Source organism: Mytilus californianus, unplaced genomic scaffold (assembly GCF_021869535.1).
Source record: "Mytilus californianus isolate M0D057914Y unplaced genomic scaffold, xbMytCali1.0.p SCAF_50, whole genome shotgun sequence".
In the NCBI taxonomy this organism is placed as follows: Eukaryota; Metazoa; Mollusca; class Bivalvia; order Mytilida; family Mytilidae; genus Mytilus; species Mytilus californianus.
The window spans coordinates 864,741-1,008,919 of record NW_026262702.1 but is presented as its reverse complement, the minus strand read 5'-3'; the positions used below and the strand labels follow the sequence as shown (position 1 = coordinate 1,008,919).

At 31.9% G+C, this 144,179-nt stretch overlaps 3 protein-coding genes and 2 long non-coding RNA genes across 11 annotated transcripts; 1 reads left to right on the top strand and 4 right to left on the bottom strand.

The window, feature by feature from the left end:
• Positions 1-7,392: 7,392 nt before the first annotated feature.
• Positions 7,393-27,714, bottom strand: LOC127703750 (uncharacterized). 2 transcript variants are annotated; one of them, XR_007983022.1, is made up of 8 exons: positions 27,582-27,714; positions 19,941-20,012; positions 18,540-18,776; positions 15,553-15,660; positions 11,218-13,607; positions 10,455-10,588; positions 9,245-9,551; positions 7,393-9,050 (listed from the first exon to the last, which is right to left on the bottom strand). XR_007983022.1 is itself a non-coding variant. In XM_052207835.1 (7 exons), the coding sequence occupies exons 2-7, from the start codon at positions 19,996-19,998 to the stop codon at positions 9,443-9,445; spliced, it is 3,036 nt and encodes a 1,011-aa protein (XP_052063795.1). In that variant the 5' UTR covers positions 19,999-20,012; positions 27,582-27,714; the 3' UTR covers positions 7,393-9,442. The 2 variants fall into 2 exon arrangements, 1 of the variants encoding a protein (XP_052063795.1); XM_052207835.1 differs by having other exon boundaries at positions 7,393-9,551.
• Positions 27,715-39,984: 12,270 nt separating this feature from the next.
• Positions 39,985-47,716, bottom strand: LOC127703769 (uncharacterized). The gene is made up of 2 exons (XR_007983036.1): positions 47,578-47,716; positions 39,985-41,689 (listed from the first exon to the last, which is right to left on the bottom strand). It is a non-coding gene; the product is annotated as an uncharacterized LOC127703769 (long non-coding RNA).
• Positions 47,717-51,291: 3,575 nt separating this feature from the next.
• On the bottom strand, positions 51,292-66,627 carry LOC127703764 (uncharacterized). Of its 3 annotated transcripts, none has more exons than XR_007983030.1 (7): positions 66,109-66,624; positions 58,271-58,472; positions 57,639-57,762; positions 56,809-56,886; positions 55,847-56,014; positions 53,646-53,877; positions 51,292-51,639 (listed from the first exon to the last, which is right to left on the bottom strand). XR_007983030.1 is itself a non-coding variant. In XM_052207844.1 (7 exons), the coding sequence occupies exons 1-6, from the start codon at positions 66,543-66,545 to the stop codon at positions 53,665-53,667; spliced, it is 1,209 nt and encodes a 402-aa protein (XP_052063804.1). In that variant the 5' UTR covers positions 66,546-66,623; the 3' UTR covers positions 51,292-51,639; positions 53,646-53,664. The 3 variants fall into 3 exon arrangements, 2 of the variants coding, with proteins under 2 accessions (XP_052063804.1, XP_052063805.1); XM_052207844.1 differs by having other exon boundaries at positions 58,284-58,472; positions 66,109-66,623; XM_052207845.1 differs by lacking the exon at positions 55,847-56,014 and having other exon boundaries at positions 58,284-58,472; positions 66,109-66,627.
• Positions 66,628-72,912: 6,285 nt separating this feature from the next.
• Positions 72,913-103,967, top strand: LOC127703770 (macrophage mannose receptor 1-like). Of its 4 annotated transcripts, none has more exons than XM_052207849.1 (15): positions 72,913-73,009; positions 78,917-79,065; positions 82,235-82,353; positions 84,600-84,718; positions 85,590-85,692; positions 87,361-87,478; positions 88,889-88,977; positions 89,460-89,581; positions 90,598-90,642; positions 92,267-92,434; positions 93,094-93,171; positions 95,584-95,670; positions 96,254-96,289; positions 98,877-98,958; positions 103,209-103,967. In XM_052207849.1, exons 1-15 carry the CDS (start codon positions 72,943-72,945, stop codon positions 103,561-103,563), a joined length of 1,737 nt encoding a protein of 578 aa, XP_052063809.1. In that variant the 5' UTR covers positions 72,913-72,942; the 3' UTR covers positions 103,564-103,967. The 4 variants fall into 4 exon arrangements, with proteins under 4 accessions (XP_052063809.1, XP_052063812.1, XP_052063810.1 ...); XM_052207852.1 differs by having other exon boundaries at positions 103,214-103,314; XM_052207850.1 differs by lacking the exon at positions 90,598-90,642.
• Positions 103,968-105,710: 1,743 nt separating this feature from the next.
• LOC127703768 (uncharacterized) lies at positions 105,711-127,806 on the bottom strand. Its single transcript, XR_007983035.1, has 4 exons — positions 127,478-127,806; positions 110,501-110,594; positions 108,305-108,373; positions 105,711-106,229 (listed from the first exon to the last, which is right to left on the bottom strand). It is a non-coding gene; the product is annotated as an uncharacterized LOC127703768 (long non-coding RNA).
• Positions 127,807-144,179: the final 16,373 nt, after the last annotated feature.

Sequence of the window (144,179 nt, the reverse complement as noted above, 5' to 3'; positions counted from 1 at the left end):
TATGAAATCAGCACAAGAAAAACATATTCACCAAAATAAATTAAAAAAAAATCGAAATAATTTAGTTTGATTTTGGGTTCCTGAAATCCTGTACTATATTAATTTGAAATTCCGTTCCAAAATATGAGTAAATAATATTAGCAACATTTTATAGCTTATTATACAGTATTGGTTTTGCTCATTGTTGAAGGTCGTACAGTCCACGTCATTTTGGTCTCTGGTATAAATTTGTCTCATTTGCAATCATCCCTTATCTCCTTATCTATAAACTAGTTTATTTCTATTTCAGTTTTATATTCTTATTCTGAATTATGAAGTTTATTCAATTAAATAATACAATAGAAATCTTCTTCATGCATTTTCATGAAGACTTTTCTTCAATTTTTCTGTATGATTATTTTTTCAGTGATCGCTGTTTAACGTTGGCATCATATAAAACTACTAGTATATGTTTCTCTGTTGGTTTACTGTATATTTGTAAGATTTAAGTAACATCTTAAGAAAAACATTATATTAAGTTTTTTGATAATATTAGTTGATCAAAGATTTTACTACTATTTGCGTTCATTATAGTCATAGGACATTAACGAAGTTAATAAGCTGCGCAGAACAACAATCCAAGACTTTAAGCATATAAGAATTTAGGATGCTTTTATTGTTGTTTTTTTTATACTTACCAACAATTTTACATGATTTAGTAAAAGAAAACAAGACTTTTGGTAAAGTAGAGGTGGAAAATACCAAATGGACATTCAAACTCATAAGGCGAAAATAAACTTACAAAAAAAGAAAAAGACCAAAAGACAGACAACAGCATACAAAACACAACTTAGTAAGAGATGCATGAAACATTGCTTTATACTGCAACTAGTTGTGTTTATTTCCTAAATATAGTAACAAAGCGATATTTTGTGCAATGTCAATTTCATCATGGAACACTTTTTCCACAACCAGGGGTACATTTAGAGATAAAAATAAGTTTGAAATTTGCGCTACAATCTAAATAGCAATTTAAGTTGCAGTATAAAAAATATTAGGTCAATGTCAGAAAAATATAAACTTTTTTTGTATTCGGCACAAAACTGGGGAGGGGCTCGGTATAGCCTCGCTCTTCCCCAGTTTCTCAGCCTCATACAAAAAAGTTTATATTTTTCTGACATTAACCTAATATTGTATATATATTTCGAGAAATAAGGTCAAGCGTATCATTACACAGCCATTGTTTAAATTTTAACAGTAACGAGCGTTTCCTTTTTAATTTAAGGGTTCTTTGCTTAATTTACATACATACTGATAATGGATGACTGTTTAGCGTCCAGTGGCAAATGAAATGCATATTCAGGACGAGAGCATGGTAATGTGATATTAATGAATATTCTTCTTTGTAATAGACCGACACGCTGATCGATATTTTAACATGCCTGTTCATAATGTAACAAAGAAGACACGGGACCCTACCCGGACATATTTTTCTGACTCCGAGCCAACCAGTCTTTGCTTTTTCTCCTAAACGCCGCGTGCTTAGCGGCGAAGCAGCAAATATCAATTTTCAAGTCTCAAGATCAAATTTACATTCAAAAGTTGAATGCACTTTGATAACATTACATTGTTTGGATGTCGTTTTATACACGACCTCTTATATCTGGCATCTATATATTACATTGTTATGGCTATTGTCTTGATCGCTATTTACATTGTAATATATATAATATTGGAACGGCTGTTGTCTTTATCGCTACTAACATGCATTGATTCTATTTGCAACAGTTCGATAGTAGCTAAACAAAAACAGATATTTACTTATTATAGCACCCAATGTCTTACAACCTGCTGATATGTCCAATTATGCATTGCAAAGTCTTGGGAAAACACGGTCTTTTAATTGGTATGGGCTTTAAACCAGTTATCAGTAAATGTGAGTATTCTTTAGTCGGTACTAGCTGGGGTATTGTTTTGTCATTTCATTCGTTTTTTCCGAACTAACTACCTGGCGAGCCAAGCCATTTACAACTGATGAACAGTTTATTTATTTTAAATTGAATGTTTGACGTATACATCGTCCGAAACATGTTTAGCCCGTTCTATTCTTCATTTGCTGTCTCAATGTAGGAGCTTGAACTAAATGGTTGTAATTGGTTGCGGTCGGTCCTTATTCTTTTAACGTTTAATGTTACTGGCTTAAACCAGATATCTTTATCGACATTGCAAAAGGTCTAAAATCCAGAATGCAAGTACCAAATCAGTAATTCAATATGGTGCTAATCAATAATATATTTGCACGTGCCGATGAAAATTATGCTGTTTATTGCTTGACTTCTCTATTGAACAAGATCTGAGGTAGTTTTTGAATGCCGCTGCATATTTTATATCTAACAGTTTTGTTGGTAAGCTGTTCCATTTTTTTATGGTACCGAAAAGGAGCTGTATATGTAAGTGTTGGTTGATGTTTGAAGATTTCTGAATTTTCGTTTGTGATATTGTCTTGTCCTGTTTTTTGTTGTTGTATATAATAGAATATATTTATAGCTAGTGTATGGTGTTGGGCTTTATGAACAATCAAAGTCTTTCAATTTTTAGTTTGATCTCTTAACTCCTTCAGTATCTTAGTAACTGATCCAGGTTTTCTACAGTATTGATGTTTAATGAAACGGGCTGATCTTCTTTGCACCATTCCTATCTTTTATATGTGATTTTCCTGGTATCGATCCCAAGCACTACCCGCGTATTCAGCATTTGGTCTGACAAAAGCCTGGTTTGCTCTTTTTGCAATTGCTTACGGGAATTTATTGATATTTCGTCCCAGGCAGCCTAATGATTTATTAGCTATATTCACGATTTTATTGACCAGTAGTGTTTTTCTTTCAGGTATTTCACAAATTGCTATTTTGGGGTCTTGCATGGCTTATTTAACAGTATGGGCATTGTTAAAAGCCGTGAGGTGACCTGTAGTTGTAATATCAGTTTCCTTTGGTCTTGTATGGATAGTTATCTGATTGGCAGCTTTTGCCTGGCAGTAGAATTGTACTGAAATGTTATAAACATTACAGCTGTACAATAAAATGAATACAAAATACAATCTACTGACGGTCGCAACGATGTTTTAAGTCACCAAATTTTTAAGATGATCTATGGAGTTTTATCCTTTAATTCCAATATTTTAATAATGAACAACAAAGCGTTTTAATTTTTACGATGATGTTGCATGTAAAGCCTGCAATTTTAGAGATGATCAATTTTAACTTATTTATCCTTTGAATAAAGCTATTCTGAAAGGTTACCAATTCAATACTGTAAGATCTTTGATTATTGCATTCATCGGTTCAAAGAACAATTCGGTTAAGCCTGCCTTTTGAGAGGTAAACCATACATTTAGCATCAAATCAATCTTTGTTTACATCCTAATGAAAGGTAGCAAGAGTTGTAGATATCGAATACAATCATTGGATAGACAGGAAACAATAGAATACATTAAACACAAGCTTGGTCCGTTTGTTTCTAGATTTATAATTCATTGTTTAACTAGCCAACTAAAACATATTTTTTTGGTCGAAGGATACACTGAAGCAGTTAAGTTATAATTTCACATATTCTTTGTTTTCGATCTGCCATAACTCTTCATGTGGAAATGTATGTCTCTTTAAACACCCATATCATGATATACAACAAATAAAAGGAGACTATTCTACCTTTTTGAAAGAAAACAAGAGTGCACACACTGAAATGTCTCGCCTTCTTTACTAATCATTGATATTATGTTGATAGTCCTAAATATAAAGCTTTATTACAACTGTCACATAAACTTAACATTAACCAAGTAAACTAAACATTGACCAATGAACCATGAAAATGAGGTCAAGGTCAGATGAACCATGCTAGGCAGGCATGTACAGCTAACAATTCTTACATACAACAAATATAGTTGACCTATTGCTTAAAGTTTAAGAAAAACAGACCAAAACACAAAAACTTAACACTAAGCAATGAACCTTGAAAATGAGGTCAAGGTCAAATAAAACCTGCGTGACTGACATATAGATCATAAAATATTTCCATACACCAAATATAGTTGAACTATTGCATATAGTATTAGAAAAAAAGACCAAAACTCAAAAACTCTACTTTGACCACTGAACCATGAAAATGAGGTCAAGGTCAGATGACACCTGCCAGTTGGACATGTACACCTTACAGTCCTTCCATACACCGAATATACTAGACCTATTGCTTACAGTATCTGAGATATGGACTTGACCACCAAAACTTAACCTTGTTCACTGATCCATGAAATGAGGTCGAGGTCAAGTGAAAACTGTCTGACGGGCATGAGGACCTTGTAAGGTACACACATACCAAATATAGTTATCTTATTACTTATAATAAGAGAGAATTTAACATTACAAAAATCTTAACTTTTATTTCAAGTAGTCACTGAACCATGAAAATGAGGTCAAGGACATTGGACATGATACTGATGGAAACTTTGTAACATGAGGCATCCATATACAAAGTATGAAGCATCCATATACAAAGTATGAAGCATCCAGATCTTCCACCTTCTAAAATAGAAAGCTTTTAAGAAGTTAGCTAACGCCGCCGCCGCCGCCGCCGGATCACTATCCCTATGTCGCAGGCTCGACAAAAATGTAATACAAATACCAAGGCGCGACAGTCAAATAAAATAGCAAAAATAATGAATAAGATTCATGTTGGTATGACATCCACTTTCCGGCACACCATCTCAAGTTAAATGTTAACTGTTGACCTCAATTTACTCTGAAACTAAATGGTAATTATTCAAAAAAGAAAATAAGGTCATACCATTCTTTTGACGAACATTGTGAATAGTTTAACTACAACTTTGATCAAGTAACTAATACTGCTTTTCAATGTTTTGAATGTACTTTCCATCAAACTACCCTAAAACAATAATTTCACAAGGTCAGGAAGAAGCTGACAGACAAATGTACGGACTTACATGCATTAAATGAAAACTATACCCCCTTTTCGCAAGCAGGGCAAGAAAGCACTAATTAAACAGAATAATTTTTTTCACCAATAGTTGAGATACGAGAAATGCTTTTATGGTAAGTCTGCTAGCAATTGCGAAAAAATAAATATTTATGATTCATGCCGAAGTATGGTACGGTTCCATGCTTTAACATTATGTTAGCTTCAATAAATGTTCACAAAGTAAACTATTTTCAACTATTTAACGCCTCTGTAGCACGTGATTGATTACAAAAACGTTCTTGTATTAGAAAATAATTTTACTTTTCAAGATCTATAGTAAATAATTCTAGACACAAACCCTCAAATCATATTTCATTCCTATCCATTCCGACATCGATCTCAATCATGCGTTGTAAATATAGTCAACATTGATGAGATCTGCTCGTTTAAACCCAATCAGTCAATTAATTGTTCAACAACACCAAATTATTAATGATCTTATAATTCCCAAATTCTTACATTTTGTACTCGAAAATCAATGAACACTCTAATTAACGCGAGATATATCGTAAATTTTCGCCGCGTATGCCCCTTATGACATTGATCAAAATGGCACATTTGGAAGAATTTTACAGACGATTAAATGAGAGATGAGCTGAGTTAGACAAATATTGTTGTAATGATGATTACTATGTGTATTGAAGTTAAATGATTTGATTAAACCAACTGATGAGAACATTTACACATTAGTGAATGATTAGTGTTTTCAGGGATGTCATTTTAAAATATTGATCACGTTTCAAGATATTTTGGAGATTGGTAGTCATTTTGGTTTGACATAAACGACCACGAAGAGGATAAGCTATCATTCAAAACATCTGATTTACTCGTATTTAGTTTGAACAGACTTTATCGCCGTCTGCAGCATTAAGTAGGGGTTAATTTAACCGTACTGGTAGCATTTAAAATTTAATTACAGCAAGAGTTGGTTTTAGAGTTAAAGCAGCATTTGTTTATGTCTTTATGAATTCAAATTCCAAAAGATAAACCCGTTAAGTATAAGAGTTAATGCAACTATAATGTTAATCAAACATCACAAATTTGAAGCCAATGATGTATCAATGATTCAATACATGGGGAGCTATACGACCAAAAGGGACATAAAAAGAATAGCCACATCCGCTTATGGTGAACTTTGTCTGAGGGTGTTGGAACCTTCATTTTAAAATTTATTTTATTATATTTTTTAGATAATTTAAGAACAGTATGTTATGGACTAGCAGTCCACCAGCAGTGGTATCCACCAAGTGCTATACATCTGGTAAATGTTTCATCAGCATGTTCGAATATTCATTAGAGGCATTCCCGTAACAGTGTGGACAACCGTAGTACTTTTGTTGTTAATACTACTGAATCATTTACCTTTAACTTGTTTGCCGTCGGCTATCGATAACAATGAGTTTACGCTCACGCAGTCTGACAGAGACCCTTCAGTGGGGATTTAGATAAACACTTGTTACACATTTCGATACATAAAATGAAATTGTTGATCAAAACATAAAAAAAACGAAAGTAAAGAACGTTTAAGTATTCAATATTAATCAAAACACATAGGTTATTCCTGTACTAGTTTTTCGAATTATTTGAGTCAGGCGTTGAGAACCTTTGGTGACCCCACAGTTTAAATGTCTATAATAAATACGACGTGATAAGTGGGCGTTACAGACGAACGTTCACGTAATTTAACTCAGTCAATGGGAGACTTGAGCGCGCCAACAAATGGTTTCGTCCACACTGTTATGAAAACAATACTATATATTATACCAAGTTACAGACGTAGTTGAATGCGACACATTGTTAACTTTGATCATTGGTCTATACCATGAGAGTTGTGCGTGGATAAGAACCAGGATGTGTCTAATTCCCCGGTTTACCTCATGATCATGTGACCGCATATGAGGTAAATCATCTATTAAATGGACGACTGTATTGACGAATCTTTATTAGCTTTCGTGTTTGTGATAAACGGTTAATTCAACCCTCTGTGTGTTGATTTTCTTTTGTTAATTAATTATTTTCATATTGACAGTTTTATATTTTAACTTGATGTTAAAAAGGAAGTATTTGCAATTATATTTTTATGGAGCAGAAACTTTCACGGCGGGTGCCACATGTGGAGCAGGATCTGCTTACCCTTCTGGAGCACCTCCGATCACAACAACTTTATGGTGGGGTTCTATAGTTGCTCAGTCTTTAGTTTTTTATGTTGTGTTTTGTATACTGTGGTTTGTCTTTCAGTCTGTTTTCGTTGTTTGCAATGGTGTTGTCAGTTCGTTTTCGACTTTCGACTTGTGAGTTTGAATATCCCTTTGGCACTTTCCACATCTCTTAATTAAAGGCAATGCGTAAACACATGTTTTAATTACATTGAAACGATACAGCAAAAGTATGTTAACATCTATTTTCATGATATAAACAATAAAACAAACATACATAAATGTATAATAAAAATAAAACATGTCTTTAGGAAATATTAAATAATAGCTGCCATTTATTGTTCACTTGGGTTCAGCTATTGAGGCAACACATTTTCTGTATATATGCATGTATGTATAAAAGATATGAATTAATTGTCAATTAGACAACTATTTATATTTTATAAATACAAATCGCATAACGATATATACTAGGCAACCATGGACAAAGAACCATATCGTTGAAAAGGTTATACATTTTACGATCATAGAAACAATAATTAATTATGCATATATAAATTGCAAAACAGACAACCTATGGTATATTTGCATCATTCACATTAAACGATACATAAAAATGAAACGAATATATAGTTCCTAAGCTTTTTGGGGGGGTAAAATCGCTGTAGATATTGCAAGTATCCAACTTATTGATAAAGCTACGTTGATAATCGTTCGGTCATGGTCTTAACTCACCAGAGACATATTTTCACGGTCTAAGAACTTAAAATAGCAGAATAATCGTCTTATCTGTAAGGTAACATATTTTGCCCTTTTGCCTTTTCTATTCCTTGACATTAATTGTTGGATCTGATATCAATTATATAGGAATAACATGGGCAATAATATGAATATCATACAACAAGTATGACTATGATCTATAAAAAGTATCCTACTTTATAAATACTGTCCAATTGTTTTTACCAAATTCGAATTCTTATGGCGCAAGCATAGCAGGAGACTCTTACCTTACCTTCAATTTGGCCGATTTTCTCAGGTTTTTTTTCTCTTATATTGTGTATTCGAAATTGATCATGTTCTCGTCCCCTACATGGATTTCATTTGCAACCGATTGTTAAACAGCCAATCGTCTATAAGTTAACCGATTGTGTCCTCATCCTATTCTTTGGCATTCGCGACACCTCATTAAATAACAATTGCAATACTTTTTTCCCCTCAGAATTACAAATACACAAACCATACTATTGATAAAAGAAAACACTTAAAAATAGAATGAACAATTATGTATACAATCTTTGATCTCAATTTTCAACTGCAATACTCATTATTTAAAAAAATCACATTGTTTTTTTGTATGTTGTTCAATTCTAGACGTTTCAAATTATTCGATTTTATTTAGTACCATTTGTAGTTTTGTTTCTTTTATTCATTTCATTGATGTTGGTCTGTCATGATAAATTAATTCAGTAATTTAATGGTTGCCAAAAAGGAAAAAAAATCTACTTTATAAACAATAAAGAAGCGGATAGCTGATGATCCGATATTTGACACTTGATATCAAAAATAGTAAATGTCTTCACAATTATATAACTTTGTTTATTAATTCACAGAATGAATTAGTCTTGCAACTTTGGTGCAGACATTTCATATATGATATCACTATGATGTGTTTACCATGTCAAAATCGACATATTTGACATACCATTTGACAGAGTTTTTTTGTGTTGATAAAATGAAATCTGACCAACAACCTTACAAAACATATTTTACCCCTTTTTATATTTCTTTGTATGACCTCTTGCTGCCAATTTTTTAAAAAAGTAATATTTATTTTGGCACTTTTTGTAATTTTTCGTTACATGCAAACAATTTTAGCACCTCGACCTTACATGTTAGACGAATTCAAAATATGAATATTGATTACTTATCCTTAACTCATTATATACGACATATCCAAGTCTTAAACTACTGGACAATTCGACAAAGATACAATTCTAAATCTCCTACCAACATAATAATATTGTTTTTCTAACTTTTTGTAAATTTTCGTTACATGCAAACAATTTTAGCACTTCGACCTGACATGTTAGACGAATTCAAAATATGAATATTGATTACTTATCCTTAACTCATCATATACGACATATCCAAGTCTTAGACTACTAGACAATTTGACAAAGATACAATTTTAAATCTTCTACCAACATGATAATATTGTTTTTCTCGATTATAAAAATATAAATAGAATGATACATTTATAAGAAATGCATCATTTCCTACATGTTGTTTAATTCTAATTGCATCAATTCATTGTCAATTTCATTCAATTCAATCTGCAGTTTGAGCTTTCGCCTTTGCAGCTCCTTCTTTGTCGGTGAAATTCCACTGAAAAATTAAAACAATAACTCAAAGATAATTTGACGAGTCGTGTGCATCTGAATTCCTTCATTTTCTGGTACAAACCTACTGCGAAGTTACATATTTTGTGTTTTGTCTTGTCATGTCTCAATGTCTCTGATCATCTGTCAAAATTGTTTTATGCGTAGGATTATTTAAGTCAATTTAAACCTAACGGTCAAATCAGTGAAAATAAATCTCTCGCGAAAATATCCCACATTACAGTAATATAAATATTGCATTTGGATTATAATATTTCGAGTCAAGTACGTATGATAATATTTCCATGTGCACAACAGTTGAAAAACTGTCATTGTCCAGGATAGTAATTGAAACAAGATTATGACAGGTTATGTACACAAAAAACTTTATTTTACATACACGAAATGTACTTAATATTAAGGTTGGACGATAATATATTTATTTAACTGAAGTACCCACACAATTGTCCTGAATGAATCAATGTATACACAGATGCCGTAATTAATGGTAACAATGCCTATTTGAAATTACTCATAGAAACATAGCTTTTACTTTTCACATCCAGAAAACCTCTTTGAAAACAGCAAATTTATAAAGTGTAGTTTTCATTTTTTGACATTTCTCCAATATAAGGTTGTTTGTATTTTTCAAACTGTTAGAAAATTTAAGAGAAAAAGAAACGAAAATTTTCTTTTCACAAAACGAATCAATGACGCACATAATTTGGCAGTAATAACTTAAGATGTTTTTCATTGTAAGATTCAACATTTCTCAAACTTACTTATGACAATTTATAGGAAAGCAACAAGCTATATCCACATAGATATTTTCTTTGCTAACACCACTCAAAATTAAAAAAAAAATATCAAGTTTAGATTTGCATAAATACACTGATTGAAGAAAACCAACCTTTGACGGTATCTTACATGGCCTTCAGTCAAAGTATATGTGGATACGTTGTCTGTTTGTGTGCCAATATCTACACCGTAGCTGGTAACAGTATGCAGACTGCTGATGATCTCTTTTGGTGTTGTCATTGTGTTCTGAAAGATGGCAGAATTGAATTACCAAAATAAATGATTGTGTTGTAACTTTAACTTTCAGAATCATGTTGAAATTTAGTCTCGATGCAAAGGAAGATAACTGTAGTTTCGATAACCCTTAATCTACATCTATAGATAATCTCATCAGTCACAACATATCTGCACATATTTGACTTTCTACATAACGAGAAGATACATTCGTGTAAACGAAATCAAAATTTACATTTGTATTAAAAAATACACTCATACTGACATTATAAAGATTTAAATGATAAAAGTTTGAAAACAAAATAAATCTTTAACTCAAGAGATCCTTCATAAATACTTTTATTTACTGTTTATCGTTTTGTTTATGAAACATTTTTAAATGTTTTGAAAATAGTATTTGCGCTAGGGCTCTTTAGCACTAAATATAGCTCCCATGTTATCGGATGATTTTGCTTGTATAGATTTTCTAACAAACTGTAATATTTTTTTTCGTTTTAGTTTGCAAGATTAACGCTTAGAGATGTGTTATAATAAAAGAATAAACTTCCACAATTTAAAAAAAAAGTTAAAAGAGTACAAAACTTCTTTTGATAATATTTCTGTTTTTGATGTTTTTGCAATGTATATAAAATAGCAATTACCAAATGTTTATCTATTGTTACAAGGGCAGCATCAAACATTTCATCAGTACTTTTGTGTTGAAATCTTTCTTTTATATCGTTGCATATGGTCTTAGCCATCTCTAGATCTTCCTTTGTCGAATGAGTAATACAGCAATTAACATACTGTAGAAGTGCGCGTAAATGATATCGTGTAAGTCGAATGTTGTTACTTTCATATTCACGACGATATGCCTCCTTGTAATGTTGCTTTGCTTTTGTAATGAATGGTTCAGTATTTTGCAGCTCGAATACATGTGCGATCTTTATATGGATATCAGACATGACCTTCCAGTGATATAATCTTGGAATAATGGACTCTAAATCTTGCGCTAGTGTTAGTGCTCTCTTCACATAGTTAGTATCTTCCTTTGATAGCATGATGTAACATTCCATTAGGAGTTTCTTATTGGATACCATTTGATAATTTGTCGACCTAGAACCGTGCTTAACAACACCAAATTCTATAAATCGAATATTTGATTCAGAGTTTTCTTCTAGAATCTTTACAGCGTCCTTTATGCATTTAATAGATTTGTTTGAGTCCTGTGAACTGATATAGTATAAAATGGCTCCTCGTCTTGCCGCTATTTTCAATCCCAGCCGAAACGCAGGACAGTTATGTTTATAATGATTATCTAGTAGTTCAGCTAGATTGATGGAGTACTGTAATTCAACAAGACTTTCATCTGTAGGACAAAGATTATCACTTGACAAACGTGCCATTAGATGGTTTCTTCTTTCTGGATTCGGTTTAGTAAAGTCGTCCGTAGCTAATTTCATAAGACGCTTGTTTTTACTACTGTTATAAAGTATGTGTATCATAAGTTCTACCAAGAAAGATTCCTTGAACTCCTGAAAAGGGACGATAATTTGTTTTTCTATTAATTCTCCAATCGAATCTTTTGCTATCTGGTTATTGGTATAACTTATGCCATTTGTCACTTCGAGTAGATAACAAAGTTGTTCGTTGTTTCTCATGGTATTGGTAATAACTGTCAAAATAAAGGAGTCACTTAGACTCTTTCCCTTGTGAAGAAGCTTTTCGAACAGATTTTTTGAATTTTCTTGGATTAATTCACAGCCATTTATTGAGATATGTATGTCATTCATAGCAGTAAATCCACTTACAGTTACAGCAAAATCTGCTTTGTTGACAGATACAAGTTCACAAACTGCATCTCTTGCTTTTTCAAAATACTCATTAGCGGACAATTCTGTGTTTCCATAAAGTCGGTAGGTAACAGCTACACCACATAAAAGAACACAACACAAAACCTTATCTTCCATTTCTGGTCGACGATTACAGTTCTCATATAACTTAAGAAGTTCAAGTGCATGATCTAGAAACATAACATTCTTTTTAACGGCTTCAATAAGGCTAGTATCAAGATAAATATTGTGACAAAAATGTCGGAGGAGCGCGTTTGCTTCATTTGTTTTCTCCTTCTCGGTCTTCATATTCATCATGACTCTGAACGTAAATCGATGTACAGCAATTACACGGTTATTACCCCTTGATTTCAAAGTTGCCAAAGAATTATTTCTCAGACAAACAATTAGCTTATTTATCTCTCTTTGTTTAAAGTCTTCCGTCATGTTTACTGGCAGTAAACTTTTCAGCAAAAAATCTGGTATGTTTTCTGGATGCAGGTATGGAATATATGCCAGGAGATTTTTACCATGTTCTGTGAGATCCTTCTTCACTATCTCTAATGCAACTTCGCATGACACAGTAAGAGATCTTAATTGGTCATTTGCCTCGGTTTCTGCAAGACTTTTAACATAGGTTTCGATGCTAGATCCTGTGTTTGCAATAAATGCAAAAGCAAATGATAAAGCAAGGGGAAGATAACTCAGTTGTCTTGCCAGTTCTTTGACCTGTTCAAGTTCGTCATTATTTACAACTTTAAAGTAAAGAACAGCTTCTTCCTCGGTCATTCCTGTAACTTCTATACACAGATTGTGGAATTCATCTGGATAGGTTACCCTTGAGGTGGCAATAACATAAACATTTTCAGTATCTAGGAAATCTTTTAGCATCTTCGTAAAAGTATCGTCGGACGTATCCTCTACGCCATCAAGCAGAACCAAATGGTTCGCGCTATTTATACCCTCACAACGTAACTTCTGCTGGATTCGCTTTGTCATCTTATCTATTGACGCCTTCAACTGGCGATCAGACTGTGTACATGTCACGTGATCAAGAAAAATACATTGAAGTTTAAGATAGGCCACCATTGCTGACAGGGATCTATATATCTGTGATAATGTTTTACAGTCTATTCTCCAAATTAGTGACTTTTCACTTTTACCAGGAAAACGTCTGGCATATGAGTAGGCATGTTGAGTTTTTCCAGATCCGTGGTGACCTAAAATATCATGCTTTTCAAAATTTAGATAAAATATGTTCATGTGATTAAAATTCAGATTTCAAAAAACATTTATTTACTTATAGTCAATTAGATAGTAATGCAACGAACAAAAACACACCTAGAGGACTACACAAAGTCTTCATCGATTGTCAGGTGTCTACATAATATTTACCAAGTTCATAATCGTCATATGTGTGTGTGTATGATTTTGTTCTTAAGTTGTACGATAATTCTGAAACGTTCATAAGGATTTTTTAATATGCTAGAGTTGCAAAACATCTTTTCAGACTTTGACGAGAAGATAAATCTAGAGAAACGATTCGGAAATTTATTTAGTGTTGTTTTCATATTTTTCTGACGACAAGACAGAGCAGATTGGAAGCCAGATTACTTACTTTCACTAACAAACCCATCTTCGCTAGCCAAGGGTTACGATCCACTTTCCTCCTCTTCACGGAAGTGGATCGTAACCCTTGGCTAGCGAAGATGTAACAAACCAGGTGTGAGGGGAAACATATATTTCATCATACGATTTTAATATCTTACCTGTTTTTGGTCGCATAGTTAATCATAATATGTCAAAATTTCAGTTTCTCACCCCAATCAGCCTCAAAACATGTTTACAAAACTTACAATAGTATTGTTTCAACATTCAACATTCAACATTAAACATAGGAAAAACTAAAAGAAATATTACACCAAACACAAGGACAGAGGTGAAAAAGGAAGAAACAATACTTTTGGAATACTCACATGAAATTTTAATCTTAACTGCTCGATATGTGTACATCCAACTAAATAAAGCTCATGGCGCTGACAGCGGTTGCGAATTATTATTCAAGATAATGTTACATCATTAACAATGGATGAAAGAAAACACTTTAAACTTGTATTTGTCTAAATCTCGATATTCTTTGAGTGTTCCTGAATAATAATATTGTTTCGGAAAATTGAATATGCTTTACTATGGCAAGATAAGGTATGACGTCAAAAAGTATGATTTTATATATTACTCACTCGTGGATTGTTAGTAACATAACTTATCTGGCTTGAAGTTTCCACTGCCATTTATAAATCAAAATTATCTGGCATGCATATATTGCTTGTTTATAGACGATGGGTACATTTTGCATTAGAGTTGTCTTCCTTTTACCAAAAAAACAAGCAAATAAATTCTGTCTCTAGTATGGCAGATCGTTATATATAGTAGTATATCTTGAATTCATAACTTCCCTAGAAATTAAGAGCTTGACATATGAGATCTGTCTATCGTTGATATAGATTGATACACATAGTAAAAAGTTTACTTTCACAATTTTACACCTTCTGTTTACGTGAAATGACTGCAATGTTTTATTTGAGTTTTAGATATTCTAATATCAAGACTAAAGGATGTATGCTAGCAATTATTAATTTGCTCCAGAGATATGAAAAAAAAATATATAAATATTCAAGCCTTTTAGTTTTAAGTGATAAATGAACAGATTGATATGATCTTGATTTAGTAGTAAAGAACGGTCATTTGCTATATCGAAACCAACATATTTGACTTAATTGGCCATTTTCTACATAGTTTTTGGAAATAACAGATATATTAAAATAATGAATATATTTGCGAAAAACATATGGTAGCATTTTTTTGGGTAAAGCCTAGAGTCATATCTACGTATTAAGGACAACATCTCAAATTATTGCTTTTTGCCAGGTTTGCACTATATGCCCTTATGGCAATATTTAAGACAAAATCAAAAAATAAAAATCCATACTTATATCGGACAGAACAACGTCTTACAAACAACTGAAAAATGTTAACTGACAGTTTTTGATTTTCAAATTCAATGAATCAAAACCTGGCTTATCATACCTTTTTCTTTAAACATTTTGTCTGATATCCATTTGTTTGTTTTCATGTGCTACCTGTTAATGTGCAATTTAATCATACCTTTGATAAGAGCAGCTTTACACGTGTTAATTTTCTTTTCGAATAATCTGTACTCATCTGTTTCAATATAATTCTCAACTACTGGCATACCGTTTATACCGTAATAATCTACATTGAGAAATTAATAGTGTTGTATATCAAGTCATAATTCGGTTATCTGATGGTACATGTATATGAATTTTGATTTATAACAAACATATATGAGTTAGCAATTAATACCATCATTTCATCGAGTAATTTTTCAAAGAAACTTTAATATATGTAGTTTTTCTTCAACTAAATCTGTGTGCATCTACCCAGAAACCAATTACTTACAGGAAATGATAATAATGCATATATCTTCTATGTTCTACAACGGAGAAATTCTATATAACGTAATAAATGAAATATCAACCAGTTATTTGAGAGAACTAATTTCTTTCTGATTTTTCAGAAGGTGTAAATATTGTGTAGAACGTTATTATACCAGTAAAATAACTCATCAAATATATTAATGGGGTAGAACATCCTTAGTAAATGATTTATGATATTGTCACAAACACAGTAGCGTTTACCTTGACCTATGACCAGGAAGTATACTACTTAATGTTCTCAAACCTTTTATTGTAGACGTTTAGGAATGTTAAGGTTTAAAATAATAAAATGTCAACAAATAGATAATAAACTATATGACTGTATTGATATTTTTTCCCAATTAGGTGGAAAAGGTAAACTTCCTTGACTATACATTTTTCTCAGAATTGATATTAATCAGATTTCTTTATCAGTTTATGGTATAAACTCATTTTCTGTTCTTATAACTATGCGTGTAATATAGCGTAATTTAAAATCTATATCACAAAAGAAAATCCCTCAAACAATATAAAAATCGCCAACAAACTAATTATTACAACACAAAAGAAATAATAAATTGTAAAAAGTTGTAAGAAAAAACGAAATAAAAAGTAAAATTACAAAAATACTGAAACTCCAAGGAAAATTCAAAACGGAGAGTCCCTTAAAATGATTATACTAACAGTTTACAAATAAGTGTTATGTGACAGTTGTGGAATATCTTTTTCATGACTGATATGTTCCACCAGTAGGATCATCTCTCCTTTTTGGAGTACCTGACGGTGGGGTTCTTGTTACTCGGGCTTATTTTTTATGTTAAGTTTTGTAGACTGTTATTTGTCTTTTCGGCGATGTTCGTTTTTTGGGTTTATTTTTGCCATGGCGTTTTCAGTTTGTCTTTGACTAATGAGTTTAGATATCCTTGTTATCTTCCGCCTCTCTTTTCTGTCACAGTTAATATAAGAGTTAAGAGGAGTGGTATGATTTCCAATGAGACAATTTTCCACCACAGAGCAAATGAGTTGGTGTATACAATTATAGGTCAAAAACGGTGCATCTGAATAAGAAAATCAAATTTTACCGTTAATTTCATGTATTAGCATGTATTGTTTGGTTTCTAACGCATTTCAGTCAGGCTTTATCTCTCTTTTTTATATTCTTTCCATAATGTGTCTTCGCTCTTCAGTTTAATAAAAAAGTTATTGTATTTATGTGTATTTCTTGAATAACATTTCCTATAATCATTAATACTCAATAAGGACCATTATCACCAAGACAAATGATTCAATAAAAAAGAACCATCCATTGATAACTTTTGTGGAGGGACCGTTATTGCTAAAAATGAATCTAAAAATCTAAAAAGGGACACCAAGGGGGAAATCAAAACACAAGTCGAAGGCGGACAGACAATATCATGTCGAGAGGAAAACCCACAAACAACATCCTACGCACAAATCACTTCACAGAACAAAAACTTAGCAACTCCAAAAACCGACGAGTACGAGGTGCTCCTTTTAGGGACCACACTTTCTCAGACGCTTAATTGACCTAGTTATATATCATCTGAATTTTAATAGATCTTCAACATAATAAGAAAAAAACCAAAGAACAATTGTTAAATCTTTTGCAAGTGATTCATTATTATTTTTTATTTCGTTTGAAATTAAAAGTCATACAATTTTCAAATTTTCAAAAGTCACGTTTAATACAATTTGCTGTGCTTTTCTTCTTATCGACTTGTTCCTTTATTCATATAAGGCTGACTTCATACAGGAACTTCTCAGGGAGAAAGAAAAGAAGTTAGCAGTATTCTTTAACTTCACTTTCCGCTAAATAGATATTAACTATGTTAACGCATCTATCCCATCGAACTTGAGATAAAGGATACAACAGCTACAATTAAGTCTGCCTCTTATCTTGACTTACATCTAGAAATTGACAATGAGGGTCGGCTGAAAACAAAACTTTACGGTAAAAGAGATGATTTCAGCTTCCCAATTGTGAACTTTTACTTCTATGTAGCAACATTCCAGCAGCTCCTGCATACGGAGTATATATTTCCCAGTTGATACGATATTCCAGGGCTTGTATTTCCTATTATGATTTCCTTGATAGAGGGTTGCTGCTCACAAGGAAGCTATAAATCCAAGAAGCCCAAGTGGTGAAGTTGAAATCGTTCCTTCGTAAATTTTACGGTGGCCATCACGAGTTTGTTGACCGTTATGGAATATCCGTTTCGCAGATGACCACAGATATGTTCCAATTGTCGTAACTACAATGTGACATACCGGATTATAATTATCACCGGGTTTGTATTAATATTAGCAACACGACGGGTTCCAAATATGGAGCAGAATCTGCTTACCTTTCTGGAGCACCCGAGATCACTCCCAGTTTTTGGTGGGGTTCATGTTGCTCAGTTTTTAATTTTTTGTGTTGTGTTTTGTGTACTGTTGTTTGTCTGTTTGTCTGTTTGTCTGTTTGTCTGTTGGTCTTTTTCTTTTTTAGCCATGGTGTTGTCAGTTTAGTTTCGACTTATGAGTTTGAATGCTCCTTTGGTATTTTTTTTTCGCCTCCCTTTTGCTATGTACAGCCCAGCCAGATATTCACATAATCTTTATTTGGGGTGAATAAGTTCGATTGTATCAACTTACCATGATTAGATAGGTTCACAGGAAGATTGGTTTCCATATATATTTGCACTTTCTTAGACAGGTCTATTCTACCCTCTAACTGCAACAAGTTCATGAACTCCAAAACCTTTGTTCTTGATAACAATTCTTTCCTCTCAAGAAGTTGTATCAAGTCGCTACCTTCGTTTACGTTGACAAGTTCCTTTTGGTAAATATTTGGTTTGTCCCTCAAAAGGAATTTCAAACCTCTTATATTTCCTATACAACATTAAACAAAAATGTTCTTAGGTCTTTAGCTTTACAATATAAAATAATTAAGATAACAAAAACGGATAACAGGAGTTGCCAAAAATATATGACATAACAACTGGCCAAACCAATCACCAACACACGACCCCTTCGAAAAAAATAAACATGGCTGTACTAACAAAGACAAACAAAAGTGAACAGCACATGGTTCAGATAGCCTAACTTGGTACAGGCACCAAATGTTAAAGGATTCAACCAATTTTATGTGCACATTAACGTCTCTATTTGTTTATATTAAAATATTGGAATTTGAGTGATTCCAAATAGAAAAGTTATCATCGAACAATACAGAAAATGGAAAAGAATTTACAATGTCTACATTTGTACGTGCCACTTATTGCATTTGCAAGGGGCGGAGATTATCTAATTTTCATTAAATTTGAGATGATATTTGAAATGAATATTAAAACACATATCTCCCTTATTTCCTTTTCAATTTGTGACAGAAATGGCTGTGGAAGTAGAACATAAGGGGTGATTTCTGTTATATTTGTCATAGATCATCAACGAAGATATATCATGTAGTAAATCATTGCTTTTCTGATAAAGGATCTCAAAAAGCTTACTAAATGAATTGTTAAGTTGACCTAGCGGTTAAAAGTCAAAATTATATATCGATCTTGATGTTATACTACACGTCAGATATAGTCTGAAGTATTATCTAGTTGCACATATCTACTGATAATCCAAAATTTATCATAATGGCAAAATCATCAACGATGCTGATAGTGCACTTAAATAAATCTGGTTCAAAACACAAGTTTTGTAGACGAATATTACAATTAGAAGTAAATTGAAAAAAAATATAAAGCTCATACAATTAAAATGTTTTCGTGTTAAATTTGCGAATAAAGACTCGTATTTTATTAAATAGAATTGGACATTTTTTTATGCATCACCTATTCTTCTAATTAACAGTGCATCCTGTATAATATTTTCGTCTAATTTCAAAAATGAAATATCAATATAGATACTGTGCATTGATTCATATTGTCATTTGTGATTTAATGTAAACTGGTTTTTTTTTTTCGACGTGACAATCCGTTTCTAAGATTCACTTGCAATTTATTTATATATCGTGAAAATAATAAAGAATCGATATATGGAACATACCTGCGTCAAGACCATCAGCAACCTCTTTCATAACTTTAATATAACAGTCGAAATCCATGTTGGTTCTTCAACCTGAAGGGAAAATACTAAGTTTGACATTTCTTTTATACTTATCTATTCATATATGATGTATATTTCGTATCTAAATTGAAATTAAAATGACATCTACGTAAATTTTGAATGAGAATGTAATATTTGGCATTGCACGGTAGGTATTATGTAAATAGTGAACGTTTTCGTTGGTTTTTCTTCTTAATCAAACACAAAACAACTAATCATAGTTTCCTCTCCTTTTTTTTTTTTGCCTTAGGTACTTCTAAGAAAAAAAACATGAATTCATTAGTCTTTGTCTTGCGTATCCATCAAAAAAACATAGTTTGATTGTCATTTGATATATTCAAAATAAAAATTATAAATAAGGAAATAATTTGTTTCATATTTTTTTAATTTGTTACTAGGGAATGAAAAATGAAAATTAAAATTCAAGTTTTGATCGTTATTCAACTTCTTCTTTTTGATCACAAAAGAGTGCACACGCTAAGAGGTCTCACCTTCTTTACTGGTCATGATTGAATTTTATGTTAAGAGTCTTTAAGATCAAGGTTTTACTATATAATTATATCACTTAGATTTAAATTACTGCTTATTGTATATATGAAATAGACCACCGCACTACAACTTATTACTGACATGATTATCGATGTAAATGGGGTCAATGTCAGATGAATCCTGCAAAATAGACGTGTTCACCTTATAAACAATCTAATATCAGATAATGTTGACCTACTGCTTATAGCGTCTGAGAAACGGACCTCATAGTGAAAACTTAACATGGACCTATGAACAATGAAAATGAGTTTATTGCCAGATGAAACCTGTCAGGTAGACATGTACTTCTTATAATTATTTAATACACCATATATAGTTGACCAACTGCTTATGGTATCTGAGAAACAGATCTAATAAAAAAAAATTACTTTGGTGAAAGAACCACGAGCATTATGTCACAGTCAGATGAACCCTGAAAATGGAAATGTACACCTCACAAGCATCCAATACATCAAATATAGTTGACCTACTGCTTATATTATCTGAGAAACGGACCTAATCATGAAAACATGACATTGATCACTGCGGCCAAGATTATGCTACCCTGTCTGACGGACATGAAGACTTTCCAAGGATCCCATGTTCCACAAATATAGTTATGCTATTTCTCAGAAGAGAGTTTTTGAGGAATCGCTGAACCATGAAAATGAAGTCAATGTACATATGCTAGACAGAAGCTTTGCAACATAAGCTTAAGGCATACAAGGTACGAAGTATCCAGACCTTTTACCTTCTAAAATACAAATATTTATACAAATATTATACGCCATCGCCGTCTGTGAATTAGCATCCATATATTTCGAATTTAGGGACTCTATTCGTAGGCGAGACAAAAATCGAAGAAACGAATTGCCGTGAATGTAAAAGAATCGTCAGTCAATCAATAATAAATCGTATTACTACATTGTGACGAACTTTGTGATTAATTTGACTCGCAATTACCAAAGACGTTATAAAATTTTACAAGACTTTAATAAATTTGAAGTTTGTAAAACAATGAACACATATTATTTCGATCATAAAACCACAAAATATCAATTATCAGATTTTCACGTATTACAAAATTTTGACACAATTTGAAGTTCAGAGCTCGTTATTTGATCTCAATTGTCAATGAAAACTATATATTGTTGCCCGCAGCTGACATAAATATTCATTGTAGTATCAACATGCAATAGGCCTGGTAATCGGTTAACATGTATATTGTTAACTTTATCTTTTAAATTTAAGAACGTACCTTTTAAATATTTCATCCACATGTATTTTATGTAATTGCATAAGCTTATGTGTACTCTCGTACATTGATCAAACTGGTATGTTAATTTGAACAATTGCATTAACCTGATAGGTTATTTTCGTTTTCACCGTTCTTGCCTAAATAAAACACGCAAGTCTTTAAGTTGACAACCAAATAATCCTGCTTTATTAATCTATAAACTTATATTTATTGGTATGCTTGACAGTTTTTTTTTAATTCATCTCTGCAGACATGTTCGATATCCTATATATATGTAAGGAAAAAATGAAAACTCGCACTTACCAAAGACGTCATAGAATTTAACAAGACTTTGATAAATTTGAAGTTTGTGAGAGAAATGGTTGTGACCCGTTATATTTTTCTTGTATGAAGAGATATTTCTCGTATTACACCACACGGAGTTTGATACGAAAAAGTTGTACGAAAACTGCGTAAATTGATTGGCTTATAAAGTACATGAGACGATATTACGACATTTCCATTGGCTATTCGTTATGTAATTGATGTCTTTCAAAGGTTACGACGATATGTACATTTTGTCCATGGATACGGACATATGCGATTTCTCCAATGATACACATAACACTCTCACTTTTCACCTGAAAATCTTCTTTTTGTCATATTTCAATACATTCAGAAGTGTACAAAATTTTTTAAAATGTCGGATGTTAAAGTTTGACGCTGGAACAGGACATGTGACGTCATACTGGTATGTGCAAAAGACTAGTCAATTTACCACAATGAGAGTGTTGACCATAAGAGAAATAAGAGAAATAGGTTTAACAATTCGGGAGAATTGGATATAGCTTGATATCAACTCTCGTTACTTAATTTAAATAGTAATAAAAAACTTTTTCTTAGCAAATATTATGTAGGCCTCTAACCCAATGAGAATATGAATAACCGAAAATATTAAAGAGACAGCAATCCGATATTCTGAAAGATATTATGAAGTTATTATGCGATACTCCCTTTTATGTATTGTCAAGGTAAACTGTCAAAGTATGATTGGCCAAATTTGGTTCCATTTGGACAGGAGGTTAAAGAAGTTTACCCGACAACGGACGAGTATATAACTGTCGTGTAAGATTACAGTGGGTTACCGATCAAATAATATAAATGACCAACCAGTGGATACGTATATAAACAATTGGAAAAAAGTATCTTTATGAAATAAGTTCAACATTTAAATTTATTAATATCAAAGTTGTATATGATATTTTATATTTAAATAAAAACAAAGGTAAGATTTGGAGCCGAATTGCACATAAATATTTCATTAGTCATTGGATTTTCACTACCCATGAGTAGCATGAAAATATGAGAGCTTTTTACCCTTTTTTAAAACCTGATTTCACCCGGGGGTTTGGTGATGTTCGTGTTTTCTCAATAGTGTTGTGTTCGTGTTGATAAATCATGAGTCTTCTATGCAGTGTTTATAATATTGAGGTTTTCCACTTTTCCGAAGAAAGACCTTTTGTTTTTGTTCTGATTATTTTTTTTTCTTCCGCCAATTTTTTTTTTTGCACTGAATTGATGTTTCAAAACATGTAGTTTAAATATTTTGTATATGCTATTATACAGTTTATACGCTTTTGAAACTGACCCTGTTTAACCAGACACTTTTCTTTGTAAGAGTTATCTCCCTAAACACTGTTTTTCTTGTAATGACTTCTCCTTCGCAACCGTAAGAGAAAGCGACAAATTTATTTTTCCAAATTGCTAGTTATATCCTCTCAGAATGATACGTTTTATATTAACCGAAGCGTTGTGGAGACTCCATATGAGAGTTATTTCCCCTTCTTTATTTAACATAAGTGAAATATTATGGTAACTCATAAACCATAAGTCATAGAGACCAGGGTCTGTTGATTTGAGGTCCTTGGTCAAACGAAATGAAAATGAGGTCAAGGTCAAAGGTGAAGGTCATATTTCAAATTTTGATTTTGGCTAATTTTCACTTATTATCAGATAGCAAAATTTTTTTTACTATTATGTTAGATGCGACATGTTGTTACACTTAAATTTTGGTTGAAAGGATACGTTGACATTTGAAGAGAGTTTTTCCCCTCTTATATTCTAAATAAGCTGTATGGTGATATAATTAATTAACCATATATAGAAGAGACCTAGGCTCTTTTGATTTGAGGTCCTTGCTTTATGACCTTGAAATTGATGTTCTAGATTTTGACCTTTTCTAGAAATTCTTGTTGGTATATAAGGTCGTGAGGTCTTTTACATTGAGTTTCAGACATATGACCTTGAAAGTAGGTCAACCGGAAGTGACCTTTTGCAAACCGGAAGGAGCCATTGTTGCATTAGTTTCATGTTGAAATTACTAGTACTTTATATTTTTGGAATCAGTTTGAAGTAATGTTTAATTGAATGAAACCGGAAGTGAAATTTTGAAAACCGGAAGTACCTTGTTATCTCCCTTTTTTGAAGCAAAACTATTGAGAAACCATATATTTTTAGTATCAGCGTTAATAAAGCTATTAACTGTCACCAGAATTGACATTTTAAACCGGAAGTGAATATTTCCTATCAAAACATATGCAATAAGGGTGGAAAGACCTTCAATTGTTCTTAGAACAAGTGTTTTTTTTTCTTTCTTACGCATAATTATTTTTCTTGCACAAGATGTTGCTTAGATATTTGGTATATGATATTGTACATTTTATTTGCTTTTGAAACTGACCCTGTTTAACCGAACACTTTTTCTTGTTGAAGTTATTTCCCCAAACACTGTTTTTCTTGTGTCCACTACTCCTTTGCAACCGTAAAAGAAACCCAGAAATTTATTTTACCAAATTAATCGATCTTTCTTCAGGATGTTGAGTTTGGTTTTGACCGAAACGTTCCGGAGACTCCATAGGGGAGTTATTCCCCCTTATGAATTAAATATAAGTGATATGTATTTGTAACTAGTAAACCATGCGAGATATAGACCAAGGGTTTTTTTATTTTGGGGTCTTTGAGCCACTAATAGAAAAATAAGGTCAAGATCAAAGGTCAAGGTCATGTTCTTCATTTTGATTTTGTCTTATTATCACTAATTATAAGAAACCGTAGTAGATAACGACAAATCATTTTTACTAAATTGTAAGTTCGTAACACATACATTAAGGTTGAAAGTGTACTTTGACATTTAATTGGAGTTTTCTCCCCTCATATATTTAAAATTTTTTGTATGTTGATATAACTCATTAACCATATACAGTAGAGATCTTGGGTCATTAGATTTGAGGTCCTTGCTTTACGACCTTGAAATTGAGGTCAAGGTCATAGTTAAATTTGACCTTTGCTGTAACTTATTATTGGATAGGGTCTTTTACATTGGGTAGTCAAGTAGACTTATGACCTTGAAGAAGGGCAACCAGAAGTGACCTTTTGTTAACCGCAAGTAGCCATTTTTGCATTATTTTCATGTTAAAAGTACAAGATCTTTATTATTTTTTTAAACATTGTGAAGTGGGGTTCAAATGAAACAGGAAGTGAAATATTGTAAACTGGAACTACCTATTTATCTACCTTAGTTTTAGCAAAAGTATCTAGAAATCATATATTTATGGAATCAGCGTAAAGTAAGCTTTTATCTGACATCAAAATTGACATCCCAAGCCAAGAGTAAATATTTTGCTATCAAAATATGCATTTGAGGTGGAAAGACCTTCATTAATTATTCTTTTTTTCTTTTTACTTTTTAAGTCGTGTTGTAAATTTTCCTAGAATTATTATTTCGTGTTCTCTTTATATCTCCTTTTTTTTTTTTAGAGAGAGAATCAATGTTTATTTGATATTTTAGAACACAGCATATATATTTTGTCCATTTTTAATCCATTCCTGGGCTTTCAAAGCCTTGAAATGACAGCAAATACTTTGATATGACAAGATCATGAAATTAAACGTATGATTTACACAAGCTGAGATCAAGACTTGGTCAAAAATATTTAAAGAATGAAGTGTAAAATATAAGTAATGATATACTCTCTGCCGTTTTGTGCATTGTAATTAAGACTCTGCAAGTTTTGCAATTTCTTCGTAATTTATGAAGTTATTATAAAACTATTTCAGGGACATAAAAACAACATTTCATATAATAACTTAGTCAAATTAAAACAATAGCTTTCTTTTTTAACAGTCATTAGAACAGAAGTCTGGAGACCAAATTTTTAATATTGACTTAAAATATATGTTCAATTTGTAGTATACATGTATTTGATTTAATTATTCCTACTTTGATTTCTTGCCACAAACCTTATTCTAGTTTTCAGTGGCAATGAAATATTAAATTAGATTGAACTGAAATAAAAAGCATTTTATAGAATTTTTAGTAACTACCATTTACCTTAAAAACAATAAATACTTAATTTACTGAAATAACCTTAAAGGTTCTGGATTCACTCATGGCAGTGATTAAAGAGTATAAATATATATCCAGAAATAATTTTAAAAAAATACTTTAATAATTTACCAAGACTTAATTGAAGCCCTTTCATTTGAATTTTAGATCAAAATGTCCATTTAGAATAAAACTCAACTACTTCTGTTGCAAAAATTTTGAGAATTTATGGTGCGAAAGAAGCTTTTAGGTGCACTTTTGCTGGTTTAAATTATTCAATCAAATGGTTTAGATTGACGATTCTGTATTATATCATTACACCTAATGTTAATTTAAATCTTTTGACTTATCTTGAAAAAACAGATGTCGGTTTGTAGGTCATATTGTTGTTTAACAATATCCGTAAAAAGTCTACCTTGGTCTATTCTAATTATCATACTTTTAAACACATTTTACAACACACTAACATTACTCATGCAGTTCGGGGTGGATATAATATTTCATCCGAAGCAATACATATTTAAATGAATGAATTGTAATAGCTTACTAATAGTTGCGCTAATTCTAACCTGATAAAGTTATAAGAAATCAAAATAAATTCACCTGCTCTATATTTTTTTTCCAAGTCGGCATTGTGAACTCAATTTTGTTCTGACAGCGTTATAAAAATCATTATTAATGACAATGTCCTTTCGAGTATACATGTATATACATGTGTGTTGTCAGTATCAATACACTATATATATGTGCAATAGGTAAATTGTAGAAAAACATAAAATGTGTTCTATTAAGAAAGATCTACTGCGTTGCATCCTTGTTTGTCCTATTGACAGAAGTGGTCTTAATAAGATCCTAATGACTTAAGACGATAAGTCGCAATCGTTTTGATAACATTAACGGTACCACTTTTACTGCACCAGATGGCGAATTTCGACAATTTATGTCTCTTCAGTGATCGAGCTAACATAAACCATCGTAATGACAAATGCATTTAAAGTTGCTATTCATATGATTAATGAAATGGTTGATTAATAAATAAAATAAGAACAACAGAATCGACCGCAAACTATTTTGATTTAGAAATTTTGGAAATATAAATGAAAGGATCGAAAAATCAATTGCTGTGTAGGATTTGTGTATCACCTGGTTTTAAAAGATCAAACTAAGTTGTTAATTAGATTCAATTTATCTAATCATGCTTATATGAACATTTTCAAAAATCATAACTTTATTTCAAAAAAAAATTAACAAAATTTCATTTGCAGTTTACTCCTTTTATTCAAATGATAGCCGCTCTGCACAAAATTCTAGAAGAAAACCATTTTGCGTTTGCCTTACAAAGAAAGCAAAATCTCAATTTCAGCTGGATGCATTTCTATTTCTATGTATGTATATGAAAATTCACATCAATAATTCTAATTGAAAATCTTACCTATAAATTTTGTAATAGAAACGCACGTCTGTCGTACAAAATCTTACTCCTGGTATGTATGAAGAGTTTATTTACAATACGGTTTTTTAATCATACTTTTATTTTCTCATACCTGATTTAAGTTAGTTGGAAATTTTCATTTACGTCATACACTATCTATAAACTTTCAATAAAAAGATTTCTATCCAGAAACTATGTTACTGGTTACGGACAATAAGAAAAAAGATGTCAGAAACAAATATATGAATGACAAATCTCGTAAATGTGTATACATTAAAAGAAAATCGTTCTCATCTTTGTCCTTTCTTGGTCTTCATGGATAGTTGTCTCATTGGCAGCCATACCACAAAAAGTATAACAAAAATACAGAGCTCCAAAAAAAATTTAAATCTGAAATGATTCATACTTTCATAATAAATTAAAAACTATTGTGATTTGATTTCCTTTCATCTGCATTGTAATAAGGCATGTTGCATGTCGTTCTCATTTTTTACCGGGGGTGATCTCAGGTACTCCGGAAAGGAACTGACATTAAACTTTTAATAGAAAAATTAGAAATCAACCAAATCATCTCGGAGAAGGAAAACTGGCGTGATTATATTGTCAATGTTTTTTTACCATGAATAATCTTCTTTTTGTATGTTTTAGATACTCCTTGAGGACTTTTGCCCGAATGGGTGTATCTAATACACACCAAGATATTATTGTCAATGCAGAATGATAGTTTTCAATAATTCAGGAGGGGGTCTTTCAGGGATTTGATCATATGTTATTGAAAAGCATGAGAAATGCAGGGTATCCAATTTCAGTTAATGACATCTTGGTGTAAATCAGCATATGCTATCCTTACATCCAACTAGCATCTTTCAACTAATCAAGCGATGTAGGATGTGTTTTAAGCTTCTGATGTTTATTGACAGATATATTTACAGACTGATTAAATGAGACAAACGGCCAGAGAGATAGGTTGATTCCTAAAAAAAAATGCAAACTTTTGGTAAACAGAATTTTAATCAGACAGTCGTCGACTTTCCTATTGGCTTATAGTTAACATCTCTGTTAAGTTACTCATCTAGCATGTTTATTACAATTCAACTTGTTTATATGATGAAATATATGAAGAAATCGTAAAATTTGGAAAATTATAATGGTAAGTAGGAACTGTCAGTCCGCTATAGGACCATCCGCTAAATAGTCAGGTTTATGCAATTAAATAATACAATGTTAGATGTACATTTTCAGTTCATAGTTTACGTCAAAAATCTACTAATGTTGCAACTCCTTTTGGCAGAGTTGACATTAGAAGGATCTTGGCTTTTCTGATGATTTCTTTTGTAAGATTGTTCATCTATCTAGAGTGATTAATAATCCACACACAAAAGTGACAGTCTATCGTATAGTGTATGAGAATTGGTATCCTCCGTTTAAAAATAAAAAAAAATCTTTATTTGACAAACGATCTGCGTAATTAGCTAAATTACTTGCATACCCCCCCCCCTTTTTTGTCCCTTTTTATGTTAAAGGTTCAACTAAAACTGTCTATAATTGATTGAATTTTTAGGCAACAGTAGTTAACCGATGTCACACATACACTAGGAAGATGGTTTATTCCCGATTGTCCCACTTTTTTAAAAATTTTAGATTTCTGATGTCAATACCTTAATTTTACTTAACTTTTCTCTAAAGTTTTTAAATAAATTTAGAAATAATGCATGCATTTGAAAAAAAGTATAAAATTTACACTCTACGCTCTACACGCACATGTTGATGGAGAGATGTTGCCACTAGTCTTTGTAATTTTACTTGGGAAGTCAAATGACATTAACACAACATTCTCTACACTTCTGAAGTCTGCTTACACCCAACGTCAGATTCACCAGAATCAAACAACTTTCTTTATTGATAACGAAGCTGCTGTTCAGAATTCTGCCAGAGCAGCCTTTAACAGAATCACTATTAAAGACTGTTTTTCCAATATACCCAGTGTGTTTGCCGTAAAATGCAGTCAACAGGACTCGTCACCAACTATAAAGAGCAACAGTCTTCCACCAACGTGTACGCAGGGCAGCAGTTCGTCCACTGGTACCAGACGCCTGGTTCCATCTAAAAACCTGGAAATTTCGGACAAATAACACTACGTTTCAGGACTACATGTATGTCACAACATACTGGGTTGAAAGCAACATCATTCAGTATCTAGCCGGGGGGAGGGGGTTAAGACCAACAAAGAGAAGACAATACAAACAAATCAATCAACACGAACTCAAATATCGTCTGCAAAATGCCGCAGTTTGTGCTTTTTGTGCTTTTTTTAGTCCCCTACCAACGTAGTGCTTGAAGATGTTGATTTAATATTTGGTGTATTGTTTTATCACGACAAGATACAGATCAAGTTCGAATTGTGCTAAATATGTGTTATTTTATGACATCATATTATATTCTATTTTTGATGATACTTCAATTGCTACTATTACATGTAAAATATATACATATTATTATTTGTTCATGTTTATTTTTATATTTTATAAGTTACATTGATTAGTAACCTGTAATTAACTGCTACATACTATAAAAACAAATTAATCACTAACAAAACAATTCCTGATTGTCCCACATTTAAACTTCCCAATTGTCCCACAAACATATTCCCACAAAATTTCATAACTATGTTACCTGCCGGTAATTTCAAAAAATGGGACAATCGGGAAGACACCAGGATGATACATAAGGACAGAGATTGGGGAAAACCCGCTTAGATGATGATGATGATTATGATGGATGGCTGCTTAACGTCCGGCGGCAAATTAAAATGCATATTCAGGACGAGAACGTGTTAATGTAATATGAATATTAAACCTGCTTTGTACTAGACCGACACGCTGAGCCGGATTTTTAACGTGCAAGTTCACAAGGTAACAGTTCGCAGGAAGACATACCGTATAGCGGTTTTTTCGCGGGCGTAAAATTTCGCGATTTAGGGGCAACAAAGTATACGAAAAATTTTGGCGGATTCATAATTCCCAATTAAATATTTTTGCGGATACTGAAATGGTTGCAGTAAAAAACAGAAATCATTTAATCAAGTGTCTACTGTTATGGTTAAATGGGTTATTTTACCTGAATTACGTCATATTTTTTTTATTATTTTCTGATAAATTTAATCAATAGAATATTTGTCACAGGTAAACAAACTTCTTGTAAATGTTTCAGTTGATTAGTTACGAAATTGACCGGACTTTAACTCATTAGGTTATAAAATTATCAAAAGTGGCTTACAACTCTTGTAGAGGTGACTCTTAAAAAAAATAGTGTCTATATAATTAGACACTAATTAACAAGGATAAAATACCTGACAAAGTACCTTATATTTTTACATGATTTGACACTAAATAATAAGGGTATACAGTTTAATTAGAATTCACGACGTCATTTTATAAAATACATATATGTATAGTGCCCTTTTGGCGTTGATGTTGTTAAGTTGATTAACAGATACCGTTATTGATCTGCCGACCGAGAAAAAAAAATGGATCGATCACAAAACGCTTTAACAATTAGAAAGTATCGAACGTATGCATAAATTTCTCGCGGAATTTATTTTCGCGATTTTCATTTATCCGCCAAAATAAGCGAAAATAAACACCCCGCAAAAATAACCCGCTATACGGTATCACCTTACCCGGACACATTATTCTGACCCCCGAGTCGACCAGTCTTTGCTCTTTCTCCGTAGTACCGCGTGCTTAGCGAATAAGCAGCCAATACCAATTTTAAAGTCTTTGGTTTGACCCGGCCGGGTTAGTACCCACGACTTCCCGTACGTGAGGCGGTATCACCCGCTTAGAAATTAGGTTTATGCAACTGAATGATACAATTTTAAAGTACTTTTTCTTTTAACTTTTTATTTAATCATCTAACAATCAACTCCTGACATTAGAAGCTTTTAGTTTTGGTTTTTCTATATAGTTCTATTATTACGTATTTCATCAGCTTTTCTCTCTTTTTCAGAGTCATACAAATTCCACACACCACATAATTATATATCGTTTAGTGTACGACACCGATAACCTGCGTGTTAAACGTGTTCTTTTAAGCAAAATAAAATCAACGACATTATAAAAAAGCTAATCAAATATTCCAGGTCTATAATTTGCTACGCAAGACGGGTTTTTAGTCTACATCAAACTCGTCATTGGTGCTCGAATCAAAACAGTTTAGAATATATTTCTAATGGACTTTCCAAGTATAAAAGAATTTGTATTTTAAATGAGATCAAAATATTGATTAGATAAATTACACCACACCTTAAAAACATGAAATTAACAAGAATTGGTAGGGGGTAACGATTATTTCCCAATATATACTTGATCAAGTTTAATGAAAAACTGCAAATTTAATTGTTTTGTAATACAATAATTGAAGTAATTGTAGTAATGTGGGAGTCGATTTCTATGGATTTTCTCTCAAAATTATATAATGCTTCTTTTGATAAGCGATACATTTTACTTACGTGGGTAGTATGTTTATGTTTATGCTTTAAAAGACAAAATCATTACAACAAAAATATTACAAATTGCAGCTGGCTGATAAAGTTCGTGTTTCCGAACACTTTAGATTACCACAGGTATATATATAATCATAGATAGACGTATATTTAGTGGTGTGTTTAGTGCGCAATTTTGGATTACTAATAACTTTGATTAGAAACACTCGGTGTGCACTTTTGGATTAAATTTCAGTGGAAACGTGTAGACCAAATGTTTGGTCAGCCACTGTTGGAAGGATATAAAGGACATTAAAGCAAAAAATCTATACACAACATTACCGGCTGAAATCACAGTTATTGTGTAAACCAGACTTCCGTCTTATATACATAAAACTCATCACCGATGCCCGAATCAAAGCAGTTGTTGGAAGAGAAAATGAATCACAAAATTACAAAGTTGAAGTTCATTCAAACTAAAAATTAGTGATCCTATTTCTTATAGTACCTGCAAAACAGACCAAACAACAAAAACTTAACATTGTCCAATTAACCATGAAAATGAGGTCAAGTTCAAATGAACCCTGTCAGACAGATATGTATTTCTTACATTCAGTCCATACACCAAATCTAGTTGACCTAGTGCTTAAAGTAACCGATAAACTGACAATCCCATTAAAAATAAACATTGTTCAATGAACCATGAAAGTGAGTTACTGTGAAAGTACTGTTATTCGTGGGTATCAATTTTCGTGGATTGAGCAAAAGTTACATGTTCGTGGGTTCTTAAATTCGTGGATTTTAGTTTTCTGAGAAAAAAAAATTCGGGTGAATAATTTGAACCCATCAGTAACAAAGATCCTTGAAAATAATCATATGGTGTTCATTTTCACTTACTTGTTCATTTTTCATTTCTGACAACGTTCATCAAATTTTTAATAAAATAATTGCTTTCAGAAATAAGCTGATTCATCTCTGCATACAAATTGTCTCGATTGAATAAATTGCAAGTAAACATTTTAATTGATGCATTAACCCGAGATCGAATGATCAACAGATTAACTATCATCAAAGGTGTTAATTGGGCCATAAACATGTTATTAAATAAAAAAGGTTGCATGAAAAATGCTACAAATGTTCTTTGAATTAATAAATATGAAATAACATAGCAAGCCTAATATGAATTGATTATTTTTTTTAATAATGTGGAGATAAAATGAACACTTCATCATCATATATCATCAAAGGAAGTCTGACTTTCAACTTCCATGACTAATTTTTCATGAGAATTAAAAGTTTAAAGTCGTACAACTTAGATGTTTTAAAGATTAAAATCCTGTCTGAAGTTGTACATGCTACACTGGTGCTACGCCACTGCATACATGGTTCATAATGTGCTTGCTGATATTCGATGTTTTCTCTAGATTATATGCCCATATCCATGTAGTGAAACATACACAGTATCTTTCATTGTCTTGATTAGGACAACAGTTGTTATATTTCGTTGGACACTTAAATTCGTGCATAAAGCCATCCACGAAAACCACGAAAATTGGTACCCCACGAATAAAAGTACTTTCACAGTAGGTTAAATGAAACCTGTCAGTTGGACATGTACACCATACAATCATTCCATACACCTTATAGAGTTGACCTAATGGTTATAGTATCTGAAATATGGATTTTACCACGTAAACTTAACCTTGATCACTGATCCATAAATGAGGTCAAGGTCAGATGAACCCTGTATGACAACCATGTATACCTTGCAAAGAAGCCATATACCAAATATTATAGTTCTATTACTCATAATAAGTGAGTTTTTCACATGAAAAAACTCTTTTTTTCAAGCAGTCACTGAACTATGAAAATGAGGTCAAGGACTATGAACATATGACAGAATGAAACTTTGTAACATAAGGTATCTGCAAACAAAATATGAAGCATACTGGTCTTCTACTTTCTGATATAAAAAGCTTTATACAAATAGCTTACGATGTCGCCGCCGGATTCTAATTCCTATGTCTCGTATTCTGTGACAAAATCGAGTAAAAAATCGATAAGCTTTGGATTTAAATAAATCTTAAAAGATGCCTAAAAAATTAAATACTTTGAAAATGAAACCCTCAGGGGCTAACAGTCTACAATCGCCTTGGGTTAACGTTTGCTAACGGGACGTCTTTTGTTCTTTCACATGCACTGCCAGCATTGATGACTTAATTGTAGCTTTAAACATTACTAGTATACAAAATCTTCTATTATCAAGGATAAATATTGAATAAAAGTTATTAAAAAATATCTTTTTTTACTTGAAATAAAATGTCAATACACGTCAAACTCCTGCTTCATGTTTTGTGTTTTTAGCTTTCCTGGCGTCCGTCGTCGTTAACTTTTCCAAAAATCTTCTCCTCTGAAACTACAAGGCCAAAGTTAACCAAACTTGGCGACAATCATCATTAGGGTTACTAGTTTAAAAATGTGTCCGATGACCCCCCCCCCCTTTCCCCCTGCCAACCAAGATGGACGACATGGCTAAAATAGAACATAGGGGTAAAACACTAGTTTTGTCTATTTTACGTCAAAACTGTCAGACGACTTCTTATAGAAGTTATTGTCGTTAAATGACAAATTTTACAATTTTTTTTCATTTTTGATAGAGAGAAACTTTAAATTGCGAAAAATGATCAGCAAGACAAGTTCTACAAATAAATCTAATGGTCGAAATCGACAGTCGACTCCTTATTAGAGTTATTCCCATTTGATGACGATTTTTACCATTTTTTGCGTTTTTGCCTTTTATCTTAAAAATTATAATAGACAGATAGAAACTAGAATGAGCAAAAATAGTCAACAAGACAAGATCGAGGTAATCGTCCGACGTTTTCTTATTGGAGTTATTGCCCTTTAATGACGATTTTAACCTTTCTTTTTTCGTTTTGCCTTATATGATAAAAATTATAATAGATAGATAGACACTTTAAATCACAAATATTATCAGCAAGGCAAGATCTACTAACAAGTCAAATTTTGCCGATATAGTTAGTAGACTGTCACTCTATATAGGAGTGATTGCCCTTAAATGAGGATTTTTTTTTACCTATTTGTGTTTTGAGCAAAAACTAAAGAAGATCTAAACAGACTAAATGATCAGCAATACAAAATCAACAAAACAGAGATTATTGTCATGAATTCTATTCTCGTCTACAATGTTTGAGAGTGTCCTTTGTTGAATATGCACATAGATCAAGGTGAGCGACACAGACTCTTTAGAGCCTCTAGTTTAAAGTTATTGATGATTATTGATAGGGCTGTCATGCATCTACCTTACCTTTATTTTCTTTTTGTTGCTCTTGTATCCTATCAAATGTATTAATCACATAAACCTGATACTAAGACCAACAAATCATTTTGTTATGGAAAATTATTTACGTTATGAAAATTCGTAGTACGTACAATACAATGTAAATTCGTAATACATGCAGTACAACTCAACTTTGTAGTTCATAAAATACAGTCAGTAAGATGCATGAATGTCCTTTCATTGGAGGTTTTTAGTTTGAAGTACAATAGTGCACCGATTGGTTAGATAACTGATGGAGTTGAAGATTTTTTGTACGAATAGTTCTAGTTTTTCCTACTTTTTTTTATTTTGAAGATGCATTACTTTCTTTATGTAAGCAATAGACTATTTTCATATAACTGACTTTTGACTCCGGATTATATAATTTTTCGACAGGTTACCTAATCGGTGGTAGGACATCCTGGGGTACTTGGTCAAGTAAGAGCAACCAAAAGAAGTACAAGAGTGCAAATGCTGAAATGTCTCGCCTGTTTAACTGACCATTGATTTTATGTTTAAAGTCTGAGATAAAGGTTTTACTACAAGTATCACATAAACTTAACATTTTTAAAGATCCATGACAATGAAGTCAATGTCAGATAAAAACTGTCACACAGACATGTACACCTTACAATCATTCCATACACCAATTATAGTTGACCAATTTGATCTTTCGAAGTAAATAGACGCAGATATATAAACCATGAGACGACTGGATGCAAAGCAATACTAATTAAATGCTAAGAAATGATTAAAGCGAATTAAATTAAAACATTTAATTTTGGCAAATTATTACAATTTCATATGAAAAAACAATAATAGACGTTAAAGTTAATTCAATCAATGTTCAGCACCATTTATCAACAACACTTTGCTCACACGTCTATATCCAGCGGGTAACAATAAATCTGAAACGTCTGAATCCATTGCGAATTAATCCGAATCCAATTTATCGGTTATTAACTATGTTGCTCGATCGTCCTTTAATCACTCAATTACATTGTAAATTCGTCTATTCACAGTAACAAATCAGCAAGGAACAAACGCTGAAAAATAAAACTTCCACAGAAAATGAGAATAAAACTACTGATCATAAATATTGGGTGGGAGCAATAATGGGAGGGTAAGTTTTCGGCTATCAACGGCAGAATGAAAAACTTTAAATTCCTTTAAATCGCAAGTCTATAAAGGAACCAATCAAAATTCATTGTTTATTATAAAATTCATAACAAGTTGTATCATTAGCTAAATGTAAAGAACCGAAATTTCTACAAATAAATCTAATGGTCGAAATCGACAGTCGACTCCTTATTAGAGTTATTCCCATTTGATGACGATTTTTACCATTTTTTGCGTTTTTGCCTTTTATCTTAAAAATTATAATAGACAGATAGAAACTAGAATGAGCAAAAATAGTCAACAAGACAAGATCGAGGTTATCGTCCGACGTTTTCTTATTGGAGTTATTGCCCTTTAATGACGATTTTAACCTTTCTTTTTTCGTTTTGCCTTATATGATAAAAATTATAATAGATAGATAGACACTTTAAATCACAAATATTATCAGCAAGGCAAGATCTACTAACAAGTCAAATTTTGCCGATATAGTTAGTAGACTGTCACTCTTTATAGGAGTGATTGCCCTTAAATGAGGATTTTTTTTTTACCTATTTGTGTTTTGAGCAAAAACTAAAGAAGATCTAAACAGACTAAATGATCAGCAATACAAAATCAACAAAACAGAGATTATTGTCATGAATTCTATTCTCGTCTACAATGTTTGAGAGTGTCCTTTGTTGAATATGCACATAGATCAAGGTGAGCGACACAGACTCTTTAGAGCCTCTAGTTTAAAGTTATTGATGATTATTGATAGGGCTGTCATGCATCTATCTTACATTTATTTTCCTTTTGTTGCTCTTGTATCCTATCAAATGTATTAATCACATAAACCTGATACTAAGACCAACAAATCATTTTGTTATGGAAAATTACTTACGTTATGAAAATTCGTAGTACGTACAATACAATGTAAATTCGTAATACATGCAGTACAACTCAACTTTGTAGTTCATAAAATACAGTCAGTAAGATGCATGAATGTCCTTTCATTGGAGGTGTTTAGTTTGAAGTACAATAGTGCACCGATTGGTTAGATAACTGATGGAGTTGAAGATTTTTTGTACGAATAGTTCTAGTTTTTCCTACTTTTTTTTATTTTGAAGATGCATTACTTTCTTTATGTAAGCAATAGACTATTTTCATATAACTGACTTTTGACTCCGGATTATATAATTTTTCGACAGGTTACCTAATCGGTGGTAGGACATCCTGGGGTACTTGGTCAAGTAAGAGCAACCAAAAGAAGTACAAGAGTGCAAATGCTGAAATGTCTCGCCTGTTTAACTGACCATTGATTTTATGTTTAAAGTCTGAGATAAAGGTTTTACTACAAGTATCACATAAACTTAACATTTTTAAAGATCCATGACAATGAAGTCAATGTCAGATAAAAACTGTCACACAGACATGTACACCTTACAATCATTCCATACACCAATTATAGTTGACCAATTTGATCTTTCGAAGTAAATAGACGCAGATATATAAACCATGAGACGACTGGATGCAAAGCAATACTAATTAAATGCTAAGAAATGATTAAAGCGAATTAAATTAAAACATTTAATTTTGGCAAATTATTACAATTTCATATGAAAAAACAATAATAGACGTTAAAGTTAATTCAATCAATGTTCAGCACCATTTATCAACAACACTTTGCTCACACGTCTATATCCAGCGGGTAACAATAAATCTGAAACGTCTGAATCCATTGCGAATTAATCCGAATCCAATTTATCAGTTATTAACTATGTTGCTCGATCGTCCTTTAATCACTCAATTACATTGTAAATTCGTCTATTCACAGTAACAAATCAGCAAGGAACAAACGCTGAAAAATAAAACTTCCACAGAAAATGAGAATAAAACTACTGATCATAAATATTGGGTGGGAGCAATAATGGGAGGGTAAGTTTTCGGCTATCAACGGCAGAATGAAAAACTTTAAATTCCTTTAAATCGCAAGTCTATAAAGGAACCAATCAAAATTCATTGTTTATTATAAAATTCATAACAAGTTGTATCATTAGCTAAATGTAAAGAACCGAAATTTCTACAAATAAATCTAATGGTCGAAATCGACAGTCGACTCCTTATTAGAGTTATTCCCATTTGATGACGATTTTTACCATTTTTTGCGTTTTTGCCTTTTATCTTAAAAATTATAATAGACAGATAGAAACTAGAATGAGCAAAAATAGTCAACAAGACAAGATCGAGGTAATCGTCCGACGTTTTCTTATTGGAGTTATTGCCCTTTAATGACGATTTTAACCTTTCTTTTTTCGTTTTGCCTTATATGATAAAAATTATAATAGATAGATAGACACTTTAAATCACAAATATTATCAGCAAGGCAAGATCTACTAACAAGTCAAATTTTGCCGATATAGTTAGTAGACTGTCACTCTTTATAGGAGTGATTGCCCTTAAATGAGGATTTTTTTTTTACCTATTTGTGTTTTGAGCAAAAACTAAAGAAGATCTAAACAGACTAAATGATCAGCAATACAAAATCAACAAAACAGAGATTATTGTCATGAATTCTATTCTCGTCTACAATGTTTGAGAGTGTCCTTTGTTGAATATGCACATAGATCAAGGTGAGCGACACAGACTCTTTAGAGCCTCTAGTTTAAAGTTATTGATGATTATTGATAGTGCTGTCATGCATCTATCTTACATTTATTTTCCTTTTGTTGCTCTTGTATCCTATCAAATGTATTAATCACATAAACCTGATACTAAGACCAACAAATCATTTTGTTATGGAAAATTACTTACGTTATGAAAATTCGTAGTACGTACAATACAATGTAAATTCGTAATACATGCAGTACAACTCAACTTTGTAGTTCATAAAATACAGTCAGTAAGATGCATGAATGTCCTTTCATTGGAGGTTTTTAGTTTGAAGTACAATAGTGCACCGATTGGTTAGATAACTGATGGAGTTGAAGATTTTTTGTACGAATAGTTCTAGTTTTTCCTACTTTTTTTTATTTTGAAGATGCATTACTTTCTTTATGTAAGCAATAGACTATTTTCATATAACTGACTTTTGACTCCGGATTATATAATTTTTCGACAGGTTACCTAATCGGTGGTAGGACATCCTGGGGTACTTGGTCAAGTAAGAGCAACCAAAAGAAGTACAAGAGTGCAAATGCTGAAATGTCTCGCCTGTTTAACTGACCATTGATTTTATGTTTAAAGTCTGAGATAAAGGTTTTACTACAAGTATCACATAAACTTAACATTTTTAAAGATCCATGACAATGAAGTCAATGTCAGATAAAAACTGTCACACAGACATGTACACCTTACAATCATTCCATACACCAATTATAGTTGACCAATTTGATCTTTCGAAGTAAATAGACGCAGATATATAAACCATGAGACGACTGGATGCAAGGAATACTAATTAAATGCTAAGAAATGATTAAAGCGAATTAAATTAAAACATTTAATTTTGGCAAATTATTACAATTTCATATGAAAAAACAATAATAGACGTTAAAGTTAATTCAATCAATGTTCAGCACCATTTATCAACAACACTTTGCTCACACGTCTATATCCAGCGGGTAACAATAAATCTGAAACGTCTGAATTCATTGCGAATTAATCCGAATCCAATTTATCAGTTATTAACTATGTTGCTCGATCGTCCTTTAATCACTCAATTACATTGTAAATTCGTCTATTCACAGTAACAAATCAGCAAGGAACAAACGCTGAAAAATAAAACTTCCACAGAAAATGAGAATAAAACTACTGATCATAAATATTGGGTGGGAGCAATAATGGGAGGGTAAGTTTTCGGCTATCAACGGTAGAATGAAAAACTTTTAATTCCTTTAAATCGCAAGTCTATAAAGGAACCAATCAAAATTCATTGTTTATTATAAAATTCATAACAAGTTGTATCATTAGCTAAATGTAAAGAACCGAAATAAATCGAACAGTATAAAGTCTATTTCTTTAATCTCTAGTCGCAAATTATATATTTTTAATTAATTAAAAATAGCACAATTTGCTCTTTCGAAGTAAATAGACGCAGATATATAAACCATGAGACGACTGGATGCAAAGCAATACTAATTAAATGCTAAGAAATAATTAAAGCGAATTAAATTAAAACATTTAGTTTTGGCAAATTATTACAATTTCATATGAAAAAACAATAATAGACGTTAAAGTTAATTCAATCAATGTTCAGCACCAAAAAACCAACGGCCAAACAGAGAACAAAGCACATTGATTGATAATAAACAAAATTTAAAAGCTATTTAAGTTACCGGGCTCATAAAGCCATGTTTCACCTTATACAAAGATCAGAATGAAAACAAAAATAATAATAATACCGACATGAATGGTCAGAAATCAAAAAATATCACTGACATGAATGGTCAGATATTTCTAACAAAAATATGATAATACCGACATGAATGGTCAGATATCAAAAAATACTACTGACATGAATGGTCAGATCTTTCTGACAAGAATGGTCAGAAAACAAAATAACCCATTAAGGATATATACAAATCACCCACTACTGTAAGCACAATTAAACAAAATTGGTACAGAATAAGATTGCTCCTTCTGTTTAACAGTAACAAGATGAGACTAAACATCCTCTTGTTTAACAATGAGCCAATACTTGAACAAAAAAATTAGTCAACTTTAAATTACCAAAATAATTCAAATGTAACTTACAGATGGGTGAATAAAGTTCACAAACTTGCATCCCAAACTTCAAAAAAGGTTTATAAGTAGCTACAAACTGAACACCACGTTTAAAGCATAAACTTCTTAATCTAGAATTAATAGTGGTGACAAAATAACATGTATTCTGAAAATCAAGTAAACGTGGAATAATTGCTGACATAACTATTACAGTATGTGGCTTAACTAATTTCTCAATTGTAGAGATAAGCACGTTATAGGCTATATCAAAATCAGCAACCTCATAGGTACCAACATTATTGGTTCCTACATGCACCAGAATTATATCATAATTTACCTGAATTGTTCCACAATTAAGCAAATTTATTATGTCCCAAATATTTGCTCCAGGAAAGGCTTGCAAGTGACACCTTCTAATAGTTTTAACATGCTTGGCTATGGAATCGCACACCAGAGTAGACCTAGAATCTATAAAAAGCAAATTTATTTTAAAATAAAGTTTTTAATTTGTTCCGCTACATTGATTTTATCAGACAAAGAACTGACAATATATTTAGTATAGCAATTGCTCTTCCAATCACCCATCAATTGGATAGAACTAGGAGAAACCCCTGCTTTCGAAGCCAACGTTGCTCCACCTCTACGGAAACTATGGGAAGAAAATAATTTTGGATTTAACCCAATTTTACAAAGTAATTCTCTCAGTTTATTCTGAAACTGGTTATAAGTAATTGGCATGCATTTCCCCTTTTTTGTACAAGAAAAAGCGGCACCATCCGAAGAGCAAGGATTTAAAGAACACATCATTTTATACGCATTTACAAAGCAAAATTTAGATAATGGATATGCAAGCAAAGGTATCCTTAAAATACGATTACCCAACTGAATTGTTTTTGTCCATTTGAATGCAACTATTATAAGTGACGGAAAGACTGTAACATCACCTCTGCATAGCTGTTTGTTTTTGTCAAATTTCTTGGTTGATACTGGAACTAAATTAGACTTCCTGCTTAAAAGTAATAAAGCAAAAAGAAATAAACACCAATATGTCGCATCAAGAGGAGTATTCAAATTCAAATGTTCACGAAATTTTCCTAGAATTTCTAAAGTAATAGGAAATGCCTGTTTAGGTAAATGTTTTAATTTCCTATCTAACCCTTTCATCGCCAATTTCAATTCGTAAGACGAAAACACATCCACATGTAATCCTAACAACAGGAAAAGAATTTTAATTCCATTTAAATAATTGCGAATAGATTGAGCTGATCTGAAACTTCTACTGAGAAACTCCGAATAAGTGCATAATAACTCAGCATTAATATCAAACGGTTCTAAATGAAAGTAATTACAAAACAATAAATAGGCTCTCCACAGCGTTTTAAAATTAACCAAAGTACCTTTCGCAAAAGCCGAAATCCTAGTCAAAAAACATATCTCCTCTTAGCACTTGCAAATCTACAAATACATGAATAAGCAATTACCAAATATGTTCAAACTGAAACAATTCTTTAGGAAAAAAATCTCTAGATAGAAACATGCCTTTTGTCCTCTCGTAAAATTCTAACTGAAATTTATAACCTAAATCCCATCTAGACAAAAGATCCGGTAAACGGTTATCGCAACCTGAAATATGTATAGCTTTTAACTCAAAATTATTTAAAGCTGCAATCCAACAAACTTCCCGCAAACACGACTGCAGGAACACATTTCTGGTAGCGCCTGTATTCAAAACACGAACTGAAACCAAATTATCGCAATAAATAACCACCTTTAAATTTGTAAAATGTTTACCCCATAGTTTTAAGGCTACTACAATCGTCAACATCTCGAATAAATTTATATGCAAATTTTGATCTAAAATGAACTCCGGAAATGAACAGTGAAAGTGGGTCCTACTACAAAGCGCCCGGGAGCGCCCGGGTGAAGTAAAAGCGCCCGGGGAAGAAAATTAAGCGCCCGAGGAAAAGAAAAGGCACCCGGGGAAAATATATAGATATTGTATTGGCATGAGACAACTTTGTGTCGATGAAATAAGTTATGTATATTGATTTTTTTTTTAAATTTTAGACAAGTAATTTGCAAATTCAGATAATAGACATTTGTAATAAAGCACAAAAACAAGTATGAATGTTTCAATTTTAACAAAATATTGAATAATATTTCGAAAGACAGATAATAATGGATTACAGTTAATGCTGAAGATTTATAAAATGTTAGACATCAAAAGACGTGTTTTTTTCAAAAACGATATCAAAATGAAAAATGCAAAAAACAACTTAAATTTCACAGATAAACATTAATTTTATAAAACAATTATACTATGCATGTTAAAAGCAGGTGTTTGGTATAAAACAAATAACATTGAAACACCGATAAGCATTACAAATCGCATGCCGAGTATCTTCCGTCCATCCATCCGCCACATCCTGTCAAACATGCATCAACAGAAAACAATTGATCAGGATTTGAGAAATCATCAGACAAAATCATAGAAACCCCATTATAACCAGGCAAAAATTCATGCCACCACAATAAGTCAAGTTTAAAATCAGCTTGAATGACTAATTTCCCTTTATCAGGAAAATCCCTTAACCAATTCAAAAGTCTTGAGACAAAAATTCGGCCAGAACGCACACATTGAGATACAAAATTTAATTTTCCCAGCAATGATTGTAATTCTCTCTTTGTACAATCTGTGCTACAGAGCCAATTCGAAACTAACTGCAGAATCTCTGCCAATCTTTGAGTATCACTGAAAAGAAATTGTCATATTCTCAGAATCAAATAAAATGCCAATAAATATCGTTTTTGTACTAGGCGGACAAGCTTTCTCAATTGATTCTTCAATGCCACACTTCTGTAAAATAAGACCCAATTTAGCATAAGCATCATCATTGCTGGAAGGAATATCACATCCAGCCAAATCATCTAAATAGTTCAAAATATCTACACCCATGTGTTGACATATAAATACAATAGCATTTGTTGTTCGCATACATATATATGCAGCAGATCTCAAACCCATTGTTAATACACGATCGTAATACAAGTGTCCTCTCCATTTGTAACCTAAGAGATGGATGTCACCGGGGTCTACGACTAATTATCTATAAGCCCGTTTCAGGTCCCTTTTAAACATTTTACAACCTTGACCTTTACTCTTAATTAACATAATAAAATCATCAACCGTGGGATACGAAACTGAAATTTCATCGCCTAAATATCGATCTTTGAAAATACCAGAATTAACCGCCTCGCCCTCTGGAAAGCTCAAATCAACAATTACCCTGCGTTCTATCGAATCCTTTTTTGGAACAGAATTTAAAAGAGATAAAGCTGAAGGACAGCTGAACGGATTTGCCTTAAATGGTCCAACAATTGCTTTATAAGAACTTTCTTTTTTCAAATATTTGGCAATATCATCTGGAAAATCAGTAGCCCCCGAATGATTACGGAAAAAAGTAGACCTGAACGGGCTCCCATCGTGACCCACCGGCCATCCATACTCCAAGAAGTCACAAACCTGAGCGTCACTATAATTCTGTAACAAGCTTCTTAACAAAAGAATATTAATTTTAGATTAAATTGGAATTCTACAACCCTGGAAATTGTACAATCCAGATTTTTTAACAATATTATGAATAGTTAGGGGACGACCATTTGATATTTTTTTTGGGGGGAATGGGGGGGGGGGGGGGGGGGGGGGGGCAGGAGGATTTTGAAAATAAATAACTCAGCCTTGATAATCACAAAAAATAAATGGTTTGTTCTGTGGTAGTTCGAAAATAAATAACCTGACTTAGAATGTATTGAAAATGAATAACTCGACAGGTCTTTAAGCCATTTTATAAATGCTATTCGAAAGTATATGGTGGCACCAGATTCTTCATAAAATTCATCTTTTTTCAAAAAAAAATTCGGGAAACACTTCCCAAATCTTTTAATAATAAAGGTATAAATATTATTTAAATATACTTGAAATGTCTGAAAATGGGTTTCATTTAACTTGAGGTATATTGGCTCAGGAACACTTACCTCACTTTTATTACAGGGCTGTAACTACATTGAGGCAAATGCCTTTATGTAGGAAATTTGAAAACCAAAAGCTTGTCTTCATATCAAATTGTTTTCACAGCGAGTGTTTGCAAGAAGCAAGTTCTCTTCTCCCTTGGACGTAGCACCTGTTTTTTCGGGATCAATGTTTCTTTAAATTTGTCTTTTGTTCATTGATTGCCCTTCTGTATTCTCTTAGTGTTGCATTCCTTTTGTGATTTAGTAATTTTGATTTCAAATTGGTCATGAGTTTTATTTTATTTAAGACTTTTTAGCTAATTTTACAACTTAACTTCTTTAAATTGTATCCCAGTTAAGAGCTACATAAAGTTGTAATTGAAATGTGTTATTAAAAATTACTTGACATAGTTATATCACTGATAATCAGCCCCCTCTTAACTTAATTTGAATAAAACCCCATATAATTTACAGGTATAAAAGATTTAAATTCTGCATGCCGAAACAACAACAAAAAAAAAAAAAAAAAAAACCAGCAGCCACATACTTAACTATGTGAATTACATTATCTTTATTCTTCATATTGGTCTTTTGATGTTGTCCATAAAAACTTAAGTCCTACGCTGAATCTATACATTTTGCTTTGAGACCCAAAAATTATTAAAACAGAATTTGCGTTTTCAGAATAAGAAAGGGTCTGGGAACGCCCAGAAAGCACGATTTTGCATCATTTGTTCTATAGTTTCTTTGGGCCTTCAGCGGCTTCAAAACCCTTCAAATTTTTTAAATATATTTGGCAATACTTTTAAAAGAGGCTAGTCACAGCCCAAACTCTAATACTGTGTATGTATGCAATACATGTATATGCAGTTTGGAATTCAGAAGATTCATTTCCACAGAGGATGATGATTAATTCTGATTAAATGGTACATTAATGACTTGACTGTACATGTATTATTTATAATAAAAAATGAATTTAAAAATTGTATGTTTTCAAATATTATTAATATAGTTATGAAAATAAATAATCAGTCACTTGTTTTAATGAAAATGAAAAATCTTGCTTCAACAGTGCAGAAAATAAATAATCTGTCCTCTTAGTTTACAAAAATAAATAACCGATCCAAAACAAATCCTCCTGCCCCCACCCCCTAGAATATCAAATGGTCGTCCCCTTACAAAATTTTGCATATCATGTGTACCCAAATAACTATTACAACAAAGATTACATTTAAGTGAATGTCTAGAACCCAATAAAGCTTTATGAAAATCAGGTAATTGAACATGTTAATTTAGTCAATCATTATGATGAGGACGTGCAGAAGAACATTCTGGATGATGACTTTTAAGTTTGTCTAATCTATAACAAGTGGCACAAAAATGATTAACCTCACGTTCAACACCTCTAATCATAATTTTATGCGGTGATGTTTTTGAACATTTATTCTTCTGAAATAAAGAACAATACCATAACGCAGGTGTCTTGGACTCTTTTTTACCACCAAAAGAAGGCTTCTTATCGAACTCCTGTTTAACATATTTAGACAGAAGAGGAACTTCCAAATTATCAGGAGTATCTTTCCAGGTTTTAACCCCCGTTTCAATTTGTCTCAAAAATGCAGCGTAGAAGTCAAGTAAAGGTTTCCACTGATAAATAGAAAAATAGAACTGTAATATACAATTTTCTTCAAAAGAGACAATCTAGTATTTCTCTCGTCACTTTTAATTTTGCTTGACCCAATTATTTCTAATTCTCCCGCAACAAACAGCTTTAAATCTAAATCTTGAAATGAAACAGATTTATTTATATATTCGTACTGAAGTGTAGTATGGGGCCAAGTTTGTGGATTCTGCACGTCATCGCTAGCTTTAGCAACCATACCCGATTTAACCTTTCGCTTTTTAAGTGATTTCTTTTTACATGACGAATCTGTACCTGATGTACTAGAAGTAGCATCATCAGTACTAGACTTGGATGAATCATAATCAGAACTATCAGATGATTCTGAAATTACTCGTGACTTGTGTTTTGTCACCCTAGAGCTACCCGGCTTTTTCAACTTTTTGGTCTTATCCAATTTAACCTTCGGGACATGAATACTGTCGTCCGAATCGGAATCTAAATATATTGTAATTGAACTTTTGAACTCTGCTTTTTTAAAGATTTTTTTAACGTTTGCGTAAATGCGAAGAAAAATCAAGCTCACTATCAGAACTATCTTGAGCAATTTCACTAGAATCGACTAACTCTATTAAATTATTCTTTTTTAAAATATCTGATAATTGTTTTTCTACTAATTTAGTCGAAACTTTCTTTTTTCTTAACTTTTCTAAATATATCTCACCCTTCCTTTTAAAACTTTTTGAGTCCCTGGTGTCTTTCCTTTTAGCTGGTTTTGTCTTCTTACCGGCTGTTTCAGTGGACTTTACTTCAGGTGCACTCGACTGGAGCTGGCGCGGTCTGCTAGACTTCTCGCCTACACCTTTCTCCTTGACTAAATCATTAAGTTTACTCGACTCCACACATTAACTTTTCAAGCGCGTTTTTGGAATTGCCCCCTGTTTTTCAAAATCGGCTTTTTCAAGCTTTCTTTCTTTTTCGGAAATGCTTACTTCTAAATTATGGATCCGATGTTCCAACCTATCTACTTCATAGTCAGGAGTAGTCTCATGATATAAAATATCAGATGTCGGGTCCGACACATCGAGTAGGTCCTCATGACCTAAACCAAATTCACTTATTAATTTATAATTTTTTCTTGCTTTATTTCGGGTTACAGGCATGATAAGCCTCCTGTGTAAGACACAGCAACTTGAAAAAATAGCAAATTCTTGCAACAAATGACTTGATAAAAAATTAAAAAGGAAAATTAATCAACAAAATAAGTACTTACGAAAAATAAAGTTACAAAAGTTTCATAGTTCAAATAAATCAAATGTAGTTGCCATGCCTCACAGGATGAACTTCTAACAGAAAACACCACATTAGTTTTCGGCTATCAACGGCAGAATGAAAAACTTTTAATTCCTTTAAATCACAAGTCTATAAAGGAACCAATCAAAATTCATTGTTATGTTATAAAATTCATAACAAGTTGTATCATTAGCTAAATGTAAAGAGCCGAAATAAATTGAACAGTATTAAGTCTATTTCTTTAATCTCTAGTCGCCAATTATATATTTTTAATCAATTAAAAATAGCACCATTGCTTATGGTAAGGGAGCTACCACTTGATTTTTATTGGGGGGCTAGGATGAAATTTGAAAAAAAGAGGCAGGACAGGAGTTTTGAGTAAAAAAAAAGACAGGATGAGCAACTTAGCAAAAAAAAAAGGCAGGATGACAATCTATGTAAAAAAAGTCAGGATAAACTAACAAAAAAAAAAGCAGGACCGAATAGAGCTCGAGTGAAAAATAAAAAGGCAGGACAGAGATTACAACTAAAAAAAAGGCAGGACAACATTTTTCATCCTAGCCCCCCCATAAAAATCAAAAGGTAGCTCCCTAATTGAAAAACAGTCCAAAACACAAAAACTTAACATTAACCAATGAACCATGAAAATGAGGTCAAGGTCAGATGATACTGGCTAGACAGACATTTCCATACACCAATTAAAGTTGACCTATTGCTATGGTAATTGAAAAACAGACCAAAACACAAAAAAAGGTCAGATGACACCGGCTTGACAGATATGTACACCTTACAATCATTCCATACACCAAACATAGTTGACATATTGCTTATAGTACTTGAAAAAAACACCAAAACACAAACACTTAACATTGACCAATGAACCATGAAAATGAGGTCAAGGTCAGATAATACCTGCCAGACAGACAGACATGTACACCTTACAATTGTTCCATACACCAAACATAGCTGACCTAGTATTGCTTACATTTCTTGATCAACAGACCAAAACACAAAAAATTAACAATGACCAATGAACCATGAAAATAAGGTCAAGGTTAGATGAAACATGCCAGTCTGACATGTACCCCTTACAATCATTTCATACACCACATATAGTTGACCTACTGCTTGTAGTATCTGAGAAACGGACCTAATCACGTAACTTTAACCTTGATCACTGACACATGAATTGAGGTCGAGGTTAGGTTAACCCTGTTTGACGGATGTGTAGACGTTGCAAGGAACCCATATACCAAATATATCTATCCTATTACTCATAATAAGTGAGAAATTTACATGACAAAAAAACTAATTTTTTTTCAAGCAGTCACTGAACCATGAAAATGAGGTCAAAGACAATGGGCATATGACAGACAGAAACTTAACATAAGGTATCTGCATACAAGGTATGAAGCATCAAGGTCTTCTACCTTCTGAAATATAAAGCTTGATACAAAAAGTTTCCGCTGCCACCGCTGGATAGTAATACTGTGTCTCACATACTGCGACTTTCGTCGCAGGCGAGACAAAAATCAAACATATAATCGGTGTAATTTAGGGGAAAAGTTTACTGTTTTCCGATGATTTTGTCGTGTATAGAAAACATTAAACAGAAAAATTTCCCCCAAAATTGAACCAATTGAAAGCTTGATTTTACTTCTTTACGTTGCTCTTACTCGACCCACTGAGTACCAGGATGTCCTACTACAGAGTAGGTAACCTGTCGAAACTCCGGAGTCAAAAGTTGATAATATGAAAATAGTCTATTGAATTTTTGTACATTCTTAGCATTTCTTCTTCTTTATAATTCAGCACCCCATCAACATACTGATGATACAATGCCAGACACTGATGTTACTATGATCTAATTTCTATTTACAGCTGAATACATACAAAATAAACATTTGGTTAAAACATTGTTTGTTTTCCCTTTGTAGAAACGGGTAAGAGGGTGCCAGTTGTAGGGAGAAACATCGGCTGTAGACATATTGTTTAGTTTTCAACTTATAACTTTAACTTGCCATGACATACAACTAGCAGTTCATAACAAGATATATTTATATGAGATTTACTGATTATCATCTTAAATATGCATGTAGTATTTGCTGCTGGTCTTAAAGCATCAGTTAATATATCAATAATTATTCTAAATCAAAAGACTTGCACATAAAAAATGGATTAAACTTTCTATTATGTGTACTATTTTTACAAAATATCAGGCCAATTTTTAGTGAGTAGGAGAAGGCTACCACCAGTGGGCAGGTTGAAATGACAAAACCAACATTAGCTCTAGTGAATCTTTGAGCCAGTTCATTCAATTATATTCTTCAGAATGGTATTGTAAAATCATTTTGCAACCTTCAAATGAAGCAGGATGAACTAGGGGATATCTGATTAATTAAATCAGTTCTTTCAAATGCAGGTTGAGGATCACACATTTAGGGTTGTCAATTTTTTTAATATTTTTTCAATTTCCAGTAGACTTACACTCTAGTAGAGACAGTCATGTTTCATCAGAAATAAATTTCAACCAACATACCATTAGAATGAATTGAAAAATACATAATTCTAAAACAAGCAGACCAATTGATAAGGGATCATTGGAAGCCATTGATGATACATTGTCAAAATTAATTCGAAAAAAATTACTCAGTTTAAAAATTAAAATAGCCGATGGAAAACTTCATCTCAACTTGTAGTAAAATCTGTGTAAGTTTGCTTGAATTCTGTCTAACTGTTTTCAAGGTCTTGTTTATTAACAAATTCAGGTGGCACAATCAAATCAGGAGACAGGCATCATTCTAATAATTGAAGATTTGACAGTGTTATTTAAAAGGAGAAGAAATTTAAAAAGATTCCAATCAGAATCAAATGACCATGTTTTAGTAAGTGCTTGGAATAGCTAACCTGCCTCTAAGGGTCATGTTATTAGCTAATTCAATATTAGGGTTTCATTAAATATCTCTATGGACAGGTTCAAAACTCCTTTCAATACTCTATTGCTGAACGGAATAGGATAAAGAAACATTTTGTTAAAGACTGTTTGCTGCCTTTAAGATGTCTTTTGGATATTTTAGTCATTGGGTTGATGTCGCAATGCCATATATACTACATTTTCTTTTATTCATATTAATTAGTATGACTATTTAAGTGTCTATAAATCAATTTAATCATACTTTTGTAATTAACAACCAATAAAGATAAAGAATAATAAAAAAAGAAAATTTATGTTAATATAAGTTCCAATCTCTTATGATTATATGTCAGCTTATGCAAATAGTTCTATTTTATGCATACACCATGCTTTCTTCCATTTTGTTCTTTCAACTGAGAATATTTGAAACTCAACAGTTCAACAAGTCCTCAATCGAATAATGAAGCAGAGACACCATGCTTCATAATACAAATAAAATCCTCCTCAGCTAGATCAGCTTGTGTGCTGACTTTGCAGTCTTGACTAGGGAATTACCTATCTTGTAAATGGCTCAATTTCCTAATTGAAAAATATAAAAGATTTTGAAAAATTTACAACAACAAAAATTTAAATTACATAAACATCCTCTTTCCTTAAGCTTTATATGAATATTTTTAGTTGTTATTTTCCAACATCTGTCTTGCTTTTATCATACTGTTGTGAATGACTATAGAGATATATGTAAAAGGAATTACTATTACATGTACATGTAATAATCCAAAGTGAGAAGATAAATGTATACAATCAACTAGAAAGAACTGTTAAGGTGATGTCTCCCCTTTATCTATTAAAGTTACTCCTGTTAAGAAAGGGCAAAAAAACATAGTCAAGTGCTGGAAAAGTACTGCCATGGAAAATAAGAATACATATATGGTTATGTGTAGAGATAGTAACTGTTTCCAATATATATTTATCAATATATTATGATATGAGGGGTGCAACACAAAACCCCCAGGGATAAAAACTATGGTCATGGCAATTTAATATATGTGTTATGGTTAAGAGGGATTTCTGAACAGTTGTAGAAATATTCAAACAATTTATAAAATGACAGGGGTCAGACATGACCCTAAGGAAAAAAACTAGTGCAGTAGAAGGTGTTAACATTGCAGTTAAGAATACATATGGTTCAGGGAAGGAATATGATCAGTTTTCAACATATTTAACAATTAAAGATATGAGGGGTAGGACATGTTCCACAGGAACAACAAATAGTGTGCAATAGTAAGGTCTTATCATGGCAGTAATAAGAATATAATATGGTTAAGAGGTTGGGATTTTAATACTTTAGATATGTTAAATAAGATAACATATGAGGGAGGTAGGGCATGATGACCTCTGAGGTCAAACCTCAGGCACAATGAAAGTCTTGTCAAAGTAAGCAAGAATATACATGGTTTTGGTTGAACATAAAAATGTTCCAAAAAAATATATCATATGACCTTGATATCAAATGTCAAAAATGAAAACACTGCTTAAAGATAAATATTTGAAAGCCAAGAACGTATAAGAACCAAAACAGTTGAAGAGCTATATAACTAAAAAGGACCTAAAGAAATAGCCAAATCCATCTAAGGTCAACTTTGCCTGAGAGAATTTAAACCTTAGTTTCCTCAAAGGTCATAATCAAAGGCACATGACAACTCATCTTGAAGTGAAAAAAACTTATTTCAAAGGATAGCACTGTGGTCTGAAACTGAAAAAAATAATTCAATTTGACCTTGAGTTCAAAAGTAAAGGTCATAAAAAGGTCCTGATGATATGCCACAGACTGTCTTATAGTAATACACCTTCATGCTAAATAATAGAATTTATGTAATTACTTTTTTTTTCCACAATTAGAAAAATTTACACATTATTTCTTCAAGTAAATAAACTTGAAATCAGGAGAGGATAAATGATATAAAGTACATTTATTTTATCGCTTTGAAAACTTTTGACGCATAATTTAATTTCAATGCAAACCAGTTAAACATGAGAAACGACTTCAAATATTAATCAATTTATGTCCAGTACTATTTAGTCTACTTGTCAGCTGATCATGTAATTCTCAGGTGTCAGATAACAAATAACCTAGATAGTAGTAAATATTTTGCTGAGGGGGTATTTATTAAGGGCTTGTTTTAGATTAATTGCTCCTTGTGTCACTTTTATGACTGGAAAAGTGTGCCTTTGCTAAGGAAATTGCCAAGTAAAAATGATTGCATAAACCTAAAAAAAAAAATCTGAATCATACTTAAGTGGCAAGCCAACATTTATTGTCGGTTTCAGTCACAAAACACCAGGACAATGATTTAATTTTGTAGGTCATGTCAACAGAATATGACCGTTTTCAAAGCCATGTATATATTCCATATCTGTTTTTATTCATATTTGTACCAGTGAATGAAATAACATGCTTCTATGCTTAGTTTTAAACTGGTAATACTTTTTGAAAAAATTTCAGTCTTCAAATCAAATACATAGAGCAGTTACTAAGTTTCAAAATTTCACATGAGTTTTGTTTAAAGTTGGAAAATAATTACCTTTTTGTCTTTTTCATGATCAAGTAACAAGATAATGGCTCTGTAATCCTCTTTTCTGCAAACAACCTAACCAGAAGAAGACTTCAAGTAACTGATTTCTGTCTTCTGCTTTCATTATATCAAATATTTGAGTGTATTTTATATGTGAACACATGTTTTCCACAGCACCTGGTTCGAATCCTTTAAGGTCCCTGTAATGTTTATTGGACAGCTGAAGGTAATAGAAGATTATCTGAAAAATAGATTGTTTACAGATTAACATTTCCTTATTTTCTGAAATTGTAAATTCATTAAACTGCATTGAAGACCCATTGGTGGCCTTTGGCTGTTTTCTGCTCTTTGGTCGGGTTGTTGTCTGTTTGACACATTCCTCGTTACCATTCTCAATTCTATTCAATTCTAACATAACGTTCTTCACTCGCATTGAAAACAAATTTAATTCCAATAGAACATGGGGTGATTAACGTCACAGTTAAATTTGCAACATTACTTGTATTTTAAAAAACGCTGGAGATCAAAATGGACATTTGTATTGGTGTTGCTCACAAGAAAATTAAATAAAATCTTTCAGAAAATAAGTTTACATGTATTGGTTCATTTTTTTTATCATGAAACACTTGATTTTCTATAATGTTTTGGCTGTCTTTCAAACATGTCTAATAGGTCAGCTTTGAAGTACAAAAGTGATGAATTTTCCTTCTAGAATTGGAACAATTCTTTCATGCCATACTCTATGCTCATTTCAACATGGGTTGGCATTATATTTGTCATTTTTTTTTCACCTAGTTTATTCTAAGTATAAAGATATTGACAAATATAATGCTGACCCATGTTAAAATGAGCATAGATCATGGCATGAAAGATTCATTTCAATTATAGTGTCTGCCTCTTTTCCATGCAGAATAAATTTTAAAAAACATGGTTATAAGAACCGTTATCATTTATAACGTGTATGATGAATTGTAATAATTACAAGTATGATCCAGTACCAATAAGGTTTGGAACATTTCAAGAAATCCAAGTTTAGTACACACAAGGTGATTCAGTAAAAAATCACTCTAGATAGTAAATACTGTGCCTATTTTTTTCCTAATTTGCCAAAAGGTTTTGATTGAGTATATTTCACAGCACATGACAAAAAACTGACAGCAACCTCAATGAATAGCAATAAAAAATAGAAGATAAACTTCATTTCAAAGAACTAATACCTTTGTTTTCATGCACATGATAGAACGGGCGTATTGTGTTTCCGCTAATTTTTCAAAGTTCCAATACTAAGTTTCCGGAAATTTAAAGCATACGTTTCCAGAATTTGTATTTATTACTTTTCCAGAAATTAACCTGGTAGTAAATTATAAATATTTGAATATATGTTAGATAAATTATTTATTTTATATTTTTATACAAAAAAGGTTCTGATCTTATTCATTTCATGCTGCTACAATCAGTTGTTGCAGGTTTCATTTAGGAAAAAGTTGGTGGCGTAAAATTCAGTCGATAGGTCTTAGTGTCAATTACAAGGACAAAGATTCAGATTTTGGAAAATGGCTGACACATTTCTTTCGTTTGGCTTACTTGCCAAACAATAAGATTAAAGAATGCTCTGTAGAATTAATAGCAGATGCTCCATCTGACGATAAATGCATGAAGTTTGCAGATTACATATTGGAATTTTATATAGATGGCAATTCGAGATTTCCACTAACCATTTGGGCATCACCTCCTGACCCTGAGGAAAAGAGAACAACGAATGGTGCCGAGTCTTTTCATGCCCACTTGAACCAGCAGTTTTACATTTATGTCTTTGTAGATGTGCTATTAAAACTGCAAACAACATCATACATAAAGATGAGAACTTTATCTATTAAAGCAACCGTTCGAAAATATGAAAAGGAGAAGATGGACTTCCTTGTTGAACAAAACACAAAACTTGTAAACGGTGAATGTACTACTGTGGTATTTCTTAATTATTTTCCCGGAAAAGTAATAATTTATTTTTTCCGGAATCATAACTATTTTCCCAGAAAAGTAAGGTATTTATTTCCAAAAACGTTGACTTTTTTTCCCGGAAACGTCATCTTTTTTTCCCGGAAAAGTAATGCCAATTTCCGGAAACATAAAACGCCAGATAGAAAACAGACAGCAGCATTAGTAAAAGCAATACGAAATAGAAGATAACCTTAATTTCAAAGAACTAATACCTTTGTTTTCATGCACATGATGCCAAGTGTTTCTGGAACAAATATTGAGTTATGACATTCAGCAAGCATTTCATGACCAAACTGTGCTAAAACATCTGGATGAATTTTACTGTGAATCCATGGTGATTTTTCTGGCTTCTTATGATAGCTTGGGCTTGTGCTGTCAGTCTAACAATGAACAATTTTGAAACTGTAGAACTATGAGTGAACTCACAAAGTATATCCCAGCACAAAACAATACTATTAGCCATTAAAGTAAATAAATTCAAGTAAATAATTCAAGTATCTCCTCACCCCCCGTTTTTGGTGGGGTTCGTGTTGCTTAGTCTTTAGTTTTCTATGTTGTGTCATCTGTACGGTACTATTATTTGTCTATTTGTCTTTTTATTTTTGGCCATTGCATGTCAGTTTGTTTTCGATCTATGAGTTTGACTGTCTCTCTGGTATCTTTCGTCCCTCTTTTCAAAGAATTAATTTATAACTGATTATAAAAGTTTATGAAATTTTAAACCAATCCTCAGCATTGTAGTTTGATTGCCACAACCTACCAATTTTAATAATAATAAAGCATCCAAACATCACTAAATGTTACAGTCATCTCAATGTTTTGTTCCAGTATCAACTTTCACCCTTTTGTTTATTTGAGCATCTGCAATTGCAGAAAAGGTCATAGAAATTTCAGCATATATTAGAACTATATATTTAATCATAACCCTGTTGATATATATATATACATATACACATTTTTTTTGTTATAAATTAGGCTGTTGGTTTTCTCATTTGGGTTATTTCGCATTTTTCATGTCACAACCTTTAATAGCCGAATGTACATTATGGTTTTTTGCATTAATGAAGGCTTAATGTTGCCTATAATTGCCTACATACACTTCATTTTAACTCTGGTGGATAGTTGTCTCATTGGCAATCATTCCATATCTCCTGATTTTTATATATATACATACTGTACTTATATCTTCAGTTGAACTGAATTCTTCACTCTCTACAGTATCTTCTGAAGTCTTTAAAGCTGTACTTTTAACCTGGAAATATAAATGTTGAGAAAACAACTTTTGTTTATCTGAAATTCTGTCAGAATTAAAAAGTCTTTTCACACGTTTACCTTTCGAATGGAAAGAGAATGTACAGCGTCATGAGCCTATGTCAATGCCGTTGCCCAGGTATACAGGGATAAAAAGATTATGAATGGTCTTTCAAACTCAAGGATGTTTCTCAGCTACATCTTATCTCAGGACTGTCTCCCTTCGATGATATTGTATCTGAGAAACACCATCTTGTTTGAAATACCATCTTTTCTGCAAAATATAACACAACTTTAAAACCAAAAATGATATTTTCACTGCTTTTTTGTGAAGTGTTCCCTAGTTTATTGGCTTTTTAATTAGTTAAAAATTTGAAGGGTTAAATGTGATAAAACAATCTGATTAAAATCAAATCTTTCACTTTGCTCTGCTAGATTTGCTTTAAAGGAGCATATTTTTCACAAATATTGGATGCCTTTAATGTCTTCAAAAACAAAATGTAGAACGTGGATGCATTGTTTTCTGGCCCTGCTACTGTATATTTATACAAAAGTAAATGTGGAATGCTGTTTTTGATGGCCATAAAAATGTGACCTGAAGACACAATGTATTCATTTATGTTCATGTACTCGTATGCAAAATTACTTCTCAAAGAACATGAAGAAAGTATGATAGCAGAGAGGAAAGGGCTGCTTTGAAAACCTATTGCTACACTCCCACATACATTTTAATGGAACAGCCTATGTATTTACCTCTGCTAGCATCATTAATACATTTCTGTTTGGTATGGATGACTGTTGCCAGTAACGTACATCAGGAAGACTTCCAACTTTCTTGTTTCTAATCCATAAATTAGTTTTATCTCCTTCACCAATTCTGTAACGATTCCAAACCTAATGGGTTATGGTTGGATAATATGAAAAATTAGTATGGATTCAATATGGACTGCATATTGATTCTACATGTATGTCATGTATGTGGACAGGTTGTTGATTAAATGATGGATTGAAAAATACATTTAAGCAAACCAAATTAACTGTGCTTATTGACAAGGTGAACTATTATTGTTATGCTAACAGACCAAATCTTTTATTTTGTAAATAAATTTTAGATTTCAGCATGAAAATGCTCATTTAATTACATTATATATATATATTTATGTAATTTATATTGTAAAATGAATATCAAGTCTAGGAAATAAGGGCTAGTGAAAAGTAACTAACTTCAAGACCAAATTAAAAGCAATGACGTTTGGATTCAAATGTGCAGTTTAAATCAAGTTCTTTACTCGGCTGATGTCATGGACAATTGTTTTACGCCCCTTTACATACAGCTTTGTGATTAAACATGCTAAATGTATAAAAAGATAGTGAATGGTACTTACAAAAACTACTTACTCTGGAGTAAGAAAGCATATTTCTGTAAACTTCATAAAAAGATAGGTAAATGAAGCTTCTTTAATATGAAAAGGACTTGTTTGTTTCTTGTTTTCAATATCATCAAAAGCCTCATTGATTAACAAGTTTAACAACTGAACTGCCTGGTCAAGAAAATCCACAACTTTGCAGTACCATCTTTCAAACAGTCTGTAAAAAATAATAACCAGTAATTAAAAATGTTATTTCTTTATCTTGATAATAGCCATTCACATAAAATGTAAGTTCTATAGAAGAGCTTTGTAAAAGAGAGGCGAAAGATACCAATGGGACATTCAAACTCATAAGTCAAAAATAAACTGACAACGCCATGGCTAAAATAGAAAAAGACAAACAGACAAACAATAGTACGTATACACAAAACTCAACATAGAAAACTAAAGACTGAGCAACACGAACCTACCGAAAACTGGGGTGATCTTGTAACATAAAATAATGTCCCGCATGAAATATTATCTGTCGGACAAAATTTCATATAAAATATTGTCCATGGACAGTTTTTCATATTGAAATACTGTCCAGGACAATATTTCATTATGAAATAATATCCTTGTCCATGAAATCTTGTCATCTCTATCCATGACAATATTTCACTGTGAAATTCTGTCCATGACAATATTTTATTGTGAAATACTGTCCATGAAAATATTTCTTAATCTAATTATATCTTCCCTGAGAAATCATGATCTGCAATGAAATCATGTGCGTTTCTGGAATTTTCAAAATATTTTTCATAAAAATTATGTGTATAACCAAAAATTGCTGCATACATAACATACATCAATTATGTATGTATGTTTGTTATTATCAATCAAGTAAATCACTTTAAAGATATCATTGTCCAAAATATTAAATGATTATAACCTCCCTTTCATGGACAAAATTTCATGACAATCCACCTATAGCTATGAAATATAGTCTCAATATACACAATATATATAACCTTGGATAACCTCCCTTTTTAAAACAAGGTAAAAATTTCATACTATCCACCTATGAAATATAGTCTGTATATGGAAAAAATTTCACAGGGAAATTATTCCTTCTCTGGACATTATTTCATAGATGGGGACAAAATTTCAAGATACAAAGTCATGAAATATTGTCTTGGGGGATAATATTTCATAGGACAATATTTTGCTTTACAATCTCAGGTGCTCAGGAAGGGTAAGCAGATTCTGCTCCACATGCTCGTGTAAGTACAAACCCAGTGATCAGTCTAATTGTGTAGGTCACATTCAGGGAAGAGAGGACAGGATTGTAGTTACGACAATTAGAACATATCCGTCGTCGTCTGTGAAACAGAAATTCTATAACATATAACCAACTTGTGATGGTGTCTGTAAAATTTACGAAGAGAAGATTTCAACTTCACCACTTGGAACTCTTGGTTAAATAGCTACCTTGTGATTCCACTTGCCCATTCCAGAACAATTATTTAAAAATCTAATGTGGAAAAGTGCATTTTTCATCACTTTTATTTTTTTGCTGGTAATGTTTGGGTGAGAATATTTGGCAGCAGTCAATTTGAAAATATGAAAAGCTTACTCTTGAGGAAAAAATATTGAACTGTTAAGCTTTGGTCTAAATTTGTATACATTGTAATGCACAGAATAGGATTTGTTTTGTTGAACCATGACAGTTCACTTTTGGCCTAGATAAGTCCAACATTCAGTAGAAAAGTTAGATGTTATTATATTGTTTAAAATTTCTGGACAAAATAAAAGAGGAAATATATATATTCAAAATATTTTTATTTAAAACCCCTGAAATTCTCAATTTTTGAGAGATCATAACATGCTTCAAACATTCATTTTATGGTTTGCATACTAGTATTTACTTTCACGTACATGTATATATGCAAGTAGTTTTATTTACAAAACAAGTCAAGGAATACCATTTCCTGGATTCTCATGTCAGAGGGTTTATCTTTGTCTCTTACTGTTTTTTGTTATTGGTGTCAGATCATGGGTTATTATTGAAGAATTTGATGTTTCAGAACCTAAAGGTCTGTGGGTGATTTAGGGAGCTACCATTTGATTTTTAGGGGGGGGCTAGGATGAAAAATTTTGTCTTGCAATTTTTTTTTAGTTGTAATTTCTGTCCTGCCTTTTTAATTTTCACTCTTGTCAGTCCTGCCTTTTTTTAATTATTTTATTCTGACTTTTTTTACATAAATTGTCATCCTGCCTTTTTTTTTTTTGCCAAGTTGCTCATCCTGCCTTTTTGTTTTACTCAAAACTCCTGTCCTGCCTTTTTTTCAAATTTCATCCACAAACAGAGGAGTTTATGCAAGTCTAATAAATACATGTATATGGAATTTTCTTCTTTTTGATAATTAATTTTTGCCTGTTTTTCTTTGACACTGCCCCCTTATTCATGTTACATGTACAATGTAGTATATATATATAGTCAGAGGTGAAAAGTCAGTATAACCATGTATGATATATGATATATGATCACCATTTGAAAATTCAGCTATACATTTCATATATGATAGATACATTTCTAATAAAGATTCTTAACATTTCTAATAAAGATTCTTAACATTTCTAATAAAGATTCTTAACATTTCTAATAAATATTCTTAACATTTCTAATAAAGATTCTTAACAAAACATGTTTAAACCTGCCGTATTTTTAACAAGTCAGGAGCCTCTGGCCTTTGTTAGTCTTGTATATTTTTTTAATTTTAGTTCATTTATATGTTTTGGAGTTTAGTATGACGTCCATTTTCACTGAACTAGTACACATTTTTATTTAGGAACCAGCTGAGGCCCGCCTCTGGGTGCGGGATTTTCTCGCTGCGTTAAAGACCCATTGGTGGCCTTCGGCTGTTTTCTGCTCTTTGGTCGGGTTGATGTCTTTTTGACATACATGTATTCCCCATTTCCATTCTCAATCTTAACATTTCTAATAAATATTCTTATCATTTCTAATAAAGCTTCTTAACATTTCTGCACTTGTACTCAAGCAGAGACATATATACTCGTGTATATATGTCTCTGACTCAATTTTCAAATCTAATTCTTGTCTAATTTAAATGGGGTTTTTTTTCAATTAAAAAATGAAATGTCTGCAATGAAATATATTTTCTTGCAATAATTATGAAATATATTTATGATTTATACTTCTAAGAAAAACATTGTCAAATTGAAATATAAATTTCTGTACACAAAAAAAAACATATCTATATAGGAAATAAAATGCTCCGCTGGGCGCAGCTTGATACGACCGCAGAGGTCGAACCCTGAACAGTTGGGGCAAGTATGGACACAACATTCAAGCTTGATACAGCACTGAATTTGGATTGTGATTAAATATTTGACACAGCATAAGTTTCTGACACAGAATGAATGTGGTCGAAGAACTTAAAAATTTTTAATTTACCTATTCAAACCATATCATTATTATTTGCTTTTATGTATAAACCAGAAATAACCAATTTAAAATGGAAAATTTTAAAGAAAAAAAAAGGAAAAAAAGGAAAAAAAAAAATCCCTCCCCCCAAATTTTTTGAACCCCCTTATGATTCATCACCCCCAAACTCAATCCCAGCCTTCCCTTTGTGGTATGGTACCTTGCAGTACAATTTCAGAGAGATCCATACACTTGAACACAAGTTATTGTCTGGAAACTAGAAAAATGCTTGTTTTTGCCCCTTTTTGGCCCCAAATTCCTAAACGTTTTGGGCAATTACCCCCAAACTCAATCCCAGCCTTCCCTTTGTGGTATGGTACCTTGCAGTACAATTTCAGAGAGATCCATACACTTGAACACAAGTTATTGTCTGGAAACTAGAAAAATGCTTATTTTTGGCCCCTTTTTGGCCCCTTATGCCTAAACGTTTTGGGCAATTACCCCCAAACTCAATTCCAGCTCTCCCTTTGTGATATGGAACCTTGTAGTACAATTTCATAAAGATCCATACACTTACACACAAGTTATTGTCATGAAACTAGAAAAATGCTTGTTTTTTGCCCCTTTTTTGGCCCCTTATTACCAAAATTTTGTTACCTTATGGTAAAATTTCATAGAGATCCATTCACTTAAACTAAAGTTAGAGTGTGAAAACCAATGTGTCTTCGGACGACGATGACGACGACGACGACACCAACGTCATACCAATATTCGACCACAAAATTTTTTTGCGGTCGTATAAAAATGATACTTATTTTCTATAAATAATAATTTCCAAGTAGTGACAAACCATAAGAATATTTCATGAAACTTTTTAACAATGTTTCAAATAATGTGTTTTTAAATGAACGTACATGCACATTTGTACAATATACATGATATACATGATATAGGGGAATTTTTGATTGGTGAAATAATTTTGGCCTACATTTGTTATTGTCATTTTGGTACCTTGTTAAATCGGCACCTGGTCAAATTGGCATCTGGTCAAATTGGCATCTGGTATAGTCAAATCATCAATTTTAATAGTCAAATCAGGACCTGGTTAATTCAGCACCTGAGGTAGTTATTTCCCCACCCATGGTTAACATTATGTTTTGCAACTTGTAAAATACTCTGAATTTTTCCATATTTTTTTTTTAAATATTTTCACTCTACAGGTGCCAGTAAATCAGTTTGGCCTTTTATTACTTCTAATTTTCACAGGATTAAACCACAGGAAATCAGTTAGCAATATACATGTTAAGTCATGTAATTTAAATAGCTTTTTGTATTTCCTATCTGTATTTATATTAAATAATTTACGTTGGCACCAAGATTTTTATGTTTACTAGCAATGTGCAGTATGCTATCCATGTCGGTATATAGAATTGTTCACAAAACGGAACCTTATTAGTATACTGCACATTGCTAAAAAACATACAAAAGTTCTTCTTCTTCAGTTTCAGAAAACCATCATCATACTGATATTTACTTTCCGGCACATGCCTGGTAAATGTTTCCAAATTTATTAAGTATTATTAAACGCAGGTTAACAAAATTTTTAGTTTTCCATAATAATATTTTTGATATGTTATATATATACATTGTATTTGTTATATTATCAATTTTTACAATTTTTCTTTGTTTTTAGATTTTTTATTTTTATTTAATTTTTTTTCTAATATTAAATTTTTTATTTTTTTTTTTTTAATTTAAGATAAAAACATGATTGCCTGTTTAATTCAGGTGTGGATAGGTATCAAGGAGCACATTGTGAGTGAGTGCACCCTTGAATGTTTCTGTAGTGGTGTTTTTAGTTATGTTGGAGGATAATTTGTTCCAGTCTTTAATGGTTTGACAAAAAAAAGAAAATTTGTAACTGTCTTTGTTACATTGAATTTGTCGGGAGGCATTTTATTGGTGGATCTTGTATTAGACTGACTCAGCTGTAATAACTTTTGCGATGGAATGGCAATATTTTCATTTATAATTTCATGAAACATTATTAGCCTTGTTCTTAGTCAGCATTCTTGAAATGTTTTCCAATTCATGGTGTCTAGCATCTCAGACACACTGCTGGTGTTTTAATGTCTGTTACTCCCATTGTATGGCAGCTTCTAGATCTTCTTGAAGCTTGAGGCAGTCGTTTTGAGATTTAATTTGGTGGTAAATTATACTGTCCTCTGTGAAGAGTCTGATTTTGCTATGTTTGATATATTCTGGAAGGTCATTTATGTAAATAAGGAATAGTATAGGTCCTAGCACTGTACCATGTGGGACACCTGATGTGACTGGTATTTTTGAAGATGACATGTTTTCTAAAAGTAGTTTGAGTTCTGTTCAAAAGAAATGATTCAACCCAATTTATGATTTGTTTTGATATGCCAAAGTAGTTCATTTTGTATAGTAATCTTTTGTGTGGTACCTTGTCGAAAGCTTTAGCAAAATCCATGATTATAAGATCTGTTTGTATGTTCTTGTCATTGTTTTGTGATAATTCTTGTATCAGAGAGATAACTTGGGACTCACATGATCGCTTTGCCCTTAATCCATGTTGTAATTCATAAAGTGTGTTACTGATTTCTAGATGTTGCATCATGCTGCTTGCAAAAATATGTTCCAATAATTTTTAAGCTATGCATGTTAAGGATATAGGTCTGTAGTTACCTGGGTTATGTTTATCCCCTTTTTTGAATACAGGTGTGACGTTTGCGTGGTTCCAGTCAGATGGTACTTTGCCTGTTTCTAATGATCTGATTAATATTAACTAAGGTGAGGATGTCTGTACATATTTCTAATTTTGTTTTAGTACTCTACCTGCAATGGTGTCAGGACCAGTAGCTTTATTAGGGTTTATGTTTTTGATAAGTTTATAAACACCATCTCTAGATATTGTAATGGGTTTCATCTTGGGATGAATACTAGGACCTTTATCTGGGATGTTAGTGTTTGCTTCAGATGTAAAAGCAGACTGAAATTGTTTGTTTAGTATGTTTTCTTTCTCAGATGGACTTGAGTGCAGTGTACCTTCACTTCTTAGAGGAGCTATGCCAGTGTTGTCATTTTTCTGGCTTTTAATGTAAGAATATAATTTTTTTTGTGTTTTTTTAAGCTTGGTTGATCTGACTCCTTTATTTCAATATGAAAAATCATATTTTCTATATATTGCCTGTATGAGTTTCTCATTTCTTTCTGGAGCTTAGTTTCAATTTCTTGATATTGTTTTTTATACTTGGGATTTTCTTTTTTATTTTTATACAGTTTGTTTTTCTTGTTGATCAGCTTTTTTAGTTGTTTATTTACCCAAGGTAGTTTTGATTTGTTACTAAATAATGCTTTTTGTTGGAATATGCTTAGCAATAGATTTTTGGATGTTGGTATTGAAAGTATTCCATATATAGTTGATCGAGACTCATTTTATTTTGATCTTGTTTTAGCTGTTTGTAGGTTTCAGTGAGGTCTTTTTCTATTTGGTCCCAATTTGCCTTTTTGTAGTTTTATACTTTATCTGTTTATGAGCCTGTTGTTTATTTTGCGGCAGTGCCAATGTTAATTATTCTATACAAGTAGACAGGAAATGCAGAAAAAAAAACAATTTAAATTACAATGATTAATTTGTTTACATGTATATCCTCATCTGTGGATTAAACAACAGCTTGGATAATGGCTTCTTTGATATATATAAATTCAAGGTACACTAGAATTATAAAAAATCAAAAGCTACCTGAAAATCGTTAAAACCACAAACAGGTTATTTTTTTTTTAATTGGAATGGTATAAGTTCAATCTGAAGTTTTTTTCAAAATATGAAAACCAATCAAAACATAATTAATGGAATGTTGAGAAAACTTAAACATTGTTAAAACAACAAATAAATTTATTATTTTTATTGTGTATTCTAACTGCCTAAATTCATTGAAATTACATGTGCTGAAATTTTAACGATGTACAATTTTTTTATTTCTTTAACCTCTGAAATTGTACACTTTGCATTTAGTTTGCAAACATGTATATTAAAAAAAATTATTTGCATGCACTATACATTACCATACAAATCCTTGCCCCACCCTACCTAGAAGAAAAAGAAAGAAAAGGGTAAAAATAGTATAAGGTGTCGATTTGACTAGATGCTGATTTGACTGACTTCTTATATAATATAGGTGCCGACTCAACCAGGTGCTGATTTGACTTATACATGTACCCAGAGACATATAATTATACGCATATTGTTTCATATCGGGGCCTTTAACTGACTATATGGTATGTGTTTTGCTCATTGTTGAAGGCTGTACGATTGCCTATGTGTATATTTGTCTCTGATTTGAAAGACAATACATTACATTATGTTCCCCCTCTTTTGTACAAGTACAAGTACAAGACTTACTCTCGATTGAGTGGTTCTTCATCAAGATATTCTGATTGCTCACATCTTATCTTATTTGCAAAAAGTCTGACATTTTTCTTGGTATCTTTAAGAATTTCAATTCCTTTTTCTTGCTCTGGTCGAACAGTTATATCACACATTTGCCAAGTGTCCTCATCAATTGTAAAGTTTAAGCATTCTTTAGTAAAATCAATCAATGTTTTGACTATATTTGGAACAACATCTGGTACACTACGTCTTTTCTTTAAAAGATTTATCAAGCTTTCTACTGTTAAGCAATCACCCGCAAAGAAAATTGAATTTTGGTCGAGGTCCTGGATCTTCCACGCTGATGTTGCAGATGAAATAAGTTTGGTCGGAAGTTCTTCATAATCTTCAGTGGACTCTGACAAACTAGTGTCTCTCTGACGTTTTCTTGAAGTTCCGGGAGACGACATGGTAAGAAAAAAATTTCACAAATCTACTAGGAGAAAACTAGTGAGAGGGGACAGCAACTTTCTTTTTCTCTGTAGTTTTATTGTTCTGTGTATAATTTTCCCATAGATAGGAGCACTTTTCATTACTTTGTCAACATAAATTATGCGAGAAATTCATTAAAAATGTTTTAAGAAACGGAGTTATCTATAGTTCTAGTCTCATTAAATATGGGTCAAATCTTGTGATTTTCCAAAAAGCTAATATGAACCCTGGTACTAAAACAAGTGATTCACTTGAGACCACCGTTGAAGTCAAAATGTACCTAATTATTATAAAACTAAACGTTTATTCCCAATTTCACTGAATTTGATACAGTGAATGTTATTTATATGTTTAGATAAGTCATGTATGATTTTAGATAAAGAATGAACTTTGGACACCAATTCAACAACTAAATCATGAAATTATGGAGATGAAAACTACCGTGTTCTACCCTACAGTCAGTTTGTCTTCAATGTCATATTTTTTTTTATCAATATCAAATTAAAAAGCAATCCTAAGAAGAATTGGAAAGATAGTAGACAAACACAACTGACAAATGTTTGAACAGATAAATGTCTAAAAAAACAACCGGCATTATAGGAAAAATTGACATGCATTGAAATTGAAAAAGATATTTTTGTTTACATGTTCATCTATATATATATATATATACGTTCCATCCATTTATCCCATATTTATCAAAAGATTTTATATAAGCTCCATTTGTAGAAAAAAGATAAATCCCATAAGATGATATAATTCAAGTGTAAAGTCTGACACATATATTGATTTGTTTTGCATTGGAATATGCTTATTTCAGTAAAATAGAATAAATTATTCCAATAATGCGATCGAAGTCGATCGACTGCTCTATACTTCGTGTACTTTTGGAGCACGGTATTCATAAAAGTGTAAATCATCTTTTCTAATTAAACCCATAAATTGTCTGGTTTCACGACAATCCATTCAGAACATCCACGAAGAGATGAACAAATAAACAAACTAATTAACAAGCAAGCAAGTAATAACATTATCAAAGCAAATAAGAAAACAAAACAACAACTCTGAAAAGACAAATAGTTCGTGCATATTCTGGGCCAGAAGCAATGAAATAAATATCCTATATGTAATTATATATACGTTCTTCAAAGTCGGAGATGAAGGGAGAGAAATCTAAACTGGTGTGTTGGATAGGGAACGGAATTTAATTTTTCGGCAACATGCAACCAACGGATCCCTCAGAATTGTTGGAAGGGATTTTGAACTTGCAGAGAGCTTGGTACTCTCCCTATACGAGATATGAAATTTAACGACCCCATTCTGACCAGACGTGGCTGCACATTTTTTCATCCCGAACAGCCAAATGGACGTCCCTCTTTAGCACCGGTTTTACTGCTTGACGAGAGGAGTCCAAGGTTATCATATTTCTAACCAGTCAACCCTTGAGTAATTGTACATCAAAGTCAACGTATGATTTTTAACTATAAATTGAACTGAACGAAAAAGAAATGTTAAACATTTCAATGATTGACTTCAATTCTAATTTTGATAATAAAGAATATAATTAAGATATTCCATGTATTAATATTATAGTGTATAAATATCCTAGATCCCTTTAAGATTTGTTCTAGGTCAACACTCCTGTTTTTGATGATCACAAAGGGGGAGGGGGACAAAAAGAGTTTAAAATGTCCTATCTCCAATGTGTTGAAAAATGGTGTCATGATAATAATATGTTTATAAATTCCGATAAAACTAAAATGTTCATTCAAAAAAGATTTAAAAAATTACATAGTGGAACATTGAGAAGCTGTGTAATTTTATTTGCATAATACTTTTTTACACACTTACTTAAATTTTAAATATTGTTGAGGTAATTTGAATGATGCCAATACTATATGAATTCACTATTTTCACATGTTTTGAAAATTGTATAGCTCATAACAATTTCTCATGTTTTTCTTATGTGTGTGTTTGTTTGATTATTTTTTAATTCGTTGTTTGTTATATTTCAATGTATTTCATGAGGGTGTCAGGGAAGATTAGTTTTGTAGCGAACTGTGTAACCCTCTTTAAATAAATTATTATTATTATTATTATTATTATTATTATTATTATTATTATTGCTTTCAATTTGAGGAGCAACAGAGGTTTTAATTGGCATTACACCATAAGGTGCACCAACTCGGGTCATAGATACATTTAAACTACTTGCTTAAGACCATTGGGGTCAACTTTCTTCCAATACAATTATGTTGAACAATAGAGTTGTCACACAATGAATAAATCCTTAAAACTAAAGATAAAAAAAAGTTCAATAGTTCCATATTCTGTCTATAAAACATCACAAAAGGAGGATTGTTACAGAAAATGATTTTTACGTGAAGATAGGTATATTTTTCTTCTGAAAAGGAATCAGACTTTCCAGCCAAAATATTAAAAGTTTCTCTTTTTATAAATATACGCATAGGAACCTTTCTACATTTTCGATTATCTTATTCAATTCTTTTTGAGCTAGCTAAATTTTCTTTGAAAGAAGTGAAACTTTAGACGACATAGAAATTCTTGGTTGTCTCTCGTTGGATGACAAATTTAAAAAATGTTTGCATACTACCCAATTTAATTCGATAGTCGCTCTCACCTGAGTGTAACATGTTTAACTTTAATGAAATTTTAACTTTTGAAGAAAGTTTTTTATGTGATATTTTCTTTAAATTCATTTTTTTTCTTTCTTCATCAACAATTTAATGATGATAAGAATAGTCTTTCAAATTTAAGTAACGATAAAATGTATAATGTACTATAACAAAGATTATAGGACCCCCTATTTTCACTGTCTTCCGCTCTCAAAATCCTAGGAGAAATACTGCTAAATTTAAAGAAATTCAAAACGTGATATACATTTAAAAGAAAGGAGATACAAAAAATGTCGAAGACAGAAGATATAAAGGCGGCAATAAAAAACAGAGGTCGAAGAAAGAAGATAACATGCGGTTATCGAAAACCATTAGTCGGAAAACGACTGACATCACGAGTCAGTTAACCGTTATGGAATACCTATAACACAGATGACGACAGATATGTCTTAATTGTCTCAAAAAGATACATATATACTACTTGCTTAAGACCATTGGGGTCAACTTTCTTCCAATACAGTTATGTTGAACAATAGAGGTCTCACACAATAAACAATAAATCCTTAAAAGTTCAATAGTTCCATATTCTGTATAAAACATCACAAAAGGAGGATTGTTACAGAAAATGATTTTTACGTGAAGATAGGTATAAAAAATTATTTTCTTCTGAAAAGGAATCAGACTATCCAGCCAAAATATTAAAAGTTTCTCTTTTTATCAATATACCCATAGGAACATTTCTACATTTTCGATTATCTTATTCAATTCTTTTTGAGCTAGCTAAATTTTCTTTGAAAGAAGTGAAACTTTAGACGACACAGAAATTCTTGGTTGTCTCTCTTTGGATGACAAATTTTTAAATATTTGCCTACTATTCAATTTAATTCGATTGTCGCTCTCACCTGAATGTAAAGAGGTTTTTAACTTTAATGAAATTTTTACTATTGAAGAATTTTTTTTATGTGATATTTTCTTTCAATTCCTTTTCTTTCTTTCTTTATCAACAATTTTAAAGATGATAAGAATAGTCTTTCAAATTTAAATAACGATAAAATGTATAATGTACTATAACAAAGATTATAGGACCCCCTATTTTCACTGTCTTCTGCTCTCAAAATCCTAGAAGAAAAACTGCTAAATTTAAAGAAATTCAAAACGTGATATACATTTAAAAGAAAGGAGATACAATAAATGTCGAAGACAGAAGATATAAAGGCGTCAATAAAAAACAGAGGTCGAAGAAAGAAGATAACATGCGGTTATCGAAAACCATTAGTCGGAAAACGACTGACATCACGAGTTGGTTAACCGTTATGGAATATCTATTTCACAGATGACGACAGATATGTCTCAATTGTCGTAACTACAATCCCGTCCTCTTCTCCTCGAATGTGACCGTCCAAATTGGACTTATTACCGGGTTTATAAAATTGAGAATGGAAATGGGGAATGTGTCAAAGAGACAACAACCCGACCACAGAACAGACAACAGCAGAAGGCCACCAACAGGTCTTCAATGCAGCGAGAAATTCCCGCACCCGGAGGCGTCCTTCAGCTGGCCCCTAAACAAATATATATACTAGTTCAGTGATAATGAACGCCATACTAAACTCCAAATTGTACACAAGAAACTAAAATTAAAAATAATACAAGACTAACAAAGGCTAGAGGCTCCTGACTTGGGACAGGCGCAAAAATGCGGCGGGGTTAAACTTATATGAGTAACACGACGGGTGCCATATGTTGAGAAGTCTTTACCTTTCCAAAGTACATGAGATCAACCCCGGTTTTGATGGGGTTCGTGTTGATTAGTCTTCCATTTTCTATGTTGTGTTTTGTATACTGTTGTTTGACTTTTGGTCTTTTTTTTTCGTTTTTTTTTTGTCATATCGTTGTCAGTTTATTTTCGATTTATTAGTTTGAAAGTCCGTTTAGGTATCTTTCGCCTCTCTTTTACAGAGAGTGCCATGACCAAAAGAAAGAAAAAACGAGAAGAAAGTCAACAGTTCTAAAAGTATTCTCTCCTTATTGACAAATTGGACTTTTATGATTTATACTTTATATGATGACTTTTATGTATGTTCTAATGTACTGTATCTAATTAACATAATCAGAGTCGAGCGGAGTGAGAAAGATTGGTATGAAAGTGTGAATGATCGTGTTAAATTTTGTAATGCCCGAAAGAGCCCTGTGATTAGGAAATGAAGAATTTGAATTTGAATTTTGAAAACGCTCAGCAACAAAAAACTAATCATAGGGTAACACTAAATCCACCAAGGATAAGTCGAAGATATTTTACGAATTCCAAAAATACAGAAACAAATACAGACAAACTTGATATTAACTCATTTCGAATTTCAGAAAATGCCGTTTTGTTTTTGCATTTACCATATGCCAAGGAAAATTAAAAACAGTTAAACATATATATTCAGTTGATATTTTATAATGTGTCTTTCTATGTTGTGATGTTACACTATTGTTTCAGAAAAAGGGTGAAGGTTTGTTTCCATTAAAACGTTTAAACCAGCTGCATTTGTTTGCACCTGTCCTAAGTCAGGAATCTGATGTTCAGTAGTTGTCGTTTGTTGATGTGGTTCATAAGTGTTTCTCGTTTCTCGTTTTTTATAGATTAGACCGTTGGTTTTCCCGTTTGAATGGTTTTACACTAGTAATTTTTGGGGCCCTTTATAGCTTACTGTTCGGTGTGAGCCAAGGCTCCGTGTTGAAGACCGTACTGTGACCTATAATGGTTTACTTTTATACATTTTGACTTGGATGGAGAGTTGTCTCATTGGCACTCATACCACATCTTCTTATATCTATATATAGCAATAAACTTTTTTTTCTACTAAAAATAAAAGATCAGCCACTGAAAATCAACGATGGATATACATTGTATTATATATGTGTACTGTGTACGCAAAAAGATCCCAAAATATTATAGTCTAAAAAACTAAGTATTCGTATATGATATACATACATGTATCTACAAATACTTGATTGTGATTGGTCCGTTCGAATTTTTTCCTTGGTTTACTCTTATAATGACTGAAGCTTACTGCAGTGAACATAAAGAGGTGCGTAAATAATTCAAACTATACGGTGGGCTTCAAGTGTGAACAAGCCAAAAATTATGATTAACAATAAAAATATTCGAACGAGACAAAAATAATTATATGTTATGATAGTCAAAATAGTAAAAAAAAGGATTCAAAACAAAAGATACAAAACAAATATAATTCGAAAATATTTACTCCGAAAAATAACTAATACGAAAATCGTCGTATTAATTTTGTTGTTTACATATGGACATGAAACCATTTTTTTTTAATAATTAATGTGAATACAAATGAGCAATGACAAGCAGTGATGAAAATGCAACATCATATATTTATGATATTGTTTATGTTACTGAAGCCACGACCTCTTAATTCATCCATCCCCTAAAGCTACTGTAAAACACTGTAACTTTGCATGTGGTACAAGATACGTTTACTATGTCGCTGTCATTTTGATATTTTTCATTATCTTAACATCTTGTCCTTATAAGTGTAAAAAGTAGTTCCGTGACGCAAAAACAGCTTTACTAATAAATACTTTAGTTGCAACATCCGTCAATTTAGACACTTTAATTTATTTAAAAGTTTAATTCGTTGTTTTAATTCAGGATGTTTATGTTACTTGATTAAAAAACTTTCGATGTATCGGAGTGTTCCGAACGGACAATAAAATTGATACGATGTTAACAAGAAATTTATTAGGGATTGTACTTTTATATTGTCTGTGTCATGTTTGTGTAATTGCAGGTAAGTGTTATTTTCAATATTAAATCATCTTTTTTGTAGTATGTGTATAAATGAGGGTTTGGATGGGGGTTCTTGATTTCTGTATTTTTTTAGTTTTCATACTATTTTTCTCTCTTCTTTATAAATTTTGCCTGTTATTCTTTATTCATTATGTTTTAGCACCCCGTTATTCTCTATCTTGTTTTTTTTTTTTTTGCCTCTTTTTTTCCATTCTGTATTTTTTTACCCATTTTCTATAGTGTTTGCCCATTATTTTCTATCCTAAACCCCATCAAGACCCTCATAAATTGAACACCGGAAATAAAGCAACCATATACGAAACGAATGCTATCATTTACCATATTCTTGAACATCTCCTCATACGAAACCATTGTTTAGCCTTGTTTCTTTGTATTTTCGAATATACCCCAAGCATTGGTCACTTGGCGTAACGAGTTTTTTCCCCCAGAAATATCAATATACTTAATTATGCTTTTGTTATATGGTAATATGGTGCTTGTAATATTGGTCGATCAACACTCAGAAACCACAAATCTGCTTTTTTCAAAGTTCATGTTTTAAATTCCAGTAATGCAATAAAACTATATACAATGTAAGATATTTTTAGAAAAAAAATTTAAAAAAAGGTTACTATCTTTTTAATTATGGTTGGGTTTCTGTCTAATTGACGTATAGTATACCGTTCATCTCCTTTAATATATAGACAATCTAAATAGTATAAGCTATCACAAACGATGGTGATACATAATGCTATTTCGCTTACTGGTATTAAGATTCATTTAAACTAAAATTTAGAAAAAAAATAAAGTTTGACGACCGCGCTATTTCAACGACCAGCCAGCCATCCCGTCGCAATAACTGTAATGACGTATAATCTGCCTATTTCATAAATATCTATATAAAGTGTCCGTCATACCCGCGCTTGAGCGGGTAACTTTCAAGTATATAAAAAGTTATTATAAATTGATTCTGAATATGTTATTCTTTTCTGTTCGGTTCAGAAACTGACAGAAATGCTCGCTAAGTAGTTTTATCCTGACGAGTATAAATGAAAATGTACATGTATGTAAGGCTTTCTGATGCGATGTTTTACTTTAGAATAGAGGTTTTCGTGTGAAATTTATGAATACATGGACAAGACGCGAGCGACATGACGACCTTCGTCGTACCATCTTAAACACATTTTTCAGGAAACATTAGATATAGATATCAAACATAAAAGCGCATACTAAGGCCAAACAAAAATGTATGTGTTTTCAGGGTTTCCTCCATAAGAAAAATACGGTAGGTAAATAGGAAACATTTTTATGATGCTCATTTTTTTACCTTGAGTATATGATATGGATAGCTGCAAATTTGTCATGATTCATCACCAATTATGCCAATAGAATTTTTGGGATAGGCAATTTTTCCCACACAGCTAGTGAATGTATACAGTATGGATTTTACTTATTGTTGAAGGCCGTACGGTGACCAATAGTTGCCTTCATCCACGTGATTTGGACTCTTTGGAGTAGTTGTTTCGTTGGCAACCATACCATATTTCCTTATTTCTATATATACAGGTAGGGTAACCATAAACACATTTTTTTTTATCTTGGCCTAATATGTTTGTCCATTTCACTTTTTTCATCCTTAAAAATGTTTGTAGTTATCATAAATATTTGTTAACCTCAAACGAATCTTTCTTAGCACCAGTTGGTAAAAAGCTTAACCCCTCTTGTTGAGTTACAAATGTAGTTGTATTATGTGTCGTCGATTGACCTTTGTCCCATATCGACATACATATGTACAATAAATATAGGAATTTACGCTTTAAAGTATTTTTGTAGTAGAAATATGCCCTAGGGTGTTGAATTTGTCATGCGTAGTGATCTAACGGACTGATGGACAGGATTAAATTCATTCTAGAATGGGAGGAAATTCTGTATTTCTGGAGACTGCTTATATCAGATTTTTTTTCTAGAATTTCAGTTGCGTTTTAATAACGTGGATAATTTCAATTATATATTACTTTGCATTTATGTCTATACTTAATATACATTTTTTAAAAGGTCATGCAACACAAAATGTAAAATACAAATATACAAACACGTGACCATAATAAAACTTTGAAAACTAATTAAAGAACGAGCACCATTAATCCTAGGTGAATTAGGCAAATTATTCTTAGACTAGCTCCATTTTAGCACCCATCGTTTTGCTTATGAAAATAAATACAAATGCATCAGGATATAATTCGTATATAAGTGGTAGGTCAGGAACGAAGAAAAAAGGACGAGATTTATAGCTTCGAATAAAATGGATCATGTCTGTGGTCATCTGGGGAATAGTTTAGAGGTAATGTTCGATCAAATTATCATTCCATCTGTAAAATATTCGAAGAGATGTTTTTAACTTTACCAATAATTATCCATAATTCGGTAGATTAATTGTCAAATACGGAAAGAAACACTGTTGGTTGTGACGACCTTTAGAACTTCGCATCAAATGGGAGATATGCAGTTGCAACTGCAAGTTCCCTGCATAAAAGTGGAAAACGAGAATGTTGAAGTCTCATCACTAGTCGTAAAGTTTTGTTTTCAGATGTCGGATTTCTTGCTGTAAGTCAATAGACGAGACAGTGGTCTCGATCGTATCTGATGTGACTCTTAATAAAAAAATCTCATCATTAGTCGTAAAGTTATGTTTTCAGATGTCGGTTTTCTTGCTGTAAGTCTATAGACGAGACAGTGGTCTCGAGCGTATCTGATGTGACTCTTAAAAAAAAAGTCTCATCATTAGTCGTAAAGTTATGTTTATTAAATATCGTTTTCTTGCTGTAAGTCAATAGACGAGGCATTGGTCTCGAGCGTATCTGATGTGACTCTTAAACAAAAAGTGAATACTCAATTCATTTCGTATTGCAATATTTTAGATTTTCAATTATTTAAATATTATTTGATTGTTCACTTTATATTTATATACCATGCAATTGCAAAACCAGGGTTGCAACACACCGGTATAAGATGTCCTAACATGATTGTGGTTGTTTGTTTATACCCTTTTTGGTTTTGATGCTATAATTTAAATGTTATGTATTTTTCTTCCAAAACTTGAGGGTCCATGGGGAAGGATGTTTCATAATTACGTGCAGAATTAGATACCGTACATTTATATTGTCTTGAAATATATTTATATGTTTCTTATAACAAAACTGTCCAAAAATGTCTATTTAACATGTCATAAACAATTGTACTGTTATATTTATAGATATGCATATATGTCTACAAATGTATATTTATTGTTATATCAAATTAAGCGCGAGGTATGACATAATACCGATACTAAACACAAAACCTGGTTTGACCTTTTTACTCGTACACATCTGCACATGTCGCGTATTTCAACAGTGGATGTTGCGGACAAACTTATTTTGACCTACCTAATTGAAAAGACATTTAGCTTATATTGTTTTATCATGGTTTGTGTCTGGTTAATGTCATGTACGCAGTATACACATATTTTCATAAATAATCTTACCTGAATAATGGTTCCATTGTATCTGTAAATAATTGAAAATTCGCAACATCGACTCTATGTCTAGATTTAAGAAAGAATTGAAAAAATAGTCTTCAGACTAAAGTTGTAACGTATTATCTATACGGTCCATGGAAACTGAATATTATTTAACTCAAGTGCGATTTCTGCTTTGTTCTTAAACTCTGACCTTTTCAAAGCTAACATTATACTGGATCATTCTTATCGGTGTAGGTCAAATAATGAGGATGTTCATCGTTTCGCCTTCGTTTGCCCGAAATACACTACATGTAGTGAAACTTTACTCAACAATCTTAATTGGCTTTTCGAACTAATTGTTTTCGATTCTAATCTGTTAACTTGTGGAGACTTTTAACTATCAAATGAAAACAAATCTGATAATTTTCAAACATGTCCATGATTTTATCACAAGTTCAAAAAGATTGCTTGTACCTTCATAAAGTGGCATTGACACTGACATGAACCAACACATTCGTCTATATCACCGACAAAACCTATGTCATCATCACAGAATAATAGGATTTCTCAATCTTAATAAAAAATTTAACAATAGACCTTTTTTTTTCTTCTTTATTCACTTTTTTTTCTTGTTACAAATTTTCAATCTCAGGATATGAAACAAAAAGGATCTCCTTCGTCAGGCCAAAACCTCAAGTTTTCGAACAAATATTGACAAGTTTTATGCCAATATATATATTTTATTTTTATATTCAGGGGTGGCGCCTCTCTTAAGAAAAAGGTTGCCTGTCCAATTTGTGATGCCCTTAATTCCAATCTTTCCATATAGTACAGCATTTTTCACTTTATAAAGATTAAGTAATGAAATGAAAAATTGAGTAAAAACGATAAAATAACTGGCTATATGTGGTAGCATAATTCGGGTAGTTAAAAACCCAAAACCTGTGCCATCTTTTTGATTTGCCATCTACAGTATCTCTGCAGATATAATGAAATATCATATATTTACATTTTCTAGGACACAGTCATGTAATACAATTTTCTCGAATATAGGTCATCGTTTTTGGTTTACTGGTGTTTTTTTTTTATGTTTTTTTTATGTATATACATATTTCACTTAAAGGAGACTGTCGAAAAGGAATGTAAATTGAACATGTCATGAATAAGTTATTGTATGGTTTGTAGTCGCCTAAATATTCACTAGTGTCTTAAAAGATCAACCAATCAGGTATCGATAATCTGGAATTGACGATACTGCACAGACATGAACACATTATTGTGCAACGATATGTATGTTGTATATACAAGTTTTAATATTGTAAAAGTTATAATGTGTACCCACTTTTGTAAAAGTGATTATGATTTTGACAATTGAATATTTTTCACCAGTTTATCTTTAATAATATACAAGCTTGATGATTTACTCAAACATTTATAAATACAACCTTACATTAAGACCAATCCTACTATTGAGTAAAGTTGCAAATAAAAACATTAGATTCGGATAGATTATATCCATATGATTTTGGTTATACACGATTTTAAGTCCACAAAATATTTCAAAACGTTCCTACTTTTTATCGGTGCTATGTATGGATCACATTGACCTATAATTGTTTACTTTTTACACATTGTGACTTGGATGGATAGTTGCCTCATTGGCACTCATACCACATCTTCTTATTTATATCAGTAATACGCTAAATCCTAGAAAATGCGCTTATTTTTCGCTATAGATAAAAGTTCTGTAAAACACTGATAACTTGTACAAAGTTCTGTACCAAAATGCAAATTGTATATAGCATATATATATAAAAGTACATTTTGACATCGCCGATAAATTGAAAACAAATTGCCTGTCTTCAATAAAGACATATTTTACACAAATGTACTAGACTAAGTAAATAAAAAAAAGAAGATATATATTGGGGCTAATCTAACTCTGTAAATTCATGGAATATTATCCTCTACTTAATGAAATATAGGAAATATCAAACAACAAATGCGGAACAGTGCTACAGCATAACACTAGTCTAGCATTACAAAAGAGAGGCTAAAGATACCAAAGGGACATTCAAACTGATTGGTCGTTAAAAACATCTGACAAAGCCATAGCAAACACCGAAAAACTATCATAAGACAAGCAGCAGTACACAAAACACAACACGATAGGAAACCAATGACTGACCAACACTAACTGCACCAAAACCCGGGTGTTATCTCAGGTGCTCCGGAAGGGTAAGCAGATCTTGCTTCATATGTGGCACCCGTTTAGTCTTTGAAAATAACATCCACATAAATTTGCATGTTTAACATTATAAAATAATAAAAGCTCTCAATAATAAGATAATTGTTGAAATGAGTAATAGTATGCAAGAATAAAATTACAATCACTGATAATACTTGTAGATCCAAGATGTCCACTGCATTGGATTAAGATTGGCACACACTGCTATCGTACCAGATATAATTATGCTATAAAGACTTGGGAAGATGGTCGACGCTGGTGCCAAACACAAGATGCAGATTTAGCCAAATTTGACAGCGTTGAACAACAGGTTATTTTCATTCTCTCTGTACTATTTATTATTTATTTTGCGTTTTATTGAGGGTGTTGTCTTTTTTGTGTCATTTTTTCCAGGATAAATCCTCTTGTTAATCTGTCTGGTTTTTTTTTCTCATTTTGAGTAGATTGCTTTAAAGATCTTTCATAAAATTATGTTGAACAGACGTCTGTGTAGTTTGATTCTAAAGTTCGTGGGTACTTTTGCTCATGCAGTGCAGTTAAAATTGACTAATTGATTGTATGTTCCATCCTGTTGAATATCACTATTTTCTATAATAAGACTTAAGTTCCGCGTATGTAATTGTCTCGTCCTCTGGTTTATGGTGGAAGTTGACTCATTGGCAATAAAACCACATTCCTATCGAATTAATTGCAGTTGTTCTTACCGAGTTCACGGAAATTTGAGATGTTCCTCCAAGTGACCAATATTGGACATTTTGCTACCTATTGGCCTGTTTCCCTAACCTTTTGGTAATACCAATCTCTGTTATTGTTCAGTATACGGAGTGTTCATTGATAAAGTAAAACAAAATTGCATCTCAAATCTGTTGTTCAGTATCAGGTGTTCATTGGTAAAGTAAAGGAGTTGCATCTGAAATCAGTTGTAATCTTCATGAATACCAACTTTTCGTTCACTAACAACACATGTCATAACTTGTTTTCATACAGTTATCTGAAATCAAGTAAGTTTTCAATGATATGTTTCTTAATATATGTTGTTATATTTATCTAGAACTCAAAATTTAAGATATTTTTTACATTCATGTAAGATACACGAATGAACATCTATATTTATGAAATGTCACCTACATGACTTGGCCAGTGACCCTTAGGGTAATCTACTTATTTGATGTGACGTGGGTGTTGTAATAATATATATCTACACTTAAAGATAATCATGTAAATTTCTTCTTTCACTTTTATTAAATTTAGTATTATGTGTATATAACGTGTCTAACGTTTATTTTAACCATTTTGTGATGCATTTTTTATTTTTACTTGGAAATTGATAAATTTGTAAAAAAGAGTTTTAAAAGCTTAGTGTAAACAATATTTTACTATGATTTATGTAAACCAACTAATTTTTGCGAACGATTTATTTTCGCGATTTTCGCGAGTAGAAAAATAACGCGAATATAAGTCGTCGCGAATATGTAAAACTTAGATCTTTCCATATTTAAATACAAGTAAATTAGAAAGTCGCGAAATTAAATCGCCACGAAGTGGAATAAAAAGGACTAAACGCGAAATAAAGTATCCGCGAAAATAAGTTGGTTTACAGTATACAAATTACAATATAAATTCACATTCACAAATAGGATTCAGAAACAAGCAACAAGTGCTTATGTTAATCTGTTTCCTTGTTAAATTGGATACAATAAACGCAAATAAATCAAAACTACATGCTGTGTTACATAATGAAACTGTTGATAATTTTAAAAAGCTTGACACAATGATGCAAAATTTTCTGTTAAACCATGCTCTACATATCCACCACCAAACTTTCAGGAAATTATAGAAGTATTAAATTATCAAACAAAAATTATCCAGAATTGAGTTATGAAAATGAAAAATGTAATTATAATTATTAATCAGACACAATTATAATGGTGCAATTGAAACATGTAATGCCTGTGAAAAAATTAGAATACATTTGACAATAAGACATTTATCAATATTCGCAAAACTCTGTCAAAACTGAAAATCACTCTTCATCCTTTTCCCGACCAAACTGACTCGCTCCTATGATAATAAAATAATTCAAATAGTATACATAAAAGCTATCAAAACTATACAACTGTTAAAATATCTTTATTAAAGCATTCTTGCATGTGGTATTAGTTTTAAACAGCCAGACCAAGTTTCATAATGATGGTTATGATGCTACTTTGAAATGTTGTCCTTCTTTTCTTATCTTTTCCTTCTCAAGTAGTGTGATTTGTTTTAAAGAAAAAGGCAATTATCGAGAAATAAAAAAAATTAATTGTGTGTCATTGTCATTCCCACATTTCAGGTTACGATCTCCTCTGATCATTTGTAAGCCCCTTCTATGCATCTTGTACCCGAACAACACAAAAGAAAACTGTAAAATATCGTTTCATCTCGGCTTCTAGTAAATGTTATACAACTAATATGTTTGTCCATTTTACTAGTTCCCTGACTACAAAATAAGAAAATTATTAAATTTGGTAACAAAGCACATGAAAATAATTGACTTGATTATTTTTATGAGTGAAGAAGACTCTATGGAAGAATGTTTCAGAAAAATTACGTGCTTTTGATGGACCTTTCAATTCGGTTGTCAGCTATGGCTTTTCAACTTTATACACTACACAGTCACAGAATCTTATCAAGCGGAAGTTTTCTAATCAAATGGTCCTTTCAAAAATTTAAACGCAAATTTATTTGCGGCAACTCATAAAAAGACTTCTTTTGTATTGAAAAAAGTAATACTCACTGGAACTGTGATGACAAGATTAAAACTGTTTTAATGTTCTCCTTGACACTATCTATGTTTTGCAATAAATTTAATCAACAGGTTGTAGGTATTCATATGTGTATTAATTGCAGACTATTTGTACTTGCTTTTAGAAATTGCGAGTACTCTTAGATTTGTACTTTTGTATCCTTTGACTTTCCAACTGTTAGTACTTTGATCATACGATGTGCTGTTACACCATTGTGCCTGGTTATGCGGAGGGTGAAGCGTGTACACATTTTTATGAGCATGTCCCACGTCAGGAGCCTGTAACCCAGTAGTTGTCGTTGGTGTCTGTCTGTCATAATTGGCTTTTCGTTTATTATATAAGCATTGATCAAACTTTTAGTTTTCTCGATTTGAATCGTTTATCAATTTACCGGGGTTTATAGCTGACCATACGGTAAGGGGTTTCTTTTTTGTTGAATACCGTATAGTGACCCGCAATTGTTTGCATCCTCGTCCTCCGGTCTGTGTTTGATTGGTGTCTCATTAGCAATCCAACCGCAAATGTAAAAGACTACTTACGAAAACAAGCTTAACATTTTTGTCTGACAGAACAGACGAACAAGTCCCATACGCATTTACTACACTACGATTAGATATGCACTGTTATTTTAAAGCTATGTCATTTTTCAACAAAATTGTGCGAAATGTCATTGATTTAGTTTTTATATTATAGGATGAAGTGAAAAACTATGATGGATTATTAGCTATGGGAGTATCGTTTTGGGTTGGATTACATCTTGTTGGAGAGGACTGGAAATGGGCCGATAACTCAACTGTTGATAGCCTTGTTCGGTAAGTACCTACTGCACTTTTCTTGAATGACTAACTAGATCAGCTATGAAAGCATGATTATACGGCTGATATTGACGTAACATTAATTTTACATCAATATCATTAGGAAAGCATTTGTTAAAAGTATTGATATCCGTGATGAAGCAGAACTAGTTCTGACAACAAGGTCGGAGGAAAAGAATTAGTATCCGTGATGACGAAGTAATAGTTTTGACAACAAGGTCAGAGGAAAAGAATCGGTATCCATGATGAAGCAGAATTAGTTTTAACATCAAGGTCAGAAGAAAAGCTTTGGTATCCGTGATGAAGCAGACCAACAGTTACTTCTGACATCAAAATCATAAGGAAAACATTGGTATCCTTGATGAACAGAATTAGTTCTAACATCAAGGTCATAAAGGAAAGCACGGGTATCCGTGTTGAAGCAGAACAACTTATGACACCAAAATCACAAAGAAAGCATTGCTATCCGTGATGAAGCAAAATTAGTTCTAACATCCAGATCAGAAGGAAAGCACTGGTATCCGTGATAAAGCAGAACAACGTATGACATCAAAATCTTGAGGAAAGCATTGGTATTCGTAATGATGCAGAATTAGTTCTGACAACAAGGTCATAAGGAAATCATTGGTATTCGTGATGGTGCAGAATTAGTTCTAACATCAAGGTCACAAGGAAAGCATTGGTATTCGTATTGAAGCAGAATTAGTTCTTACATCAAGGTCACAAGGAAAGTATTGGTATCCGTCATTAGGCAGAATTAGTTTTAACATCAAGGACACACATGATATCCGTGGTGAAGCAGAGCACTTTATGACATCAAAATCATAAGTAAAGCATCGATATCCGTGATGAAGCAGAAAAACTTGTGTCATCAAAGTCGTAAGAAAAGCATTGGTTTTCGTGATGAAGCAGAATTAGTTCTAACATCAAGGTCAGAAGGAAAACGTTGGTATCCGTGATGAAGCAGAATTACAAAACGTAATTTTGACAACAAGACTATAAAAGAAGCATCAATATTGACATTGATGCAGAATCATCTATATGTTTATATTATTTTGGGTCGCTCGAGCATATTTTTATCCCTTAAATCGGATAACAATTGATATTCTTCGAGTTCGTATTTTGAATTTAATTCAAACATGGAAGGTAAACGGGACAATAAACCGTTAATTGAAGAAAGACAGATGACACCAAAAAGAAACAGTGACGAATAGACAAGCAACATTCCACAAAACATCAAAGAAAACTATAAAACTCTAGTAGTAGCAAGAACCCAACATCAACCAGCAGTGAACTCATGTGCTCCGAGAAAAATAACTACTACGTTTTTCAGTCATTACAATAAGTACTGGTTTTAAAGGAAAATAACCTTTCTTTTATGTAGAGTCTATAGTGGTCAATATCTAAACGATTGTATAAACTATTATAAATAATTGCTTTTTTATCTGAGGCTATTTACAAAGTACACTTCAACGTTACAGCAGGGACTGGAAAGGTAATGACTATTTATCATGACTGTTTTAAATTAAACAGGTTAATGTACTCTCGATGTTTTACCTTAAAAAAAACTGAAAAGCTACTTCCACCAAACAAATTGACTTCCATGTAGCTAGAAATCTGTATTTGCAGTCAAATGATGTATTTTGTCTATACATTTTCAGTACTGGAATTGATTAGTTGTACTAATATTTCCTTAGATGTATTTTTCAAAACCTTTCGAAATTTGGTCTTCAATGCTCTTCAACTTTATTTGGCCTTTTTTACTTTTTTTATTCTGGCGTCATTTATGAGTCTTTTGTAGACGAAACGCGCATCTGACGTAATTTGTTTTTAATTCTGGTATCTCTGATGAGATTTTTTAGGTCGCTACTGCCGGAGGCAATGATAGCCAATTGTAAATTGTATCAATGTTTAACTATTTCGCTTATTTATCAGTGGTAGTTTTCAGGTCAGTTCCGACCTGATTGGTAGCTTTCATTATAATAATGTTTTTATTCTCATTAATAAACCAATTTTGATCTGAAACGGTCATTTTAATCTGAACAGCTCTTTAAAACTGAACCATCGTGTTGTCTTAGTAGTACTTAATATACCGATTTGGATAAGTTTGAAATTTGACTGATAGGCTAAACATGAATTAATAATATATTGATCAGGCTTTTCAGATAATGTTCAGTTCAAAATTACCATTTCAGACGAAAATTTATTTACTAGTTTCATATATTTTATACTTTTTGTTTCAGTATGCGTGCTAATAAAATTTTGATAGGAGGATATAATTGCATAAAGCTTGATAATAGAAATGGAATGCTGGTTGCCAAATGTCATACAAAAAGAGGTGTACTGTGTCAGCGCCGAGCTGGTAAGAATTTGACGCAGAAATGTATATTATACTTTAACATATTTGATAAAAAATAAATTAAACCCATGGTCATTTTCAAAGACCAGACAGAAATAAGTTTGTCATATTAATGAATTTTTCGATCTAATTTGAGGTATAAATACTGGGGAAAATTCTTTAGAGTCCAAACAATTGCTGTATATGAATATTTAATGTGATGAGAAGAGCACACAATTTTGAATTTTTAAATTCTATGCTAGCAGTTCTCTACTTTAAATATGCATCCTGCTTCCTTTTTAAACTTCTTCCAAATTGGAAACAAATCTTAAGCAAGCAAGCACATACCCTCCCCGCAATATAAATTGGAATATCTTTAAGTAACCTGCTATTGTATTATTCTGTTTACTCTTAGGTGTGAATTTTTCTGTTATCATCTCAGAGGGTAATATTGTGTAATATAAAGTTATGTACATTTGTTATCAAGTAGTCGGTATAGTTCAAACGTCAAATGGTACACTATTAGGGACCAGGCATTTTTTCTCTGAAATGAGAAAATTGTACTGAAACAGCACGATTGAAGCTATCCCATAAGATACGATGATAATCTTCAACCGAAACAGCAAACTCCGTACATTGGTCGTTTCCGTTCAAGAACTATTTTCCATTAATTTAGAGTAGTATGCAGATCGGAGCTGGAACTACAATGGAGTTTGCTGAAACCAAGGCGATTACATGCTATCGTGTAATTTTTACGGGAATTATAACAATTTGAATATGTACACAAACTAGTCGTTTTATATGTCGTTCGTTCAAGCTAACGTTTTTTTATAACAGAAAATAAATACATCACAAGAAGATTTAATTCGTTTAATATCTATTTATCCTGTTTTAGGAAAACAGATCAGATGTAATTCAGCGGAAGATTGGCAATCATATGGCAACAAATGTTATAAAGTAACTGGCCATGAACAGAAAGGAAGTTGGAAGCAGGCAAAGTAAGACATGCATGTTTTATAGTCCTTTTGGTCATATAGCTCTTTAACTGTTTCAGTTTTTATATATCCTTGGCTTTCAAGTATTCTGCTTTGGATGTTCCTGATAATGGTATATCCAGAAAAGCGGTTTGAAATTTATAAAAAAAAAGATGTTTTCATTGTTTATGCACAAACGTTAATCAAAAACAAGATAGTGTGCCCGATTCATAGTTTATATAAATTGCTATTAGAAAAAAAACCACATTAACGTTCTGTTTATATTATTTATTAAGGTTCCTTCAAATTACAGTTCGACTTTGGCAAGTTATTGCCGTATTTATGTTTATTAGCGTCACTGATTTATAATTTATTTTAATGTTAGTTTTATTAATTTTGAAAATTCTCCATTAAGTTTAGTGATAACATTACGTGACAATTAAAAAAAATGCTTAGTTAAAATGTGCAGTTAACAACATATCTATTTGATAATGATGTTATGTTTGGCTTTGGATGATGGACCATACAATCAAATTAGAATTGTCTACACACCAACAACAGATTAATAGTTGTTCTAATTAATAAATAATTCACTGGGGCTTGAGTTTATTGTGATTTTACCACGGGTTGGCCCTTTATGTAGAATATTTAAATATAATCATAAAGGAACAACCCGTGGTAAAATCAATATGAATTCAAGCCCCCATGAATTATTTCTATTCTTTTAGGACAAAAACAGCAATTTATTTGTTTCGAAGCGTTCTAGGTGAACGGAAATGTTTACTGTTCACGTAGTTGAACACAATATTAATATTGACGTAAAATACGAAGAAAACTGAATAAGGGACATGCTTTAATGATTTACAATAACATACTAAGATAGGTTTGTACGAAATTTATAGATTATCTTACTTTTATTCAAGAAAGTGGGCTTTCAACAAATTCTTATCATTGTTTGTGTATGTTTTCATTTTTGACGACTTTCAGTTTCAAAATCGTGCATTTTCCCGTAGAATGCTTATATTATTGCGTCATCGTTCAATGACGTCATTTACACCGTCAGACCTCAGGTTATTCATTCATAAAAAGCAAACGACGAGGGAGTAAGATTGGTACAGCCCAAACAATCCATGACGTTGACGATCAGCTGACATATCAATATATTCATATTTTACCACGGGTGTGCACTCGAAGCGTTTGAAGATCGTCATATTAAAATAAGACAATTAATTAAAGAACATGTTACAAATATATGACTGAAAGCCTGTTTCACTATTTTGTTTCTACATATAATTATAGGATAACAAATATTTTATGGTGCACATACCACATAAGCAAACTTAAACTTATGCACTGAGGACACCATTTATTATTATACTTATGGTAGGTGTAATTGGCACAGTCTGACCTACGGCATGAAATATAAGTAAAATTATTATTGGTTTTCAAATCAATTGTACAATTCTAAGAAAGGTAGTTTTGTTTTATACAAGAGAGGCGAAATATACCAAAGGGGCATTCAAACTCATAAGTCGAAAATAAAGTGACAACGACGTGGCAAAACAATGATAAAGACCAACAACAACAAAAAACAACAATTTACAAAACACAACATAGAAAACGAAAAACTGATCAACACGAACCCCGTGTGTAACTATAATAACGTAAATATTAGTCGCATATTTCTTTAAGGTTGTTTTGCAATACAAAGAACGCAACTGTAGCCAGTCCTATGTCATCATCAGAACAATATGCACTGTTTGACTTCGTACAAAATAATGGACAGAAATTATGGATTGGCGTTCATAGTGTAAGTAATGTTACTGAAGCAGAATTAGACAGTTCTGTGGTATGACATGATGAACATTTCAATGAAATTATACAAATTTAAATCAGGAAAAAATGGTAAAATTTGATTCTAACAGACTGAAGCTTTTGGTTTGTTCTAGGGTGGATATTATTTTGACTTTTCAATATTATGATAAAGTTTAGTGTAGATTTGCATACTTTAATTGTAAATTCAGAAATGAATGCGGGTATTTATTATAGCGAGATTACTGGTAAAAATGCGAGATCTAATTAATTCGGTGAAGGAGAATTACTACTGGAATTATAAATGCGAGTTTTGTAAAAAATTTTCGAACCTGATACTGTTGCATTGTTTGCATAAATAAAAACTGCGTAATAAATTGTGAATTGATGGAATTTATTTTGTAGCAACAAAACCTGAATTTATTTTCATTTCCACCCTGAATCTTTTTGATAAAGACTATTACTTTAAATTTTACCTATCCTTGACTTTTTACACTATCATATTACAAATGAAATAAGAAAAAAAAAACAACTAAAATACCGAACTCCAAGGAAAATTCAAAACGGAATGTCCCTTAACAATTGGCAAAATCAAAAGCTCAAACACATCAAACGAACGGAAAACAACTGTCATATTCCTGACTTGGTACAGGCATTTCCTTATGTAAAAAATGGTGGATTAAACCTGGTTTTAAAGCTCAATTGGCACAATCTTTAGCTTGAAGCAAGGATGATGACATACACCATTATTGATACATTTTTAATAACATGATATGAAAGCTAATCAAAGATTAACCATGCTAATAATTCAGTACTCCAAACGCTTGCTTCGTTTACACAAGGCTCATCAGTAGCGCTTGAATAAACAGATGTAGGGAGAAACTACATTTCGTCAGATATAAACACAATACATCGTTTTGAGTTCAGCATATTGTCCATTGGATAGTATTTCAAAGTTTTTCAATTGTAACGTGGTCGAAGTAATGACCCTAAAATTGAATTAGACCACAATTATAAAAAACCTAACTTTTTATATTTATAATCTGAACCAAATTTGTGGAAGACTACTTTGGTTTAAGTACAATTATAATATCAACTCAACCTTATCAGAAAAAGAGAGGCGAAATATACCAAAGACTTATTCAAACTTATAAGTCGAAAACAAACTGACAATGAAATGAAAAAAAAAACCCAAAACGACGAAAAGACAAACTACAGCACACAACGCACGACATCGAAATCTTAAGAAAGACTTAACAACAACTACACAACAAATTTTTTCCTCATTGATTGGTGGTAAGTTGTGGTTTTTTAAAAATTTTATCATGATGATAACATTCATTTTTATATTTCTATTTTTTTTGGAATTCTTTAATATGATAACCACTATAAGTATTCATATTTTCAGTCTGATGACCGATTCAACAATCAGTGGATTTGGACTAATGGGTCTGTTTTAGATGAAGGATTCTGGGAAGAAACTAGTTCAGCTACTCTGTAAGGATTTTCAAATCGTACTATAGATGTTAATACGATCTAAATTTTAAAAGATGTATAATAAACGATCTTGAGTTATTTCGTAAAATGTTAAAATAAGGCAATGCGCTGCAAGTTCCAATAAAACTGGTTCACACTTTAGCTGACTAAGAAGGAAGTGATAACAGATATATCATCAATCGTATCAAATATTGACCAACTGTTTTATATTGCAGTGGAGACGTAAAAGGGAAGTAAATGAAGCGGCAACACCAGTGATTTTATAAGTAAAATGAAGAAAAAAAGAACGAGATAGGAAAAAAACACAAAACAATCAATTGCCTACAGCTTCTTTGATTGGTTACTTCTCTGTATACAATTCATACAAAGTAGTCCATTAATTCACCACTGGTCTTTTGTTTGTCACGTTTCTTTCTATTTTTAAGTTTCTTTAATCCAGTTTACTTTTACAAAATACTTTATAATACTTTTTATTATTACAGTGAATCTAAACAGCAAAATTTATGTGCATATATTAACCCCGGAAGTACAAATTGGACACGATCATGGAAAGCTGCTTCATGTGATACTAGAAATGGTAACATAATATGCGAAATGAAAGCTGGTATGTATTGCTATCTGCTAAAATATCTAGAAAAGTGATATAATAGGAAAGAACTCAGCTTAGGAGTAAATTTTGTTCACACTCACTTTTATTGTCTTTTCCTGTTTCTTCATATTGTTCCATAGGTTTCATCTCTGAAATTTAATTTCCTTTCTATCATAAAACAATTTTGTTTAGTAGAAAGTAATCTTTTTAGTAAGCGAAATATTTTTAATGAACTAGATTTATTTAACTTTTTTTATTGTGTGGTAGATACAGAACTATACCTACATGAATATTTGAATATATGTTCCCCATAATAAGGCTGTTAATCTCTTTAATATTACCTCTAGGTGTAGGCATCTTTCTTCAAAGTTATAAATAAATCACGAACCAGAAAATTCTTTTATTTTATGTTACCTTATTTTCATTAGATGATTTTATAGTCTGACGACAATCGATATAGCTGTTAAGGTTCCCCCAGTTGTTGAAGTGTGTCGATTCGTTCGTCCATCCGTTCCTTCATTGTTCGTTAGGTGCGATCGTCAGTAAATTTGTATCTTCTACCAGGCGAAAGACTGGATTTAATGAAACTTCAGCAGAATCTGTAGCATTTAATGTCATTGACCACATCATTTATTTTTTGGTCTAAATAAATTAAGGGGTTTCCCAGAGCAAATCATGGACCTTGTCCTTCGTGCAAAGGATTAGACATCGCTTATGTAAGATTCCTTTTTTTTTTTACATAAAACAATTGTTCACCTCCTGCGAGCAGTAGGCAGTACGCCATTGACTTTGCATGTCTAAACAAGTGGGAGAGAGGGAATCTGAATTGTGAGGTCAGCTATCACCTTTTTAAAATTTGTTAATATATTCCGTTAATTTTTAACCACGAATTTATTATTTGCTTAGAAGTTATTGCTTTTACAATATGAGCTATAACAAATTGTACGATAAAAAGAAAATGTCGGATATACATTTATTCTCAATTAATTATTGTTTATTATCATATGTTGATACTGCATTTTGCTTTTAAGACAAGGCAAAAGGAAATAAACTCATAGAAGTAAAACAACTTAACGGTTTGTCGCCTTAAATACACTATTCTGAGCTTGAACTTTTCTGTCTTTGACATTGCAAAGTTTCATCCTTTTATATATAAGTATATATATATATATATCTGTCAACGTATATATGTTCCGCCTCACAGAAGTTTCCCTGGAAACTGTTCAAAGTAAGTAACAATATCTGTTCCTGTTTTCTACCAATATTCTACCCCTTTATTCCGTTCAGAACAAATACTGTATTATTTGTCAGAGAGGAAACAATATTCCATCATCCATTACATTAGGAAGAAAATTCTATTTCATCACAGATCGTTAATCTTTACGAATTCTTTCATAAAAAAGTTTTTAAATACATGTATGCAGCGTCATGTTGTTTCAAAGTTAAGTTCAATGTCGACTTATTATAATGTATTAGAGATGTATTTATACGAACTGAACAGCAACACAAAAGCCGAAGGTGTCCAATAATAGATAGCTGCTGGTTATCAAAGGACCTTTTGTGAAATTCCTGGTAAGGCATGTCACTGCATTAACATAAATAGCAAGGCATACTGACTGTGATCTAATGCTATTGGTGGTTTGATAGTATTTAAATCGACTTTGAAGTTAAATAAACCTTCACTTAACTTTTGTTCTAGACAATAGGGCACTTTTTCACACTTTGACGTTTTGTTTGTTTTTACTCATTCCATTGTTTTTGTACTTTTCTTGAAACATAACAGCACGAAAATATGTATCTTCAATATTGCTCCTGTTTTTGTTCGAAAAATCTACATTTATATATATATATATACTAGTATATACAATTAATAAATTATTCTTTTATTCCTTTATTGTTAAATTAATTGCTACAGTATTATTTATTCAAAAATGCTTACATCTTCTACTCTTATTTGAAATATAGGTTACTACCTGAAATTTTATACTTAATTTTGTTTAGAAAGCAATTTAATTCATTTTATAAACGAAATAAAACCAATTATCTCTGTTAGTTTCATTGGAACAAACATATACAAATTCAAAGTTTACTCTTTTGTTTTGAGATGAAGGATGTTCGATACTTGAAATAAAAAATACCAAGTTTTAAAAAGCAGTCTTTTCAATAGAAAGTTTTTAATTGTTGTACTTCAACAAATAAAGGGGAAAATATCAATAGATGTGTGGGTTTATTTTTATGTAATATATACATATTCAAATTTAATGAGACACCAGAAATGTTATATCACAAAATTTAAAAACAAAACGACGTATACATAACCTTTATAGTTAAAAATGGTTTGCCTTTACATCATCTTGTTTTAGCAAAATGAAATAATTTATGAACTGTTCATGAATTTTAAAATAATATGTATAATTTCTCGGGGTAAAACAGTGTGTCTCGAACTCCTATGAAATCTATTGTACGGAATGATATAAAATTGTATTAATAGTACTGGCAAACAAGTTCAGTGTTTTGCACATCAAAAAAGCCTGAGGTATTAATGGTATTATAGAAAACTTGATAATTTCATATTGAAAGTTTAACATAAAGCCTTTTTTTAGTTTTCTTTGTAACTTAACTACTAATAGTCATCATTATGTGTAAAAATAAAAAAAACAAAATAACGATACTAAATCACCCAATGCATAATATCCACAGAACAATTGTACGGAAACCTTGAATACCACGCAGAAAAAAGGACATGGTATGATGCAGAGGCTGTGTGTTCCGCTAACAGAGGTTTACTAGCAACGAGGAATGAAACATTTCCATATGACAGTAATGCATGGATCGCAGGAATTATTAAGAATAATTCGTTCACAACAGGTAAACAAGATTTGTTTTAATTGTGTAATAATCGTATAAAGATAAATAATATATCGACTAAGTGTAGTATCGCTTCTTAACAGCCCTTTACAAAAATGTAATGCTGCCTTTTTAAATTTTGTATATGACTATTGCAATAAAATATTGACGCATGCAGAGCAAATATAATATCACACTTGTGTTTATTTCTATTGAACATTGCTAGGTGTATAGACAATAAAATAAGAAGTTATTTTGAAATTCAGGACAAATTATGACAAATATGTACTCAGTATTTAGAAATATTGTAACAAAAAATGTTTTGCAGACGACATCATGTGTGTTTCTGTATTAGCATTGTATATGAACAAACACCAAAAAACGGGAAAATATAAATGGCGGTTTTCATTTTATAAATTTTCTTGATAAACAAATTAAACAATATATGTAATTTATTTTTATTCAATGCTTATATTAAAAGGCAAAACTCAAATAACAGAGAATTGCAGAGAACATACTTATTTGGTTTTTTTTTAATTCACATCATTTTCAATCACAAAAAAATTGATTAAGATCATCGGTAAATTTCCTCACCGAAAATCTTGTAATACTTTTTCATGTTCGACTAAACAAAACGTCCCACTTAAAATGACTGTGACCACATGTAATATTCTGTGTAGCTGCTCCAACTACTGTGCCAACAACAAAACGTCGAACAGATAGTGACGAATTAGATGATTATGTTATTGGATCGTACGGTTGGTTGCAAACATGGATATACTTATTTCAGCGGATACAAATTTTCGTATTTGAGAAGTTTATTTTCGTAGACATTTGATTTTAAACGATTTTCTAAACCCTAAGTGGTTAAATACATGATTTACACAAATTAATAAATACTAGTAACTTATATCTTGAATTTATAAATAACAGATCATAAATTATTATTTAAGAATATTACACATATCAATAAATTTCAGTGTCTAAGACTTTAATTAATGGAATTGTATACTGCACAAATTAAGCGCTCACAAACATTTTAATCCCGCCAATTCTTGATGTGCCTGAACCAAGTCAGGAGCCTGTAGTTAAGTGGTAGTCGGTGGTCATACTTGTTTTTTTGTAAATTGTTTTGTTATAAATTAGGCCGTTAGTTTTCTCGATTGAATTGTTTCATATTTTTTTATGTCGGGACCTTTTATAGTCGACTACTAGTATACGGTATGGGTTTTTTCTCATTGTTAAAAAAAAGTTCGTACGATTGCCTATAATTGCTTACATTCACTTCATTTGAACTTGGGTGGATAGTTGTTTCATTGGCAATCATACTACATCTTCTTTATTCATAAGTATCTAATAAATAAAAAAAAATCAATTCATTGATGTGAAGAAATAGAGATGACGGGTATACGTCATTGAGGCAGTAACCAAACGGCAAAAGCACAAACAGATATCTAGAGGTCTAAATATAATCCTCAGCAATAGAAAAGAATCCCCGAACAACACAAAAATATCCAAATAACCTAAATATAAAGATATGAAATAAATAAACACTGACAAGGGAACAGGCACACCTATATACTACAGGATTAAGATAGTTTTTAAAGATTTCAATTTAATAGTTTTACAGTATTGAAAAACAATAATGTGGTTAAGATTTTGAACATATAAACATAAAAAATGTGGCGGGGTTAAAATGTTTTTGAGCGCATAAAAACTTCTGGGACAGTGGTGTAACAGCACAACATAAGAACAAACTTTAAAAATCAGTTGCAATTGGTTTACCTCAATAGATTGCCTGTGGTAACGTAAATAACATACACATATTTCAATAAACTGAATTATAATCAAGATACGATAAAAAATATTACCTTCACCAAGAAAATAACGAAGATTTGTATCTAATGAGTGACATTGAATCTACTGTTATGCATGTAATCTTCTAATTCTACATTTATTTTTATTATTCTATTTCCTTTTTCTTTTAATCGTGAGTTGTACCCCCTTTGTATAAGACTGGTCACCTACACACGTTATGATATAATCCATAAATGTCGTCAAGATGGTAAATTTTGAAGAAGAAAAAAATGCAGCAAAAGGGATTATATTTGTTTTTGCAATACACTTAAATTGACATCTCATGAAATGTCAGGTGTTAAATGAAATACAAAAAAACAACATAATATCAAACTACCAACTCAGAAGGGAAATGACTCTAACTGAACTTCCTTTGAAATTTCAGAACATAATTATATTATATCATGATATCGTTATCAACCAAAATGTATATAGTTCTCCTTCTTTAATTATCAAATATTGTTTTTTTCTCATCTATTTTCTTTATACTTAGTTAGATAAAAAGAAGGACAGAGTGAAAAACAAATATAATTCTCTACAATAGTCATAATTTAATCATGTAGCCGCAATCAAAATGAAACTAAGATACAAATGACAGATATTATCCCACAAATATAACAATTTGTAGGTAACAGTAGTTACCGATGTTCTAATCTCATTATTTCATTAAAAGATACAAATCAAAGTAAAATAGAACTAAAGTAATTGCATGAACTCCAAAAGGTACAATACTTCGTGCGAAAACTGTTTCGTTACAACAAGGATATTATCCATTACAACTCAGTTTTCAAAGCAATACAATACTTTCTTCACAGTACCTTGTGTTCCAATCACTATTTGAACTCCTTGTTTATCCTTTGTCTTATGCATAACCTTCTTTCTGTTGTATCTTTGTTTTTTAAAAAGGAGAATTAGATGTGCTGAAAATTTGAAATGATTTTTATCATGGTGAAATTAATTGTATACAGATGTTTTCTGTCATTTAAACTTTTTAACACTTTTACATATCATATTTAATTATTTGTTATACATGTATAAAAGTGGTCTTATTTTTCAACAGCTTGAGATTGAAATAATTAATTTCTTAAACTTCGTTTGAACAACTAACGTCTATATATTTTATATCTTCATAGAACCAACATATAATTATAATTATAAATAGGTAGCGATTAAGATATGATAAAAATTAACGGATATTGGGTGGATGGATCTCTCACAATGCGTGTTGAATAGACACACGATAAAAGAACTCAAATTTGTAATGGTTTGAAAGTGCATCACTTTAAATGAACTTTAAACAATTTAAATTTCAGATTTGTGTCCTTTTGTCTCTACAACCGGTTACAGTTTTGGGGACTGTAAAGTAACTAGGTCCTTTGTGTGTAACATCAGTATAATAGGTAACTATATCAATATTTTTTTGATTTATGGCCAGCATTATATTTCCTGATCTGTACATGCGTCCTTACGTTTATCCGTCCGTTATCAGGCTAAACTTTTAGTTCAGGTAGTTTACTATCATGTTGGGGTTATATCAACTAAAAACTAGCTTCATATGTTTATTATGATGTAAACTTTTTAAGTTGTATGTCATATGAAGGTTGTGACCCATATAGAGTGATTCACTCAACACACAAAGCTGAAATGTATGTCGTAATGACACATGTCTTCCTACATTGGTATCACATATATCAAGCAGATGCAATCCAACATCGTACGAATGCAATGTAATAGTTGGGTAGAAATCGATATCCGTGCAATGAAATTGCCTTTTAATTTCATATAATACTAATTGCCTTACACCAATATAGGATGCATTTTATTTTTTTTTATGGAGAATTGATTTGAAAGTATTGATTTACATTCCTTTCTATTCATATTTCTATTCATATTGTTTTGACAAGAAAGTCAAATAATTCGATCTTGTGTTGCGACTTATTTATACTTTTATATATAAAGAGTTTTAATTTTGTATCATTCTAGCTGCTCCGCTGTCAAATTCACCGACAAGTCCTGCAGGTATGTTTACATTTTATTAGAATACTATATTATACAATTTCTGTACCAGCGTATACGTAAACCATCACTTTTAGGTCACAGTGTATCAATTAACCAAAACTAAATGATCACATGACACTAAATAGACAGAAAATATCCCAAAAGTAACATGGGATTTGAAAAACTAAATGATTGATTATTGATGTTAGTTTTAATGCCACTTCAAACACTCCTGACTGCCTATATCATGGTGGTCAGTTTTTATTTGTGGAGGAACCCAGAGTGCCTGGGGAGAACCTCCAAACTTCGCGAACAAATGAACTGGCAATCCTTGACAATTAAGATCGGAGTTATAACGCACCCGCCACAACGGCGTTTTCACTCACAACCTCAATGTTGACAGACTAGTATTTACTAAAGAAAAAGATTGGACCATTCAACCACCGAGATCCCCGGAAAGACCATGATAACAGCAATTAATAAAGCATAAGTCAGAAAATAAATCATTCAATTATATTTCTTTCAGATATAAACATTCAGATAATTAGGCATTCTTGAACTCCCCGCATATTGCGATTGATGGTCAGATTTCCACATAGAGAGCATTAGGTTTTTGTTTCTTTTGTGTTTTTATGTTTTTTTACCCAAATTAAGTAGAATTTATACAGAACCTTCTTAAAGACAAAACGAAATCTGTCGCTCAATGATCCACGTTTCGATGAGTGCTTATGACTCATACATCTCAGTGAACTTGAAATAAAGGATAGCAGCAGTAACATACCCTTTGCTTCATCGTATGGCGTTTACATATTTCAGTTAAAACGTTACGATTATGGATGTTCAAACTAAATGAACTTCATTAACTGGGGTGTGCCTTACAGAAAAACTGCTCCAACAGATTTATTTAGGAAGAACGACTGAAATCGTCACTGCATAAGTTTTACGTTGACCATCACAAATTGGTTGACCGATATGATGTGTCGGTGTCTTAACTCACTGGCAACATGTGTTTGTGGTCTTAGATGAGGCATTTTTACTGAGTGTGAATTCGTATGGTGGGTGGTGTATGCATAGCAGGAGTTCATTCAATTCCCTCAGTTTCTGTTTCTTACCTAATTGATTAACGAGATTTGAACATCGGTGAACTATTGTCGCCTTAATTTAATTCTCCTAGATATTTTTACATTTATTATGAAAACAAAGATTTATGAAAACTAACCAAATGTATTGTAAGCACGACTGTACTTGTTGTAATTTTGTTTTTCTCAATGCTTTTCAATGTTGTTAGTGGTTTGACCTGTCGATTCGTAACCGATTATTTCTCTTGTGCTTAAAACATCTTACAAGATGAGATTCAAAAAAAAAATATGTATATATATACGAGTGTATTCAGTATACATGTATATACATGAATTATTTTAAATCTTGTCTCGTATCTGTGTGAAATATTCGTCTGGTGTACTTTTTTTCAAAAACCTAGTATATTTGATTTATTCATACCAAGCTATGGTACTTTTAATAGACTTTATAGGAATGCTTTAACCCAAACGTTTGGACGGATAAGAAGTAAACCTGAATATAGATCGAAATAATTGTCTTGTTTCATTTGAGAGAGAAGTTGAAGTGACAACTTTTTTTAAGGCAAAGGACAAATCTACATGTATATCAACAATTATTTAGCTTTAATATTTACCAAAAGAATATGGAGCCTACACCAGACAATTTGAATGAATTTTCAAATGTATTTCCGTCTTAAGTAAGTCAATAGGAGCGATTCTCAAATTCAATTCGATCTGGCATTTACATATAGACATATGAAATACAAGTCAAAATTCAAATCAAATAGAGATGCATATGAACGCGAAAGAAAATCATATGTCGATCAGCACACACCACAGTAATACCAAAACGAGGGGAAAAACAATTGTGTACAATATTTCATACCATACTCAAAACAAAACTGAAGAATAAGTTACATTAGCTAGTCTTAAACGACCCCCGTGTTCAATCAATATCTGTACAGGCGCTGACTTCTTTGACTGTGATACCCTCGTAAACGAAATGTACAGCATCAGTGGCTCCCATGTGATCCGAAAACCCTCGTAAACGAAATGTACAGCATCAGTGGCTCCCATGTGATCCGAAAGAGTAAACATTGCTCAATGACATTCGTCAATATCTGCACATGCGCTGACATCTAGACTGGAGAAACCCTCGTAAACGAAACGTCCACCATTAGTGACATCAGTAGTTGTAAACACTCATAAAAAATACCAGGCTTTTCATTGTGTTTGCTTGACGATCGTTTAGTCTACATACTACTTATCAGTAGCACTGGAATCAAAACAGTCTGAAGGTCAAATCAAATACGAAGTTGAAGAGCAATTATGACCGCATATTACAAGAAGATTTGTTAATGTCAATTATGTCCGGGGTGGAAAAACCTCAATATTTTTGAGTTACTAGATATTGGGACGAAGGAATAAAAATATAAAAAAATATATACTTAAATAATTGAAAAGGAAACGTATAATATCATAGTTTATCTATGAATTAATTAGTTTTAACCTTCAAAATTTTATCAGATGATGATTTTTTTAATTTTCAGTTGTTGCTGTGTCTATTTTGCTGGTGATAATTGCTATATTAGTCGTCCTGTTTCTTGTTCTTTGGTTAAGAAGGAAAAAGAGGTATGTTCTTATATTTACTACAGAAATCTTCAGATTGTGGTATCTTGGTTATAATGAGGATGTTGTGATACTATGTTGAGGTTATACAGTAAATTTGGCCTGATACACATACTGTTGTCAATTTACATGGCATCAAACAAAGAATTTTTCAAAACAATGAGATTACATAATTAACCTGTAATATTACAATTGGCGTACTGAATGAGACCATCTTAAATCTTCATTTTTGTGTAGGTAGTTGAGCGTTGCTAGGTAGGGGAGCAGGGTTGTCAAGTTACATTTGTACTACTACTTGCTTCAATTTTGTAATTATATCATTAGAGAAACTGTCATGTTTCAAAACGAGGTTTGCTATCAACACCTACAATCAATAGAAAATGCTCACGAAATAAAGGTTTTACAGCATTTTTCATACACACATAAATTTGTTTATTGCATGATATCTTTGTTTCTAAAAAAAAGCTTAATATGGAATGCTTAAGAAGATAGAACTATAACCAGGGACATAAAAGCACAAGTCGTAGAAAGACATATCCAAAAAATACCCAAAATAAAATTGATGAAAAAACAAACAACAGTCACATGAGCAACACTACGGGTGCCACATATCGAGCAGGATTTGGCTACCCTTTCGGAGCACATGAGGTCACCTACTGTTTTTTAGTGGGTTTCATGTTGCTCGGTCTTTTTTTCTATGTTATCTTTTGTACCCTGTTGTTTGTCTTTTGATAGTTTTTCTTTTTACGCCATGTCATTATCTGTTTGTTTTCGACAAATGAGTGAATATCCCTTTGGTATCCGTTGGCTCTCTCTATCACAAAATAATGCACTGAAAATTTAGCAGCACGAACCATTAAAAGTAAAAAAAGTTATGAGGAAACCAATAAGTATTTACCTAATAATGTATAAATTTAAAAGATCCCTTACGCTGTAGAAACAATAAAAGATCCCTACGCTGTAGAAACAATTCATTGTTTGTTTTAAATTCCATAAATTCCAACGTTTAACTATTTTTCAGTTCAAAATTATATACGTAGAGTCACACAAACACATCTGGACAGTGTAAAGCGGATTTTCATATAAAAAATCATTACATTTGTACCTTAGATCATTTGATTAAGAAAAAAGGTTTTACCCGCAAATTGATTTGTAGTAAATCATGTATAATATAAAACAAAAGCATGTATCAATGTTAAGTCGTAATCAAGTTAAGTTTTCGTCAAATTTTAATTTACATGAAATGTGGTATTACCGTTGTAATATAAAACTTTTTTTTTTTGGCTTTAGCCTTCAAAAAATAAACTGATATTTTATCTTGTGATCACACTTGTTTCTATATTCTTGATTTATAAGATAAACTAATCAAATAATGCAATTATCGAAAAATATTTAACGAGTAACCGAATAACACATTAATTCACGGATGCTCGTATCACCGGTGTTGGACCAAATGTTGACAATTTTCGATATTTTAATTCCTGAGTTAGTTATTCTTATTTTTACACTGTCTGTGAATGAAATAGAAGTTGTAAGGACAGATATGTTTTTCAACGCGTTCTCACGTTCATAGAACGTCCTTGAGAACGTCTTGTTTTGTTGTATGTTAGCAGAGAAGTGAAATTACAGGATACCTTCACATGTGAAATAATTTAGTTTTTATTTGACTGGGAAATCAAGGTATTTGATTGCAACCATTAAAAAATTACATCATATCTTGAAATCTACTTTAACATCTTTGTTATTTACTACTTTCAATAATGTTTTTTAAAAAAATAAGTAAATAAAGAAATGAATACATAAATAAAACACGATCAAAAGAGGTTGTTATATCGCAATTATTATCATCAATACTTATTATTTATAGGAATGTATCCATACAAATGTACCACAACAAACAACTTATGTCCAATTTAGTCTTAACGTACATGAAAATGATCACGATAATTTGAAGCGTGTAGGCAAAGGCTAATACATGAAATAAAAAAGACTCATAAAGGCCACTAGGTGTAGGGCTCATTTGACATATGATACATAAAAAAAGTAATTTTAGTTCATTATACAGGTCAAAAGGGGAAAATGTATCATTTATCATATATGATTAAGGAATTATATGGATTGTAGTGATACGAACATCACTGTTAAGTAGTTTATTCATCAACATGACGCTTTATCCGGGAGCTTCCATTTTCATGATGAATTTTCACAGGTAAAACATGCGTATTATGATTATCTGTAGCACGAGGAGTGCTTCACAATAATGTTATTAATTACAATATTGCGTTACAATATAAACATTTTTACTGATGTCACCATAATTGAAATATTTGTAAACATAATCAAGGTTATCATTAATTACCATATACGAGAATAAAGATAATTTTCTATCACGCAGTAATGTGAAAATTTAACACTACTTTTTTCCCACCCTCCTGAAACAATAAAAAATGACAGCATATCCGTAAGGGATTCGCTAGTCCGTTTTGTCATATATAAACAAATCTGTTATGACAGAGATTCATGCATGTATCACATTTTAAACGGAAGCAAAGCCTGAATAATCCACGAAATTAGCCGTTCACTAGACGATGTTCTTGTGGTTCCTATGAATCGTCTATTTTTTAACTGGAAAAATACTCGCATTATCATGTTATCTTGGAGTTTTGTATTGCTAAAGTCATTTTTGTCATAAACATCCTGGCAACTAGTTGATCACTTTTTAGCTAACGTTGATTGAGATGCAGTTTAGGTCATGTTGTAAAACCTTATCATTTATTGTCTTTTTTACATTTTTATATGTGTTTGATAAAAACAATGATAAAAAGTATCATAGGAATACGTGCATATAAGAACCACCTAGGCTGTATTTGGCAAAACCTTTCGAAATTTTTGGACCTCTATGCTCTTCAATTTCGTACTTTATTTGGTCCCGTAACTTTTTAATTCGAGGGTCTTTTGTAAATCAAATTCGCGTCTGGCGTACAAATCTATAAGCCTGGTAATTTTGCTCTTCCTCCGACATTTGTTAAATTTGGAATTTTACTCGTCCAAAAGTTGTAAGATTTATTTCCCGTTCAAGCAAGTGAAGGTTATTTCCTCGTCTCATTTTTACCTTAAATTGATTCAAAACTTTAAACCATTCACACTCAGACATTTTACTATAAGAAGTCAACACCTTAAAAACCATAATTTTTCCCTGTACCGCAGAATGTAACCCAGCGAAAAACCTGTGTATGTAAACTCTGGTGCTACATAAGGGTCAGCAGTTCATGCTCCACTCGTGACACATATCGTGTTCTTCCTTTTAACATTCGTTGATGATACAAATCTGATGACTAGGTATCATAAAATAGCAGTTGGTCTATGACTATCGCATAAAAGAGAGGCGAAAGATACCAACGGGACATTCAAACTCATAAGTAGAAAATAAACTGACAACGCCATGGCTAGAAAAAGGTAAAGACAAACATACAAACAACAGTACACAAAACACAACATAGAAAACTAAAGACTGAGCAACACGAACCCCATCAAAAACTGTGGGTGATCTCAGGTTCTCCGGAAGGTTAAGCAGATCCTGCTCCACATATGACACCCGTAGTGTTGCTCATGTTAGTACAAACCCGGTAATAAGTCTAATTCGGTAGGTCACATTCGGGGAAAAGGGGACAGGATTGTAGTTACGACAATTGGAACTTATCCGTTGTCATCTCTGAAACGGATATTCCATAACGGTCATAACTTTTCAACTGTAACGAAAAAGAAAATAAAAATACGGAACAGACCCATTGTGTTTTGTTGTTTTTTTTTTTGTTTTTTTTTTGGGGGGGGGGGGGTTATGAAACTGCATTTGCATTAAGAAATTTGTGATGTAGACCATATATTTTCAAAACCAGCTGTTACAATACTCGTTGAAGTAATTATCTGATATAATACAACTCGATTGCGTATAATACAGATAGTAAACACGATATACGTGGCTTCCTGTTCGGTTTTTTTCAATATGTAATATTATAATGTTTCCGTGAATAGATGCCTGGATCTAATTATATTCCGTATTGCCATGTTCTGGAAGCAGCTCATGGCTTTAAGGTTCTTTATTCAAAAGTAATAAGAACATATGTGTGATTTCAATCCCGATAACGTGATCACGTAGCTATTACTCATTCTTGACTTTTGATTTGTGTTTGTTATTATTTGTAAGATTAGGCATATTAAGTATATCGTTCGTCAATTTTCTTTATTTTTTCAAGAAAAGACGACAAAGAAATTGAAGTATCTTGTCCCACAATAGAAAAGACTAACGGTGCTTTACCTCACGATTATTCAAAAGAAAATGGTTCAAAGACAGATTCAACTGAAAATACATACAACCATACTACTTCCTCAAAACCTGTTACAAATAATAGCAGCAATCAGAACTTGTATGATCATTGTACCAATGTACCAGAAGACACATACGATCATACGGAAACAACAAACAATGGCTCAGGGAAACAGGCAGCTGACTATGGTTGTGTTGACTTAGATGATGATCAATACAAATCAATTGATAGAACTACTGGATCCCAAAATGGTACAACAAAGTCAAACTATAATGATGTGTAAATATATTTGCCACGTGAATTTTTGGATTTTGTTATTATTGTGTAGTGTTATTATGCGGTTCGTGAATACTCATATTGAAACGTTCTAACATTAAAATTATGATGTATCTATATTGCTGTGCATTTTAGCTTTTGACTGCTGTCAGTTAAACATTGTTATTATCTGCATAATTAAAAAGATTGACAGCAAAACACACACATTGCTTGATCATATTTTACAAAGTGCTATTTACATTGTATATATGTTTGTTCTTTATAATAGATACGAAGTTCTACATTGAAAAATGCATGTGTATATTCTGTTCTCAAATTTTTAGTATAGTGAAAATGAACAGGCATCGTTGTTGCTTTGTAAAGTGTTGGCATATTTTCAATTAAAAAAAAAGTTTGATACTACACAACGTTTTTAATTGCCTCGACATTTTTTTTAATGTTATCCAAAATGTTTCCTACGTTATTTCGGTGTATGTACATATACTAAGTAAACAAATTACAACTAAAAGCGTGTTAACTTTGTACAAATGAATACAATCATATGTATTTCAGTATATTTATTTGAGTTCTACTTTTGATACTCATTGTGTCATATTCTAAGTTGTATTTTTACCCTCAGGAAACAGTTCGCGTCTCCACTGTCTATATATATATTTACCTCAATAATGTTGTGTGTCTTTTTCGTCATTTTGGGTCTATTGCCAGAACTGTGAAGTCCAAGGCTTTTTTTTCACTATTGTACACGTTTTTGGTCAAACATGATGATCGAGTTATATATTGCAGGATATATTTACTTGGTTTTTTTTTAATTCTTTGGATTCCTACTGTTGTCATGTGGGTTTTTCTTAACCTGAAGTTTTTTATGCCAATATATTTTTGAAACGTAGTTTTATGGAGAAGTTCTTGGCACAAAATCCGTCCATCTAATGTAATCTGAAGAAGTTATTGCAGTAATGCGAACTGTGTTTTCGGTGTTGAGTTCTAGTGGAATGGGATTTTAACCGGAGTTTAATAAACAATCTATCAATATTCTTAACGAAACGGGTCGAATATGCCCTTTCTGTTACACTGGTACATCATATGATGTAAGTACATGTTCGGAAAATAAGAAAACATATCATTCAATGATATATAGATTAACGAACAAAAGTATGGTTCACTTTTTAAAAATAGTTACCTAACGTCCCACTCATAATAAACAAAGGATAACAAAATGATGTCAATATACCACATGTTTACATGTACATCTTTGTGTTTGTAGGGTATAAAAGAATACAAAATTTGCAGGAAACCTTGACAAGTGCAATTTACAAACAAAATATAGCATTGTACGGTATGAGTCAAAACACTACAACATTCCGAGCTTTACTAGTATCCTCTTGTCTGCTGGTTGTAGAATATGAAAATATCGCTTTTTTTCTGTCTATTCATCAGGAATGCTCAAACCAAAAAGATAAAAAAAAAAAAGAAAATATTTAAATACTTGATGAGCTTTATGACCGAAAGGGTCAAGAACAAGAACGATCAAAGCCAAAAAATTGAAAGCCAAGGATGTTTATACTTGATAAGCTATATGACCAAAAGAAGTAATCATTTGAGTATCCCTTATGTTAGTTGATAGTTTATTCAACACATATTTTATTTCTTCTCGTTATCTGGAGTCGCTTTGGAAGAATAGTTTGTCTCCTATATGACTCCAGTCTCCAGAAGTTCAATTATAAATGCAATTAATACACAAATTGCTAAGAAATTAATGTCGTACGAAAATTTATTAAAGAGAAAGAGAAAACGAAGAATATTTTGAAAAAAAAATCCATGCCGATGTTGCATTTGTTGACAAATGAATTTCAAAAGCTTTTATAATCTTTCACAAAATGTCAAATTTTGGAATTTCAGCAAATAACAATAATTACTTATGAATATATATTTTGTCATGGCTTAACGTGCTTTTCGGCTTTCTTTTAAATGTTTAAGTCTTAATATATAGTTTCACTACTTCATTCCACTGTTACATAATAAATTATTATACTTCCCTTTAGGAACTTGTTTACAGACACTAATGTTTTGTGGTATTGTTTTTCACGCGTCAACAATAAGTGTAAGAGTGGTCTCATGATAAGCATAATTTCAAGTTTGTACATTATGCCAACTCTATTGAGATTTGTTTATTTTATTATACCATTTAAAAGTGCATACCATTACTACAATCAGCAAATCCTTTGTATTCAAGAATAAGTAAATGGAAATATATGTCGGATGCTCTTGATGGAAAAGCAAAATCAAGATCGGTTTTTACATGTAGAAATGTACATAAGAAGTTTCTGGTTGCTTAGTCTTTTGTATATTCCTGTAACACAAACGTTTTATCACTAATTAGTGTTAACTCGGATTTAAACCTTAAAACTATTAGTTGAAAGGTTTTCATGCTTCGTTATCCTAAATACTTCCTTATTTCTTAAAAATATTTAACAAAACAACAAACAAACTGAAGACTTTTTTAAACACATTAGCTATTTTACTTTTTCGATAATCCATCGGCAAACTGACGATAAGACGTGATGCACATAAAAGGACCGTTTTCCCGTGCACAAACTTGTAGAACACCGTATCTGTGTCGTCTAATTGATATGCAGCATCCATCAATGCAATCGGAGCTGTCCTCACAGGCCTCTCCTAAATAAAATAAGTTAACTCATTTCTTTCAAACATTTCCTTTAACAATTAAATACTGTATTTGTTTGTTTGCATAACAAATGTATGAAAACTGAAATGTTAATTATAGTTTTCAAGCAATTATATACTCGTAGTAACAAGCACTATATGATAATTATATGATGTGAATTAAAATGAAGGTGCATGTTATATTGCAATGTATCCAAACCATATTGGAGACTATGGTTAAAGCTGAGATCATTTTAGTTAGGTATATCATAAATATTGGCAAATACTGCACTGCAACAGTAATGTAGTAAGCAATGCTAGTTGTCTAGTAGAATATCAACATGATATTGCTGGTTTTTGCTGGTGTGCTTTGTCTATGTGTCTTTTTTGTTTGTCTTTGTTGACATGTTTGCTTGTTTTTGTAGTGATTCATTTGACGTGGCTCGGTACTTGTACATCCTGTCATTGTGTTGTTGTGCTATGGTAAATTTTTGTATTCTTGTCTTTCGTTTTTGCTAATATGCTTTGTCTATATGTCTTTTTGTTTGTCTTTGTTGACATATTTGCTTGTTTTTGTAGTGATTAAGATTATATCACAATGTTGACTGCTGTACCCCTATTTTTGACATATTTACCTATTATATAAAAAAAAGAAAATGTGGTATGATCGCCAATGAGACAACTCTCCACAAGAGACCACATGACACAGAAATTAACAGCTTAAGGTCACCGTTCGGCCTTCAACAATGAGCAAAGCCCATACCGCATAGTCAGCTATAAAAGGCCCCGAAATCACAAATGTAAAACTATTCAATTCAGAAAACTAACGGCCTAATTAATGTACAAAAAATGAACGAAAAACAAATATGTAACACAGCAACAAACGACAACCACTGAATTACAGGCTCCTGAATTGGGACAGGCACATACATACAGAACGTGGCGGGGTTAAACATGTTAGCGGGATCCCAACCCTCCCCCTAACCTGGGACAGTGGTTTAACAGTACAACATAAGAACAAACTATAAAAATCAGTTGAAAAAGGCTTAACTCATCAGATGGATACAAATAGAAATACATATAACAATAACACGTCGACGTGACCGGGTACTTGTACATCCCAACAACAAAAAGACACTAAGTACAAATCTGAGAGTACTCGCATTATGTCTGTTTGTTTTGTTCACACATCGTTGTCAATATATTGGAATTGTATGCGACTGTCATACAAGTGAGAGGTTTAGCTAGCTAGGTTTAATCCACCATTTTCTACATAGGAAAATGCCTGTACCAAGTCAGGAATATGACAGTTTTTATCCATTCGTTTGATGTGTTTGAGCTTTTGATTTTGCCATTTGCTTATGGACTTTCCGTTTAGAATTTTCCTCGGAGTTCGGTATTTTTGTTATTTTACATTTGCATTCACATCATCATATTGAGGAATACACATTGGTTTGTCCTCCTTCGTATTCCTTGTGAATTGTCCATTTTCAACAGATGTATTTAATTGTAAATGTTATTTTACTATACATTCTTAAAAGGAGAAAACAAATGTTCTCTGTTGATTAACAAATTGGGATCTTTAATTTTTTGTAACTAGCTGAATGACATTTTTTTACTTCTGTATACCAATGTTTTGACTAAGGTTTATCATATTAAAGATAGATAATGACATAAAAATCAAATGAAAATAACACTTTATAAGTTTTATACGTCCGAAGGGCTTTTCTGTATTTACCTTTATCAGGAGCACTTAAGACCAAAAAACTTAAAGCTAAGGATGTATAAATTTCTCCAATCGTGAGGAGCTTTATGACCAAATTGGGTCTAAAACATAGCCACGTTTTCTCACGGTCAACTTTACCTGTGTGAGTTGATGTCAACTTTATTCGAAATTTCTAAATTTATCAAAAGAGAATTTAAACAAAGTATGTTATAAATCATGTCAGTACCGACGCAACCACTTTTGAGATGATAATGCCCTCTGGGAATAATAGACCATAAGCAGTGGTGTCAAAATTGATTAATTAGTATGATAGTATATTATATATATATGATATTAATAGATATGAAAAATAAAGACTAACCTTCAAATTTAGATGGCTGGACATCTCCTCGAATATATTCAAGATCTCGACAAAGTCCAATTTTCCTTCCTGAAATTTATACTTATTAAGTGTGTTTTTGATACGTACTGACATATTTATTTGTATTCTCTAGTAACCTTGTGGACTTCAGAATTAAATTGCAATTTGATGACGAGAAAAGGATTTTCTAAATAGGATCCGAGTCTTACTCTGGTTAGCTTTACTAATAACTATCTGTTATGGGAGATGTGATGTAAACATCAACGAAACAACGATCCAAATGACAGATTGAACAGAATAGACTTCTTCATGTTCCCCATACGGTCTTTAGTAGTGTCAAATTACCTTCATCGAATGATCCTCCCAGGGTCAGAATTAAGTAATGAATTCATTAGAATCACTTAATAGCTTACACCAACGCCTTTATATGACAAAAACGTGAAGAGACGGTGACATTCTCTGATGAGACTTATTTTGGGAATACTCATCATATCATTTCGACCATAAAAATAACATAAGATACACCAAACACCTCGCGATACAAAAAAAAATAGAAAAGGCGCTTTATTCTATATTGGTGTATTCATTGTATTTTTCTAACTGGCACAGAGTTATAGAACCACAAGCAGATTAATAGTGAAACATTTATGTTCAACTGCTTTATGTTGTAATGTCGAGTATCAAAACGGTAAAGGCAATTAACTGTCCAGTAATGTAAAACCTCACCAAAGATACCATGCTTATAATTTGGCACGCCAGACGCACGTTTCGTCTGCATAAAACTTATTAGTGGCGCTCAAATTAAAACAGTTGGAAGGCCAAATCAAATATGAAGTTGAAAAGCTTTAAAAAATCGAAAAGTACTTAAAGCTAATGCAATATATGCCTGTTGGTAGAAAAACCACAGTGTTTCGAATAATTCAAAATTTCATGAACAGCTTATTTACGGAAACACAGCTTATTCAATACTTCAAACAATAATTTCTACCCTTTTAACACTAAAGTTATTAAAGAAATTGTCAGAGATTGCCTATTTAAAATTCAAATGGCTTTTTTCAGGTTTCTCCAATTTGCTTATCTTAAGATGCACAAAAAATAGTTGTACGTCAATCTACAAATAACTCGAAAATTTACTTTAAATATTAAAAGTTAACAGTAGTTTCCCGATGTCTAAATCTCACGATAAAAAAGAAATAGCAAATGTGGTATGATTGCCAATGAGACAACTCTCCATCAGAGACCAAATGACGAGGAAAATAGCAACGGCTTTCTACCAGGACCAAACCAAATACCGCATAACAAGCTATAACAGGTTCCAAAATGACACGTGTAAACAATTAAAACCTGAAAACTAACAAATTGTTTTGTCTGCAAAACAATAAAAGAAAATTCAAATATGATACACAGCAACAAATGACAACAACTGGATTACAGGCTCCTGACTTGGGACAGGCACATACAGAATATGGTGGTGTTAAACATGTTTGGGTACGCCAAACCCTCTCCTTAACCTGGGACAGTGTTGTAACAGCCAAAGGGGACGAGACAGAGTGCGTCGACAAGAAAAGCGTCTCGTGTAATATCCGGCTTCCTCCACCAATAAAAACTGACCGCATCGAGATAGCACAATAGTGCTGAGATTGGTGTTTAACACCAATCAATCAATCAATCAATCGTACAACAACACAATTACTTGATAAGCAATAGAAGAATAATTTTCTAATATCGATTTCAGAAGAAATGCTTGTAAGTCATTAAACAGGTGAATTTTAGTTTCTTATGGGAAGAAACTGTTCAGTTTTGATGTTGTATTTTATCATATCATTTCCAATAATTTATGAATTTATAAATTTTATGCGACTGTCATACAAGTGAGCTAGCTATAAAACCATGTTTAATCCAACATTTTCTACATAAGAAAATGCCTGTACCAAGTCAGGAATATGACAATTGTTTTCCATTCGTTTGATGTGTTTGGGCTTTTGATTTTGCCATTCGATAAGGGACTGTCCGTTTAGAATTTTTTGTATTTTCTGTATTTTTTTCCCCTTTAAATCAACAAAATATTTATGTCAAAAAATAGTTCCAGATTAGATTTAATGAAGATTATAAGGACTCAGTAAAAACATTACTATTGTCAACCATTCGTTTCAGTTTCATTTCGATTCACTAAATCAATATTTCTCTTATACATACCAGCATACAATGAAAGTTTTGAATCCATAACACAAACATCATTTCTGCTACAACACTGGTTTGTATAGAAACACTCTTCATTAGCTTTTATACACTAAAATATAAAAAAAAATATCATTTTTTACATGTATATTAAATCGTAGAGTATTTAGCATTTTGGACAATTCATGTATGCGTGTTGTATCAGACGATAATCTTAAGCTAGTTTGCAGAAGTATTCTTTTGCATTTGCCAAAAGCGGTATAGAATAAGTCATTTGGTATGATTGTAAATGAGACAAAATTTTTAAATGATAAAGTTGACCTTAGACGGATCTGGCTATTGTCTTAATGTCCTTTTTGGTCATAAAGCTAAAAACATCCTTGGCTTTAAAATATTCAGCTTTGAGCTTTCCTGGAAAAGGTTAATCAAGAAAAGTGTTTTGAACGCATGAAAGTTATAAAGTGTTTTTTTTTCTCCATATGTCGAGGATGAATAGGCATTTATAGGTCAGCGTATTACCGTAATCAATTAACAAGACCCAAACCGTATAATGAGCTATAAAAAAGACCCGGACATGAGAAAATGTAAAACAATACAAAAAAGAAAACTAACGGTCTGATATATCATATCATAGGGAACATGTGTACTAAGTTTCAAGTTGATTGGACTTCAACTTCGTCAAAAACTACCTTGACAAAAAACTTTAACCTGAAGCGGGACAGACGGACGGACAAACGAACGGACGTACAGACCAGAAAACATAATGTCCCTACTACTATCGTAGGTGGGGCATAAAAAATAGTAAACGAAAATCAAGTATGACGGATAGCAACAAACAACAGTTTTCTTTACCTGGAACAGGCACATACAGAATGTGGTAGGGTTGAATTGTTTTAAAAAAAACCGCTATGTTTATGATTTTTAAGGAATTAGGTCATACTTTTGGTTAACTCTAGGAATGATACTTTCGTACACATATTTGTCGTTATGATTTTTGAAACCGACCATTGTTTCATGAATAAGGGCCCTTTAATATTTTGTACTTTAGCTTATAGTAGCAATTCGCCTTTAATCGTTTAATTAGAATAAAAACAAATTAATGACTTTTTAGGGTGCATGGACTTATGACTATTCCCAACTTTGTTTCCTTAAATGGATTAAAACAAATAGCCTTATATAGATCTAAATAATGATTATTAGAGGTTAGCTGCAGCATCAAAGTACAATCCGATGGTATTTAAAAGGCTTCAGCAACTATAAAAACCGGAAATGATATACGATCACCGGATGTGTAAGCTTGTCCTTCATATGATTGAATAACTCTGCAGTGTGAATTTATCTTTGTGATGTCATATCTTCAATTGTGTTTCCTCGTTTTCAAGAAATATCAAATTTGTTTATGGTTTCTTTTGATGAGAGTCATTAAGGTTTCCTGATTTTTTTTATTTATAATCTTTGACAGGTCAACGATCTGGCCTAATAAAATCAGCGTAAATCAATGTTTTGAAAGCATATATAGGGACTGTAATATGTTCATAATAAAATTGAGAATGGAAATGGGGAATGTGTCAAAGAGACAACAACCCGACCACAGAACAGACAACAGCAGAAGGCCACCAACAGGTCTTCAATGCAGCGAGAAATTCCCGCACCCGGAGGCGTCCTTCAGCTGGACCCTAAACAAATATATATACTAGTTCAGTGATAATGAACGCCATACTAAACTCCAAATTGTACACAAGAAACTAAAATTAAAAATAATACAAGACTAACAAAGGCTAGAGGCTCCTGACTTGGGACAGGCTCAAAAATGCGGCGGGGTTAAACATGTTTATGAGATCTCAACCCTCCCCCTATACCTCTAGCCAATGTAGAAAAGTAAACGCATAACAATACGCACATTAAAATTCAGTTCAAGAGAAGTCCGAGTCTGATGTCAGAAGATGTAACCAAAGAAAATAAACAAAATGACAATAATACATAAATAACAACAGACTACTAGCAGTTAACTGACATGCCAGCTCCAGACTTCAATTAAACTGATTGAAAGATTATGTCTTCATCATATTAATATCAGGCACAATCCTTCCCGTTAGGGGTTTAGTATCATACCATCATAACATATATGAGAAGAACATAACCGTCTTTCATATGAAAAACTTCCGAAACGGAATTACATGATGTCATCGGAGTATTAAAATTGTCACTTTGTCACTATTTTAGTGGGTGGGCTTTATAAGTTTTAAGAGATATTTCATCATTTCATACCATGACACTACAATTTAGTTTAAGGTTCTTTTCTGTAAAAATCACTTACACACATATATTCGATCCAAGAATTCCCTTTTAAATAAATATCTGCTGTTATAACTCTTCGTCCAACGTATTCACTTGCAATCTCAAAAGATGTCAATATTTACCCTACTAAATTTGTAAAATTATTGTTTGTGTCTCGTATAAATGTCTTTATCAACACCCCTCCAAACGCCCTCTTGGGAGTAGTAATAGAAAAACAATCATTTTGGATCTCATTTCTATTGTTTTTAAGTAGAAATCCATCAAAATTTATCGACGTTCTCATTATATTTCATCGGGGTGTATAAATCAAACAGTTGGAAAAGTTGATAACATGTTTATCGAACGTGTGCACCCATTATAATTAAATCGGTTGATGGGATTTACCATAAAATCCAAATGCTATTTTGTTCACCAGTAGAGCAAATATATTAGACAAATCTTTTTATTTCTTCTTTAGTTGCTATAGATATGTGGTGTAAAGTTTATGAGCATAATATCCAAATTTGTAAATGTTTCATTGAGAACGAATTTGCGGTTTTACTTATAAGCAAATTTGCAGTCTTCACCTACGAAACAAGAAACATATAGTTCTATGACCACAAATGTGCTATAATTGTTTGCTTAACAAAATGGTGTCCGAGTTTGAATTTATAAAAAAGTATGTATATGATATGATACTTTAATGACCTGGTTGCGATAAAGTTTGGCGAAGTTCTGACATGATTGCATTTACTTTACGAAAAAATTATATAATCTTGAAAGGACATTGGTACTTTGAAATATATTCTATTTAAGGGCGCAAAGTTGTACTTGTCTGATTCTATTTTTCAAAATAGAGGCTTTCATGCCAACGTCATTCGACACTGGTGGACAGTTGTCTCATTGCCTATCATTCATATGTACTACATCGCCTTATTTTTATTTTTAAAAGACCGAACTAGTTATGACTGAATAAAAACAGTTAAGCTAAGCAAAAAGTATATAAAATCGTGAATTGTTATAGACTGATCTCAAAAGACTAAGTCGTAGATATACACTGATACTAAAACGTTACATCACAATGGTTTTGAGTGAAAAGCTTTGTGTGTTCTCTAGAGAGGCATTGCAGACATATTAATTACGTGTTATGATGCTATTACAAGTAGTCAAAAGCTTATACTTTATAATTATCTCGTCAATTTTACACCTCTTGCGTATAATATATGATATGATTTATATGAAGAACACGCTGTTCTCAAACTATCTGACTAATCCTTACTCCGCTATATGAGAGCACTCAGGGATAAATTTAATAATCTGTGCAATGTAATACGGCATTTAATATGTTTTAAGATCTTTATTAAAACGGATTTATAGAATTTATGATTTTATCAAAAAAAGAAAAACAGAGACACTGTTTGTCTTTAAATGTATAATAATGGTGAATAAACCCAATAACAGTTGCAAAGTTCATTAAAATTTTCAATGCATCACGATGGACGTCTGTATTGTGTGACAAAGACGAAACTCTTAACATTTGTTCTCGCTGTTTGTGTTGAAAATGAGGCTTAAGATATACCAAAGGCGAGACAATACAAAAATCAAGTCGAATAATAACAGTCAAAAACGTCGTCAAAACGGAAAACGACGAAAAGACAAGCAACAGTATTCAAATAACTACACAGATAATTGAAGACTGGTCAACACGAAGACCACCACAATAAGAGGGGGGGGGGGGGACTCAGATACTATTGAATTTTAAGCAGATTCTGTTTCAGTAGTGGCACCCGTCGAGTTAGTTATGCAATTAAAAATCGGTGATAATTTGAATTCGGTTATATCATGGACGGGGTTTTGTGATATGAATATAATAAATAAATGTGTTTCACGTTGATCTAATAACCATTACGATAGTAGTATATTTTTCAAACCTGAATTTAGATTTTTTTTAAAAACTTAGTTACATCAAACTTCAAAATCATGTGGAGAATACAACAAAACGAAACAAAAACAATTAAATGTAGAGGTCAACTGACAGTCATCAACAATTCGCATGTGTCTTCACAATATGTAAATCACACAGAGTCTAAACAATTTGCAAGAAATTAAGAATAGACTACCAAAGATTTGCCTTTAGTACCAAGTCCACTCAACGACAAAAACATTAAGCATACAACATAAAACATAAAATATTACAAAAGACAACCTATAATGAGGTTGCTGACCGTTTTATGTCATGCTTTTAAATTATATTTTTAAATGTCACAAACTGCCACAGTTTAATTTACAATAAAAGTTAGAATTAAATTGAATTGAATACAAAAGATGAAAGGTAAAGAGTTTCGTTGTTTCATTGCCAGAAGCATTAATATCAGGCTGTAATTACTCTTCTGACTATGTTTTGACTTGATAGTCTTTAGAAGATAACAATACTCGATCGCTTAATTAGACAATAACTCACCAATCAGTCTGTGTCAGGGGGATAAATAATAAAGAAAGTGATGGTAAACCAACAATTAATTGTTTCCATTAGCCTTCCTTAATAGAACGATAACAGCAAACAATGTTCAGGAAATTATTTCTCTTGAAAATGTGCTAATGCATATATTGAATTGTGATTTGCAACGTGATAAGTTCACTTAACAGTAGTGTTTACAGACATTGATATTATTGCAATAATCTGAAATTTACAATGTGATAATAGACATCGTCAACAACTGTTCATTTCAAAAAAAATAGATTAAACCAACTTGGAACATATAATATGATTGTCTATATGTTTCTGACTTTTGTAATTGCAAGGAAGAATCAGAAGGTCAAGATGAATTGGAGAAAAACGAATTACACTTCATGAATGATTGTGAGCTTAGAATAGCAACCATTCTTCAAAAAATAAATAAATGTTTTATGTCCTTTAAAAGGTTATATAAGAACAGAAATGATCAAGTGTGCAAGTTTAATAAAGTTTGAATGCAAATGACTGACGTAGTATACTTTGCATGATACACATCTTCATCAAAATTGTACTAAACACTAGCTAGTTGTTTAAGATTTTAAAGTTTCGAAGTTTAAAAAGTATGCTTCAGTTCTTCTATATGTATATAAAAAAATATCATGCATCTAAGACTAAAATTATATGAGCAAAAGTTCCGACTCAATTTTGTTAGATTAAGCGAGTATCGATGGTGACATGTGCTTCAAAATGGTAACCAAATCTCAACTTGTAACAACACAATTTTAAGTTGACCTCCAGATGTCTATTTTTAGTGTGTGTGGTTGGGTTGCCGTCTCATTGATATTTGCATACTTAAAAACTTCATTTACTAAACAATAGTACACAAAAGAGTACATAGAAAACAAATGATTGAGCATGAAGGTGAATGTAGGTTAATTTTTCGATACTTCTGACCTTGTGACATGTTATTATATACATGTACATTTAATGCAATCATTTATACATAGGACTAATTAAAAGTAAAAAATAAAAATTATTTGCTGGATGACGCGGTATTTTTTTAATCAGGAAAATTAAATAACTAATAATGTCAAAACAGAGGTTAATTGTATTTACAGTTGTGCCCTCTTTCCTTCCTTAGAAAAACAAGACGAAAACAAAAACAAGGAAAAAACTGAATCTGAGCCTCGGACATTTAAACTACGGATTTCTAATAAGTTTATTGCGTTGTTTTCCATTTTACTTTATTTCCAGTTCGTCAATGTTTTTGAAGTAGAACGGCGCCTCAAATTTAATATTAATATTGATATTTACAAGTTTGTAATGATGAAAAAATCTATATATCCTTAAAATGAGCTTCTATAGATATTATACATCCATCAAACACTAGAGATACTGGTCGATGCCAAATGACATCGAATATGTTTCAAGAAGATGATATGAAGTCCCGAAATCAATGACTGTAGACGTTTTTATTGGATCTTTCGGGGTTGATGAATGGCGATTTCTGGAATTACCGCCCTTTGACAACCATAAAGAGTCTACACGCTAACAGCAAGTCAATATGTCACTTTATTAAAAGCTATTTAGATATTCAATCACAACCCAAATGTGTGAAATGCTCAGCTAAGATGAAATTAATGCTTTCTATGACTTATGTTTACTGTTGTTGAACGAGGACTTTATAATAGATTACTTTTAATGACATATGCATATAGATGGTAGTTAAAATATACCAATATACTACGAAAATTAAATGAGGGTTTTAATTGGCGACACCATCTGTAATTTACGAAAAAAAACAAGAATATCAATAAATTTTCATCTAAAAAAGTCGGCAAGATTACTATAGTTATAAAAGTCATCTTGAAGGGGTTTATTGCTGTGTTTACTCAAGAGACTCACTCGAAAGACTTAATACATATATAAGTTTGTGAGTGAAAAGCCGAGTTCACAAGTCATTAAATACCGAAAGTAGCCTACATACCGTATAATGAAATGCACTTAACTTTGAAAATAGATTTTAAACTCTTTTTTTTTCCCTAGTATTTGATTAGGAGATGATAATAATTTCAGACAATCAAAATCGGTCTTTACTTTGACTTTGATTTGCTGAGTTAAAAAAAAAAACGAAAAGCAAAATGAAGCCAATCGATTTGACTTTAAAAATTTAATAATGGCTGAGTTGGATAAAATACTTTAAATTTTGACACGCAAGATAAGAAAGAAGAAAAGTCCCAAGAGAGCGCCGAGACTGTTTAACGTTAAAACCACTTGACACGAAGAGTTCACACACGATTTTATTGATTTTGTTATTTACTTTCTTGTTAATGTTTGTGTACTATTAGAATGTAGCACCATTTGAAAATCTGGAGAATTCATTTTCATCCTGTCTTATGCATGATTATTTATTTTCAGGTCTTAGCTGGCCAGGATACTTATTTTTAAATGATCCTCCTTGCCAAAAACCCAGGAAATCAAATGGTCGATCCCTAACAACAAAAGAGAAAAAATATTGACTAAATAAACTGTATTTGAAACGATCATTATTGAAAGGAAAGTCATAGCTTTTGAATAATATATTAAAATAAAACAAGTGTAGCCTTTTTATGTCGGTCAATATATTTTTTATAGACCTGATATGGTCATCAGTAAATACGTTTTCATCAAGTCTATAAGTTATGTATTGACCTTATTAATAGGCTAGAATTGTATATCATTTATTTTGCTTAAAAATAGTACGTCGCACGTGGTTTTTAATCCTATTTGTATGCCAGTCGTATTGTTAAGTCTTGTTTGTCGGTTAAAACCTCAATAGAACTTATGTTGTGTCTATTTCAACTGCCAAGATCGTCGGTTCTCTGAACTTTCCCGAAGCCCTGCGTTTGAACTTGATGTCAATTAACCTGTACCGCGTAGACTCTAAATAAAGTTTATGTATTAGGTGTATTATAACAACAGCGGAATTCAGAAATATTTTTTAAAAATCATATGCAGGAGTACTCAATAAATTGTGGGTAAAACTGGTGTTGTGTTTCAACAAATTTAGTCATTTTTTTTTACATATAATCAGAACAACTACAAATAAACAGAAAACTATCTTTGACATTTAATTTTCTATTTCAAGTTTTAAAGAGGAGGCCGGAAGTTACCAAAGGGAGAATCAAAACTTATAAGTTGAGAGATCACCGTCGACAAAATCATCGTCATAAAAGAGGCGGAAGTTACCAACGGGAGAATAAAAACTCATAAGTCTAAGAGAGACTGAAAAAAAATCATGGCAAAAAAAAATACGAAAAGACAAAAAACAGTTTACCAAACACCCCTCAAATAACCTATTGACTGAGTAATACGAACCCAACGATCGCATGTGCTCCAGAAGGTTAAGCAGTTCCTGCCCAACATGTGGCACCCGTCATGTTGCTTATGGAAAAGTACACATTCGATGCTAAATGTCATTCGGGGATGTCACAATCAACTAAAAGAAGACGGGAGTTTGGCTACGACAATAGGAATATATCCGTGGTTATCTTGGACACGGTTATTTCATAACGGTCAATGATGCGAAGGGATGACTCCAACTTTGAATTAATAAATTTCTATTTCTGGAAGTTTAAAATATCATCTAATGTATTTTCCAAATTATATTGTCGAACAAACAAAACAACCGTGGGAGGGAGATTGTAAAGAACTTTGTTTTTATTAACAAATAGTCAAGTCAGTGTCTAAGTTTGAAATGCCATTTTCACATCTGCTCAATCGCATCAATGAGCTAATAGAAGCAATTTGAATGAAATTCCTTAGAGAACCGGATTATCTTTGAAATAATGAACAGTTAAATTACCAATTAGTGAAGATCATATACAATCAGAACATTTAGTCAAATTTTAAGAATATTCTCAATTGACAGAGAACTGTTAAAATCTGTCGGTAGTAAATTGCATTCGTTATCAAATCATTTGTTCAGCTTTCAAAGAAACAAATAGATTTCTTCTATTTTTCATGTGTTTGATGTACATTTCTTATCTATAATTTTCCTGAATTAGGCATATAATTTTATTTTTTTATCAAAGACTGATAAATGACTTGGTTTTATGGTAAATAAACAGATAAAGGACACGAGAGTTTGTAGATAATCGTGGATTAGAAGGTATTGAAATATCAAAGTGTTTTCATTTAAAAGAATGTCGAAAATATCGGATTTTGCATAAAAACAAAACTTTAATTATTAACCATAAGAATAAAAAAAATCGAAATTCCTCTGATAAGAGAACGGTTTATTGGCCTTTGGTATCGTCCTTTTTCTATCAACTGTATGGGATGTAGAGGGATATTTTTTCTTTGTGTATACTAAACAATTGATGGAAATTATGTATTTACTTAGACAGTTATAAGGACGCCGCCGTCATGATAAGCCGTTATGGAAAAAGTCGGAGCTTTAACTTTTAATAAACAATACTACGGGTGGCATTAGTGTGGAGCCGGAACTGGAAACCCTTCCGGAGCATCTGGGTTCATCCTTAGTTTATTGGTCGGGTTCTTGATATTTAATCGTTAGTTTCCTGTGCATTGTTATGTAGATTGTTGTTTTGGGGGGGGGGGGGGGGGCGGGGGGGGGTAGGAGTGGGGAGAAATGTCATTGCATTGTTTTCTGTATTCTTTGATTTTTTTCTTCGTATCTTCTTACTATTTTGCTTTACTCAGTCATTTATCATAAGCAAAGGTCTATCAACTAAACGAGGAAAATTTTTTCTTCGTTACATAACCTATGATTTTAAGCAGTTTTAGCGTTTTGCTGGTGCGAGTTTTTCTTAGATAACAATGTGGTTTAATTTCACAAACATCTTTTTGAAATGTCTAAATATTCAGTCGTGTGAAAATACTGATCAATTATCATTTTCACATATATCGGGGATGCAAATTTTGTTTATGTAAATATATTTGTGATTCATATGTTTGAAACATAATTTCTGAAAGTTTTTTAAAAACTCGTCAAAGATACAATTTGTACGCCAGATGTTCATTTAAAAAGATGTAGTAGTATGCGATACTTTCGAATCCCATGTCCCTTAACTTAACATCAAGAGCTTTACTGTCAAGTATGTTAAAATTAAAAAGAAAAATATCCTAACAAATCTTAATAATACAAATTTAAACTCAATTTAAAGAGCGTATGTTAATAACTACTACATTCACCGACATATATAGGTCATGCTCACGATCTTGGTTATAAATTGTTTGTCTCGCTGTTTGGAATTGAAGTTTGTGTTCATGCTTTCTTCTGGTCGTGTGGAATAATCACTTTATTCGTGCACTCCTAACACGAATAGATGAGAACGAGAACTGAGAAGACATAAACGATGCATAACACCTCAAACGTGAATTAATATAAAAGCACCTTCATTTCATGAAATTAAAAGTCGTTCGAAGGTTTTCAACAGCAACCACAACTGTATAATTACGCCCATTTCCCTGTGAAAACTGCACTTTGAAATTAAAACTCACTCTACCGAGGAACCAGTACATTGCTATCTGATGAACGAGCTCTAAGTGCCAAATCTGCAACTTGCATATTTAATTATTGAAAGTGTTAAACGATTACAAATTTTAGTATCGTAACTAGAAATCTTTGAATAGCTTATCTTTAAGACACCTTTGAAAGTCGGCATTTAGAATATGAAAATGTCTGATTAATCTTTATCAATTTATAGTCCGATTGTCATTCGTCCTGAAAAACGATTATATATATATGCGGTATGGGTTTTGCTCATTGTTGAAGTTCGTACAGTGTCCTATAATTGTTTACATTCTCGTCCTTTGCTCTCTGGTGAAAAGTTGTCTGATTGGTAATCATAACCTTGTCTCCTTATTTTTATATTTCATATCAAACTTTTCTTCAGGTTAGAAAATTAGCATGATATGATGGTATATATAGCTTAAATTATAAGACACTGAAAGGCATCTAGAATACAAAAATGACTGATTAAGCTATATCATATTAGACAAACATCATTTACGAGATTAAATGTTAAATCATACATTTTCTTATGGCTAGATTTTTTCCTTTGGCTGTGGCAATGCGTTAGAAAGAAATTCGCGTGTTTATCTTGTTATGCAACGCGTAAAACGACTTATGCTTTTAAGTTATTTAGCACAAACTCATTATTTCTGTGTGATCTAATAATATGAACATCTTTATTTTAGGAAAATAACATTGATGTACGAATCTCATTTCTATATAAAAAAATGTCAAAAAAAATCTATACCCAGCATTTGCCATAGATAACAAATAACGGATGCCAATATAAGAATAAGAGATGTGGTATTATTGTCAATGAATCAAACGAGAAAGAACAGATCACCGTACTGCCTTCAACAATGAACAAACCCCATAGAGTATAGTAAGCTATAAAAGACCATGGTATGACAAAGACGACACAATCGAAAAGAGAAAATAAACGGCCTGATTTATACATTAACAATGAACAAAAACCAATCTAACAGATGCATGTGATGTGTTACAAAGTTTAAAATATAGGAGACACTTTAACGGCATATTTCCTCAGTAAAATCCACATTTTGAATTAATGTTTATTCAACTCAGGAAGCCCTATATTGTAATCCGAAACCACTTTCTTAAGCGTTGTATTTGCAATTTCTGTATTAGCTGACAGTATGCGTGCTTTTTAGGATTTTAGTCTTAAAATGAACAATATACATTTCAATACTTTAGCTTTTAGAAGCATTTGAAAGGCATCAAAGATATAAAAATGTCTGATCAAGCCATTCATTTATAGCTTGATTTTTATGTAAAATAAAACTTTTCATTTTGCTTACATTGTTAGCTCATTCTCTGTTTAATTTTCAGCCGAACATAAGATTTAATTATTTAGTTTTAGAGGTTTTTACTTCCCTTGGAGTTCATTTGCATTGCTTCATTACAGTTCGTCTAAAAAATGTGTCAAACTAAAAGAAATAATATCACATAGAAGTTGTTAAACATTAAGCCATTTTTTTCTTTGTTTTTTGCTATTACCTCGAAAATTATAGTCGTGAATTATACAAATTATTTCTGCTGATTATTGATTGATTAATTGTTGGTTGATTAACGTTCAGTTGTCTGCTGCGTATTCTTCAAATATCAAGGTGTCTTAATTTCCAAGAAAAACTAACACTGCGTCTACTGTTTAATGAAGTATACAATGTGGTTTCATGCTTATATTTCGCCGTAAGATATGATAAGAGTTTGTTAACTAAAACTTTAACCAATATTTTATTCGATTACAAGGCGTCTGATTATTTTTGCCCCCACTTTTTTACTCATCAAAAGATTGATATATCAATAAATTGATTAATAGCTGCTTGCTGAACTTCCAGTACAACTAGTTCTGGCATATTCAGGACATAGAATAAATTATGAATAAATCCAATATTTCTGTAAAGGGGGTTGGCCGGAATAGAGTTCGAAAATTTAGACTGTAACTGGAAAGGGAGGATATTCTAGATATGATCAGCAATTCTGCCTTGCAACAGGCCTCGCTGACCTCTTAAAAGTAGTTGTTGCAGATTTAAAGTGTTTATTCCGACCGTACAATCAAAAGGAATGAGTTCTTCTGCCGGTTGCGAAAAGTCAAGATGACAATAATTATATACCGCAGTCAACCCTTGTGGTAACCTCTCTTGGTATATATTTAAATATTAGTTTCTACAATAATAATACAGTAATAATACTTTAAATTTCATGACAAATATGACTGTTTAAAAACAAAATATTATATTTGAGCATCAGCGGCTCTTTTCACAAAAAATCTTAAGAGTAAAAATACTCGTAAGTCATACACATTTCAGTATAACTTACGATCAATTTTAATCGTAAGATTTTTTGTGAAAAGAGTCGCTGGTGCATAAATATTGGTACCGCTAATGTTATCTGTCATTACCAAAACTGTAGCATGAACTGTTTACCCTTATAAAACAGCTGGGTTCATCAATGTTCGTTTCTTTCGATCAATATGTTTCCATTGTAATATTTGCAGATTGTTGTGAGTCGTGTTGCCTTTTTTTTGCATTGTTTTATAAAAATAAGAGGATATGGCACAATTGACAATGAGTCATCTTTCCATCAGGGAACACATGACGTAGATGTTGGCAACTATATGTCACCGCACGGCCTTCAATTATGAGCAAAACTTATATCGCATATAAAACACAAACATAACAAAAGTTAAACATTTCAAACGAGAAAACTAAGGATCTTATTTATATGAAATAAAAGCAATAGACGAATAAACAAATTCAAAACACAACAACAAACGACAACCATTGATTCACAGACTCATGACGTGGCACAGTCACTTACGGAATGTAAAATGTTCCCAATTTATAAGCCATAGTTATGAAAACTTAATAAAAAGTAAAGGAAACACAATGAGATTGACGTATGAAATAAAAATCAAAACGTGTGATGTCGAAATTCCTGGGGACTATAATACTTTACATGTTTAGGCTACATGTGTATTAAAATATGATCAGCCATGCCATTCTCATCGGGCATTAAATTGGTATGTCGAGATTTTAGACAAACCGGTCAACACATCAGTCTTAAGTGCTGTCAATTAAATTTTTACATGCCAGCAGTTTACAAAATAATTATATGAAGAACATTTTATATACTCGTATAATATCACAAATTAACGGAATATATCTGCAGATACTCTGGCTTATATATAGGAAATATATTTCAGATTGACGGACAAGCTTACGTATAATAAGTAACATTATTTCACGCTACACTGTGAAGGACTGGCTTATATATGTTGTGTACAAGTTGTCATTTCGTACAAATTATAATTTGTACAGGGTTTTTGTACAAGTAATCAGTATTTTGACACACACCATCTTTCACCAGGTGATACAAGTTTATCTTCAATAATTATCCAGTTCGATGTTTTACTTACAAATTTATATACTTCAACCTAACATTAAGCACTGTCCTCTATGTCATAAAACTACAAATAAGGACACCTGATTGGTTTAGATTTTATTTTTATTTTTTGACTAATACCAAATTCTATGTCCATAAAATATCTTTTAGTGTTTTTATATAAACTTTGTGTCATACTATGTGCAAGACTGTAGCATGTAGTTGTGGAAATAAAACTGTGATAAGCTTAACCAAAGACACTATGCTTATTTTATCTAATTATGTAAAGAGATTTACAAAATACTGATAACTTGTACAAAAATACTGTACAAATTATAGTTTGTACAACATTACAATTTGTACACAACATATATATGAAACAATGTTCCACATTGACGAACTGGTTTCTATATAGGAAACATGTTTTAAACTAACGAACTGGTTTATGATTCGCTTATATAAAAGAAATATTATATCTCAGATTGACGGACTAGCTTACGTATATTAAGAAACATTATCTCGCGCTACACATAGACGAAATAGCTTATAAATAAGAAACATATTCCACATTGACGAACTGGCTTATATATATATATATACGAAACGTGTTTTACACTGACGAACTGGCTTAATTGAAAGAAATATATCTCAAATTGACGAACTAAAAAAGGTATATACAAATACCACATACAAATGAGAAAATGTGGTATGATTACCAATGAGACAACAACCTACCAAATACAATACTGTAAACAACTGCAGGTCACCATATTGAGCAAACCAACACCGTATACATGTGTGGGGATATGTTATATCATGAAAACGACAATAAGTCACCAGAAGGACAATCACAGAGTTATTGCCCAAAAACAATAACAAATATCTAACTTTGTGTTTCCTTGGAATATAAGAAACGGAACCAGCTTAAACACTGAATACAGCGAAATTAAATGGTGGCAAAAAGTAATTGGATTTTTTATGTATTCATATATACTTACATTAAGATTTTTTGATATATTGAAGTCGCGTTTTATCTCATTATGGAATTTTTTGAAGAAAACTTTCCTCTTTTAGGAAAGATTTTAAAAATGGAACCTTTTTTTGTTATCAACCTTTCCTACCGTGTAACCCCTATTCTTAAAACGAAATTGAGGATTTTCAGGCATAATTTTATCATGATTCTCATTGCATGTAGTTGGTTAAAGAGAACTGGAAAAATATTTACATAATAGATATTGAAAAACCGGTCATTATCGTGATATATGGACTGTCCAAAGGACAGTGGTATTGACTAAAACAGCGATAATGACTGAGCCATAGGCGAGGTCATTATCGCAGTCGCAGTCAATACCACTGTCCTACGGGCAGTCCATGTATCACGATTATGACCAGTTCTTCAATAAATATTATGTTTATTTCATTAAGGAACCATGTTTTTAAAAATTCTCATAGTTCAAAACAAAATACAAATCCTTGCTATAAGTCACTACCATTCATTTAAATAAAATTTTTCAGTATATGAACACAAAATAAAGTTTTCTATAATTTTATAATTAAAAAAACATATGGTAAACAATTCAACAACTTCAATATAAAATTAAAATCAGGAAAATGTTTTATTACAGGGACATCTCTCTAAACAGAGAAACCACACCTCACCGGCCATTAACATGTAAAAGCCTGTTAACGACCGGTTTTCCGGTCCGTTTTTTTTCTGTTAAAGACAGATAGAAATTATTACTGAAGAATAAAGAATGTCATGTGGCCCCTTGTTATCCAATAAGAGAATCTAATTCTTAACCGATATGAAATAATAGTTGATAGTCACTGAAAGTTTACATTTATTAAATATTTAAAGTATCATTCGCATTTTCAAGATGGATTGTAAAGAAAATATTATAAAACTGCGACAAAATACATTTTCAAAAAGCTAGTATACAATGGACGATAATTATTGTATAATAAACTAATCGACGGTATTCGTCAATTTTAACTCAAATGTTGCGATTCTGTTTCATTAAGAAATAAAAATAAATCAATGTTTCATGAGTACTCTCTTGTTGCCACCTTTTCTAGTGCAATCTTTTCGTTTATGGAAACGTATATGAAGAAATTCAAGCAAGCAAGCAAGCAAGGGATAACTCCATGTCGATAGTGGTAATTTTGATTTAATTTTCTATTTCCACAGAACTGCAAAATTATATGACACATTTTTAAAAATGTTTTGTCATGTGTCTCTGCTTCCCGATCTAAAATGCCAATATGAATTTTTTTCTGCTAAACGTATGATGCATTTAAATTCACCAAAATGTAAATAATGTGTTGTTGTTTCAATTCCTTTACTGTGCATACAAAATATGTGGCATCAGGACATCTAGTTTGTATCGAAACTGAAACTCGAATTTCTTTAATTCAGATAATTAACAAAGAAATGATGTTCAGGTAAAAGAGAGGCGAACGATACCAAAGGTAAATTAAAACTCATTAGTCGAAAACAAACTGATAAAGTTGTGGCAAAAAGAATGTAAAAAGAAAAACAACAGTAAATAAAACAAAACATAGTAAATTAAAGACTGAGCTGCTCGAACCCCATCAAAAACTAGGAGGAAATCTCAAGAGCTCAGAAAGGTTAAGCAGATCCTGCCAAACGTTTTTTTTTCTTCTCCAGAATGTAAGAAATCCTTTTGTATTCATTCATTATTTATGTATTCAGACACATGATAGCTCTTTCAAGTTGACTCAGTTTCGATTTGTTTTCGCGATCTTTAACGTCTGTCGACAAATTAAAAAAAGAGACGTTTTACGTTTGACATTTTTGCGACGAATTATGTATGCTCGTTATTTTTCTACTCGAGATAGCCGCGAAAATAAATCGCTCAAGAAAATTTGTTAATTTGCAGTATATAGAACGCCGTGTATTTATACATTTCTGGTGGATCTGATGAAGCTAAATCAAGACATGCAAAATGAAATAAAAACATTCTATAAGTGTCATCTGGATTATGATCAAAGGACATGAAGCTTAATATATTGATATAAAAGGATTGAAATAACAAGCTTTTAAAAGCTCAATACGTTAAGTGTTTTCCATTGGTTTTTGTATTGTTTGTTATTTTGTATAGAAAACTTGTATCCAGTCTTTTCAAAAAAAAATTTGCGATTAAATTTCTTTTTTTAGAGAGAAATGGACACAAAAAAAATGAAAATTAACAGATTCAGTCAAAACGCTAGACAAAACTACATCAGGACAACAAAAAATTAAATTAAAAAATTCAGTCAAAATGCGATTCAAGACAACTGTATCAATGATAATGAAAATAAGAATAAGAAATGTACTTACCGGAGGACTCACCTGGCTATTCCATTTATGGTCACTATAATCACCATTAAAATCATATTTAGTTAACCAAGCATCAGTCACTGTACATAACGTAACGGCAAACGAAGAAAGAAATATATACATTTTAATATTAATTTGCATAACGGAAGAAAGAATAATTCAGCTGCAGTTGTTTAAGTCTCCAGTAGTCAGATATATTTTGCTCCTTGCCTTTTTCTGTTTTATGAGAAACCGAACTGTTGTGTAAATCTTTGCGCTTTGTGTTCCGAGACTTTTTGCTAAATGAAAGTCCGTCTCACTTTATATTGGTTACAATTGCATGGGCGTTGAAAAGAACTTTTATCAATATCGATAAAATGATGCAGCGACCAATTATTGTTATTTTTACAATCCGTTTGTTCTGTGTTGTTTATTTAATCCAAAAATGGTAAAATATACAAGATAATTGCAACGTCGTGAATAGTCCCACGCAGGGCGGACATAAAAGATTATAGGTTCACGCATATTGATTCAGGTATTACGGATGGGTCAGTTTTCTAAGAAAATCAAACAAAAATACAAAAATAGCGGGTATCTTTTGTTTTGAACTTCTATTTGAGTAAAAAACGATGTTATTGCTTTGTGAAAGTCAAATAATCGTTCAAAACTATTTACTTTATCACAACAAAATGAAATTGTTAATACTTTCATATGTTTCTTTATACTAAATATAACAAAGACTTTACAAGTTTCTTATGTGTATCGAAAGTTATAAATAATTTTCACTAGATATAATTAATTTTTGTGGGAGTTTATTTTATTTTTCTAGTTATATTTTATCGTTTGATTTTTGTTTTGATTTTCAAAACTGAGCATCCAAGTCTTGTTGGCCTGTTCGATTGTTTGAATTATTTTTTTATATTACTACCACTGCCAAAACAACTAACACATCTTAGACGCGGAATGCTATACACTAAGTATATTGTTAACAGTAATATTGTACAATAAAGTATATAAGTTTCCTAAAAATAAAAGGTAAAAGGTAAAAGAACCAAAAACTTTTAAATAAACCTATACATGAAACTCTTTTAGTCACATTTCGGACTCTAATTCATAACTTGTATGCATTTTTAAGCGTGAATGTGCAGTAAATGCACTGGTATAAAAGTTCGTCAATTTAAAAATTTGATTGTATAATGCTGTCATCATTTAAAAATCTTTATCATTTCCCTGCTTTAGAAAATTACTTGTTAGGTATATGTCTGGGCATTTACAAATATATTAACGTTAAAGATGTTTATGAGTATTGCCATCAAACCAACGACTACTAGTTGTTATATTTAACAAAATATAGAAATATAAAAACAAGACAAAAACAATCATGTATCGTAAAAATGCAAAAAAGAGACACATACAAATACACATGTATACAGTATCACGCTTATGCTCGAACGCACACTCAGCCTTTTGATATAAAAACAATGTCGCATATTTCCATACTTACATCTACTGTCAATTTATCACTGCCAGATATTTATACGGTAGTTACATAGTTTTGACACTATTAAAACAATTTCAAATTTACAAAAGAACAGCTAAGTCTTATCCTTTGTAATTTGCGATACACTGGGCCACCATTTTCTACATAAGGAAATGCCTGTACCAAGTCAGGAATATGACAGTTGTTTTCCATTCGTTTTATGTGTTTGGGCTTTTGATTTTGCCATTTGATAAGGGACTTTCCGTTTTGTATTTTCCTTGGAGTTTGGTATTTTTGTTATTTACTTTTTTTCCAATACCACTACTGGTGGACTGGTAATCCATGACGGTATCATCAGCTCAGTAGTCAGTGCTTCCATACTGATCTGTACTTACTTGATATTACCCGGCCTTAGATGAATTTGGCTATAATGTTTAGATCCTTTTTGGTCCTATAGCTCCTAAAGTTGCTGCGTATTTACGCATTCCTGGCTTTCAAATGTTTCAATTTGAGGGTTCCCGATGAAGGTTAATTCACAAAAGCGCTTCGGACGTACGAAGTCTATAAAATGTTTATTTTATTTATATCATTATACTATAAAAAAAATTAAGATTTTCTTTATCTCGAATGTCACTATTACAACCTCAAATTAAACTTAAAGAGCTATCATTAAAACCGTTATTCATAGTCAGTATTATGTGTGTATGTTAATTTTGATATATACAATGCCCACAGCGTCCCTTTTTATTTATTTATTTACCATTTAAAAACTGTAGACCCCAAATTTCAAGCTTTATTTTTTTAATTTGAACATGTTTGAAAAGCCTATGTAAAATTATATGAAACTAAAATGAAATATGCTGCTATGTACAAACAATCGCCTTTATTTTAGTAAACGGAGATGCAAGTTGCATTAATGCGTGTTTGATTACCCAAAAAAGATATAAAATTACACCCATGTTTTTCCTTATTTTTTATTTGATTATCAATCTTGAAACTATACACTATCTTAATGCTTGGCTAAAAGTATTTTATTTAGAACTAAATTTCATGACAACGCTCATGGGAAAAACATGCATTTGTCGCCTACATGTTTTTAAGCAATATTCAAACAATATGTTCCTGAGCGGACTGAATAAATTATTGAGCTGAAGTAAATACAAATGGAATTATTAGTACGACCGATTTAACAAAAAGAAATGATGAATTATTAAATCATTGTTAGACATTTTCAAAGAACTCAAATCAATAGCTCTTTATATAAGATTGTATCGTGAAATCACAATAAAGATTGAATATCGCATAACAAAACTTATAAATACAAAAGATGTCATAAATTATTAATACCTCCTTTTTTAAAACATATATTTATCTTGCCTTGAAATCTAAAGTACAATTTTTACAAAAGATTCAGACAAACTGTTTACAATTGTTCCGCAAATTTGGAACAATGACTTTAAAAGTCCCGGGTTAAAAGTAAAGAATCGAAAGGATTAGAAAAATCAACAGATATCAGTCCACACTATTCATTCTAGTTTTGTATTATTGTGCTATGGTGAATTTTGTATTCTTGTCTTTCACTTTTGCTTATGTACTTTGTCTATAGAGTGTCTATATGCCATTTTTTTCTTTGTTGAAATAGTTATTAGTTTTTATAGAGATTAATGTTATATTAATCTGTTGACTGCTGTACCCCAATTTTTGACATGTTGACCTATTATGTCTGTTTGTTTTGCTCACACATTGTTGTCAATATAATGGAACTTTGTGCGACTGTCATACAAGTGAGAGGTTTATCTAGCTATAAAACCAGGTTTAATCCACCATTTTCTACATTAGGAAATGCATGTACCAAGACAGGAATATGACAGTTGTTTTCCATTCACATTAGGAAATGCATGTACCAAGTCAGGAATATGACAGTTGTTTTCCATTCATATTAGGAAATGCATGTACCAAGTCAGGAATATGACAGTTGTTTTCCATTCACATTAGGAAATGCATGTACCAAGTCAGGAATATGACAGTTGTTTTCCATTCACATTAGGAAATGCCTGTACCAAGTCAGGAATATGACAGTTGTTTTCTATTCCTTTGATGTGTTTGAGCTTTTGATTTTGCCATTTTATAAAGGGAGTTCGGTATTTTTGTTAATTTACTTTTGAATTTGTTTCTCGTCTGTTTGCATGATAATAAGATGAAATAATTGGCATCTTTAACAAGCTTAAGCAAACTGATAAATTTCTATATCCTAAAATAGTACAAGTAGGCTAAATATAATGACGAAAGTTAATACACACGTGGCATAATATTCAAGTAATTTGATAAAATTATTTAAAAGAATTTTAAAATTATAAATGAATAGTACATGACATATGTTTTTAATGTAAAGAAGAGGATTTTTTTCAAAAGTATTTGTCAATCCATATAAATGCAAAGCATTTTAACATGCATTTGGACACATTATGATAACGAAAAACACAAATTAATTGTGTCAATTTTGCCAGCTAATCTGTGATTTTTTTAATAGAGAAAAGCGATATATTTAAAACTGACGGTGGAGTTTTAGTACTATTTTTAACATTATCCGCCAATAGCAAATGCATAAGCTCTGACTGATTCAATAACATTCTGATTAATTTTCACATGATAAATGAAATTACTTTCTTAAAAAAATAAGGTTAAATGTCCTTAAGACCAAGCAAACCTGTGTTGCGTTATTGTTTCGAGGTTTACTTTGAATATATTATTCTTAGCGTACCTCTGAATTTTAAGTCTGTACAAACGTTTGTCCCTTAGTATTTTAATACATGCATGTCAAAAAAAAAGAGTTCTGAATGTAGATTGGTTGCAACTCGTTTAAAACTTACTTTTGATTACAATCCATCGTAGGGTGAGCCGTCTTCGAATTTTGAAGACAAAATGGGGATTTTGTTTAATAGGGGGTCATACTTAGCATGAAATATTTTGAGCAAACGCTATTCATTCTTGTTATTTGAATGAGCGAAAGGGGGGAGGGGGTGACAAAAAAATTTCGGCTCTAAGATAATGAGCATTGATAGCAGGAAATATACCAATTAAAAGCTAAAAAAGAGAGATACGTATGCAACAAAAGGGAAATAACTGTGTTATAAGTGTAAGAAACAATCTTACAATGCTGAGGTCTTACTTTGAATATTAAATCAACTTATAAGTTAGTTGATTGTATATTTCAGTGAATTTGAATTAAGAGTCAGTCCACAGTGCATAAAGACCTTTCAAAAGGCCTCGAAAAAACGGATTACAGTACTCTCGATATGTGTTTTTGTAATGTTTTAAACAATATGGGTTGTTTTCATGTGATATTCAGGTGCTGCTTCATTACCATATATCCAGCATCTCTTTTTTCATTATGTGTTGCTGAAATAACCTGTATGATAATTAAGACTCTCTTAATTTTTCTTAAGCAAACTGTTTAAAACATATAGGAATTATGATAAAAAGGCTTCTATTTATAACAAACCAGTATAACAGATACTGCCGTTTGTTTTACGTTCGACTAATCGAGATGAAAAAGCGGGAATGGATGTTTACCCAAATAACTAGTTATCCTGGATGATCAGAAAGACAAAACTATTTAAGGGTTATTGGCAGTCATTGGCTACAATTTCATAGATTAATTAACATCACAACTATAAACTTCAAACAATATATTTTTTCTGAAAATTGTCAACTTTAATGTTCAATATAATTATATATTCTAGCACTTTGAGATATAATGTATGATGGTCGCCGACTGTTCTTAAATAGCAGACCATGTCTACTCAATTGAAAAGAACGAAAATCCATTAACCCTGGAAATCAGAGGCTAATGATTTGAACTGACTAAATTGAAATTAACCCTGGAAATCAGTGGCTAATATTTGAATTGTGTTTGTGAATAATATATACCAATGCTATCCAAGCGCAGCGAAATGTGCCAAAATGGCCAGACTGTCTAAAAACCTTTTTTTTGGACAGAATGGCCATCCGCCACAAGGTGGGGATAAGCTGTGTCTAACTGTGGCAATTACTGCAGTATTGACTCATAAATGTATGACGATAATTGGATGACACTACTGATATACTTCTTTTGTATTCAAAAATATTGTGTATGTACAAACAGTATGTTCCTTAATCCCACGAGAAAAAGAAATTGCTATGGAAACGTTTTCCCAGCATGTCTGCTTGTCAAAAAGGTTTCAAGTGCACCCTGAATAATATTCAAGAACACCTCATTGCCAAGTGATGTAAGGTGAACACCATCTTTTACCAAAACATTGTTATTAGTTTTGATGTCTGGATAATGAATATAACACCCACCATTTTTCAGAACAAAAGTAGAAATGGTGCTATTTAATCTGAGCCTAATCCTCTCCATAGCAGCATTATTTTTAGAAAAACGCCATGTTTTCCTCGGTAAAATTTGTGACAAAACCACCATAGATTTAGGGATCTTTTCCCAAATCCAAATCAGAAACTGCTTTAACTGATATTGCAAATTACCTAACCTAATCTTGCCTATGCCATTACCCCAAATGTGAATTATTATAACATCTGGTTGTTCTTCATATCCAATCATCGTGTTGATTTGCCCCTTCATTTTAGACAATATTAACCCGCTCCTTCCTTGCCACCACACCATTCCTCCCAATCGGCTCAAACCTAAATTCACCCCTCCAGGTCTATTCCTTGCTGTGCAAAAAGCATTTTTTGATTATGGAAGATCCAACGATCCTTATGCTGGTTGACCGACCTGCAAGTCTTAAACAGCAGTTAGCACTTGCTGTCATGTGTTCACAGGTTATCCTATACATAACAACATTTTAACAAGTAATATACCATTTACAGAAAAACAACCTTGAGTGGAAAATCACGACAAAGTAGACCCCCTCCCCCTTTCAGCCTAAACTGGAACCCTTATATATTTTAAATAGGATGAATCAGGATGAATCAGACCAACGACCAAGTATCTTTACATAATCATTTGCATACCCTTCAATCGAAAGAGTATTGGTTATACCTATTCTAAAAGGAATGTGACTTGTAATTAGACCCTTTATATCCTAAAACAGCCAGTAATTTTTTCAGGACGGCAGAAAACTGATATCTAGTCAACGGTTTAGTATCATAGTGACAAAACAACGGTCCTTCAACAGACGGACGAACCATGAAATAAGAACTCAATGCTATCACTGGACAGATTTAAACATTGTATTGACTTGAAATGGTGAGCACTTCCCTGTTCCTAGCTAGTCAGTTTTTGATGTTGCCAAATAAACCTGAAGAAATTTATCACAAACCTTAACATTTTTAAACAAAACTGTATGATCAGCAATACCTTTACTGCCTACCGTTAACTCTCCTACCCTAAATAACCCATGAAAGGCTAATGAAAATGCTGCAGTGAACAATTTTGTTTCAAATTGTGACGAGCACAAACTTGGAAGTACGCCTACAATTTTTTCCAACAGTTCTCTAGTAAGTGGTAATCTCGAGTCCAATTTAGATTTCGCGCGCTTTACACCTTCAACCATTTTACGAACAACAAAACACTGTGTATTGTCCAACAAATTATTTCAATTTATGAAAAAAACTGATGCCTGATAAATAACAGTTTACCGTAGAATGTGATACTAGTAGTCCAGTTTTGAACAAATGTGTAATATAAAATAAAACATCCTGAAGAGGTGAAGGCCATTTTTGATTCAAGCCAAAGTCAACTCTAAAATTACAAAATGATTCTAATCCACCTCAATAGTGACTCGAATTAAATAAAATGGTTTCTTTTCTTTAGCAGACCCAATTAAATCATAACATCTTCTTAAAAATGCTCTTGCGGATGGGATAGCCCTAGCACAAAAAGCCATTAAACCAATAGACGACTCTAAAACATTTACCCGAATCTTTTACATAGAAAGCAAGTTTTCCAAGTGAGATTTTAATTTTTTAAATTTGCTGTCAGGAATCCTGATCAACATCTTATCAGTATCTATTTCTAAACCCCCAAAAAATAGTACAGTAGTTGGTCCAATTGTTTTATTTTTAACGATTGGGACACCAATTTTTGAAGTCACCTCCAAGAATTTGGACATTAAAACCTGACAGTCATTAGTTAAAGCACCTCCAGCAAAAATAAAATCATCCAGGTAATGATCAAGCGTGTCTAAATTGGACTCCGTTTTCACAACCCAATGTAAAAATGTCGAAAACTTTTCAAACAAAGAAGAAGAAATGGCACACCCCATGGGCAAGCATTTGTCTATGTAATATTTACCGTCAAACATAATGCCCAGGAGATCAAAGTCTGCAGGGTTTATAATTAACAAACGAAAAGCCTGGCTTATATCCAACTTTGCAATAAGAGCCGATCTACCTAAATTTGAATTCCCAATAAATTCCCCATTAGCTATTTTCTCTTTATTGGCAATTGATATGTGCATGCCCAATTCATCACTTCCTTTAGTGGATTGTAAAATGAAATTTTGAGGGGTTGTTGTCAACTGAGTATTACCTGTAGTGTCATTAGTAGCCACATTAGGACGGCTGAATACTGGACGAGCCATTGTTGTTCCTGGTACCTGCACAAACACTGAACTACGTGTAGGTACTGCAAGACTGGGCACCGACACCGCTGTATGGGTCCCTGGCATATGTATCGGGGCAACTCCAGGCACTGAAGAACCACTAACAGGCATATTAATCAAGCCTGAACCATTACGTACGTCACCATTAACAATGGATTCTGACTGGGACAAGTGCTGAAGGCTGGCAACAGATGATCTAGCCGCTGTCACCTTCTTTGCAGCTGACGCTGCTTTATTGTACCACTGAAGAGGGGAAGCTCTCTTTCTCGTAGATCTTCGAAACATCTTGTAAACTGTAATGAAACCTGTACGTTAGTAAATTAAATTCTACTGAGTAATTGTTATACCGCATAATAATCAATGAAATTAGCCGTATAATAAAACAGACATGTAAAATTTGTAAACTATGAATTGCATTAACAAATATATCAATAATATAAACCAAATACTTGATGTTGGTGTGTTCAAAGTTTAAACAAATACATTGTACTATACAAATATTGTACGTAAAGGATGGTAATCATTCAATAATTCATTATTTGTCCTATGATCAGGATAAATTTAAGTATTCAATATTGTTGAAGAAAATTTATGACCCAGACAAATGATTACATTTGTGAATCAAATAATCATTTATGAATCAAGTAATCACTTATGAATCAAGTAATCACTTATGAATCATGTAATCAAAACCCGACAATAGTAATCAGATGATTACCACATTCATAAACAAACGTGTAATCACAACAATCAGACTTGCATACAAACAGGTAATCATCCAAATTTTTTTTTCCAACAATGCACACAAACTTAAAATATCAAACTGGATGTCTCTGGCAATTTAAAACAAGATTATGGACATATGTCCTCTGAGCATATGTCATCGATTCAATTATCATACAGACGCCAAATACTATACAAAATCGGGAAACAAAATATTGCATGTGCCTAATAAAATTGCGGACGACGAAGTATTCTTTATAAATAAATCAATCACAAAAGCTGCATTCTTGCAAACACAAGACAATTCTACGGAACTGTGGCCGATGTGCGAAATAATTACGCACGTCTCATGGTTATGATATAATTCTAATTATGCGCTAAAATTGTACAAACAAGGACGCAATAATGTAAATTCTACAAAATTAAAGCCGTTGCATTATATATTTCACTATGTAAATTTATTTTTTTAACAAATTAAACATCGATGGACACAGATTAAATGAAATAATTCTTAGTCTTTCAACCACGTCTTTTCTCTTCCAATGTGTTTGAAAAAAGGAAGTGCGTCACTGTGATTTTGATGACGTATGCTGCAGCTAAATACCGCAAAGATTTTTAAGATAACATAAAGACAACTATAAACCAGACCACTGCGGATAAGAGATTTAAAATCTAAAGTTTTAAATCCTATTAAATGCCCCTATATGTTGATTTGCGTTTAAAAAATTGACAACTTCCTGAATGGTCGTTCAAATATTTAGTTTTGTTCTTTTTTATTTCATTTTTGCTTTGTCATTGCGTATGCTTTAGATATTTCAAGTCATGCATACATATGGAATGTGACAAGACTCATCAAAGTTACCAGGATCACAATTTGGTACGACAGACGTGCGTTTCATCTACATAAGACTCAGCAGTGGCGCTCAAATCAAGATTATTAAAATATATGTATATGTTGGCATCTAACCCGAGACAGAATTACAAAATTTAGTGCAGTATTTTTTTTATTATCTGTAGACTGACTGTGATTAACTTTCAACATTTCTAACTAACGCTTGCATATGTATTTAGATTATGAAGAAAACATTGTATGTACGAAAATAATAAAATATTATAAGTGGTTTGTAATATAAGCATTTATTTCGTTGAAGAATGAAAAATGGTCTTTCTTATCTTAGAAACAAGTAGCTTTGTTTAAGTATGAAAAGTTATTGATCTTAATGTCGCAGTTAAAAGAGGTTACTAGATATACATTGTGTGTAAGTATGTTTTCCTTAAACTAAAATAATTATTCATATTTGCATAACTACCTTATAATAAGCAATATCTGAAGGAAAAACATTCTAAGTTAATAACTGTTTAGTTATTCGTATATATTTAGTCCGTTTTTCACTTATTTACAACATTACAGAAATCAGACGGCCAAAAATGGATATAGATCATTTGAAAACATTGATCGCCTAATGTGTCATTTTCCAGTTAATCAAGCAAAGTGGAGATTTCCTATTAACCGATCTAAGATTCCCCTTTGGACATTTAAAGAGAAGCGTTCATTACAAATACTTCCAGTATACACTACAAATTGGTTAAATTAAATAGAAATGGAAAAGTGACAAGGATTCTGTTATTCTGCCAACCACTTATTATATTAACACAGATGGAGCAAATATTTGAATTCACAGTTAACCTTTGAAAAAGTGACTGGAAACTAAATTTGATATGCCATTGAAATTGTAAATCAAACATTTTATCTATAAAAATAGCATTTAAAAGCATTTTAATCGTTTGCCACGCAATTCCCAATCAGATTTAAAATTTTAAATTTAGACTTGTGTTACATACATTTTTTTCAAAAAGCAATTTAGTCTTATTAGAGAGTCTGACTTAGTCTACATACTTCATTAAATCTGGGAATTTTTTGAAACATTTCAAATTTGATTAGTTAAAGGTTTTCAGATATTTATTTTCTTATTTGAACGTCTATCTTATTGATTAGTTCAAACTGAATTTTTAATTTGTGGATCATGAAAAGCGTCTTTCTATTCAGATTTACATTTTCAACATATATGTATAAAGTTTAAAGTTGGTGCGAAAAAAATGAATATATTCTTCTTTGGTTGAAATTCCAAGGATGTATGATTGTTCAGGATTTCCTCTTCAGTGCATTATTTTGGAATATATTTTGGGTTTATTACAAGTAGCCTAAATGTTGAGACTAGTATAAAAGTTTTTACATGAAATATTTGCAAAAGCGCTTCATGTCATTTGCCGAATTTGCTTTAGTCGTGGCACTATCCTACGGACAAAACGATTGGTGTTTCAAACGACGCAGTATTTATTTACATCCATGAGTCCCTGATATTAATCGCTGTTGTTTATTTTAAAAGTTCTATGTTTGTATTCTTCTCTTCTTGGTTGTCAATATGCATTGTCTCTTTAATACTAGTATAACAATTGTTTTCCATTCGTTTGATGTGTTTGAGCTTTTGATTATGCCATTTAATAAGGAACTTTCCGTTTTGAATTTTCCTTGGAGATTGGTATTTAAGTTATTTTACTTTTTATCTTTGTTCGAGTTGAACCTGGAATCACATTTCTAGTCTCCTACGATAAGTTGTGCATTTGATCTTCCACCTCTACGGCTTTACGACATTTACTAATAATACTTACTAGTACTTTTAGCGTTCCACTTTCGTAAATTAAGAAAGATTTTTAAGTATCAAGAAGATAATTAGTCTGTTAGACAGTAACCACACTAATACATCATATATTCTCAATCTTGATTTTAAATGTTTTTAAATATTTTCGATTGAGGGAACATTTTCTTGATTGAACATAACGACTATATATAATTGCATAAAAATTTGGTCCCACATATTTGGATGCTGGTGTTGATGACGCTAGACTACCAATGACATTTACTTGAAAATAATCGCATTACTTTTGCAATATAACAATGTTTATGGGATAAATCATTTTCAAGGAGAGATTATTACATTTTTTCATCCTCTCAACTTCGTACAAACAAAAATACCTTGTATACGTTGAAATACAAAAATATAATAACAGATGAATAAATTAGAGTGTGGGATAAGTCAAAGAGACAGTATTCCTAAATCATTGATTTTGGAGTGGCATAGTTACGCACGGCGGGGATAGGCTAAATCCTTAGTATCTATCTTTTTGTTCCCACATTGTTGTCAATATAATGGAATTTTATGCGACTGTCAGACAAGTGAGAGGTTTAGCTAGCTATAAAACCAGGTTTAATCCATCATTTTCTACATAAGAAAATGCCTATACCAAGTCAGGAATATGACAGTTGTTATCCATTCGATTGATGTGTTTTGAGCTTTTGATTTTGCCATTTGATTAAGGCCTTTCCGTTTTGAATTTTCCTTAGAGTTTGGTATTTTTGTTATTTAACTTTCAATTCCGTCAGTTGAAAAAAAAACAAAAAGGTAGAGATCAGAAAATATAGTCCAACGAAATTCAGAAAAACATGTAACTCTATGAAATTCGTTGACCCAAACAACCACTACAGATACAAGTTAATCAATACTAAATTACATAGTATAAAAAAAGCAAAAATTACTAAGGGGACATTCATAACTCATACGTTGATGAGACATTGACAACGCCATGGCATAAAACGACAAAAAGACAAACAATCAACAGAACACTACATAGAAAACTGAAGACCGAATAGCACAAACCCCATCAAGGTGATCTCTGGTGCTCAGAAAAAGTTACTCGCAGGAACTGAGAGCAAACTCAAATTAATTAAACTCGAATATAGCTCTTCAACAAAAATGGCATATAGTTTATTGGGTTTGAATAAAAAATAAAAAGAAAAAATGGTGTCACTGACCTTGTTTTCATGCTACAAGTAAAAATTGAAAATTTCTTTATCATTCCTTTATAAAAGTGTCACTATTTGAGTCATCTCCCCTTAAATTGCTAAGTTGACAATTTGATTCGATCAAACATAAATATTTGGTTTTTGATAAATCAGTCTGAATAATGCAATAAATCACTTATTTTTCTTTATTCCAATAATCAAACCCATTAATTGCCAATCTGTCTCAAAATTTGCAGAATTAAGCAAAGAACTAGACCTATTGTGAACTGCAATTTTACAATCCAAGATGGCGGTATATATTTAATATACATTAATGACTGGATCGCCAAATAGGGTTATTTTGGCAATTTCGAAATTTTGCAGTAAATTAAAAACATTTGATGTCTTAAAGCAAATAAGCAAAACACAATTTGAAAAATTATGAATCTTAATCAGTCAATTTATTGTCTTGTGAACATCTGAATGTTGTTGTTTGAAAGATTAATTATACTTTTTAATTTTTTAATTCAAGGGGCAAAAAAGTAGTCCTATCATACCAACTCCTTTCTATTTTATTGTCTAGAACTTCTGGTCTGGCAGTGATCTGATAACTTAGTTTATAAGTTTTATTACGCTAACAATTGATTATCAGGAAATATGTGCAATTAATTGGCTATATAAGTCTTCATTTGTGTCAATTTTTGTCTGTAAGTCATAATTATTTAGAGTTTTATGTGTATTTCAAGAAAAAATGAATTTTATTAATAGTCGCGTGGATAACTTTGTTACATGAATCCAGACTTCATGAATGGTAACATACGGACATGTCTATCAGTATAAACAGGCTACATAATGTCTTATTCGTAGAGTTTGCAAAAGAAGAAATGGCGCTTATAAAAAAAAGAGAGTAAATACCTTGGGGGCAATCGAAAATTATAAGTGCAATTACAATAGACAACACCATAGCAAAAAATTAGAACGACGAGATGACCAACAACAATTACAAACATTACACATAATACTTAAGCAACACAATTATGCAACATGTACCTGCTTCCATCCCCAAAGAAAACAAAACAACTCAGTTGCTTCGGAACAACACCATGACAAAAATAAAAATGACCAAAAGACAAACAACAATTACAAACATTACACATGCATAAAACTCAAGCAACACGATTTAGCAACATGTACCTGCTAACCTCCCAAAAGAAAACAAAATAACCCGGGTGCTACGGAAGGGAAAGTAGTTCCTGCTCCATATGTGGCACTCGTTTTGTTGCTCATGCAAGTACTCACACTGTGATAGAGAGAGGACGAAAACGTTATTTAAATTAGTTTCCTATTACATTCTATAGTAAAACAAAACTAATCACTAAAGGTAAAATCAGCAAATGCGCAATAGTTGGTGATGAGAATTCATGCCCATGTCGTATTCGGTAATTTCACAATCAAGGAAAAGATGACTGAACTGTGATTACGACACGGGAGCATTTATGTGGTCATCTGTGTCATTAGTTGATTTAAGGTTATTTTAGAATCAAAAATGCTAGCACTGTAGGATGAAGGTCCCAAACGCGGACGTTCATCGAAGACAATACAAGGTGATGATTGATGTATTTGAAATTAAGTTCGGAACGCAGTCTTAACTTTAAGGATTTTATTCTGGTTTTACTGTTCTGTTTAAAGTTTTATAATGCTTCCAAACGATTTATGCACTTGACTTCCAAAACAATTAGTCACAAACTTAAGATTATTCCCGATAAACACGTGTTTTGCGAAGATCTCGGTTATGATTTCTTTTATAAGATTGGCACTGCTGATTTCCTCAGAGGTACATTCACTAAGTATTCAGTATCTTTGTTCTAACAAAATGTAAGTTATACATATAGGCTGTAAATGATCTGTTCTATAGTTATATAACAGTACTGAAAATAAGGTTTCAACAGTTAAAGACAACGTTGACATTTGATGTATACAAATCTTCAGTTTTTGAAATTCAACAATTTGTATATACGTCCCAATTTAACTTTCTTATTAACATCCTTTGAATTCAAATTTTATCATGAACAGATCAGTCTAGCTCTGTGAATGCATGTTTCATAGGAAGGGGTCATTTTAAGCTATTGAAAAAAAGACTCGGATTCTCTTTTATTTTTTCTTCTGATTCTATTTGAAGGTAAAGAAAGTAGGTGTAAAATAAAAAAAAACTTAATACATTTGAAATTTCAAGTCTTTTTCAGAAAGTTCTTAAGAGCAAATTTGACAAGTCTACAAAACCGAATGTGATTAAATGGACAGTTAATCAATTTCTTTTATAAGTGAGGCAATAGTATTATATCGGTGTTCAAATTCAATATCTAATCACGATTAAAATCTAAGAGAACTTGCATGAACTCCAAACGGAGTGAAACTGTGTTCGTCGACAGGGTAAGCGTCTTTTGCAATGCATTCATCACTCGTGATGCGAATTTAAAATCAATCAAAATGTGGTGTTCGGAAATAGAACACAATCGGTTAAGTGACAGATCATTCTAAATATTCAAGCAAATCGTGTCTGATACACAGGACTGACGACTTGCTGTTAAAGATCCCACAACGTGAACAGTTTAACAATAAGTGTATTGATCATTTAGTGATTAAAGATTACTACAATAAAGCTTTTTACCAAAAAAGGAATAACAAGCATGATATGGAACTCAAGTAGTCTTTACCCATAACATGCATAAATAAACAACTATCATTGAACCTTTCATTCATAACTATATAAAATCTTTTCTTTATACAAAATGACAAAATCTCTGAATGCATTTAGTAGTCGTTATTGGGTGTGTACTTAAGATTTTTATGAAATTGGGTGAAAAATTCCCCTATTATTTCATATAAAACACATTTTGAATAGAAATTCTACTAAAGATATTTCTTGTCCGAATTGAATGATTTTTTTTTTATTGAATACAAAAATGTCTGAAGTTTCTTGCAATAATAATTAGATATGTTTATGATTTATATTTTTTGGAAAATCATGAATATATATGAATTTCTGCACAAAAAATTATATGGCTATATATAAAAAAAAGACACTTAATGTCAATATCTGAATACAAATGATGATTTCTCAGTAATGACGTCATTAAAATATTTCACGATAACCATACAAAACTGTACACATTGGTTAGTCTAACATTAAAACATTCATCAAATCAGACTTCAAATAACTTTTTGACAATGTTTTAAAAAAATGTGTTTTTAAATGAAATAATAGTTAAATGTGGGCTAGGTGAAACACATTTGACCCGAAACTATATAACGTGAAAAGCGGCGAAAAACTGCAGTTTATTTTACTCATATTGCTACCCCAAGGATTTATAGACAAAAACACATACCATTTGGTTGACTAAAAACAGCTGCATACAATGTGTATCATCCGTTATCTTGGAGGTGCAAATAACTAATGCGAGTCGATTCATAGTTATCAAAAGGTAAACAAACATATTGGATATTTTCTACAAAAAGATTAATGAAAGGGGATTTTACTTGCATGCTTGCATATCGTAGTTATACAAACAATAAACGAAAACTTTCATATTCAACTGTAACAAAACAATCAATATACAGGCTATTCAACATACTACTAAGCTCGTCCTAAATATGCATACTTATTTGCCGCTGGACGTTAAGCAGCTTTCCATCATCATCATCACCTACTAAGCTTTTATACGTCTTGGATTCTACAACAACAACAACATACTGTATTACCAATTATGGACCCACGAGGAGCTTAAGGAGCATACATAGAGGGAAAATGAACATAGATAATCATGGATACATACAATACAAATGCACAATTAAAATACTCTCAACATAGAAATGTAGACTTTAAATTACGTCGGCAGTAGTTTACCGATGTTCAAATCTCGTAAATCGATAAGGAAAAGACAAATCAAGGTAACAAACAAAAACTGAAGAAATTGAATGTACTCCAAAATAACAAATTGTCAAACTGCATTTTTAAAAGACAAGATTGTCTTCACTGCTTAATAAATAAATAACTTTTTGTTGATTGTCAAAAAC

Excerpts from the sequence above, each read along its gene's own strand:
- LOC127703764 (XM_052207844.1), bottom strand. The coding sequence starts at position 66,545 with ATGTCGTCTCCCGGAACTTCAAGAAAACGTCAGAGAGACACTAGTTTG. Across the intron at positions 57,763-58,283 it reads ATATGCTTTCTTACTCCAGA|AATTGGTGAAGGAGATAAAA; the intron begins GTAAGTAGTTTT and ends GAATCGTTACAG. Across the intron at positions 53,878-55,846 it reads TCATGTGCATGAAAACAAAG|ATAATCTTCTATTACCTTCA; the intron begins GTATTAGTTCTT and ends TCTATTTTTCAG.
- LOC127703770 (XM_052207849.1), top strand. The coding sequence starts at position 72,943 with ATGTTAACAAGAAATTTATTAGGGATTGTACTTTTATATTGTCTGTGT. Across the intron at positions 79,066-82,234 it reads TTGACAGCGTTGAACAACAG|GATGAAGTGAAAAACTATGA; the intron begins GTTATTTTCATT and ends TTTATATTATAG. Across the intron at positions 84,719-85,589 it reads ACTGTGTCAGCGCCGAGCTG|GAAAACAGATCAGATGTAAT; the intron begins GTAAGAATTTGA and ends ATCCTGTTTTAG.
- LOC127703750 (XM_052207835.1), bottom strand. The coding sequence starts at position 19,998 with ATGGATTTCGACTGTTATATTAAAGTTATGAAAGAGGTTGCTGATGGT. Across the intron at positions 10,589-11,217 it reads TAACAATAGATAAACATTTG|AACACAATGACAACACCAAA; the intron begins GTAATTGCTATT and ends GCCATCTTTCAG. Across the intron at positions 9,552-10,454 it reads CATGTAAGATACCGTCAAAG|TGGAATTTCACCGACAAAGA; the intron begins GTTGGTTTTCTT and ends TTAATTTTTCAG.